This window comes from Lethenteron reissneri, chromosome 33, assembly GCF_015708825.2.
Source record: "Lethenteron reissneri isolate LAM-NWPU_2019-01 chromosome 33, ASM1570882v1, whole genome shotgun sequence".
NCBI lineage: Eukaryota > Metazoa > Chordata > Hyperoartia > Petromyzontiformes > Petromyzontidae > Lethenteron > Lethenteron reissneri.
The window spans coordinates 6,671,359-6,815,537 of record NC_083811.1 but is presented as its reverse complement, the minus strand read 5'-3'; the positions used below and the strand labels follow the sequence as shown (position 1 = coordinate 6,815,537).

Genomic DNA, 144,179 nt, shown 5'->3' with positions numbered 1-144,179 from the left:
CGGACATGGGCTTTGCGCGCCAGTCAATACTGGTAATGAAATTCATAGTCAAGTCGGTCCCAGTTTAAAATTGGAGCTGTGGACAGGGATTCCACTGGGAAAGGCAAGCTGTACGGAACAGCTGAGTGATATTTATAACTCCGGGTTGCAGCCGGGCTAGCAGAGGGTCATGTTAAGATTATGCTACTGTTTCCCTTCGTTATTGTGCGGTGACTGCGCGGGCCAGTTTGACAGAAATGTTATTTTTGGCATCAGTCTGGACGGGCGTTAAAAAATCAGGGCCCCCTTTTAGAAGTGGCTTCTGAGTTCTGAGTTCATCACCAACACTCGATTGCGATTAAAAACAATTGCGCCTATTGTTTGTTGACGTAAGTATTGAGAATGCGACCTTTTTTTCTTGCATTCGGAGTCTCAAATTTTAATTGGTGAGAAGCGCAAGGCGCTCTTGAATGTGCACGCTGTATTTCCGTTTACTGAACTACTGCAGGGTAAAAAAAAAGTACGGATTTTGCTTTTATGCAATTGATTTCCACATTGCTGCGTGAGTGATACTTCGCGGAATGTTTGATACTCGGAGCAACTTATCAGTGGGTGGCATGCGAATTATGTATCCGAAAAGGAATGGGCCTTGAGAGCTTCTGTGGGAAGTTTGCGAAGCCGTTGGTGTTCATCATCGGCCGTCAAGTCGAGATTCGTCGCCGGCACTGTGAATGTGTGTATCGATTTGTTTTGCCCTAATGGTCCGGTGATGGACATCATTAGGTTACAAAGATTGTAATGCACTCTGACAGATTGTAACGTGCACATTTCTAACCCTATAATTAACAAACCGGCAAGTCATATCAAGGAATCGTGTACACATTATATTTGGATACGATTAAGGTATTACACCTAAACAAAATATAAATGTTGTAGTTTATTTAAATAACATATATACTGTATGCATACTTCATAAATATATTCGGTTCTACAATTAGTGCACTGATGCCTTTTACTACTTCAATTTCAGGTCTTGAATAAAATAGTCTGTGTACCTTTTCATCTCTGTCATGTCAGATTAATTTAAACTCAATGTTGCTGCTCAGCAAAATAAGCTAAATGTATTTTTTATGAGATGATCTAATGGGTGAACCAGTACATGGTAAATCAGACACTTTTCAAATATATGGCTGGGAAAAAGCATGTATTATTATCCTCAGTGAGTTGTGTGATAAATATCTTCAAAAGAAAGTTCTGCACTGATTTAGGCTCTGTTATTTTATTCACTGAGTTGAAGAATGCATCATGCTTTCATAGATAACTGTGTGTATTTTTTAAAACATATTTGATTTTCTCATCGTGACAGGCATACCATTACATGTCGAAATCACCATTGTTATTAGCCATGATACATCCACTGCTGGATGAAGGCGTCCCTAAGCTGTCGTGATGTTGCATAGTCTTCCAATAATCACTCCATATAGCTCCTGCGCATTAGCTCATTTCATTGTTCCATCTCCATGCTGGATGTACTCTTGGGTGTGTTCCCTCTTTTACCACCATTCCATTTTTAGATTCAAACACAGCTCATCAGTGCAGTTACTTTTCGCAACGGTATATTTGATTAATCTAAACTGCACATATTTTGAAATCCATGTGATCTTTTCTCTGCTTCTCAGTGACATTCCATTCATGCAAATCTGCATGTTTCTTTGTGCACGTTATGGCTTTGCTCCTTTGTCATTGCCTATTTTCTGATGGATGCGTCATGGAAGGTATTACCAAAACTTTATCCTTTAGGAACATTCCTATGGTTGTATTTTTTACATTTTTTATTCCGTTTAATATAAAAAACTCTTAATTCATTATTTTGCTCTTGTTCCACTTAAATAACATTAGTCGTTTCCAGAATCTAATTGATAGTGTCGTATATGTATATGGTTGATAGTAGAGATACCCGGATTGCTGATGTGGTTCGTTGGCCTCTAAATTTTCCAGTGGTCCATTCCCAGTGATCTTCATGAACAATTTACGTGCGATAAGAGGCCTAATGGGTCTGTAATTCTTCAAGTCGGTTATACCACTATTTCTTAGCAAAAGAGCGATTGTGTAGAACAAAAAAAAGGGGGGGGGAGATTACGCCGAGACAGAAGCAAGAGTGAATCTTCAAACGGATATCTGTAACATTTAAAGGAAATGTTCCACCTTTGAATGGACAGCAAAAACAATTGGAGCAAGCAAGAATTAGATTCCTTTGAGTATGCTTGTCGGTAAACTTTGGCGGAGGCGTATTCAGTGTGGCACACTGTGGGTTAATCGCCTTCCCTGTGGATGCTTTTTAACAGTGGCAGGGCAGTGTGTGTGTGCGAACACTGCAAATTTTTAAATGCTGTTGATTCTCTCTTTAGCACACCGGTGGGCTAAAGAAGTGAATTATGTTGTCCTTTGGAAAACGTGACACATTTTTTTACTGTTTGGCCGTGTCGGGTGGTGGAGGGTTACGACACATTTATAAATAACGCGATCTGACCCAAAAACCTTTATTATGAACTGCAATGGAAGCTTGTTTGGTATTTTCATGATACTTTTTCTTGACTCGGGGCATTCAGTTCATTGACACTCCTGTACGTTCGGTTTACACACATCATGGAGGAGACGTTATGTTGCAGTGGCTTTAGTAGAATATGGATTGTACTTATTTGAATAATTATTGAGCTGTCGCGGTGGTACAGTGGTTTGCGCACCCGTGCTATGAAGAGGATGACTTGAGTTGCATTACACGTCATTGTACTGGTGCTAAGTTCCCCCACCTTTCCTGGTCACAGGTAACATCGGTGCTGAGTGATATCGACCAGCAACCAGCACCCACTAGCATGGCGACGTATGGACAAAGGACCCTCCATGACCAACATGGTGTCAAGAGGCCTTCATCTAGCAGTGGATTGGCAACGGCCTGTACATTGTTATTCTCACAATTAAGCTCAAGATACACACATGCATTACTCTATTTTGAAATATTTCTTTTATATAGCCATAGGGAATTATATAAAACACTTACATTCGTGAACAAAAAGTTATATTTTGTTGAGATTTTATTCTGGTTAAGTCACGTAGAAGGGAAGTAATAAAATAATAAAAATAAAACACAATAAAATAATTCTCACGACGTTTCGGCCACAACGCAAGCAGCCGTCCTCAGGTGAAAACCAGGTCCGTCGAGGCCTCAGGTGAAAACCAAGTCCGTCGAGGCGACAGAGTCAGACTCTGTCGCCTCGACGGACCTGGTTTTCACCTGAGGACGGCTGCTTGCGTTGTGGCCGAAACGTCGTGAGAATTATTTTATTGTGTTTTATTTTTATTATTTTATTACTTCCCTTCTACGTGACTTTACCGAAAGAACCAAGAAGATGAATCCCTGCAGTCACGAAAGCTTTAAATCGAAAAGATTTTATTCTGGTTAAGCATGAACTCCTGCTTCGAATTTTAATTCTAGACATTTAAGCTTTTGTGCAAAAAAACATTTTTAATGTGCATAATATTTTCCATGATTTAGTTTTTCCTGGCTGCAATAGAATGCCAATTATGTACCCAAGAAAACATACTGAGTGTAAAGACTTTTTTCAGGCAGATCTTGGATTGGAATAATTGGCCGATACTATTAATGGTCGTTGGGCATGTGGAAGGAAACAGGAGAACCCAGATTGATCTCACATGCACCAGGGAGTGACTCTCAACATTGCCATCTCCTGGCTACTTTGCAGCTCCGCACCTAAACTACAGTACCTGTAAAGCCCTGGTGGCCGTTCAAGTACGCATCAGGCTCACCCCTGCTTAGCTTCTGCGATCTGACAAGATCAGTTACATTGAGGGTGATATGGTCTTAGGCATACACATCAACATGATTTTGTCTGATGCTGGAGACACGCTCGGTGAAGACCTCTCTGAATCCCACCCTTTTTGCTATACTGGACTCATGTACTCTCGTAATTAGCACAATTTTGTCCACCTCCAAATCATGCTTTTGAAATATTACACATGACTATGAAAATCTTGTTCTCTTGTTGCTTTAAAAATGTATATCCCCTCCCCCTTCCCGAGTGAATTCGACTGAAATATAGAGGAACACATCAATCGGCAAACATGCAAATTAGAGACATCAACTGGAAGGAAAAGTGGGCCTGGGCAGAACACATTTGCTCAAAGGGATTATAGCAGATGGACGAGATTGGTGATGGAATTGCAGCCAAACGAGAAAACGTACCCGAGGGGAAGAGGACCAAGAGATGGAGGTGTGACATCTGCTCATTTTATTTTAAACAATTTTTTTTTATTTTTACAGGTAAGGCCGACTGAGATAAATAGATAATTTTCAGATTTGACCTGGCCACAAATGATAGCTCAACTAAGTGGGTTGTCATGGGTAAATGTATAGCGGGCAAATACTCTTAAGCGTATGCTTCTAAATGTGGTGGCAAACACCGGAGCACCCTGAGGAAAATCCGCACGACCATGGGGAGAACACGCAAACTCCAAATATACAGGCTTTAGGGTCAGAATCAAACCCAAAATCTTCTGTACAGTAATCCCTCGCCACTTCGCGGTTCAAGTTTCGCGGCCTCAGTGCATCGCGGATTTTTCGAACTGATTTAAAGGCCTCATTATACCTGTGCAGTAACACCATCATCATCATTCATCATCATCATTCATCGAACTGTACAGGTCTGTCATCGTCGTCATTGTCATCGTCGTTGTCATTGTCATCGTCATTGTCATCGTCGTCGTCATTACTGGAGCCAAGTCTCAAGATACTACTGTCATTGGTGAGTGTAGAACACCATAATACATATCGTATGAGAGAGAGAGAGAGAGTGAATGTATAATATTAAGGTTTTATAATTAAATAGATTTAAGTAAAATATATATATAAAGTATAAATATACATATTTTAAACATTCTGGTACCCACACACACATATACGGAAATTCCTAGGGGGCCAATCCTACTTCGCGGATTTTCACCCATCGCGAGGGGTTCCGGTCCCCATTAACCGCGATAAACGAGGGATCACTGTATATCAGGTGAGGTAGTTAACATCTCGCCACCGTGGGGCCCCAGGAGCATGATGTATCATGGCATTGTGGGACCGCGGAGAACAGCGGCAACGTGGGGAGGTCTTAATCCATCAGTGACTAGGATGTTGGTGATGTTTATGACAAGAACTATACTTGGGTATGCCGACATTGACTAACGCATGTAAATCCTGTACGCTCTCTCCCGTATGGCGTGGAGCCATATTGGCAAACATATTGCTTTGTGTGTCACCAAAAATTAATATTGGCAAATAGGGTTGTTGGCAATGTGAACTAAGGTGGATCGGTGAAATCCAAAAGCCATCCATCCAGTGGTGCGTTCCGTGCTCTCAGTTCAAGTTTAATTTCAAGTTTCATTTATTAGGTATAGCCCTGTGAGCCATGCGGCTCTTGAGTCGGGTGCAACCACAACAAACAAAATATGAACAGAGAACATCTTAAAGCGACGACGAACAACAGAAACATCCTGGATAAACCAGCAAATCTTCCAGAAAAAAATACCATATCACAACGCTGTGTGCAAAATCCATCAGTGACCCTTGTGCCAAGACAACACCTCCCAGCTGCCTCCTTATGCACCTTTTATTGAGCGTAAATGTTCCGAATGGAAAAAAAAGACAGAATGTGAAGTCTTGTAGTCGAGCCTTTATTATTGCACTTAAGTGTGGTTTATTTGTGCCGAGAGGATGCTAACGGATATAATGCGTGCGGAAGGCAGTACATTATGTTTTGATTTGTATAAAGTTCTCAGACATTCTGGTCACCCAAAGCATTCGTTTATATTTCTAATAATATATTGTACTGTGTTTATATTTTAGGTATTTTTATTAGCCCGTTTACCGAACTAGTGGTGAAAATTCCACATTCCTATGCTGGGAGGCAAGGATATCCAAAGGACAACCAATGTTGACTTCACCGCAGGGTGTTACTGATTTTATCAGAGCAGAGGAAGGAAGGGTTAAGTCTAACCCTGAAGAGAATTTGAACTTGCAAACTTCCTTTTGCTAGCCACACAAACCACACGTCATTGCGTCACGAGGCCAGGCATAGCCCTACACAATGACAATCTGGTACATCCCTTCACTACATGCAGATCGTATTCATCGTTCAACCCTACCTTTGATCAATATTTGCCTTCCTTACCCACCTACAATAATTGCATACAATGCCTCGACACGGTGTATCACCACTTTGACTTCAGGGCTCGGAAAAACTCGAGATGATCGCTTCGACGTTTTGAAGATTCTCACGCTGCAGCAAATAAAGAACGACTCGAGGGATAATGAGGGCAGTGGCGAAAACATGAATTTGGGCGTCTCTCGCAAACACTGTAATGAGACCCGAAAGCTTACAGACGGGACCGCATGCTCAGGCCTCTCTCCAAAGGCAGCCGTACGTGCCTTGACATTTACTGTGCATGTGATGCAGCTCCAGCAGGGGACGGGGTCAGTGCGAAGGTGAGCTCATGTCCAACATCTAAGCCACCCGTTCCAGTTGCCATTGCTGACGGGGAGGTTCAGGGAGGGTTCTTATTGTTTTCAGAAGCAGGCAAAGCAAAATGCCTCGCACCGTGGTTTAATTAAGGCCTGCAGCTAATCCATTTGTGAGATTAATTTGATCATTTGCATCTTGTGCCCTTTATACGTATGTGCGCTTTAACCTTTAGAATATCGTTAATGGGTAAGTGCGTACTTCCAGTGGTGGACTAACATTACCAGGAGAAACGAAGTTTTACATTTGCATGTTTTAAGTGATAGGTTACGTCATTCTTCAGCTATAGATTTTGCATTACTGTACATTGCATTTTTTTCATTCATAACCTGAATTCCACTTTTGTATTTTAAAACATACTACTTTGTTAAATATGTGAGACAGTTTTTTTGGTTGAATAGCTATGAAGCAAGTTTCTTTAAATGCACGTGTTACCAAGAAACATTTGTGTGGCATTTACAGAAGACAGCAATTCATCATGTCAGGTTAATAATGGAATTCTTTATCAGTTAAACGTTTCACTTTCGTTATTTATGATTGAAATAACAATTCAAGTTGACGAGCAGCATCAGCAACGATGAAATTATCGTATTCAATTTCTTACCTTCGGTTTTCGACATTACGAAACACCGCAAGCGAGTAAAGGAGGCCGTGTAACGCACACAGATGCTTGCGCGACCTTCTAATGCCTGAAACTTATCCATTTTCCCAGGCCATCGATCAAAACGTGACACGAACCGCAGTTTCTGCAGAAAGAGTTGTAGGTCAAACAAAAGAAAGCAGGGGGTGGGAAGGCAACTGTCAATCCACACTGGCTTTAAAGAGCGTTCCAAAGATGTGAAGTCATGGGCGGGGGGGGGGGGGTACTCATGTTGTGCTTTAGAGTCAAGTTCACCGGACCTGGCAATGGATTAGATGCCACCGGTAAATCCCCCGTTGGACGGTTTGCTTATCGTTCGGTTTGTGGGCTATGAAAACATTGATTTAATACATTTCAATCAACAGGAAACAAATGCAACGTTGTTCCAAGCGGGAACGTGGAATCGCTCTGTGCGGAGCATGACAGCAGTTGCATTGTGTGCAAAATACACGAGAGTATGTTTAATGCCAAAGTATTATAAAGCAATTTAAAGTTTTTTGGTTGTTTTAGTTCTTTAAATGGTATAATAAATAAGCCAGGCTTTCCAATGAATACGAAATACTGTGAATACGAACACAAAGCCCTCTTGGTGAAGCTTACAGAAATCAAAAACTTCTGTAAATTTATTTGACAACGCTGTACAATGAACGAATAATAATCATTGCAGTTTACATAGTTTCAGTTGTTTGAATAAATGTACATTTCTATTATTAAAAGGGTGCACACCTGCGACTGCTTACCCATGCCATTACTGCGGAAGGACCTCAATGAGAGGAAGCTTGGAGAACCCCGCTATTGGGCGTTTGATCCACTTTTCCACGCTGACGACACATCTTGGAAGGAGTGGGAGTACCCACACTTTACCTCGCCACACGTGAACTGCCGATCGATTCACTGTGTTGAAACCATTTACACCGCTGGGTGGACAGAGGTGGGATTTACTGGTAGGAACCTCCTGGTTACACCAGCCCACAGGGGAATATTGTGTCCGTCCGTCGTGCAGGGAGGGGCTGGGTGGGGAGGGAGGGGCTGGTTGGGGAGGGTGAGGCTGGGTCGGGGGGTGGGAGGGGTGGGGCTGGGTGGGGAAGGGCTGGTCACCCCGCGGTGCCCTTATAAAACTCAACGTTTAACCTACTCACGTCGCCTTGTGCCCGCCCTCACAGTCGGGCATATTTGCGGAATACACCACGCCGCCGTTGACCCTGGCCATTGACCGAGGAACCCAACGTTCCTACCAGCTCCCTCCGCAGGACAATGTGTTAAGGAACTGGCGTCACTGTTGAAGCTGCAGCACCGCGAGATGGAATCAAACTGGAGACCCTTGGATTGTGCCAACCATTACACCTATAAAAAAAACAAAATGAAATATAAGCTGCTGTTTATTCTTATTTTTTCGGAGATTTGCACTTTAAAGGGCATCTGCGGGTAGCACAACGTGGCAAAATGTTTTGTCGCGCTTGTTGGAAGGGGGATGAAGACGGTGAGCGATCGTTCTTTTTTTTTGGCTCAAGAGAGAGCTCAACGGAGATGCCAGAAAAGTTTACTCCTTTGGCGAATGCACCAAGGTCTTTGGCAGCCCAAGTGGGCGCATTGCCACAGCAACATCGCCTCCTCTCTGAGCCCAGCGGAGCTGTCCGCCTCCAAAACAAATGTTGAGTATGAGAAACTCGGTTGCCTTTTCTTTCTCCATTTTGTACAGTCGCCCAAGGGAGGCCAAACACTGAAATAACCTCCGACCCTTGTCTGTAACAGTTGTCCTTGAAACTCCCTTGGCACACGTTGACTTTTAGTTCTACGCGAAGAAAAAGCTCCGTCATTGACGTGACGTGTTTATTGCTTACGCGATGCGCTAAGTCTCTGAGTCCTGGGCATCTGTGCAATGGGCTGCATACTTTTTTTCTATCTGAATCGCAGGGTAATTGCGAGAGGCCAGGACAAGTAGTAACAGTGGAGACGTGACGAGCCCACCAGAGCATTTTGGGGTCAAACGGACATCCCTATAATGTCATGGTGATGCTCCTTAACCCTTTCCCGTTCCGAGACGTCTGTAAGTTGCAGGGTTGGGTCCCGCTCACCGCTGAATCTCAGAATGCGCAAGTGGTTAATGTTCATTTTACTTAGAGAGGCATATTCCCATTGTTTTTTTAAAGACATTGTACTCACCGCAGGGAATTGTAGTGAGACGACCGCACTCTATGATAGCTGGCGCCAAACTGTGGCACCCACCGTCCCGCATGGCCTTTTACTTACGATGATGTACACGTACGTAGACGCACGTTATTGGAACGGAATCGGAAGAAAAACTGATGACGTACACGTACGTCATCGGAATGGAAAGGGTCAATTTCACTTGTGTCACAAAATCTGCATATAATTGATGCATGGCATAAGGTAAAAGGTACAGCCGCGATGAAATTGCTTGCTCACGTGACTGCTGGCAGAAGGGCCTCAACTTTTTTTTTTGTTTAGTTTGTTTTCCTTTTCTTGCACCTCAAATTAGCACGGTTGGCTATGTATGGTGCGAAAGAAGTTCAACATAAACACATACCGAGAACTCTATGGAGCCCCTCTGTAGAGAATTTGGTCTACTCTTCCATGCTGATTAAATGTGGGAGTACCCACACTTTATCCCACCATACCCTGCCTCCCGATGGACTGTGGTGTACGTATTTATACTGCTGGGTGGACAGAGGCGAGGGGATTTCGAGAAACTTGCTCATTTTTCAAGTGCCACGCCTGGAGATTGCACCGGTGACCTCTGGATTGCAAGTTTGGTTTGCGAAGCTTTGCACCACGGCAGCGCCCCTATTACACGATCGTCAGGTGACAAAAAAAAACTGGCATTGAAAGCACTCATCCAGTGGGCCAGTCTGTGTTTAAGAGGCAACTTCTGACGTCAGGCACAAGCCACGGGGCCCAAAATGGCAGAGGTGGTGGGGTGACAGGGCCACACTCGGCTGCCGTTTCATCTGTAAGCTAACTTCCGGCACAACCGTAGGTACTCGCTGCGCCGCGAGTTTACGACAAGGAAGACGCTGAAGACGCGGCACAACTTTGTTGAGAATTACATTTTATGGAAGGCGTTGGGATAAAGAAAGATGCACAGCATGCCGGACATTTCCGCGTGAAGCTACGACTAATTATTTAATGAAGCCCCTGATGACACCTGATTTCGTCAGCCGCCCACGGCGCGATGGCTGTGGCATGTTTGGAAAGTAAATGCAGAGGGCTTTCACTCCTTCTAAATCTTAGCAGTTCAACAAGCTGCTAATTAACATCAAACTCAAGAGGAAGGGAGAAAAATATGTATGAATGTATTTATTTTGTCAATAAAAGCAACTTATTTGTAAGCGTGACAATTTTCATACGGGAGGAAAAGTCATGGGGCCCACAAACTGTAATCGCTTGCACACGCGATGGGCTGAAAAAATTAGGAGGCTAATGAAAGTTGAATGCTGCCAGTTTATATTTATAATAATGCTGTAATACTACTCAACATCAAGTCAATATTAATCCATGTCATAGAAGCGCTATGTTAATGACGCCCGACTTCTGCAAGAATTGCTTCTTACAAATAAACGACAGACATGTTCTATAAACTGCTGGATGAAGGCTTCCCCTGTACGGTTTTAATACTAGTAGGAACCTCCTGGTTACACCAGCCCACATGGGATTATTGTGTCAGTCGTGCAGGGAGGGGCTGGGTGGGGAGGGCAGGGTGGGGAGGGGCTGGGTGGGGACGGTGGGGCTGGGTGGGGAGGGTGGGGCTGGGTGGGGAGGGTGGGGCTGGGTGGGGGGTGGGGCTGGGTGGGGAGGGGCTGCTCACCCCGTGGTGCCCTTATAAAACTCAACGTTTAACCTACTCACGCCGGCTTGTGCCCGCCCTCACAGTCGGGCATATTTGCGGAATACACCACGCCGCCGTTGACCCTGGCCATTGACCGAGCAACCCAACGTTCCTACCAGCTCCCTCCGCAGGAATGTGTTTTCTGTCGGTCATAGGATGCCACGACCCATTTAACTCCTGTACCTGAGCTGATCTTATCGTTCCATCTCCGTGGTGGGGATCCTCTCAAGTTGTATCTCTGGTTTGGCTGCTAATACCATCGTGGACCCTCATCCCTGATGTCTGTAATTTGTGTTTATTCATTGATCTGTGTGTTCCACTTTATATTTCTCAGTATACTTGGAGGCATGCATCTCACTGTGCTTCTTTGCACTCTGTCATATTTTGTAAATGTTTTGGTCAGTTTTCATGTTCATGATCCATAAGTCGTCGTGGGGAACATGCACCGATTGCAGACATTATTCTTTCGACATATTGGGTTGTTGCTTTTCATGATCAAATTAGGTTTTCCAAAAGCTCTCAATCATTAAACACGCCATATCAATCATTAATCAGGTAAAGGAGCACTCTAAGGTAGACATTTACTTTCATAATTGTCCAATTTTGGAGGTGTGACCTCGCTAATGTGCTCGCCTCATCTCTGTTTTACAGCAGATGGCTCACGTTTGTCATTTCCGTAGGAATTGCCGCTGCCCACACAAATTGAACAGTTAACGCCGCGTAAACCGATTTGATGGCATGCATGCAAATCCTTAGAGAATGTCACATGACTGAGTGTCATAACATATTCTTAGGTTTTTTCGGTAAAGTCACGTAGGTAAAAATTTTTATTAATCAAAGTAAAATAAAAAATAAAATAAAAATCACGACGTTTCGGAGGCAACACAAGCTTCCGTCTTCAGGTGGAACCGTCACAGCACGATAGCTGTATCAAGTGAGAGAAATACCAAGAACACAGTATTTGTATATATACTGGTTGAGGGTGGGAGGAGCCAAGGTAGGCCCTGGATATTATTGTTGTGAGGTTCGGTGCGGCTGAAGCACGCTGTTAGGAATGAGCCTTTGTTGTGTAAACTAGGTGCGGATGATGTAGAGGTGCGTGTAAAAGGGACTGAGCCTTTTTATTATGTAGAGTCCCTTTTACACGCACCTTCCTTTCATTCACGAAAGCTTCAAATCTAGAATGTCATCACATAGTTGTTACACAGATTGCGTTTGAAGCAGTTGGATCCTGGACCTGCCGCGCTGCAATTCGTCATGCAGGAGGGAGGTGGTGTGATGCACCAATCAGCTTGCCGGCCGTTTGCTGCTTCGCTCTGAGCAATGAGAGCTTTGAGCAAGGCGGTCACTCGCAAAAGCTGGGGAAGGTGCGAGGACCGTACACACGCGAACGCAGGGAACGCGCAAACACAAGGGCAGGAAGAGTGCGCAGACTCTTTATTTTTGGCAGGTAAACAATGCGTTGCTTTGACGATCACTTGCAATGTATAGCAATTAAAATGCGCATCTTAAAATCAGGTTAATTGAGCAGGCGAAAGCATAGAAATTAATCCTAAAACAAACGGAAATAATTGCAAGCGAGATGGTGAAAAGGAGAAAGGAGTGTAGAAATTGAATCGAGATCTTGTGCCTCGACTCCAAAGTACGAACTTTTCACAGACCCTGGCCCTTTTGCTTTGCAGGATGAAAACACCTAAACCTCTGAGACCGTCTTCGCATTTGGCCTGCTGTATTCTCTTAAGAAATGTAATGATTCATTAAAAAACATGATTCGTCAAAAAGACCATGCTACAATACATATTCATGCATTCGTTAATTCTGGAATTAGCATATCACTGCTTTAATGAGTAATGACTTCTGATAAAACCTCAATTAGTTTTTTAGGGATATAAATAATCAATGAGAACTGTTGGGGGGGGGGGTGAAAAAATATGTAATTAAAAACCTGCCTAGGGCTGTTTTGGACAATTACAGAGTGCATTATACCAGCAAAGTATATATGCATTTTGCTTATTCGACGTCCTCTTGCCCAGAGGTGCCTTTTCGTTTGACACCGGTTCAACCTTTGTGGTCTCTCAAAAATAAAAGTCACCGAGCCCCAATGAGGGCTTGCTTTTACCCTTCAGAGCACTGCCCACGCTCTCTTAACTTGCGAATACGAGGCACATTTGTTTTCTTGCCAGTCCTTCCCTGGGCCAGCCGCTGTGTTGACAGATGCTCCAGACTGTAATTATCAGCTTTCGACCCGTCTGCCTCGCCGCCGACGACAGCTTGCTCCTTTGCTGAATTATTCATGAGCGGGGAAGAGCGTGCGGGCGGGGATTGAGTGGCATTGAGGCTGCGCTCCAGACCCACGGTGCCACAAGAGATTCCGGCCACGAGGTGTCCTGTGGGGTGCCTCTGCGAAATGATAACGCGACTGGGTGGGGCGATGGGGTCTGGCGGTGGACCCACCACAGCTCACGAATCGAGTGACCGGAGTTCAATTCCCTGCCGTGGCTGTGGATAAGTTCCCATTAATATAATTGTGTAACAAGAATTTTTTTTTGTTTCTGGGTAGTAAGTGTTGTTTTATAATTGCTTATGCCTCAAAAGTACAGAAAATGGCTATTATTCCCCACAAACTTTGCTTTTGTGACCAGGACAGTGATATTTTGAAATTTACCTATTTTCAATGAGAAAACGTGTGCATTTGTGTCATTCCTTCACGTAAAGTCGTGGTCACAAAAGCAAAGTTTGTAGGGAATAATAGCCATTTTCTATACTTTTGAGGCATAAGCAATTATAAAACAACACTTACTACCCAGGAACAAAAATCGTGTTACATAGTGATTATTGAAATCGGTCCTGGGCCTCCCTTCCCGCACTGACCACGGTGGTGATACGATTGTAGAGTCAGTTCGTATCATGGGTGTAACATTATACCGTGGTGGGTTTTGGTTTACCTATAATAAAAAAAATTGCATAAGTAGAATTTGCCTTTACTTAAATAACCTTTTTTTTAGATATCCTGGTGGTGCAGTGATTTGCGCACTGCATTATGACCCCGATTACCTTGAGCTCCACTCCATATCATTGCACTGGTTGTGGGCATCCGCTGTAAGATCCCGCAGTGACCGGCATGGTCAAATATAGTCAAACAACACACCACGACTGCCACAGTGTGGGCAAGATCTTCATCCAACAGTGGCTTGACAAAAGGCCTGTTAATGATTGTTATTTTAATATTGTCATTTAATCCAAGTAATTGAGCTATGCACTGGATTTGGTTGCCGGCATATTGACTAAGGTTACCTCACAAAACACAGCGTGTTTTGTGCAATGTATTGCTTGGTCTTAGCATTGAGCCTCTGTGATGCCCTCCTGGAGCAGAGGACCCATCGCAGGTTATTTATGTGCAATTTTGTCCAGGCCACTGTATACTATTGCCGTTGCTTGGTTTATATATATTCCAAGTTTTTCAAGGTTAGCTCGCTGTGAAGTTTAAGAAAAGGCATGACAGTGCAGTATTAAACAATCTTTATTGTTGGCAACAAAATGTCACATTTAAAAGTATATTTCCCTATGCGCACTACAAAACATAGGATAACTGCAACAGTATATTTATCAAATAGCATTTTCGGTTGATGTATACGATGAAATCACAGCAACAGTTTTATACCACTATCGGTTAAAGGCTCAACACGGATTTTACTACCCAAGGCTGGGAATTACATCAAAATCGCCAGGTAAACCACTGCTCTACCCCCACATACAACATATACAAATTGAAAAACATAAATTCTTACATGTGCGTTTTTGTTTGGCGCAAGAACATATGCTGCATGAATACACAAATCAATGCATTGTTACACCCTTACCATTCACCACTAAGTTGTGGAGATGGTGTTTGTACCAGACTTGGTGCAATTCATCTGAGACAATATAAAGTCTATGTAAAAAAAATAAACATTTTCATATTTTCAACGTGGTCATCTGCTGAAAGGTCACCGATATTTTATTCATGGGAAAATATAACTCAAGTTCCATTTTTATATATTATTGGTTCTTTCGGTAAAGTCACGTGACTTTACCGAAATAACCAATATGAATCCCTGCAGTCACGAAAGCTTTAAATCAAAATTCAACTTCCATTCTTCATTCCACGTTAAAATATTCGTTGATCAGCCTTTGGGCATTCCAGACCAATACCCAACAGCATTTATTTAAAGAAGCAAATGCCGGCCTGGTTTTGACCTTTTTTGGTCTCATCAGCAGTCAAGCCTATTGAACAAACAAGGCTGGGTTTCCAGATACAATATTATTAGCAAGAGCACTCCGTCTACAAGATGGTTTCATGTCAATCCCAAACTTCCTTCATTAATAAGCTGTGCCAAGAAAGAAAGAAAGAGGCGCCTTTATTAACAGTAGTCTTACCAAAGGGAACGTACTACGGTATAGTTAGTCGATCGGCAGGTCACATGCGGTGAGGTAAAGCGTGGGCACAATCCTCCAGCGTGGAAGAGTAGGCATAATACCCTCTCGAGATGCTTCCTAGAGCTCCCTCTAGTTGAGGAGGCCCTTCGGCCAGAAGTGGTGTGAGCAATCAATCGCAGGGTTGCTCCTTTACCTTACGATGGCATGATAACTGTTACATTTCTACAATGGTGAGGCAGGTTCCATTGCAAATTCCACACATTGACTGTCGATGTTGCTCAGGATCCACACCCTGCCAAGGGCTTGCATGTGTAGTGACATAGAACGGTCACTACTGTGTCGGCCCGTACGAGGGCTGGGTGCCCCAAGGGGGTGCCTGGGGGGTCACGTGGTGGAGGGATACGGACCTTCCCAGAGGTGGGGGAAGGGAGGCGTGGCCTGGACAGAGCCGGCCACGCCAAAGCAGATATAAGCGTGGTGTGAACGCAGAGCGAGGCTGTTGTACTGTACTCCAAAGTGAAGACATCATCGGTCGTCAAGTCCAGAGTCGTCGTCCTGGGCCAGGCAGGCCATTGCCTGCCTGGTCCAGTCTGTGTCGCGTTCCAGAGTGTTAGTGAGTTGAGGAAGGTGGTCACCACCTCGTGTACAGTGTTATATTACTTACCGTTTAATAAATAGTGTTGCCTCCAAGCTGCGTGTGTGTGCACCTAATTCGAACCCACTACACATGCAGCGATGTTTCACGCAGAGTGTGCCTCCTGCCGCCAACAACTGGCCGAACCTGAAGAACACAGCGGCAATGCACAGTTTTAATCAGTAATAGCCCATTGCGTATGAATCATAAATGAATGATTATTTTGAAGGGTCTAAAAGGCAGCGGTTGAAGGCGGGGGTCATTTTATTAGTCCCTTTCAATACATACTGTGTCACATAAGCATGCACTGTATTGCAGTCTCCTCGAGGTGAAATGAATCGTGAGCCTAAAACAATGGAGAGAATGACACACTCGCACTCATTGGTTGCCACTGTTATATTCCCCTGCTGGAATTTCACCAAAAAGGTTTGCATGCATGCCATTATTTGATGTAGCCAAAAAAACACATTTATAATAATAGCAGCATTGTTCAAGGCAGTCAAGTATTATTTCTGGTCTGTGAATTTCACACTGCGGTTGTATGCAGCACACTTTGAGATTTTAACTCCTAATGAAAAGTGTTTTCATTGAGACGTGCAAATATAAGATGCATAATAGTGTGTTATGCTCCAGTTTGAACGTACACTCTATCTGTATTTTTTTTTATCAGCAGAGACGTCATTTGAATTTGGCAAGGATAAATATTTATTTCTCTTGAAAGCGAAAACCTCAGAGTGGGAATAAAACGTCATGAAATAACAATGATCCCCCCCACAATACTACACCTTCTCGTGTTAACTGGATTACGGGATTAAATATCATGCTTTGCGATTATAGTGACATGCATTTACAGTGCATTATTTACACTAATTTGTTTACTGGGCCATCGTCCTAATTGAGGGGAAATGTCCTAAAGGCCAGCGTTGAATTAAGCTCGTAATGGAACATAATTCTGCCACGTGTTTATCTAATTACGTGTTTTAAGACTTTCAGCATTTAATCATAAAGTATGGTCTTTTGAAAGGTTAGTTTTCATGAGTAATTGAGAACAATTATAAATGTGGTCTCATGGTTAACTTGCTGCCTATCTATGTTTCTCATACAATGCATAATATAGTATGTTTACTCCTACATATTCTCCACTAATCCATCACTTCACAGTACTTCGTGATGCTTTAAAGTTTTCTGGGAAGTTTTTGTTTTATTAAACGCACTTGTTAATTTAATTTTCTTAACTCGTGGAACAGTGCAGGTTTGCGGTCTAATTTTTTTTTTACAGAAGGGTGTGTTTGTTCTGGCTGTCTTGATTGGCAGGGATTGTAAAGTTTATAGCATTTCATCTCTCTCCACACACAAGTCCCGCCGCCGGCAAAGCGTAGCGCACGGTCTGGAAGAATAGAGGTGACTTTGGATGAATTCCCTTTGACACGTTTGCCTTGTGAAAAATCTAAATTCAATCAGGTGTCACTGATAGGAGCAGACCTCAATTTCTGCGGTCTTTCCTGTCAGCTCTGTCTCGTTCATCCACCTGGAAAGAAAGCTTTCTCACAGAAGAAAATTACCCCAAGTGCAGGCAACTCCACGATTTTGTTTATTATTTGTCAAGACTATTTGTGAACAACGCGTGAACCGATCCGGAGTTGATTGCACGCCAAGGTGTACTGCATTTGGCTGTGTCGCACGAAGCAAAGGCTTGTATCTACCAGGGAGGGGTGATACTAGGGGGTATTTCTGTGTACCTTTAAGCTCAAATTCATCTGAAGGGCATCTCTTCTCTAAATATTTAATGAAGGCCGTGGATTGACGCCAAGTGCCACTGCTGCGTCTATGCACAAAGCGTGCTTTGCCGATCGCTGCTGCGTCTGTAGCCGAGCGGCGTGAATTCAAAACAATTCCAGGAAGCCAAGGCTACCCAATGCTGTCCCGTAACCCCAGCCTGAACCATGCCATGTGTTAGTGGGGTCGGCGCACCGAATGCTTGTGATCCATTCGTCTTCCCCCCCCCCCCCCGAGCAATCTCTGCACGGCTGTCTGCAGGTGACTTACTGCTCAATGAGTTACACAGCACACCGCGGTTCTTTGTGATATGGTGGTGGGGAGTTTGGGGCGGCAATCAGGCAATTAATTACCATTGACATGATGCTGCCCGGTGTGTGACATGGAGTTGTGAGAAATGGCAGATAACCCATAGCTCTGGACATTCCTGTAAGAGCTGGAAAACCCCCTCTCGCACTGCGCAGTCAAGAAATGATTATGGGTAACCATTATTGGTATTCCCGGATATATTGCGTCATTTGTGTTTCCTAATAGTTTAGAGTAGAGGAATTGTGCGTGTTTTTTTTACGTGGACACTGTATATTTCACTTGTGTTAAGACATTACAATGGCAAAATTTTCATTCATCTGAATGCATTCAGCATGATGAATCTGATTTGAATATCTGTGTCGGGGTCTATACAGAGGAATACTGTGTGCGTGCATATATGCCATGGAAAATATAGCCATACGGAAATGTGTACACTGTAACATGAAATACACACGTTAAATGTGTTATCACAGGACACAGTGCCCATGCTGAGATTACTTTACCGCCATCATCATTAACAAACATTACATTCGAAGGCATGAATATATTACAGCAGACCCAAACATGCTCCTATTTTTGTAAAATATGCACACTATGAAATGGCGACAGCTTGTGTGAAGCGAGGCAATGTCGTAGACAGTACAACATGAACGGCATGGTGCAGTAAGCATCGGCGTGCATCCTAAACGTGCCGCTGCTGAGGTGTAGCGCTCTAATTATGTGCACGGTCTAATTTTTTTTTTTATATATAAAACGTGCGCGCTGAGTGTCTGCTGACTTGGCGAAATGAAATTGGTTTTCCTCTGTTTATTGCCGCTTCCCACTTGTGGGCCTCCCAGAGTGGCTCGGGTCGGTCACGAGCTGCGGTGCTCGTGGCGGACCGCCGAGCGAAGAGCGGAAGGACTTCGGTTGCGTTAAAAAAAAATTGTGTCCGAATGCAAACCTTGAACATGGCATAATTACGAGGGATGTAACGGCGCATCGATTAATATGTGGAATTTTTTTTTAAAGCTCGTGAGCATGCTAGGGAAATCAAGCCGAATCGAAAACCGCAGCGAAGAACCGGTTTTAACCGATGTTTTTGTCAGGAGTGAAAACCAATATTTTTTTCTCTGTTCCAGAGTAACAACCCAAATAAATGTGGGTGCAATTACCGGTTCAAAGCTGGTTTCATCAACAAACATTGCGCTTTGCAGCTTTAATGGCTGAAAAGACTGCAAAACCCTGAGCCTCATCTCACGCAGAGCCACGCGATTCTGCACGCGGTCAACGCAAAGGGCTGAAGGTGAGAAGGTTACACTCGCTCAGATTCGGTGACATAAAACACACAATAGTCACTTGGACACACACATGGAACGATAAATATGGGGCTAAATGTGCAGAATTGCAAATATTTAACTGTACGTGTTCATGTAAAGGAGGTTAATTATTGCGCTAATTACAGGCTACTACACAAACATAAAAATAGTCCTGAAAGTATATGTGGGGGAGAGTAGTTTAATGAAATTGTACACGTGTGTGTTTGTGGGTTTATCTGTTCACGTGCGTTTGTATGGGGAGCAGGAGTGCAGTGGTTACCTCGCTGCGCTACAAATCCGGTGACTCTAGTTCGATTCCCGCTCACGGCCAATACCAGAGATGATTATCAGAACCTGTTCTGGGTCTCCCAAAGGTCAACTCAGCCTCAAATGATTACCTGGTGCAGTGTGTAAACATCGCCACTAGGGAGACAAAGGCGGCCCTGCCAGCCTTCATAGGTGCTCGCTAACAGCACTTGCCCCAACAGGCTGTTAAGGCTATACGGGTGATCTTTGTCTCTATATTTGTAACAGTGTGTGTGTGTGTCTGGGTTGTGGACAAGATGAGCTCTCATTTATGTTACTCGTGTATTATAATTCCCTGGTGTATGCCCGCACAGAGTAATACATGATTAATTCCGTATTTATTTTACGCCGGACTTTATTAAACTTAAAAAAAAAATTTCGTGACTATTTTTTTTATCATGCCGCCATGGGTGTATCAAATTTCACTCCTAAAGTTTGTGGTAGAGGAAAATGCATCTGGACATGCTATACAGAGGGGTGCACTCAGAGGCAGCTTTGCAGTAGCAGCAGAGTTGAGTTACTAGAATCACTTTAAATGGTTGATTGATGTGTGAATGTTTTAATAATAATCTTCATAACAGTGTTCTTGAAAATTCGTTTTTAAAAGGGGTTGAGTTAAACAATGAGCCTCTTGGCACGCGGCATGGCATGGGGTTTCACGTCAATGCAGAGCTTTTGTTTAAAACAGAAAAGCATCCAAATAACAGCCTTATTGTGCCATCTGTATTTATAATGAGATTACTGTAAGCTTAGGGGAAGTCTAGATGTGATTTGCTGGTGAATCAATGGGAACCCATAACCCAATATAACACCATCAGTATCACCTTCGGTGAGTGGGCTTGGGCAGAACGTGTTGCTGGAGAAGGGATGATGGATGATAGTCCTGAATGATAATGGAGTGGCAGCCCACGAATGGAACGTGTCTGAGAGGACGTCCACTGAGCAGACGGAGCGATGAGATCGGTTCATGTTGTAGGTGCTGGATGGTTTGTTGTGGCGGCTTTGGGAGGCTTTCATCCAGCAGTGGAGTGATCAAGGCTGACAATGATGGTTCCTTCCCTCGCAAGTGGAGTTAACGTCACCAGAACATAAAATACTACACCACATTAAAAGAGACTCGCTTTATATGAACCATCCCTTAAGCCAGTGTATGAATTTACATTTTTTGTAAATTAAAAAAATAAAGATTTGTGTTTAAACTCTCCATATACAACTTATGAATTAAAAAATAACTGTTATTCCGTTTGATTTTTCACGAAAGTTTTGGTGCTAAAAGTACTTGTTTTATATAATTATAAATGAGCCTTAACATAGCTATCAACATGGCCCCATTGCATGCAGGACGCGCACCCAAATCCTTCCATTACGTTAGTATAGCCGGTGTTGGTATGTGCACCTGCAGGCAGACATTAATGTAAATGTGTTCTTCCGTATCTTTCATTTATCACCATCATCTTCAGCCATGGTCGACGATGGCATCCCAAAACCTCCGCTGGCTCCCATGAACCTGCTGTACAGCCATCCACCTCGCGCCTGTGCACGAGATGATTGCATGGCTACATCTCCTGAGTGGACCTCTTCTCAGATGCGTTCCATTACCTTGGTTGTGCACTCTGTCATTATTCTTGGCCATTTGGTTATCTTTCCTACGAGTGATGTGTCCTGCCCAAGCCCGTGTGACTGATATTAACACTTTTTTGCACTGCATGTAGCCAACCGTGCTAATTTGAGGTGAATAACATCATTCAACTGCATATGTTCTCTAATCCACGTACTATTCTTTCCATTTCTCAGTCCAATTCCAAGCATGCATCTCTCCATGTTTTTGAGTGCACTTTTCAATGTCTGTTCAATTTATTATTGTTAACGATCATGTTTCGGAACCATATGTCATAGAAAACTTTATCTGACTTTCTTGTCAATAAAATAATCCGAAGCTGAATTGAAACAGTATTGCTTGTATCAATCCTCGCCACCCTGCCATGAGAAGGGGGTGGACAAAAACGTGTCTGTGTCACGAATAGTGATGATAAAGCATCTTTAAACAGACTTGCCTTTATGGACTACCGATTGTAAGGCCCAATCATCATGGGGGGGAAAAAAAAGATATGAGCCACCTTTAATTTTACTGCCCCTCAGAGAGAACCGACATGTGTTGTGGTCCATTTTGGTGGCAAAGAGGGCCGGAAGTGGGACAGATGGGGGTTAGTCAGCTGTCCCTTGGGAATGCAGAGATGGCCCGATGTGAGCACGTGAGTTTTTCCTAAATATACATCTCTCGACAAATCTTGTGTCATTCTGTGGATATAAATGTGCACCTTTTAGCTTGCTTAAGATGTAAATATACTACATATTATGTAATTAGTTTATCAAATGAAAATATTAGCTTCAAATCAAGATTTAAAATATATAAATTAAGCTAATATTTGAAAATGTTTATGTATGTTATTGACAAGATTTTAACTGTCTAAAAGACAACGCTGTGAAGTATGTGTTTTTCGGTATGATGTCCGAAGTTTCGCTCCACGTGTTGGAAGATTTTTTATGATGTCCAAACGTTGGATATACTGCTGAAAAACACAATACGCAACGCAAAAAGACATTGGAGCAATTGATAACACAATTGCAAAAAGCTACGCAAGTGGTTGTCTCATGATGCCCACAGCCTGCAATTTTATGTCAACACAAGTCCTATAGTAATCAGCACGGCCATTATTTGATAACTTAGCACGAGCTAAACAAAATGATGCACTTTTAAATATGTAGTTGAATACGAAAAAAAAATGTCAGCCCCTTGAGTAGTTTGCCTTGCAGAGCATTGAAATTCAGCGGACCTGTTGTACAGGCGTGTGCAATAAAGTCTCATGGCCGTATGGCTGTGTTGATAAATAGTTAAACAGCTATGAATTATACATGGGCTAGGTAAGCATTCCAAATTGATGAAACCAATTCATGTATACCGTTGATATTTATCTTCTCATTATTTAAAACTTTGAACGTACATCCACTTATGAAGATGCTAAAGTGAATAACTGTTGATACTAATTAAGTAGACATGATGCACAATTAACTCCGCAAAGCAGTTCTTGTGAAACTACTTTTTTGATGAGCTGAATCTATTATAAATCCTGTCAACATTGTATAACACAATAAACAGTTATTTTTTTAGGAATTGTGGTTAAAATTGACAATTAAAAATATCCAGCCCCTTTTGGAGTATTTTTTTTCGCTTAGACACCAATCTTAGTAAATGTTGCACGGTTTAAGCATAGATGACTGTTTTCCTCACCCTCGCCTTAATTATCAGCTTGTTTAAAATCAGTAATGGAATCAACCCACCCTAGGGGTGAGTCACAGTCGAAATCAACTTAAGGGCGTTTTTGGCCCCCGATGCGAAAATCAAATGAGCTACCCTGGCTGTCACTCATTCCCCGGGGCTAGTCAGGCCACGATTCGGGATTTCTTTGACGTCATTCGAAAAAGAGTAGGGCAGGGGTCGGCAACCTACGGCTCCGGAGCCGCATGCGGCTCTTTACGGGCTGCTTCTTGACGATATGTACTCAGATGCATTGCGGCTCTTGAAATACTGAATTTTGTACCGAATTGGAAAGAAATGGCTCTTCTTGTTATTTTGGTTGCCGACCCCTGGAGTAGGGCATGCGTCCCTGAGGGCAGCTTCCATATTTACAACATTTAAAAAAATCCATGCAAATTACTTCATCCGGTAAAACCACGGGGCAACATCGCCCCCTTCTGGCAAACTATACCTGGCATGACAGCCTGCTGCTATATGAATGGGGTGAATGCCAAAATACTTGGATCCCAATTAAATATTCACACTCTTTGGTTCTTTCGGTAAAGTCACGTATAAAGATAAAATATTAAATTAAATAATAGCATACAATCTTAATTTTAGAGCTTTCGTGACTGCAGGAATTACTCTTTGGTTCTTTCGGTAAAGTCACGTATAAAGATAAAATAATAAATTAAATAATAGCATAGCTCTAAAATCAAGATTGTATGCTGTTATTTAATTTATTATTTTATCTTTATACGTGACTTTACCAAAAGAACCAAAGAGTAATTCCTGCAGTCACGAAAGCTCTAAAATTAAGATTAAATATTCACACATTACTTGAAGGGGTCCTCAACCTTGTTTTTCTCCTCCATCCCAAACGTCTGAGACGATGTTTGCATTTCATATTGAATATTTGCGATGTCAAATTCCGCAGTGCCACGGTGTGGATTGGGTGGTCTACAATTGAAAAAACTAATGTATGAGTTGGTGATGAGTAGTTTTCTTCACAGTGTCCGTGGGTGTTTATAAGGTGTTATAATCTGAACTAAATGTCTTAATTTTCACTTACTGAATAACAATTGTGTCTATTCCATCTCGAAGATGGTACATTTTACCCCTCAATTACTGCACACCGCCTCTTCATATCCCTTTATAGGTTTCCCCTAAATCGCGTTACGAACCCAAGTTATATTACACTGGTCAAAAAAACAAAACTTTTTTTTTCTGGCCTGGACTTTTGCAGCTGTTTTAGACTAATTTCAGGGTGCTGATTCCAAATCTGATCTCAGATTTGCTCTATCACATCTCATTGTTATGCTGTCGGCATACCCCATTTTCATTGATTTCACCCAAAATTAACTCTGTCACTTATGATTGCAAGTTGTTGCGAGTCAGTGACTGCTTTAGTGTTAAAATATGGTGCTGTATTTTTAGGATAGTGTGTTTATAATATCATTTTATGTAGATATCCACATTTATTTAATATTTTTCTTCTGCAGTTTTTATTGAAAATGCAATATTTGATATCTCAAAAACCTGATGTGATAGACAAAAACTGTTGCCAGATTTGGAATCAGCACCCCAAAATTACATGAAAACCGTTGGAATACCTTATGCCAGAAAAAGTGTGTTGACCAGAGTTATTAATGTATATATTGCTTGTGCTATCTTACTACTATCTTCAATGACCCTATCGTGTGGCGGCCTTACTTGGATGTGAATCACTGCTCTGGAAGGTTGGGCACAAAATAGAGGATGTAAGCATTCACTGAAGTCCATACAATCAGATTCATGAGGTGAATGATCTTTTGAGCAGTGTGAATAATAATGGGGTACAGATACAGCTCTGGTTGACCGTGCAGCTACTGTGGATGTTGTGCAGGTACCTGGACACCCCCAAATATTTATATATAGCTAAGAGACACCTCGAATATATTGGACCAAAAATCATGGTATTTTTACATCTCTGTTTCTCTCCCTTCAGAAAGGTGACAAATGTTGATTAATGCTGATAGTGATGGAGCTTTTAAAGACACAGCACTGCAGTAACAGCAGGTTCAGTCCTGAGTAGACGAGTGTCAACATCCGCGAACCCGAGAAAGTACAGGAGAGAGAAATCTAAGAGATAACCACAGGAAACCATTCGAGCATAGGACATCCCAATTTCCAAAATGTGTCGGTGCCCTGATCTCGCCGATTTACAGAGCAGTCAATTCAGTGGGGCACATAGATCAGTTTTGCTTACGGCTGAGTTTGACCGTGATTGTTAACTCGGTTGGACGAATGTCGGACTTAATCCAAGGTTTGCCCCCTTTTTCTCGTAGTGATAGACACTTAGCTGCCATGCACTTGCAATAGTTTTGTGTATGCTGGATTATACACAGGAGAGATATAAGAAACCTAAAATGTTGTACAAAATGATTGTGCGTACTATCACTCGATGCTACTGCACATCACTTGTGCATCGTAAAGCATTCATCTGATATCCTCACAAAAGGGAACAAATGGTAGCGATTCATTTTATGACATCTTCTTTTTCATTCTGTAAGCAATGTTCTGTGGTCATGTTACAATCTTTGGCGATACATCTGGTACATGGTGTGTCATTCTTTTTTTATTGCTGCATAAGTGGGCCACGATTCAAATGGCCGCAAGCTTTGAACAATTTTGTGGACTGATTTTTTGAAAGGTATCCCTAAATACCAGCGTAACCCTTAAACATCATTATTATTATCATTAAACACAGTCATTGTATATATTCCCTGGGACGTACCATACTTCTAAAATAATAGTTCTAGTGTTCTCTAAATTTAGCACAGGTGGGCTTTTGCGACCATTTATTTTTTTATTAATTATTGAGTTTTGAGTCAGATCGCGTAGGTAAAATGTTGTGTCGTACGCCCCCTTCCACTCGACACATCCAATTAATAAAGTTGTCACGTGTACAGACATGCAAAAAGATTCTGCTTCATCATCAGCAGCACCACCGGTGTGTTGGAGAGTGGTCCTATTGTTAAAGGTTGCAGATCGCTCTCCAACACACCAGTGTGCTGAAGCAGTAATACATTTTGCACGTTGGTTCACGTGACAACTCTTATTAATTGCCTGTGTTGGGTGGATAAGGGTATACGACACACTTTATACTGATAGGAACCTCCTGGTTACACCAGCCCACAGGGGATTATTGTGTCCATCCGTCGTGCATCCAAAAATGGGAGGGGTGGGGCTGGGTGGAGAGGGGAGGGTGGGGAGGGGCTGGGTGGGGAGGGTGGGGAGGGGCTGGGTGGGGAGGGAGGGGCTGGTCACCCCGTGGTGCCCTTATAAAACTCAACGTTTAACCTACTCACGCCGGCTTGTGCCCGCCCTCACAGACGGACATATGTGCGGAATACATCACGCCGCCGTTGACCCTGGATCATTGACCGAGCAACCCAACGTTCCTACCAGCTCCCTCCGCAGGAATGTGTACTAAAGCGATCTAACTCAAATTCAGTGATCTAGTAATCTCATTTTGATGTAGTTTGTTGATGAAAACAGCTCGCCTCTCTGGTCGATGATTTCACGCACCTTTTAGGAACACCGATGAGCACTGTTGGCTACGTACGGGGCGAAAGAAGTTCAACAAATATACGTACATAAAGGGCTACATTCCATGCAAGGCCGAGGGTGACACTGCGAAGCAAAGACACTTGGCTGCACATAAAGAAAAGAGCCTCGGAGTGTAAATTGTGTGTCGAGTATGGATTGCAAATCAAATTGCATGAAAACAGTGTTCAGATCGAAGTACTCCTCGTCGGACCATCCCCCTTGTCACACGGTCAAAGTAGCCATACCCTTTTTAATAGTCCTGGTGATATGTATGTCCTACTTATCAATCATGTAAACATCGTGACTGAATGGCAAGAGTGTTTATCAAAATCTAACAAAAAGGTGATGGTTCGATTTTAGGGGTGGGCATGCCCAGTACAGTATTGTTGAGAGAATAATAATAATAATGTGACAGCACTTTGTCTTTTAACTGTAAGGATGAAGGGCTCCCCATGCCACGTCGCTCGCGGGGGTTGTTTGTCCATACATCTCCATACTTGTCAGTGCTGGTTTGGTGAAAGGGGAGCGCCTGGGCCGGTTTGAATATCACTCGCCGCTGGTGGTAGCCACAGCCAAGAATTAAACGAAGGTTCCGGGGTTTATGGCGCAGTGTACGAACCGCTTCACCATCACTCAGCCAGTTACAGTGCAGTTATTGTGTGCTGTATTCTGTAAAGTGCACACAACCCTTTGATTGGTTTGGAAGAGGAGAATCTTAGGTGCTTGTGTCATATTTTAAATTGTGATTTAGAAATCTGCAAATAAATTTTTAAAAATGCATATGTAATGTTCTCTGCTTAAGTTAAAGACTGTACTGTATTGCATCCTGATGAGTTCCTGTTTCATAAAATGGAATTGTAGTGGACTGATTGTGCAGAGGGGAAACAGTGGCTGTGAAAGCTTGGCAAGAACCATTTGCTGTAGTGTGCTGTGAGTACACGGGACATTATTGCAAAGGGAGAATCCTATTTAACTACATGAGTCAATATATGCAATGATATCCAGGGCTTAACTTCAGTTAGAGGTGTTTAGGACCAAGCTCCAGAAAGAATCCCCCTCCCAACCCTCCACTGTTGGGAAGTTGGGAAAGAAGGACATCGTCCAAGCGCTTGGGAGTTAGTACCCGATGGAAAATATTCCACGAACATGTTTGCCTTGATGATACCGAAGCAAAACAGCGTAGGGAGTATATTTAATGAATTCTAGTGTTACTCTCTCTCTATGTATCTTGGTGATATCTGTCTGCTTATATGTCTGTCTATAGTTTTCTGGTTAGATTTTTTGTTGCTATTTCATTTATACCTGATGATGATTGCTTGTGTTGCAATCGAAACGTCGTATGCTATAATTTAATTTATTATTTTATCTTTATACGTGACTTTACCGAAAGAACCAAAGAATAATTCCTGCAGTCACGAAAGCTCCAAAATGAAGATCTAGACAGTGATGTTTACAGATGTTTTTTTTTACTAACGTGATTTGTTTTATAAATGATGTGTAGAGTGAAGCACAAATTAAACACTTATTTAAAATAAATACCTGTAGTTCAACATTTACATTTTTAGTGGAAAAAAAACAACCGAAATGTTTTATCCAAGTGTGTTTTCAGCTGGTTGTAATGAACTGTCCATCTCAAGGTAAAATAGACAGATTTTTCGCATCGTTACCCTTTGTGTCTTAGTAAGTTACGCATTTCCCTCGGTTTCTGTTTGGTTTGTCCAAGGCAGGATAGAGATGTGTGATGTCATGTTGTTTAAAGCAGTTGCAAATTGAGATGCGATCACCTACTCCTTTAGGGAAATGATTACCGGTTGTAAAACCACTTCCATTTTCCCTTTATTAGGAGGTGGGGGGGGGGAATGCACCGCTATATAACATTTTTGTTGCACTGAATAATTGAACAACAGAGATAAGATTATGGAAATGCATGGTATCTTATTATTAATGCCTATAATATTTAATGTACCGTAATAATTGGAATATATCTGTAATCCTATTACGGTAAATGTATTTGCATCGGTGTGCATTTCAAATCTACTGTGTACATTCTCAGTGTATGAATAAATTATGTATTTCTGAACTGTCTTTACTATTCACATACAGAGTATTCCCATGTACACAGTATACACATGTATGTTTTACACGTGTGCAGACGGTAGGGCCTCTATAGTTCCCTCTAGAGTCTACAGGGCATTTGGCCTACTCTTCCACATTGCCCAGGTGTCTGTGGTGTACTCATACATATGGGTGAAAAGAAGAGGGGGATTTAAGTAATTTGCCCATTGCTAATTAATGTATGTATGAGTGCATGTTTAACTTCGTAGCCAATTTGCTAATAAATGTAAAATAACACTTTGTTCTTCTCAAACTTTGTTTTGAAATGAGATGACACGAGGCTAAAGTTGCAGCAGTGAATTTACATTTTTTGGCGGTGTGTGATATTTCATGTCCATGCAGTTGTTTAGCATTCATTGTGCACGATAACCTTGATCAGTTCTACCCAAAATATAGCCATTAAAGTGTGGCATTTCGACCTGCATTAACACGGAGTCATCTGTAATAAATAATACATTTCCGCCCATCATTTTATTAAGCTGCTGCTGCAGCGGTGTACGTTACAAGTAATACTATGAGGGAGTTCTCCCAAGCAGTTTGTAAACTTGGTCGCGAACTCTCTTGAGCATGCATTTATGCGGCAGACCTCTGTGCAGTCTAGCCAGTAAACATTTTCTCTTCTGCATAGAAATACTCCATGGACCTGCCATTTGTAAATGATTCTGCCGCAACAAAATACATAATAAATGCAAGCCCTTCTAAAGCCACCGACAACAGATGAAGGCCTCTGAATGCCCTGTCGTTCATGTGTGTGTGTTTTTTTTTTACCATACTTCACCACGCTGATTACTGTGGGTTGATGAAGTGTGGGAGGTGGGTGGTGGACGGGAGAGGGCAGGACTGGTTCTTATATTAATTGCCATCAAAACAAAAAGCACAAACAACAAACAAGAACATACAACTTGTTAAATTCTTGGTTCTTTCGGTAAAGTCACGTAGAAGGGAAATAATAAAATAATAAAAATATTAAACAATACAATTCTCACGACGTTTCGACTGCAACACAAGCAATCGTCATCAGGTGTGGATTTCTACGTGACTTTACCGAAAGAACCAAGAATATGAATCCCTGCAGTCACGAAAGCTTTACATTAAAATGTAAACAACTTGTTGTTGTTGGTGCTTTTTGTTTTGGTGTCCATTTATTAATTTGTTTATTCAATTTTGATTTCGCTTGGTAGTGGCTGTATATGGGATTTGGTCCTCATATCTAATTATGTACAGCGTTGTTGGATGCTGTCGGCATGAATTAAGCTATATCAAACGTGAGTATTATTATTTAGCGGTGGCCGTGAATAGAACTCGGGACATCTGGTCCATAACCCAGCATGCTAACGACCTCACCACCACTCGAGCCACATTTGCCACTGTGTGGTGTGCAACAAAATAATTTAGTTTAGATTTTTTTTTTGGGGCAAATTGTTCGAACTTTTCACAGGAGCAGAAATAGGCGATCATACTTTGGGAGCTCCACTGGCAAACCGGCATCGAATTAAGGGCAGGGAATATGTACGTGTGTGCACGCTGGTGCCGAGTGCACTGCCCATCTCTGCACAGCTGAGGGCACCCAACCCTGGCTTTGCCAACGGTCGACTGTGTTTCATCCATAAGCAGCAGTAACAACAGCCAGCCAACCAACACCGATAGCAAGTTAGTCTGCCCATGTACTGTGTCTTGGGTTCTGCTCATCAGCATTATTTAGTCCTGTAGCACGATTGATAATTATATATCGCTATGGCATATCTCGTCAAAGTGACTTTATGCTCATATGAGCCTTGAGGCGGTGCTCATCTTCTGATTACAGCCCTAAGCCAGTGGTGTAAATTTCACATTTCTCCTATAAGGTGGCGTTTATCCATAAGAAACCCGTTCTTGATTTTCTCAAGATGTCTTCTTGACACCCGGAAGGATGGTGGGCTCATTGAACGCCCAAACTAGAATTGTAATTCCGATTGCAAGTGGCCTGTTCGGCTGCTCTGCCACCTGGCTGGATATTGCATATCTCGGGAAATTATAAAAAGGCAGATCTGAAAAAAAATTCTGAAATATGAAATGATGTTGAAGATTTTCTTTGCAAAACTGAACTTGAAAGTGATGAATTAGCATACCAATGCTTTTTCTCTTTTCCTGCCATGAGATGTGCAGCGGAAACAAAAGAACAAAATATGAAAAGTATACTCAGAGGCATGAAGAGGTGCATGCTGGGAATTACACTGAGAGACACGAAGAGGAGGGACACGTACATCAGAGAGCAAATTCTAATTTAAGACATTTGGTTTACGATTAAGGAGGGTAAGCTGGCCTGAGCAGGCCCACATCGCTGTTAGGAACGATAGCCAATGGATGCGGGACTGGCAATGGGAATTGTAACCAAAGGCGAGAAGACATCGAGGATTGTTTTTGTGGAGATGGAGCAATGAGCACTTGCGCAGGAGCGAGTTGGATGGTGGCTCTGCAGGACCGTTGGTGTTAGCGACAATGTGGGGAGGCGTTCATCCAGCAGTGGATAGATGACAGCTGCTGATGATAATGGTGGAGGTAGTTTATTTAGATGAAAACCACCCCTGCCTTCCTATTAAGTGCTTCAGCACACCAGGTGGTGCTCATTTTACCTCGAGGTATTTTAAGCGAAGTAGATTGTGTGTAAGTGTACAGCACATTGATACAATGCTTGCATTCTGGGTGGCGAATCAGTCGCCACACTTTAGCCAAAGGGTTAGTGGCACCCTACGTTGGATTTAACCTCGGCCCGCTGATTAATTATCTTGGAAGCGTAAACACAGAGGCCTGCTGCTTATCCATGTGGTTGTGGTTTTGTGCCCAAATTTGTTCAATTGCCTACTGCTACTGGCAAAACAATAACTGCCGATCAGGGGAGTATGTCTACTTAGAGCAAGGCAACTCTTAACATAGCTGGTTACAGTCCGATGAGGGACAATATAATATGAAATTATACACACATTTACGTGACCAGCTTGCTATAATTTTGATTATACAGTACTCAAATATATTAATGGATATTTTTTTTATGGAAACCTTTTTTCGTGATTTAATCCCATTGTGCTATCTGCATGATGTCATGAAATGAACAAGCCATTGGGAAATCTTGCAGAGCAGTGTGCTCCATTTATTCAGATAATGACTGCAAGATAGTTTTAAAATACTTCTAAAAAATCCTTGAAGTGGCCTTTACACTGCATGAGTTGCACTCTCCCACATTTTGTTCCGTGAGATTGTTGCGTGACAGTCAACCCAAGATCTTTCAATCTCAGAGATGTCCAATGAGATGGTTGTCCCATTAAAAAAATGGTTGTGGAGTTTTATTGGTGGCTTGGCTGAGATCGGTATCTGAGAACCCGGTTCAATCATGGACAGCTGCCTACATTCAAACCCCGGATCTTTGCAGTGCTGGCTCAATAATCTGACCCCTGTGCCATCTGGCTACCTAAACCAACGGTCTATTAAACTCGTGTAAATGTGATTGATACATACGGCTATGGCTCAAAATCATCCTATAATGTTTCCACAGTATTTTTATTTCAACATATTTTGAGCGCTTCTCATATAAAGTAAGATAAATATGTTTGCTGACTTACATTGAGCAGACCTCAAATGATAAGTATTTTCCTCTCTGACTCAATATGGAAAGGAAATGGCTCATGCTGTCAAGGGAGCTTTGTACCATTTCTTCCCTAATTCCATGACTATGAGTCTGATCCTACGAATGGACTCCTCTAGCTAGTCATTGTCTGTTGGACTTTTTCAACCCCTAATTTAGTTCCAGTGAAAAGAGCAGTGGGCATCTTCTTGGTTCTTTCGGTAAAGTCACATAGAAGGGAAATAATAAAATAATAAAAATGAAACATAATATTCTCACGACGTTTCGACCACAACGCAAGCAGCCGTTGTGGCCGAAACGTCGTGAGAATGATTTTATTATGTTTTACTTTTATTATTTTATTATTTCCCTTCTACGTGACTTTACCGAAAGAACCAAGAAGATGAATCCCTGCAGTCACGAAAGCTTTAAATCGAAAAGCAGTGGGCATTTTAACCGTCGCGATGTGTTGACAAGCTTACGGGCAAGAACTCTTGATTCGCCATCCAAGTCTCGACCTACATTTTTATGACATTGATTTTCATTCGTCACATACATATTAAAGGGGCTCCTGAAAGTTCCCTGCGTATCGTTTCTAACTTGCTTGTTTGGCGTCTGAACTTGTGCGGGCAGGTACTGATGCACATTTAGACAGAACCGATGTTGGATTCGGACACGTGTTTGCATATCAATAGAGGGAGGTGTTCTCTACTGCACTCACTTGTCAGCCAATTTTGTTCTTTCGGAGACTTAACATGTAAGAAAATGTCAACATAATAGTGGGTAAGTGGGTATTGATCATAATAATGCACAGACCTAAATCTGCTGCTGCATGAAGGCCTCACGAGGCCATATTGAGTCTTGGTGGTTGCGTGACCACACTTCATAATGCTGATTTCATCGCTTCATCTTTGCACAGATCAACTTGGATAAGAGGATCCACCACTAACACCTCCTCAACACCAGTTCTGATAACTGGTGTTAGGGTGGTGTTAACAATAGTTTCATAGTATACTGTAGCTCACACCATGTAAAGAATTAGCAAGCCTAAACGTATTCACTTCGATCCATTTGGGCTGGAAAAAGTGTGCGAGGTGCATACAGACTCTGGAAAAATAATCATAACTGCCCTAATTTTGTGGGAAGTTGAAAAATCGGCTGTCGAAAAAGTAATACAGAAATTGACATCCTGGAGGTTGGCGCAGTGATTGATTTGAGCTTTCTGCCCCTTCTCCCTGGTCCTGTGTAAATTGGGTCACTCTTACGCGATTTTTTTTATGCCAGTTATCAGTGTGATGTGCTTGGCAAACCTTTAATACAGATGACCTTGCAGTAAAGCAGCAGCAGCAGCAGCAGCAGCAACACAAGCTGAAGGAGGAGGGAAGGGTGCATTTGGCTGGCCTGGCAGAGAATGGGAAACCCTGGGGGTGTACTGTTGGTAATGAGACGCCCAGAGCCAGCGGCAAGAAATGGGACAATGCTTTCCAGACCCAGGTCGTTCTATCCGTTCATCCAAACTCATCGGCTGCTAGCTGGTGCAGCAAAAGGCACCCGCTGCCACTTTCAAGCCTCATTGGATTAAGCAATGGCTTTTCTGCCAAACCGTTTATTTATATAGTTTCCCTTTATTCGCCCATTATTTTTTAGTCTCATGTTTTGTTGTTGTTGTTGTTGCAATCATGGTATTGTTTTTTCCTTATTTGTTGTCGACCATTTATGTAGGTCTGGTGGCTCAGCGGGCGGGAGAGCGAGTGGCTCGCAATTGGAAGGTTGCAAGTTGAAATTCTGCCGGGGGGGGGGGGGGGGGGGGTTGACAGCCTATCATCTTTGGTCGATAAAATAGTAGAACTTTGTGGGGGCACCTGTAGTAATTGTAGAATTGCCCGCAATACGAACATCTCACCATGGTAACGAGATATTAAATACCTCGCCTGGTATACAGGAGGTCATGGGTTCAAACACAACCCTGACACCTGTATATTTTGAGTTTGCATGTTCTCTCCGTGGTCTCGTGGATTTTTCTCCGGGTCTTCCAGTTTTTCCCTCCACATTTATAAACATGCGTTGAGTATTTAGCTGCAATACATTTCCACATGACAAGCCACTTCGTTGAGCTATCATTTGTGACCAGGTCGCTTCTGAATAAGAACTATATAGCTCAGTGGGCCTTACCTGGTAAAATTATAATAGTTAAGATTTAACTTACACCACTGGCTTCGGGCTGTAAACTGGAAATAAATACTGCCTCAATACTCGTCTGACTGTCTGTCATATTATTTTCATTGTGCTATTTATTATGTGCTATGAAAATGGGCAATTTCCCGAAAGGTCGCCTATTACAGTATATCTTATATTTTGTAGGGCAGTGTTACTTACAAATGTGTGGAGTGTTTTGTTATGTATGCAGTGGCATGTTTTGACACGTTATTGCGATATGTCCATCAGTGCTTTTAGTATAAACGTAGAAGACTTTTAAAACGTAAATCGGCAATGGTCTACTGCCATTGCACAATACGAAAGATAAAAAAAACCCAACAACTTACATATAGAGAAATACGCACATTTACAACATCGTCACCTTAATTTCTCTTTATTTACCCCCCGCCCATGTTTATGAAAAGCTGTCAGAAGAAACTGAAAAAAAAATACCAGCTAAAACCAAAAGATTTAAAATAACTTTCCAGGTACGCGAGGCGTCTTGCATCAGAGTCATCCCGCAGGAATGCATGCGGCGTCGGTGAGGGTGCTGACACAAGAGGATGCCTGTCCCTGAGCCTCTGCACTGTACCATGCGCTCACACACTGCGCTCTTTTCATCCCCGTGTTGTTGTTGTTGATATTAGCGTACATTTCTTTTTTAAATCGTGGTCGCTGTGAGCACAGGCCCGAAGGCCCCACAGAGCACCAGATGGACGGCAACTTGATAAACAGCCCCATTGAAGGTGCGATAGATTAGAGGCAATTAAGTTTCATGAATTAAGCAAGTCAAGATTAATATAAGAACTAGGTGGGGTGGGGGGGGGCAATAGATAAGATGGAATTGCAAATGCCCAAAATGCCAGCAACAAATGGCACTGTTGAAGACTGAATAGATAAGAGTTAAATTTCGATTTAAAGCTTTCGTGACTGCAGGGATTCATCTTCTTGGTTCTTTCGGTAAAGTCACGTAGAAGGGAAATAATAAAATAATAAAACATAATAAAATAATTCTCACGTCCTCAGGTGAAGAACAGGTCTGTCGGAAATACAGCGTCTGAATGACAGACCTGTTCTTCACCTGAGGACGGCTGCTTGCGTTGTGGCCGAAACGTCGTGAGAATTGTATTTTATTATGTTTTATTTTTATTATTTTATTATTTCCCTTCTACATGACTTTACCGAAAGAACCAAGAAGATAGATAAGAGTTCATATTTTTTTTTCTTAAATTGAGCAAGGTTATTAATATAACAAAAAAAATTTGGGGGGGGGGGTAAAGATGTTGAGAGGGGATTCCAAAGTTGAGCAGTGTGAGAAAAGCAGCAGGAAGAGAAGTCTTCTTCTTGGTTCTTTCGGTAAAGTGACGTAGAAGGGAAATAATAAAATAAAAAAAATAAAACATAATAAAATAATTCTCACGACGCTTCGGAGGAAGAGAAGTGTTGTCATTTTCAGTGTGATGGTGGATATGAGACAAAACGGCCCGGTGGACTGAGTGTCTGTAGGCACCTTCAAGAGCCAAGCCCTGGGACAAGGGTATATCCGCCGTCTGTCTCTTGCTCTCAGCAGCCCGAACCCCCGTCCTCCGTATTTGTTTGGTCCCAGAGTGTGTAAAACCCGCAGAAGCGAGGCGGCTGTTTGTGCCACGTCTGCCATTCCGAGTGCCTAGGGATAAAGGGTGCCTAAACAAAGGTCTTTTGTGGATGCAGAATGTCTGGGTCTGTGTGGAAAATCAATGAGAGATCTTTTTGGAGTTTTTTCCTTCAGATTTGATGGCTGCACGGTTTATTCTTGTGCTCGAAGCACGTTCTTACCACGGACAATGTCATTTATTTATCTTCCGATTGAATTACTTTACAGGCGGAATTAATGGTGAATGTCTCGTACATTAAACACTTCAGTTATTTTTTATTTTCTTGGATTTGTCAACAAGTACTGAAACTATATATATGGTGGCAGCCTTCTTATCATGAAAGTCAGTACACCAGTATGTGGCGGATGCTTCCGTGGTTCGCAGCCGCACGACGGGCAAGCTATGCAGAGGGCACCAGCTCGATGCCATCTCCCGGCGCGCCAGTTGAAACAATGGGCAAGTTTTTCGGTAAAGTCACGTAGTGGATACAAATTATTAAATAATAACAAAAAAATTATTTAAAAAATGAAAATTTAGTTATGTTCATTTTTTTTTCACCTACGTGACTTTACCGAAAGAACCAAAGAGTATGGCTTGCAGTCACGAAAACTTCAAATCTAGAATGGGCAAGTTGTTTCAAATGGTCACACCACAGTTTAACACGTAGAAGGCTTTCGCGACCAATATTAACATCATTTTCAGAGTTGGGATTTTGGGTTAGATCGCGTAAATATCAATGTGTTGTTAACCCCCCCCCCCCCCACCAGCCAGTCAGTAGAGGTTTGTCATGTAAACAAAATGTGGCCTTTCGTTACCAGTTCAGCACACCGGTGTGTTGGAGAGTAAACCCACAACATTTACAATTCGAGTACGACGTTTCGCCGGCAATTGTAACTAGACAGTCAGTTGCACCACAGTCGATCGGCAAGTCACGTGTTGTTGGGTAAAGTGTGGCTACACTCACCGCTTCCAAGACACCTGGCCAATGTGATCAAGTAGACCAAATACCTTCCAGAGGGAGGCGGGGAGGGGGGCAATCTAGAGCTCCCTCTCATGGAGGGCCTTCCGCCAGCTATGGTGTGCGGAAAACATTGCAGGGCTGCACCTTTATCTTTGCACATTGCATACGGCACGTGAACCAGATAAGTTGAATTGACATTGCTTTGCTCTTTCACCAGTAGATTATGTATGGCTGCAAATAGACATTGTGCAGAGAGGTGTTGGTATCTTACACAATGGGCATTTGTACCCCAAAATCAATACGCAGTTGCTGAGGTGTATTGACTGCTACAGTGGACTCATGATTCTGGTTTCCTTGGCTCGGTTCCTTCTCAGGGCTGTTAAAAACCTCTGCAGGTTTAAAAAAATCCTTTATTGCCGCAACGAAACATAAATGATGCAGAGTAGTTAATCTGTAAAGTTGGGTACTTGAATGTATTTTCAACTGTCATTGTAAAGCTGAACGGGTTAGCTAAATACAACTTCATAATAATGTTTTGCATTTGTTCTCCAATTTTGTCCCAATTGTGCGATTGGTGTCATATCAGCTGGCAGTGCGTACTCCTGTGTGAGAGATTTGCTTCAGAAGATGCTGTCCCAGAAATACTAAAGTCACTTCAGACATCTTTATAAATGCTATTTATGCAATCTCCAAAGATTGTTCATCACGTGTCAATAGAACCTACAGAGCTAAAATAAGCCAACTTGTTTGTGTTGAGAGTGTGTGCGTGCAGTCATTGTGACCATGGTGATACCATCAATTAATTACGCTTGAGAAACCAGTTTAATCATGGGTGGCTGCCCGGATTGAAACCTGAGATCTCATTGATGCCACTTCAATGCTCTGGCCCTCGGAGTCATTTGGCCATCGCTGACACGTATGTGCACCTAACCACAGACGTACCTGACCATGCTCAATAAACATTTTGCATAACATGAGGATTTTAATTAAACCACTGTAAAAGCTGCCCATGTAGTAAACATTCAAGTAATTACATTATATAGCAGAGTTTTTATTTATTTTAATGTTCCCCTGATTTATGCCAGTTGCATTATCCACATTACGTCACATCAATGTTTATCTATTCCAGAGAAGTGTAACTATTCGTGTTCGAGAACGGCTCACAGAAGCGGAGATCACAGACTTACCTCCGAGGCCCCTTCAAATTCCCTCTGGTCCACATTAAAAGGCAACACTTTTCCACCCACTCTGCATATGATACTATCACACTGTTCATCGCATGGTAGTCAAAACCGATATTAACATTTTCAGAGTTGGAATTGAGCTAAATTAAGTACAACGCCAAATTGAATGTGATTGTTTATGTGTACAGGTATTGGTGACCATGATGTTTAATTATTTTATTGGTAAATCTTGACTTAAAGCTTTCGTGACCGCAGGAATTCATATTCTTTGGGTCTTTCGGTAAAGTCACGTAGATAGGTTCAATGACGCCACAGGGCACACTGACCACGTGGTCCATCAGTCACTGGGTGGAACGTCTTCAGTGCAGAGCCCAACGTGATTCTGCAACAGAGAGGGCTACACTGAGACTGAGCGACATAAACATATAATAGTTACACGTAGATACACACACATGGATAAAACGGGGCAATAAATTCTCAAAGTTGTGAAATTCAACAGTATAAACGTTCATGTTCCCGTGGTTAACTGCAGCATTCATTACAGTCTACTCTACAAACATTCAAACACTCCTGTACTGTGTTTTAGGGCTTGCAAAAATACAAAGACGATAAGCAATAAAACAAAGCAAATACGCATTGTCCAGCATTTCTCAAATATACTTTCATTTCTGTTTTACTGATTTAACGTGTGGGGAAACTTTGCAGTTTCCTCCTTAAAGCAATTTCTGTAATTGTTTGACTTTTACATTTTTTATTTACATTTTACTGTTTGTCTTTTCATCTCCCCTTTCCTTTGCATCTTCGTATGTTTTTACATATTTGCTTGTCTTTACATATCCTGTGTCATTGAATATCCGTTCGTATCTGCAGCTCTCCTTTTGCTTTCATATCTCCCATTGTCATTGTATCTCCCTTCGTCTTTGCATCTCCCATCTCACCGTTTCTTGCAAGTTGCAACACTGAGAGGTGCGTTTGAAGCAATGTGTTGCAATAAACATCGCACATTTGCTAAGAAATTGAAACAATTAGCAGAAAAAAGACCTCCCGTATGGCCTGCAATGTAAGCTACACAGCAGGTCTTCATTTTGCTTATTTTGAGCAAATATCCGCGTCTAAACCAGTTTTTCGTACGTGTTTAACCAAAACGCATCCTATATAATCCATTTTTAACCGATTGAACCGTAACCGGTTCAAGTGGGTTTCGGTGCACCTGATCCCCACCCCAACCGAAAACCGAAAAAAATTAACCCATAAAAACAAAGTTTTTCACTATAAATCCTTTATATGCGTGGCATCGGTTTTATTTTATTATTCATTTCTGTTTTTCTTGAGTAAGAGTTTCATTTTTATCACATTGGTATTTTACATTAAATATGAAATTTTTTTTCCTAAAAAGCGGAAAATTTAGGAAATTTTTTCACGAAAATAAATAGTCACGCACAACGAGTCTGTGTGCAAAATGTCAGGTCGATTGGATCACGGGAAGTGGGTTAAAAAACGACCGAAAGATTTGCACGGTCGTAAGCGTGCAAGCAAGTGAACTTAATATAAAGGATTTATAAAAACGGTTTGACTCCCTGCTAAAAAGGATGTTGCGCGTAATAAAGACAGCTTTTTACATCACACGTTTCCCTGATCTTTTGCTTCCACGAAATAGGATTTATACAAAAAGGTCCAATGAGACCTCAAATTTCTCAGATTTTTGTTTATTTAATAAAAAAAATTGATGCACTTTTCAGTGCATTAATAAAATAAATGTTTTCCCTCAACATGTTTTTTTCTTTGCCATGCTGGAAATAATTTGCATGTTGCCTCGAAATTAAACATTTCCTTCAAAGGATGTATGTTTAATGTGGTGTGTGCAATAATTTAATAGAAACGTGACAAATGTGGTGGAGAGAAAATATAACCGTCTTACAACAACTTGTGATTTATTTGTTTACACGTTTCTTTTTTCTGTAAGTCCTACAATGTTATGTTGTTAATGCATTCTACCTGTGAGTTACTGCACTTGAAAAGGAAAAGCATTAAACACACGGTCTGCAGTCTTTGCTTTGCACCAAAGAAGGGAAGCATAACAGTGAAGTTTAATGGTTCTTATTCTTGGTTCTTTCGGTAAAGTCACGTAGAAGGGAAATAGTAAAATAAAAATATAGAAAACAATAAAAATTATCACGACGTTTCGACTGCAACACAAGCAATCATCATCAGGTGATCATCAGGTGATCATCAGGTGATCATCAGGTGATCATCAGGTGATCATCAGGTGATCATCAGGTGATCATCAGGTGATCATCAGGTGATGATGATTACTTGTGTTGCAGTCGAAACGTCGTGATAATTTTTATTGTTTTCTATATATTTTATTTTACTATTTCCCTTCTACGTGACTTTACCGAAAGAACCAAGAATATGAATCCCTGCAGTCACGAAAGCTTTAGATACAAATTTGATGGTTCTCTTGAAAGGCTTAAAATCAAATCGAATGGTAGTGAAAATGCATTACCGAAGATCTTCAGTGCAGATGAATATTTTTTCAGTACTGGGAAAAAGTCTTATTTATGTCTTTTCATGAACCTGATTAAAAATTAAGAATGGCAGAGCTGCATTCTGTAGGTCATTTGGCAGTGATTTGAAAAATACACTTCGATGTGATATTAATTCCCAGAGGTGTGGACTCGAGTCATGTGACTTGGACTCGAGTCAGACTCGAGTCATGAATTTGATGACTTCAGACTCGACTTGGACTTGCATAACAATGACTTTGTCCCACCTCTGTTAATTCCTATCAGCATTAAATTGTAGATCGCAAATCTTTGTTGAATTGTATTGCCTTGAGCACCTGGCCTTGCTAATCGTGATCAGGGTTTCCACTTCTGAAGAATATCTCGCAATACCCGCAAGGGAGGAGAACTGCACGCACATGAGCGGCGTATTACTCTGCAACTGACAAAAACTAGAATTTTCATTGTCCCGGGAAGACTTACATGAAATGATCCTGGGAAAAAACCAGGACAGGTGGCAACCCTCGGCATAACCATCTCGGGGCTGTGTATGGCCGCAGTGTGTAGCTGTGTGCTGTCTTCACGCTGGCTCTTTCCCTGCTGTGCCTTGCCCCTCACTGAGCCAATTCTCTCCACTACGGCACAGAAAGTCAATGTCTTCCCGTGGACAAGTGAGGACAGCATGGGCCAATCTACCATTTCAGTGGTAACATAATCAATTGCTGCTGCTACTCTCTCTGCCTCGCCACGTTACTGCTTGTCCCTTCAGGCCTGAACTATCTCCCCTGAGATCAACTACCCACCACAGCCTGTTGCCTCTGATGTCATATGGTCATCCGAATAGTGTTATGGCAAGGTGCGCTGTGTAATGAGATCCCTTTTTTCCTGTGCTGGTGACCCCAATGGTTGACATCCATGGAGCGTTGTTGCAGAGGTGCACGGGTCGAATCCATCGGCCGCCCTGTTTAATACTGCAAGCGTAACAAGTATATGTTGCTGGCATCAGGGTTCAAATTTGACAAGGTTGAAAATTACCCGCAAATTATGCATTGGCATTATTTCCCCCTAATGTCGTGACGAATGTCCCAGTTTACTCTTGCAAATTATGCTGTCCTGGTCTCTTGAGTTATTACCTGGTTAAACAAAGTAAACTTTAATCTTGAGATCATAAAGTGCCTGTTGAAATACACACATGCGTATAATATTGGAAAATGTAGCTTTTTTTCGGAGTTACCAAATAGAGTAATGGTTGCATATTTTCATTCGTTTTTTCCTCAGCAAATATTGTTTCTAGAAATGCATTATAAGGTTATTGATACATTCTTGCGGAAACACATTGTGCGGCAAGGATTTGATTAATTATACTTCTGGTCACAAAATTGGAATTGTCCTATAATGTCATGTTGTTAATGGATAGGTACAACATTGTCCTTTAGGCATGGAGTGCCTAACATTTTTTCAGTGAAAAACTGGTGCTTGGATACATATTTTTTGTGATTAAAGCTGGGTGTGGAGGTTGGGGAAAAAATGTGAAATTTTGATTCCGATCTTTTGTCTTCAGGCATTCCACTCATTTGCTGAGCGATGGACCGTCGTTATAGTAACCACATTGCAAAAGGCGTCACCATAACTCGAGCAGCTTGGATAATTAAAGTATTCCAACAAAGTAATGGGACAGGTTTTGACCTGTCCCATTACTATTTAAAGTGAGACTGTCCGTGTGCTTGTAAATTAGTTCATTCCTGAAGAACTGTGAAATGTTTACCTCCCAGGCGAGTAAAATAATGGCAGCTCTTGATGCCCATATCAATCCAGCACTAACGATCAATCAATGAATTCCTTTATTTAGAACCAGTTGGTGCAATAACACTTTTGCAGAAGTGACGTGGGTATGAATTTGACAATGGGACAATTAACCAATGTGATATTTGCTGAAGAATAACAAACTATAACCTGTAACACATGTCACTGTATTCTCTGGAAGCGTTATTGAAATTGTTTAAATTATACATATTCATTTACATGAAATGCAACACTGAATATATTGCATTTTTTTTGTGATCCCAATATTACACAAGTATGCAGATACATGCAAAAAAAAGTGATGCAGTGCCTAAGACGAATGAACTGTGCATGCCAGCATGGACACACAGTGAAAGGCTGTCTATTCTGGATGGGACCAAAGTTAAGCCAACGATTTTTTGGGTTACCAAAAATTGCCGTGCAGTTTGTGAGGGATCAGTGTGATATTTGACATGCTACCTCACATTTAAGTTGATATTTCACGGCACTGAAAAGAAGAATTGTTCTTTGTGCGAGAACATAATTTGTGAATAGAGGGTGAGTGTGCGCCTACCCACGCGTGTTTGTGCGTTCACTGTGTGCCAAAACATTCGAATAATTGATGAACTTAGATTATTTTGTCTTTTTTCGCTGATTCCCTTCTGAGCTTGTTCATTGTGTGGCTCATACGTTTTTTTATTTCACCATTAACGTCCATTGTATTCAAGAAGTAAGAGAAGTTAAAGCTTTGCAGGGAGAGAAATACATCTGGGCATCCATTCGGCTGCTTAACATGTAATGTATGTACCAAATACTATAAAACTAAATCCTGCACATGTTATTTCATTGTAAAGCATTTTAAGAAGCAGCTGTGTCTGGATGCTGCAGAAATAGAAAATCTATTTTATCACCATCGACCGGGTGATGTTAATTCTGTTTAGCGGACTCATTACCTTTCACCGTTGCTCGGACGGATTCAGAGCTGTGGGGGAAAAAATCATGACATATCCTTTCAAACCGAGCATTATGCATTATGAGAATTTCCCAAGGTGATCCAAGCTATACATACAATTTTCTGAAAACGGTTACGTATAAAGAAGACACAGAAAGAAAAACATGACGATAACCCAACACAGCACATTTCCTCATCCTTTTTTGTGAGTCAAACGTGGCAGAATCGCCCCCTAAGTGAGTCGGTGGGCTGAAAATGCCCATGATGGAAGCCCGGCTGTCAGAATGAGTTTGTTTGAATCCTGTTCAATTTTCATTTGTCATCTGCCTACGGGGCCAGCCTTTGTCAGTGGTGGAGCCCAGCAAAAGGCAGATGAGCTCATCGCCCTCCCCCCCCAACTCGGCAGTCCTCGTCATGTCGCATGACCAGGGTGCCCCTCAGCTCAAGCAAACCCTTCTCCCTTGACTTGGCAGATTGATTGATTTTTGAATCCCAATGTTTTCCACCTCTGAAAATTGCCCATAAACCGGAAAGCATGAAATAACATAAAGCTCCGTCTACGTCATCATATGTATAAATGGTACAAAGACAAAAAATATCTCCCATGTAGCCTTGTTTGAGTGTTCGGGCTGTTGGCGAGTGCTTATTAAGGCTGACATGGCAGGGCACAGTGACCGAGTGAGTGGGGGGGGGTCCAGCACCACTGCCCTGTCACCTTTATTTCCCAGTGCTGATGTTTACACATTGCACTACGTACTAATTTAAAGCTTAGTTGACTTGAATATCACTTGCCACTTATTCTAGCTGTGGCCGAGAAACGAAATCAGGTCACCGAGTTCATAGCGCAGTGTTAGAACCACTTATGTCAGAGTACATCCAGGAGTGTGATGTATTGTAGCTGTGTGAGTGTGGATATATGTATGTTGAACTTATTTTGCATCGTACTTAGCCAACCGTGCTAATCTGAGGTGTGGATGCTCGCGGGTGGACAAATACATTGAATTAATCTATTAACATATATTCTTTAGCAACAAATAACATTAACTAAGAGGCGATGTGTTTAGATTCGTATATACATGGTGGTACAAAAGGCAGAACAACATAAGGTTATTTCATTTATTTAAACACTGGTATTAAAGCATTGTAATTGTTTAAGTTAGTATTGTATCTATTATAATTATGAATATCTATTTTTGTTAATCCTTTTCAGATCACATTTAAAAAGTGGAAAGAAATTTGACTAAAGACCAATGATTTCAATTCGTTTTTTTCCAAGTTAAAGAAGGCAGCTGTAATTTTAAAAAGTCCAAAATTTTTAAAAGATAATTCATTCGTGCATTTTTATTCATGTAAGTCAGTGTGTACATTTGTTAAAATAAATTAAGTAACCTTGTGTGATTTGTTTCCTGACTTTTGGGCAACCCTGTATATATATTTTAAATGTAATATCTTCGCATCATCCCCGGCAGCCACTAGAGGTGCTACCAAGCACTCCAATGTATAATAAGTAATATTACATTTTTTTAAAAACACGCTTTAATGAAATGTACCGTACTGGTAATGGCAGAACTCCACGACTCCAGGAAATGGCCCTGAGGCTTGCCATAACGTCAGGGGCCGTGGTGATTTACAGTCCTACGTCAGTTGAGCGTGGACAATTAGACCCAAGCCGAAACATAACATATAAAAAAGATGGTTTAAATTTAATATTTTTAATGATAGACTATAGTATTGTCATCAGTATGACAAAAGTATACGAAATTTGCAATCGATACCATATTGGGAAGTGAGTTAAAATTGAGTTACAAGATTTTAAGATACGACAACAACAGACAGAGTGAGTTAATAGAAAGCGTGTAAAAATATTGTTTACATTTTTTTAAATGATAGAATATAGTATTGTCATCAGTAAGACATAACTATGCGAAGTTTTCAGTCGATACCACATTGGGAAGTGGGTTAAAATTGTGTTACAAGATTTGAGGATACAACAACAAAATCGAATCGTTGGGAGGGCTTGACAGGGGAATTGGAGCTGTGTGATTTATTCGAGGCGGACCATTTTTTAAAATCCTTTATATTAAGTTCACTTGCTTGCGCGCTTACGACCGTGCAAATCTTTTGGTCGTTTCTTAACCCACTTCCCGTGATCCAATCGAGCTGACATTTTGCACACAGACTCGTTGTGCAGTGACAATTTATGTTAGTGAATGTTTTTTTCCATAACTTTACACTTTTTAGGAATTTTTTTTTTAGATTTAATTACCAATTGCTTAATGGTGGCAGGCAATCATCTGACCCATAGGTGGCAGCCATCTCAAGCCAGAGGACGAGAGGACTCGAGCCGCCACGCATATAAAGGATTTATAGTGAAAAACTTTGTTTTTACGGGTTAATTTTTCTCCTTTTTCGTGGCAACAACTGCACGTGCAGTTTCTGTCATGCTGAAGTAAACAACATTTAATTTGACACAATTTCATTTTTAGAGCATTTTTAGAGCATCTTAGCAACAAATATTTAAAAGTAAAATTTTTATTTTTTTGTTAGTGATTTGCTTACCTTTCCTATGCTTTACACCCCAATCGTTTTTTCTTTTCTTTTTGTAACCTTCTGACCCGCCCATGCATCTGTGAAACAGAGCTTCATAGCTCATCGGATTCCTCCAGTATAAATATATATTCTGATTCTGATCATTGCAGCTGCTTCTCTGGATGTAATTCAATAATGTTGTCCTATAATGATGCGGGAGCGGGGCAATGTCATATTATTTACTTGATTGAGAGGAGTTTAAAGAGTTTTCAAAATTTTAATATTTAATATTTATTAGACTGGAGGAATCCGATGGGTTATAAAGCTATTTTTTTCACACATGTCCAGTAGGGGTAGGTCAGAAAGGTGAACAAGTCACGAAAATAAATACAAAATAAATCAGGAATATAAGTACAAATTGCAAAGCATATCAATTAATTTCATAAGCCACATTTAGTTTGAAAGATGTGCAAATGTCCATATTGTTTACTATTAATCAATACGAGCGGGTTTACTTTTCATTTTGGATATATGTATGTACTGTAGTTGCAAACTCTTTTCCGCCTGTGTTTTTGCTACTACTACTAGCAGTGCAGTCTATGAAATGTATTTTCATTGTTTAAGAATACTCACGGGTGAATGACTTCAGACTCTCTCCTCTGAGCCTTGTGGTTTACTCCTAAATCGATGTGGACTGGAGCCTTTGTTGTGTCAATGGAAATGGAAACTTAAACATCGAGATTTGTATTCTTGAACTTTTATATCAATACGGTAATTGTGGCAATTTGGGGAGGGCTACAAAGATATGATTTACAAATATATAGCATGGTTCTCTAGAGCCTTCATTTAGTTTCAACTGGCTGAAGGATATAATGAGCATGTGCCCTGTGCGTGCCATATGAAAGTATGTATGATCAGCACCGCAGTAATATGTTTTAATATGTGGGGCGGAGCATACACCGCTGTGTTTGTTGAGTGCGCTGTGCTAGGAGCTGGCCGACCTCAGTTTGATTCCCGTCCACAGCTAACATCAGTGGAGGGTAATATAGGAATTGGCCCTGAACCCTTCCCATCACTAGCCTGCAATGACCATTTTGGTGAGGTATGGTCACAACAACTCCTACAAAATGAAATAACGAAAATCATTCTTGTTACTAATAATTATGAATACAATATGTAACTGACAGCAGAACGACGTTTTTGTTTCGTAGATGCCTTGTTTAGCCTTAATTTTCTGTGCAGAAAAATGTTCGCCTTGCAGAAGTATAGTTGTTGGTAATTAGAGAATAAATAAATGCTAGTCATTTCGTCTTATTCTAAAACTCGATATTGTAACTTCTTTCCAATTTGAATTGGAAACGTGCTTGGAGTTGGAATCATTTCAGGCCCCGAACACAGACCACGTTCAATCTCTTTCAAAACCCAATTCTCTGCTTTGCTGCACAGGGACTCCTGGTTTCACGTGAGCATGACGAGACAAAGCGACGTGACTACAGTATGTAACACTCATTTTCATTGCTTGCAATTTATATTGCTCCCCCTCCCACCCAACACAAGTCGAGCATATTCATGGGGAAAATGTATTCGAAGCTGAACGTCAAGGAGCCCATAGATTACTCGTAGAACCGCGTTGACACTTGTTAGGGCATTGTTGCATCTGCAACGATTTGCTGTTATCTTAAAAAAAAAATGCACATTTTGCATCTTGCAGCGAGCCCTGCAGAAATCAGCTGCCATGCAAGGGTTAACGCGCCTGCCAAGGGCACAGTTAAATCTCCATAATTTCTGTAATTGCCACCGTGGGTTTGAAGGCCTGTGACACAAATGAGCAATACACATAGAATATGAGAGCACAGTGCACTGACTATGAAGTTTCCAATTACTATATATCAGGCCCCGTCAATTGCACATATGATTCTTGCCGAGATGCACATGTTCAAAGTTACGAGTCAAGCCCTTTGGAAATAGAGTGCATAAATAACGGTGTGACACAGTGGTAGACAATAACACCAACTGATCTACTGTTTAATGCAGTGATGTTGTGGTTTGTATACGTTAAATAGGGCAACTTAAACAACACATTTTAGAGGGAGTATGTACATGGCCAGAGGGTGTGATGCCTCAGATCCTAGAAAGCCACAAATGAAATGCGTACAGTGCTTGTACCCAACGCTTTTAGCAACCGCACTACCATGCCGATCATTTGAGCATATATAGCTTTGATAGCATCTTGGGTTGAGCGAACAAAAGACTCTATTCATAGCGCAGTAAATGTAACTGTAAATAGGCCTGTCTTAGGGTTTGCCCTCTCGATTGCTATCTCGTAATTTTTTCTTGTGGGTTTTTCCTATTCTTTGTTCTTTGTGTTGTTGCGCAAGTGTTGGATCTCTTACGTAAACGTAATTTTGCTGATAACATCGTATTTTAAGTGGTCTCATCTTGGATGGGTTCCAACGACCTCTCCAGATAAATATTTCTAAATCTGAAGCACTTCCACCGGCAAAACTTAATACTCAGTAAAGATTTCAGTTTGACCATCCGCCTCCTAAACTCTGACAATGTACTGGTAAAGAGTGTATACATTATTTCAATTAGTATAGTTGCAAATCCTGGAAGGAAAAATCGAAGGGAAAAAACGACCTGGACAGCCAAAAACGACATGGCTCAGTAACATCAAAACATGGCTACAATTAACAACAGCACAAACTCTACACGCTGTGCTAGACCGGGACCAATATCATCGTGAAGTCGCACACACCGTTAGGCAGCACTAAACAAGAAGATAGTTGTTATAGATCCCAAGCTCTCATCCTCTTCGCAATATCACCACTCTTCCAGACCTCATACCTCTATATCTTCCATTTCCTCACCCCAGCTGCGGCTAAATCCTTGTCCATGCCCTCATCACAAGCCGACTTGAATACTGCAACTCTCACTTATATGGCCTTCCAAAATCTCTCACCTCCAAACTCCCCATGTGCAAAAATGCCACTGCCAGACTTCTTATCCGCAGCCAAAAATGAGACCGCATAAGCCCAGTACTCTAATTTCTCTCCTGACTCCCAATCCTTCCCCCCAACGTAAGCTTCAAGATTACCCTCATCACCATAAAAATCCTCAATGGTCCCATCCCTGTCTCCCTTTATTATCTATAATTTCAATCTATAACGAATCAGCTGCTCTCCACTCCAGCAACACGTGCCTTTTGTTGAAGTCCAAAATCTATTTAACACGTAGGCTTTCGCGACCAATATTATCAAAGTCAATATTCGCTCAGTGAGAAGTCACTCTTCCCTGTTGCGTGAAGATCTCCCCTCCCCTAGTGGCTGGTCCTGTTGACTCCCTGCCCCTGTTCAAGTCCAGGCTCAAGCCATTCCCTTTCTCATCTTCCTATGACTGGCTGTTTCTTACTCATTTCTCCATAATTGCCCATGTGCCACTGCTTTTATTCGGCTTCTTGAGATGTGATTGCATTTAGATAATATATAAATCCAAAATGTATGGGATTGTTGGTTGATATTTTTTTGTGCGTGTTTTCATTTCTACGTGCTGCTACCTATCACAAGGATTACACATCGTCGCTTGCATTGCGTTTGTACGTTTTGTTCTCGGTGGTTTGCAATTGTAAACCTGCGCGTCTACGGGCAGTGTGCTGTTGGGAGTCTTGAACACAGGACACTGCGGGGCAGCCACGAGATTCCAGTGAAACTGCTAAAGAGGATTGCGACTTTATGAAGACGAATGGCTCACATCTTAAGCCATATGATCCAAACAAGCCGTCAAATCCAGCGTGTATCTCTTTGACCCCTATAAAACTGGACGTGTTAATTTACGTTCGCAGTAAGCGCCCGCGTACATTTTTGTTTGTTCTTTGTGATAAAAAAAAAGTCTCTCGAGACAGCGAGGAGCGAGTGTTTGAGCGCCGGAGTTGCTCCTGCGGAGCGATTGCACCACGGTAATCGGGAAAATCAGGTCAAGGAAGCAAAGTAATGACGCAGGACTTTGCCTTCAGCCGGCTTACACACATTGCCCTTGTCTTATTTGCGGACCGGACAACTGTCAAGAAGTTCCATCAGCTTCTCGCTCATCAATTATTGACCCAAATCCAGCACATTATTTGAAAGACTTAATTGTATGGATCTCCCCCCCCCCACCCCACCCCACCCCAAAATTGGGAAGAGAATTATTTGTGGCAAAAAAAAAATCAACAACAAAATACAGTAAAACATATTCTTAGCTACGCAAATACAAACTGGCAGAGCCGCCACCGCTTCGAGGAAAACGAGCAACGCTAACACAGCCACCGTTGCTCGTTTTCCTCGATGGCTCTGCGATCTTACATTGACATGCTAATCTCTCAGAATACAATGGCCACCTCCGCATGCGATCTTACATTGACATGCTAATCTCTCACAATACAATAGCCACCTCCGCATGCGATCTTACATTGACATGCTAATCTCTCACTATACAATGGCCACCTCCGCATGCGATCTTACATTGACATGCTAATCTCTCACAATACAATGGCCACCTCCGCATGCGATCTTACATTGACATGCTAATCTCTCACAATACAATGGCCACCTCCGCATGCGATCTTACATTGACATGCTAATCTCTCACAATACAATGGCCACCTCCGCATGCGATCTTACATTGACATGCTAATCTCTCACAATACAATGGCCACCTCCGCATGCGATCTTACATTGACATGCTAATCTCTCACAATACAATGGCCACCTCCGCAGCTTCGTCGTCGTGGAGGTAGCTCTCCGATCTTACATTGACATGCAAATTCCTCACTTGATGTCACTAGCCCCGCCCACTTCACTTATGACCCTTGGGCTACACCCATTTAAAACCTTTAAAAAAGCCTGCCTAAGCAGCTCTCCTGATGACGATTGCTTGTGTTGCGATCGAAACGTCGTAGTTTTTTGTTATTTTTTTGTTATTTTCTTTGAACCTATTTACGTAACTTTACCGAAAGACCCAAGCATATGAATTCCTGCAGTCACGAAAGCCTTAAGTCAACATTGTCTATACTTTTTATTTCATTATTTTATGATGAGCATACCTTTGCTACTGATTTACCATTTCCTAGTGCGTACCAAACCTTAACTTATCTCAATTCCATATTGTAGAACAGTGTTACCACGTGTCTGGCACGTAGGAAAGCATTCAATTAAATACTAGTACAGTGCAGTACATCGTCACATATCCGACTCTATGGGGACTGAGGTTTATGCGGATTTATGAAAATTCCAATGTGAATATCTATAGAAAAATAACAGGCGCACGAATATACAAATAGTTAACTGGACAAAAGCGCAAACTCCTTCAAACATCGCCTTACTGCTGAACTGTGCCTGTAAAAGTAGTGTGATGTACGTGAGATGAAGAATACATTACCGCGTGCCAAACGACTCATTTACGGATTCGTTAGTAACACTGCATATTTGAAAAGGTCGATTTCTTGAGCATCTATATAAAATTACAGTTATGCCCAGGCACAAATTCAGTGCTGGGTGTCCGGCGGTGAATTGGTCAGGGCGATGGATATGTGGACGTACCTGTGTTCCTAATTCCGGCGTTCATATGGTACACGGTTTGTAAGGATACATCTGTAATAATGGCAGTAGAGCATTAGTAAAAACAAAAGCAATACACTGCTGCTGCCGGTATTATCATTTTAGCATCGACAGTGGGCACAATCGTTGCGCATGAAGTCAGCGTGACGTCAGGCCGCTGCTTTTGAGGCTGGGTGAGACCCCGTGGGTTTCTCTTGGCAGCTCATGAATCATTATCTGTGAAAGTATTGTTATGCATCCTCCCTCTACTTATGATTGCCGTGTTTTCGAGAAAAGTTTCGAATATACGATGTTTACACCTGCGTCTGGGTGGATTTCATAATAAACGCACGGCAGCCACAAGGGTGGAGTCATTTCCCAGGCATTTAATTTATAATACCACGCAATATTCCAAACAAAGGACAACCGCAAATATTCCTCAACAGGTGTCTGCATAGGCAGAGTTTGACTTCTAGATTTGGGGGGGGAGGGCAGGGGTTCGCTTTGCCCCTCACATTAGGAATCGCGGGTGCGTAACAATTGAATGATGTTTTGTCTTAATTGTAAACTACTGAAAATAAATTAATAAAGGTGACCAGTTTGGGAGGGCGTTGCCCCCCCCTCGCCCATAAACTCCACCCATGGGTGTCAGCTACGAACAATATTAGCGTCTTCCGACAAACCGGGCATATTTTGTTGATGTTTAAATAACATACATTTCATAAGAAACCATTCTGGCATGTAACTTGACATGCCGTGTAACTGCAATGCTACATGGAAATGAATTAACAACAATGCTCGTCTTATACGAGTTGATGGGGGGTCTTTTGGGGTTGATTTTGTCATCCGTAAATTTATCCATGCAAATTACTCCTTTAATTCCCCCCAGTAATGTGTGGATAATTGGATGAATTTGCCACGACGTTCAGGGCACACACGCAACTTATCCGCGTGAATGTGCAGATAAGGTAAGTGTACTGCCTCTGGGAGACCCAAGTTCCAGACGGCAACTTATTCGTGGATATCGAGGAATCATTATTATTATGATTCCGTTTGTTTACCCAGGAATGCCTCGCAGAGTCTCAAGACTCGTGTTCAGGAGGGTCCTGCCAAGTCTTAATGGGATAACTATACCACCATCTGTCGCAGTTCTGTGATGTAGCAATCCACTTAGAACCGGCACATGTGTCGTGACATCGCGGGATGTCACCGGGTAGTGCCGGCCCTAGAGAGGCACGGCGTGCGGTGTATTGACATCGCGGACACCACGTGGTGTGGGTGCAGTACCGGCCCTAGAGGGCTCGGTGAGCGCTGAGTGATAGCGCTGGATGGCATCACGCTTGGCGTGCAGTGCCAGCCCTACAGGATAGGGTGTGGGAGTGCCGGCCATAGGAACGGGGTTACTATAGGCCATGGCACTCCGGTTGACCCGAGTGGACACGTGACAGGTTAAGTCTACAAAGGGCCCCAGGTGGTCACGTGGTCCGGGTAGAGATCCTGCTCGTTACCTGTATAAAAGACACCTGGGAGCCAGAAATCTTTCTGATTGAGAGGGGGTCAAATACTTATTTCCCTCATTAAAATGCAAATCAATTTATAACATTTTTGACGTGGGTTTTTCTGGATTTTGTTGTTGTTATTCTGTCTTTCACTGTTCAAATAAACCTACCATTAAAATTATAGACTGATAATTTCTTTGTCAGTGGGCAAACGTACAAAATCAGCCGGGGATCAAATACTTTTTCCCTCACTGTAGTTAGCAGACAAGTAAAATCGTTGAAAACCCCGTGGTTAATAGTATCCGCGATATTAGTCATCCCATATATACTTGCAGATAAGATGAGCTCTCCTTCAGTTAAAAACAACATATAAATGGAGCGTTTTAGAGTGTACAACATACTTTGACATTTATATTTACTTATTGTACAATTTTTAAAAAACGTCTTTGTGGAACACAAATGCACTTTGTCCTGATGAATTTTGGTGACCGCATTTTTCTAATGCCAAGTCAAAAATATGAATAGTGCCACATTATTTATATTCTTCTGGCACAGTCGTTAGTGCACCACTCTATGAACCCGATGACCTTAGTTTATTTGCCAGCCATGGTGAACAGCAGTGGTGAAGTATGTATGTGGAGCTTCTTTCTCACCGTACATAGCCAACCGTGCTAATCGGAGGTGCGGGTGAGTGATAGCTGAACTGATCCTCGGTCCCCACTTCACCAGCCCACGCTGACCAGATTGTTTAAGTTTGGTCAAATAACTCAATTTTCGAACCAGCATAGGGAGGCCTTCATCGAGCAGTGAATTGCAAAAGGGGTGTAAATGATTACTATTGTAGTTCACATTCATGTTGCAGCAGATCCTTAGAATGATGTGGTATTTTTCTGAAGCATTATGGCTGCCTAATGCAATTAAGGGACTGAAAATGCGATTGTGTTTATTGCGTCCTACTGTATTACAGAAAGAATGACAGTATTCACGAATTTCAAGTTCAAGGTCAACCCTTACGTCCAAATAAAGTGTATACATTTATAGCAAGAAATTGTGGCATTCATAAAATGCCAATGCGGTCCAATAATATAATGGGTTAATCCAATTATTACAAAGAGCTAACATTGGCAGTGCTTGGATGAACCACGTATGAATCATTATTCATTGCACCCACTACTTGACTCTGTGCCCTTGACTGTTTTAGCAAATACTCCAAGCCAACTTATCGTTACCGATATAGCAGAGCAAGTTTAAAATGATGGCCCCCTTTTTTTAATTCAGAGGTTGATTTTGTTTTATTAGGGAACATTTCAGAAGGGTTAATTTACCCGTGCCATCACACGTTCATTGATAACAATGGACGAGCAAATAGATCAGCGCTCAAAAAAGCAACGGCAGAAATAATCCTCCTCCCCTCTTCCTGAGATTTATTATTTTTGGCAATTGACATCGTCTCATCATCCACGGCACCTATTGTCTACATTAATTATCTGTAAGATATAAATGTCCATAAATGGGCGAGGTGGAAATCTTGTGCACAATAGCTAATGCTGCTGCTCCCTGTATCAAACAAAGGTCACAAAGTGTCGCTGGCGTTGCTTAGCAGGCTTCTCATCACTAATGGTGATACATGCGCTAATTTTTATTACCGCAGGATTTACAACGTGAGTAAACATGATACAAAAATTATTCATTCTCACGACATGCAAAGTTCACGGTTATTCGGTATATGGGCATGTGTGTGTACAGTATTCTCAACGAGGAGCCAAAGTATGCAATGGTTTTGTGACAAGGTACTGAAGCGAGTGGTACATTGCTTGGGATTCTTAATTTGAAGACAAAGATCCCCCCGATATACGCATACAGACTGTCGGGGCTGATGCTGCTTGCGAGCACCTATGAAGGCGGGTACGGCGTATGAGGGGGTGGTGTAGCCATCGCCTTGTCGACCGCCTTTCTCGCCCAAGACACGGCTGTTTGACACACCGCACCAGGTACTAAATTAAGGCCAAGTTCACGTAGAGGAGGCCCAGAACCGGTTCAGATAATCACCACTGATGGTAGCCATCGCCAAGAATTGAACCCTGCTCACAAGGTTCACATGGCACTGTGCTCTAACCACTACACTACCGCTTCACCGTACGTTGAAGAGCACACGCACGTACACACGCACGCATAGAAGCACTACGCATGGCGTTTTTAAAACTCACGTGCATTTTTAACCGACAGACGCAAAATAAATTACCCTACTGAGAGCTTGTTCACATGTTGCAAGGTGCCACATAAATATCCATGCTCTGGTCGGGTCAGGCCGTGTTCATAAACACCATACCCCTATGGAGGAATCGCCCAGGGTGAAGCGTCTGTCAATGGCTCATCCTGCGTACATTTTAAAAGTCAAAGCGCTGTTGTGAACCACAATGTGGCACTAAACCATTAAATTGGCCACCAGCTGTGTGCGAATTTCAAGGGAGCCTCGTGCCAATGTAGGCCACTCAAGTCGTCCTTTGAGAGCTTAAGAATCTTTCAAGTTCCGATTTAGCCAGCCGTCTTGAGTAGTTTTGTGATCTCAATGTGCCGTGCGCGTGTGCCTTTGTGTTTGTGGCTGACTTTGCATTGTAGTGCCGTACATCTAAAAGCAGCGAGACAGTACACAGAGCGCTCTATTTTAAAACCTCGCATTGTTTGCTTTTGAATTCTGGGGAGAGACTGCGCACCCCCCCCCCCCCCCAAGGGTATTTCTAGCCTAGAAAGTAACCGTCTGATAATGATGTGTGGCAGGAATATTTCTACCTACTCATTGGTATCCCCAGGGCAAAGAGTGAGTTGGCGGTGTGTGTGGGGACATTAGAAGTAATGGTACGCGGAAATATTCTCATTTTGCGTACGCGCGTTTTTAATGATCAGCCCTGCAACATGCGTGCGCAATGACTGGGAGAGAGGCGTTGCATTCACTGCGGTTGTTCAACGGGATATTAAAGCACCATTTGTACAACTGCTAAAGTAATAACCGCACGAACTGCACGCGCTCTTCATAACGTGGCACAGAGATAAGCTTCAACTAACACAGATCGCTTGTTTTTTTTTACGTCATACGAAGATGGATCTCAGCTGCTGTCAGTGCTTATGTTTTAAGATAACGTTAATCCTCGTATTGAAAGATTAGAGAGGTGGGGGGGGGGGAGGGTTATAGCTTGCAAGTATTTTGACCCCACCCCACCCCACCACCGTGGGAGTGAGCACTCGTAGTACAACTTTGAAGACACACCTGTCCGGGCAGTGTTCGGTGTAAGAAGAAGGAAACAAGAGATCTGCTTTGTTTCATCACGTTCTTCTCTTTTCAACTCTGGAAAGAGGGCTGCGTTTTGATCGGCCGCCCTTCGTGCTGTGCCATTGTATGGGAGTAATGAAATGCGTGCGCGCACAGGGTCAGGTTACACACCTGAACCTTCTTGTTTTGGCCGTGAAATCCATCGCTCAAAGGCAGGCCCATTGGTAGTTTAACTGGATGGATTTGTATATTTACAAAATGCAGCAAGGTGCAGCCCTGCAGTTGCACGTGCACAACACTGCTAGCGGAAAAATCTCCATTCAAGACTGCTCTCTCTCTCTCTCTCTATGGGAGGTGAGATGACGAGACTTCTCGCAAGAAGTGGGAGTACTCACACCATACCCACACCATACCCACCATACCCACACCATACCCACACCATACGCACACCATACCCACCATACCCACCATACACACACCATACCCCACCATACCCACACCATACCCCCACCATACCCCCACCATACGCACACCATACCCCCACCATACCCACCATACCCACCATACACACACCATACCCCACCATACCCACACCATACCCACACCATACCCACACCATACCCCACCATACCACACCATACCCACCATACCCACACCATACCCCACCATAACCATACCATACCCCACCATAACCACACCATACCCACACCATACCCCACCATAACCACACCATACCCCACCATAACCACACCATACCCCACCATAACCATACCACACCCACCATACCCACACCATACTCCACCATACCCACGCCATACCCCACCATACTCCACCATACCCACACCATACACCACCATACCCCACCATACCCACACCATACCCCACCATACCCACACCATACCCACACCATATTCCACTACACGTGACCTACTGACCGACTGTACTATACTAGGTATGACGCAATCATGTTGATTTCTGTAGCATACATACATTGTACAGTCTTGTGAATACACAAATATATAGATTTTTTTTTTATATACAAACAGTCTTTTTTTTGCAACTTTTGATTTCCATGCACATATTTGGTTCATAATATCAATCATGTCATCATCGCATTAGATCGCCATTGGTGAAGCCTAATTCGCAGGCATCTGTTTGACCGGTTTGGATCTGGTGAGTAACAATCTCAGACCGACATCTCGTGGTCACTCTTGCATCCATCGATCTCGTTCAAGTTAAACAAATTATTCCGTGATGTCGCATCGCATCGGCAGTGGCGCACAAGCACAATTAACCCAAATGAAAAAACTCAGCACATCCTTCATTAATACTGCCTTGAAACGGATTAAATATATTTTCCTCATGTTTTTTTTCCTTTTAATGCAGTGCTATTGACGAATGTGTTTAGGGGCCGTCCATAAATGACGTCACGCACCTGGGGGGGGGGGAGTCAGACATTTGTGACGATGTGTGACGAGGCGGGGGGGGTTTGAGAAATGTGACGTCACATCAAAATGCTCAACTTTAAATAAATATAGACAACACGTTCTACTTAATTAAATAGACTTTTTTTTAATAAATGTGTTCTCCTACAACATCAGAGTGCAGCGCCACATTAAATACGCACTTCAAGGACAATAGGTTAAAGCGATTTGAAGCATGTTTTATTTAAAAATGTAAATATGGTTTTGGGGGGAGGTGACGTTATATTTAAGGGGGAGTTTGACTTTTTGTGACGCCGTGTGACGAGAGGGGGGGTAAAAAAATCGTCCAAAATCGCATGACGTCATTTATGGACGGCCCCTTAGATACTCGTTTCTTTACGCGTGTGTTTATCGAGCAATAGGACTTTCTCCGGGCGCACTGAGCTCTTGATGGCATGCTATTGTTGCAACGAAGGGGCTGTGCGGGCCACCCAATAATAGTCAAAAAATTATCTGTACACAACAAAAGAAGACTCCATTAAGATATCTTCTTGGTTCTTTCGGTAAAGTCACGTAGAAGGGAAATAATAAAATAATAAAAATAAACATAATAAAAGAATTCTCACGACGCTTCGGCCACAACGCAAGCAGCCGTCCTCAGGTGAAGAACAGGTCTGTCGGGAAGACAGCGTCTGAATGCTTTTATTATGTTTTATTTTTATTATTTTATTATTTCCCTTCTACGTGGCTTTACCGAAAGAACCACGATGGTGAATCCCTGCAGTCACGAAAGCTTTAAATTGAAATTTAAGACTCCATTATTGCATGATATTCTTGTGACCAAATGTATCTACTATGTACGTTTAACTTATTTTGCACCATATGTAGCCAACCGTGCTAATCGGAGGTGCACGGGGGAAGGACAACAAACTCAAACAAATAACACCACATTGCCGCCTGCTAGCAGCATGCTATCAGAGCTTTGGCCACGATAGCGGTCTCTAATTATGGTCGTGTGCGTGTGTCGCCTATGTCCACCAGATGACCCAAAGAGGCATGCCCCCCATTACCTGTCCATTAAGCCTGTGAAGGGACCTTCAGTATCAAGATTCCTGTTGTTGGGGTTACGTAGCTCTTTAAATCACGTGCGGTGCTAAGCATGTGATAGATGGTTTAATTGTGCCACGATTAAGCAATTCGAGGTGTTGGAGTGTAAATATTATGTATCTTGAAAGCAGTATGACATCAAAAAGATGATAACATGCATGGGTTGGGGAACTTCATCGTGAAACCTTGACGTGAGAGAGGAAACTGCTGCAAATAGGATTATAGTTTTTTCTCCTTTTAAAATTATTACTGCACAGTTGCATTACGGCGTGGGGAATTAAACAATCAGCATTTATATTGAGAATACGCGAGAGCGTGCCATTTCTGAATTTGGCAGTGGTCCCAGCTTGGGCGTGCAAATCTGTAAACGGTTGTTCGTAATGTCGGTCACGTGAACCTGACGAGGAGGGTTCGATTCCTGGCTATGGCTAACATCAGTGGTGATTACACTGGTCAACATACTTTTTCTGGCATAAGGTATTCCAACGGTTCTAAGGTAATTTTGGGGTGCTGATTCCAAATCTGGCATCAGTTTTTGTCTAGCACATCAGGTTTTTGAGATATCAAATATTGCATTTTCAATAAAAACTGCAGAAGAAAAATGTTAAATAAATGTGGATATCTACATAAAATTCTATTATAAACACACTATCCTAAAAATACAGCACCATATTTTAACACTAAAGCAGTCACTGGCTCGCAACAACTTGCAATCATAAGTGACAGAGTTTATTTCGGGTAAAATCAATGAAAATGTGGTATGCCGATGGTATAAAAATTAGATGTGATAGAGCAAATCTGAGATCAGATTTGGAATCAGCACCCTGAAATTAGTCTAAAACAGCTGCAAAAGTCTAGGCCAGAAGTTTTTGTTTTTGTTTTGTTGACCAGTGTTATCTGAACCGGTTCTGGGCCTCCTGTACGTCAACTTGGCCTTAACTTAGCACCTGATGCGGTGTGTAAAACAGCAGCGTATTTCGTTTATGTTTTGGATATTTAAGTACTCGAACATGGACTCTCATTGGAACAGAAAAAAATACTTTTAAAGTGCGTTAACGAAAAACATTACACCTCGTGTGTAAATGCCAAACATATTGCGTTCGCGTAAGCTATCCTGGCATGTTTATATACAACAGTAGTGTGAAGCCAAAAGTACAGTATTTCTGATTCGAAGAAAACTAAATTCGATTGGGGCTTCGGCATGCACGCATAAACCTCTCCCGTATTTTATCTGTGGCATTGCCTAAAAATCCTTGACGATTCATTAAGTTTGAAAGGTCCCTGTGTTTGGCTTTTGGAAAAATAAAATAGCCGCTCCCTCCCTGGTGCCACTGTAACAAATCACAATATAATCTAATAAACTCCCCGGCCTAATGGGATTTGTCTGTTGTAGCTAGAGTGTGTCAGCGGTCAGATTTATTTACATCCGTGCTGCTGCTACCGCTGCAGCATGAGTCATAACTTTGCTCGGAAGAGTCCCGTTTTGTGGAAAAAGAATGTGAAGAATGATGTCACTGATGTCGGAGCCGCGTTGTCGATCGGGCCCATTGTGTTGAAGTGGTTGGCACAAGCTGCGTGCCATTTAGGCCAATGAGATTTTTTGCCCCTGCGCGTTGCCAGCAACTCGACTCGATGCAGCCAGATACTTGGCACAAAAAAGGATGGCTTTGCCGCCTACTGTAAGCGGTGCAGTATGCGAGAGAACGTCGTTAATTTTGTGGCAGTTTTGTATCCGTCGAAAGCTTTACCCCTACCTTGACTTCGTACAACGAGGCGCGTTTCAAAATAATTGTTGGGATGGAAATGACTAATACACTGCGCGTGACAGGCTGGGGTGGCTTTTTTTGTGTTTATAAACTTCATCGCGCGGGGGGGTGGGAGATTTTGTGTTGCCACTGCAATTCCTCTGAGCGTCTCGGTGAATCACCGCGCGTTCTGAGACTCACGTCCGCCCTCCGCTTTGTTCCCGAGGGAGAAAAGTAAAAAAAAGGGTGGCGAGCAGCTCCGCAAACGTAACAGGAATATTTGTGCATTAGTCAGGTGCGCTTTTCACGTCGCTGCTGTTTTTGCAGCTTAAATATTTCCGGGGTGGGGAGGGGAGAGATCACAGCAGCAGCAGCAGCTGCTGCTGCTGGTTGTCTTGTTTCAAAACCACACCAAAATGTCATTTACTGTAAGTGGCACAGTCGCATCGGAAATATGTTTAGAATTACAGGCGAAAGGTGGGGGGAGGTGTGTGTGTGGGGGGGGGGAGTAGGAGCTTATGGGTTTGGATGGGAGGAAATGTTGGGTGTGCTGGATGTGTTGGGGGGGGGGGGTTAGCGGGGTGAGCCGATGGGCTGGGCTGCTTTGCGGGTGGGTTGTTCCACTGTGGGGAGGAGAGAGAGAGAAGAGAGAGAGGCTGGCGAGCGAGCGAGCGAGAGAAGAAACCTGCGTGACCGTGAATCAGAGCGCTGACATCAGTTGTGATTTGAGCCGCGGTGACGCGCGTGCGTTTGTTATATTCAGCCCGTCGGGCGGAGCGCTTGGCAGTCAGCGTTGCTGCCACTGCGGGTACGGCCACGAGACGCGCACAGCAGCCCAAATAATCCGCGGCTTACCAGCCGAGGATTGCCGCAGGGTGTTTAGTGCGGATTTCATCCCGTTAAAAAAAAGTTATTGGCTGTGACTCTGAGATGTTCTCTGCGCACTGGAATCGATTGGAGGCGAAAGCTTGCGCGGCAGGGAAAATAGATTTGCGCATTTGCAACTGGGTCCGTTAAATAATGGTCATCTGTTAACCAAAATGTCTTGAAAGTGTTGCTGTTAAGATCACTAAAAACTTTTGCATTGGAAAGTCTCGGCGAAAATCGATTATTGTGAGAAATATTTATTAGGTTATTTCGTCTTTTTCTTTTTACGAAGGCAGTATCTGGGTAACATTAAACACTCTGGATATTCAAGTAAAGGCCATAGACAGCCTCACCATGCCGGCAATTTTGGCTGGACCCAAGTCCAGACCCACTTCTGGGCTTCCAAAGCCAACCATTCCCAGCAGCTCCTTGCCAACTTTGAGCATGGAGAGGAGGTCTCTTCCACAGCCAAGCATTCGACCAGCTTACACGAGCCAAGTTTTCTCAACAAAACCTCCGCTTCCAGCTGGGGGTCAACCTGGGCCAGGAAGAATGCTCTACAGCAGCCAGCTCTCAGAAGTGAAGCCTATCCTTTCTGTCGGTGGTCTGGGACATCAGTCTGGGATGGAGAGAAGAAACTCAACCCAGAGGCCATTTTCCAAAGAATCTCCTGAGGTGGATGATCTGCACAGTGTTAAGACACTGTCAGACAAACCATCACCCGGCAGCCAGATACCTGCAATTAAACCAAGCTCTCTCTGTACGGGTCAAGGGACTGTATTGACCGACAAGCCTGAAGTGGAAAAAACAAAACCACATCACCGCCCGACGGTCCGATTTGCTGAACCGATTGAAAGTTTCAGCCCATCTGATGACGAGACGGATTTGGACTCGAAACCTCCTTTTGGTGGTTCCCAAGCTTTGGTTTCTGAAAAGAGTGGTACTCTTGCTGACAGTAAAGTCAACACTGAAGGGCATTGTTTAACATCTTCTGACTCGAAGCAACCTAAGGAAAGCCAAGTCGTGTCTGTGAAACCTTCCATTTTGATAAATAGTGGAACGAGGTTGGCCGAGAAATCTCTGCAAGCAGAAAAGCAGGCACCTCCAATTTGGTCACCTCTCCGTTCCAGCAACAGCGCAGAGCTCGTAGACATCTACGGCATGAACGGAGCAGTGGAACGCCCTTGGAAGGAGACGTGCGGTGTTGAGAACTTGGAGGCAGAACATCTGTTAGGAGAAAAAGCAACCAGAGATGGTGACGTGCAGGTGAGTAGGAAGTGCCACGACTGTCCACACTGAATTTTGAAATCCCCCTCTCCCACCCTGCCTCCTCGGTTGATAAAGTATTTTGAAGTCGATTGGTTTTGTTTACGTTTGTAATGGGTATTTGATGGAAGCACAGCATCCAATGAACACTACAATAGGGGGGCAAAAATATCAAAGGATTTCATTCAAAGAAATTGCTTTAGTTTAACCTTTTAAACACAATATATAATTTCAAATAAGTACCAAAGTATAAATAAACTTACAGGGTTTTCCTACAACAACAAAAATATCACAAATGCACAATACTTTTTCATTACTTAATTATTGTTATAAGTCAGTCTGCTAACCCTGCAATCATCAGCCCTGATGCATTCAATCCATAGCTTGTGTTTGTTTTATGATTGCAAGGCAATGCTGAACTGAAGTCTAAGCTTTATTGCTTACCTAAAGATTGAGGAGGCCATGTCGTCATACCACTAACACATTTTAAATATTTATGGTTATAAGCAAATGTTGCTGTGGTTGTGTTTACATAACATTGTGCTTGGGAGAAGTTCTGTGTTTTTGTAACCCATCTTACCTGCAAAATCTCACCTATTTCAAAGTGATAATGTGCAATTGATCGAGATAATATTTTCTCCATGGCGCGAACAATACGCGTGATATATTGCGTCGCATAAATGAAGCGCAAAAAAAGCCATACTCACTATATACCGACATGTGTTGTTAATGTGCCAGGCAAAACTATTACTGCCGAGATAAACTGCAGCATTGCATAGAACATCAGCACGGTAATACTGCACATAGCTTTTGTGCTGCCTGCACTTAAAATGATTTACAGACATTTTAGCAGGGCATTCCTTGTGATTATTTTTAAAATGTAGGATTCGCAAAAGGAAAACATGACCAGGGCGATACTGGTCACCTTCCTTCGATCATTCATCTTGATGTTTGGGAGCATTTTGTGTGCGTGTGCGTTCGTTGTCAGCAGGTGATTTACAGCCAGCTTTGAGAGTTGGAGGATTCCACAGCACGCTTTACTATGATGATGGACGATAGCACTACCTTGGTGCCCAAACAATCGGGTCCTAAACAAATAGTCATTTAGTCAGCCCTGGTAGAGACGGGCGGGTCGGGGGTATGGCAGGCTTTGACCACCGTTTTCGTCACAGGGCTGCTACCAAAAATACATCGGGCCACAGTATAGTACCTGTGTTGTGGTTTGTTGCAGAATGTAGTAGTAGTAGTATTACCTGTTATGGCTAAGAGCATACCATTCCCTGTGTACCTATCCGCACCAAGTGTTTGCACGAGTTTATTGCCAAAGGTCAGTTCCGTCGTAGTGTTCACGGTGCCTCTTTAGATTGTGGGTTCAGTTTTCTGTGTGGTTGTCACCAGTTGAGTTCTGTTTGGGATCGTGTGGGGACTTACACAGGTTCAGATAATCTTCGCTTAGATTTCTTCAGTGTGCTAAAACAAATCCAATCACTTGAATCTGCCTGTTTACAGTGAAGCATTGTGCAATTCGTTGTTTGTTGGTCAGTGTCTATAAAGGCAGAATACAGTGGTAAGAAAAGTGATGTCGAGCAAATGTGTATATTTTTTATAACATACCATGCAAATGATTGGTAAAATAAGCTAACACTAAAGAGAATTCATACCTACACCTACCCATTGCAGGTAAATCAATTGCATTTTACGTTTCAGCATGCAACAAACGTGAAGGAAAGGGCTCTATGCAGTAACGTCACCCAAATATCCATCGATTCAATTAAAGTAGCATTTTAATTGTGCCCATATTACCATGGCTTGGACATATTGAACATCGTCTTGAGATAGGAGATAGTATTGAGTGGGGAGAGGCAATGCTGACACCACTGTATTTGTTCTTGTTTAATTGCTGGGCATTAATACGGGAATGGGGGGGGGGGTAGAGCGGCTGCGTTGGGATGGGCGTGCTGTGCTCTGAACCTGTCGACTCAATTTAGATTCTCGGCCAGTGATACCATCCGTACCTGGCAAGTGATATCAGAACTGATCATTCCCTCTCCGCCCCCCACCTTTACCAACATGCATCGACAAGTGTGGTGAAGTAGAGTTGAAAAAAAACATCGTGACTGATGTGGTGTTGGGGTGGCCTTCAATCCGTTGGTTGATTGAGAATGGATATAATTTATATATATTTTTTTAGAATACAAGATGGAGTACTTCGTTCACTGCCTTAAGAACTCCGTGACCTGACTTCAAATTTTGTGCACGGCTAACATCAGTGACGAGCGTGATATCTGAACCAATCCTGGTCTCCGCCCTTCACCAACCTGCACTAACTAGTGTGGTGAAGTATGGCCATGCAACACATTTGACTGACAAGTGTGGCGAGGCCTTCATCCAACAGTAGAGTAACAAAGGGCTGCAAGCAATTATTTTCTTACTCGAATATTTTTTCTTAACATTGCCAGGCAACCCCAGCCCTGGAAATTAACCATCAAATTTTTTTAAAAAATTGTCGAATAGGGATTACAAACATTCGGGCTATTTAATTACTAAATTACATGCATAATAAGTTAGATAATAAAAACAACCCATTTTAACTGACAAAGTGTGGGATGGCCTTTATCCAGCAGTAGATCGCCGAAGGGCTGAAAATGTACCAGCGAGGCACTGGATTGCTGTTTCTTGCAAGCAATGCCCTGCACACAACGCTGCCCCACACTTTTCCAATCGAAAATAGCAGCGGCACACAGTCGTGGTTTTCCAGTTAAATGGATTGACCAATTCAGATCTTGCGAATGTGGCTTGTGGTGTTGCAGTCAGGATTTATGGTGTTGCCGTGTCGGTTGGCTGCGATATTCTGAGGTTTAATAAGTGGCTTTCAGTGGGTAACGAAAACGTGAATTGCATGCCAGGCAGTGCCTATAGGCGCAGCCCACCACCTCTGCCCACCCGCTACTTACTGGGGAGCTACATGCATCGCCACGCGCTCCCCCCAATGCCGCCTGCCTGCACTGTCTCAGCTGGGGGAAATTAATTTGATTTTGTCAGCCTGTGTTCAGTGCACACGTCTGTGCATCTGTTACATTTCTTTACGGGTCCAATGCGTCTTCTTTGTGCCGCACGTGCGTCCTACTTTCATGCCATAATTTGATTCAATTTCACAAATAACAGCGCTCGTTTCAGGATAAAAAAACGTAATGTGTGGCCTCTGCTGACATACACTACTGCATATATGCACTCTGTTGATATTGGTTAATATTTTTTTTTATGAGATTACATTTATATACGAGCTCACCTTTATTAGCACTTCTTCCCCAATATAGAGGTCCTGTATGTATTTTACCATTCATTCACTTGTAGTAGGAAAATAATAAAATAATAAAAATAAAACATAATAAAATAATTCTCACGACGTTTCGGCCACAACGCAAGCAGCCGTCTTCAGGTGGAGAACAGGTCTCTGAAATGTGAACATTAAGTCAAAAGATGAAGTGGAGGATCATGCTCTGGTGGGCAGTGTGCCCAAGTTATAATGAAGCGAGCTCTAATAGTTCTAGATTTGAAGCTTTCGTGACTGCAAGGATTCATACTCTTAGTTTTTTCGGTAAATTTACGTAGGTAAAAAATGAAATTTAAATTAATAAAAGTAATAACAGAAATAAATTAATAAAAATAATAAAATATTACTTTTATTTATTTTAATTTCATTTTTTACCTATGTGACTTTACCGAAAAAACTAAAGAGTATGAGCTCTAATAGCCTTGATATTCTATGTGCTGGTTGTTCCATTTCTGAACTTGACCATTTGTACATCTGGGAAAAAAGAGGCAGGATCTACTGGACATCTGTAAAAAATAGCTTTATAGCTCATATGATTCCTCTAGTATAAATCAAGATTCTGATTTGTACAGTTGTTTTTGGATAGTTTTGTTCGTGTGTTTCTGTTGTCACTAGTTTTCTATTGTATAACCAAGTCCCCATCAAAAATTAGCATGTATAGCCCAATGGGTTTTACCTGTACCAAAATTAAACACGAAGAATATGTACAATAGGTATATTCACAATCTCTTGTTTTTTTATAGTTTAAAATAATAAAAAAGAATTTTAATGCGGTGCTGATAAATAAAAACTAGTCCGTGTTTACTGAATACGTTTTCATTGTGAGTCATTTGATAAATACTCGGTATTCTTTTTAATTAATGACTGGTGGCCCAACAGGTCTGTAACTAAATATCCACTTTTTTATTAAATAAAATTATGAAAGCTCGTTTGCCATAGTGGTTGTGCCTTTATGCATGCGCGTTGCGCCTTTGGCAATGTACAGCCACTACGAAGTGCATGGCATTTTCCTGCAAACGTGCCTTGACAAGAAGCACATTATGCACATGGCAAAAAAACACCCGATCATATCGCGTGCCAGGCCAGTCGTCGTATGTCGGGACTACTGTGTAAAATGGCATACTCTGCAGTAGAGGACCACACACACCTGTGCGGCTACCTAAGTGGCAGTGAAGCTGTTTACCTGGGATCTTTGTTATTTCGCATGGGTGGTGGAGGAGGCATTTCCACCAAGGGGATGCCCAAGGCACCGGGAGCCCCCTCCCGTTGTGGCCATGGTTCGGCTCGAATGTGAGCAAAGGCAGCAGTGCGACCGAGCTTTGGCCTCTCTCTCTATTCCCCCAGCGATGTCTCTCTCTGTGTATTGGGAGTTTTCCCCCCTCCTTTATTCGTGCGCTCCCTGGTTTGTGTTATTTTTGCTGGCTGCGTGTGCGGTGGTGGCACGCACGCATTCACACTGCGACGCCAAATAAACAACATGCACTGCCATGCCTTGAGTTTCAGTGACATTCATCAAAATCAAATATCATTGTGTGCACGTAAACCACAAAAGGACATGTAATCCTGAGGCTAGTAGCGTAGTTACAACGTAACATCACATATTCTTGTTTTGAAATAGGCGCGTTACTTTTTTTATGCAGTCTATGAAATTTACAGCTCATTAATTGAAGGAATTGTGATGTGTATTAATATGCATGCTGTAAAACATAGTGTTCACGGTTGCCCTCTGCTAATTATACACTGTCATTTCTCTACACCACTTATGGTTGATCACTTTAATTAATGTTTAGTACAGAAAGGCATTCCATTGAAATAAGATGCGACAAAAAACCCATAAGAATCCCAGTCACTATTTTGAGCCAAGCTATATCATTTATACACACGCATGCAAGATGGGTCATGCATAGTAATAATGATGATAAAAAACCTACAGGCTTTTGTTAATCTGCTGTACAATGATGGCTTCCCTACACTATGTTGGTCATGGGAGTTGTTTGCCCATACTTCACCACCCTGGTCAGTGCGAGTTGTTGAAGGGAGGGGTACCCAGGACTGGTGCCATGGATTTTTTTGCTGTTAGCCGTGAATTGGACCCAGGTTTGTCGGTTTCATTGCGCTAAGTATCGCCGCCAAAATGTCTCGCGCTTAGGAAGCGTAATTCAAGTCGCCGTGGTTCTCAGTAAAAGAAGACGGGAATGATGCACAATTTGTGCATTCAAAATAAATAATTTCACTTGGCAGGCTGCACACGGCTGTTGGGTTCTGCAGGCGATGTGATACGAGGTGGTCAGATCTGCACTTGAAACGTACCCCCCCATGCTGCACGTGCCACTTCACCACATCCTGACAGATCGTCACCAACGGCTGATAATCCCCAAAACGATCCGTGCGTGCCCATAGCCACTTCCGTGCACGCGTTTGCATGCAGTGTCACACCTGCCCAGTGTACGCTCTTGTTGCAAACAGCACGCCGAAGTTTCTATTTAAAGCTTTCGTGACTGCAGGGATTCATCTTCTTGGTTCTTTTGGTAAAGTCACGTAGAATGGAAATAATAAAATAATAATAAAAACATGTAAAATAATAAAAATAAAACATTATGTTTTATTTTCATTATTTTATTATTTCCATTCTACGTGACTTTACCGAAAGAACCAAGAAGCACGAGGAAGCTTGGCGCATAGGAACGGAGAGGCATCGGGACAGAAAATCACATGCACGGTGCGTGACACGGTTATCTGGTCACATGCAAGTTGGAGCTTAGAATTGTAGGCAAGGTCAAGTGTTCATTTCCCGTGCACACATTGCTAATACGATGCAGTCCACGTGAGCGGCGTTGTGTGCGCACAGAATTTCCCGGAGAAATCGCGCACACTCTTAGGTGCTGGGTGCGCACATTATCCGTGTCCACGTGTTTCACGACGCGCTCTTCGGATTGCGCGAGCCATCGTACACCACCGCGCTGCGTGTGCGCGGCGGGGCGCGTGCACCACACGCGGCAGTCGAAGGCACTCCGAGCCGGGGCCTGACTCAACGTTATCGGCCACCGCGTGTTTGACAGAGGCGCGTCCACAAACCGTCGGCGAGGCGTGCGCCAAAATTTCACGCTCACTGACCAGTCCAGATAGCGCACGACGGTGCCCTGTGCTTTGTGCCGGGCGCTGCGTGATCCGTGTCGCGTTGTTGGCATTGAGCCAGACACATCCGAAATATACAGTACGTGGAAGTTTGATGACCTCTGGCAACAACAACAACAAAACATTAAAAAAATATAGCCATCGCTTTTTCTCATAACAAAAGGCCCCGTGACACGCCGCCTGCAGGAGGTGCTGAAAGAAACGGTGTTCTTGTGTGGTCGAATTGGTTTAAAAAAAATAGGGGAGGCTTTTCTCTCTTGGCTTTTGTGCTAAAAGGGTAATTGAATGAACCAGCGCAGTCTCAAACTCTTCGGCAGCACTCCTTTAGAAAAGGCAACGTGACTTTGTCTCCAGAAGATGTTCGGCATGGGAGGCTTAAAAAGGGAAAAAGGGCAAGTCGGATTTAAGTAATGGATCGCACAGCCTTCTGCAGCAGGCAAAACATGCCCTTTTTATTAAGTGGGCTGCATGTAGCACGTCAGTCAGAGAGGCAACTCGGCATGACGATTCTTCATTTTAAAGCTTTATGGCTGCTTTAAAGAACATTTTAAGTCAAAAGGTTGCCTCGTCTTGCTCACGTACTTATTCATGTTAATTAAGTACAGAGTACTGTGTACTGTATACATGAAAAAGTTATGTTTGTTGTCATGCCACGTTGGCATTGGTGTGTAAGCACATTTATCAATAATATTTCCCTTAAAGAGAAAATTTATATTTTCGCAAATGTTTCATGCAATAGCCTGCCTTCATAGAGATTGGCTGAAATGCAGCCTATTATATACAGCACAGACATGTATACAGCTAGCTGGTTTGCCGTAAAAATATTTTGCATATTATCTAGTCTTTAACACGGGCAGGGCTAAATATAGATGTCTATAAGAAGTGGATGGGATGTAATTTCTCGTGTCTTGTGCATGACTCCCAGAATCTATAAATGTGTGGCTTCACACTTCATGCTGTGCAATCAATCTTCTTATTGGGGCCATGTGTTATGGCTGAGTCAGCTCCTTATCCACCGCATAGAAAATCCAAGACCTATGCATTTGTTAGAAAATGTTGCAACAGCTGTTACTGTAGGATGTTTAAACATTTTAAAGTTAACAGCATGTAAAGTATTTTCCCTTCAGCTTCATTTGTTTAAATGTTTCTTTGTATATATATAAACATAATCTTGCTGCCTTGGTCTTTAAATTGATGATTAATCTTCATCATAGTCTTCGAATGATATTCATCATAGGCAATGCAAAACATCTGCAAGAAGTTCAATTCCAATGTACGTCGATAGGACACAGTGCCGTGGTGTAATCGTTCGCACACAAGGACTTGAAATCCAGAGAATCTCCGGTTCGATCTCCTGGTGAGGCAGTTGAAACAATCGGAAAAGTTGATGTCAATCCACTCACCGTGTCTGTCCGCCCAGCAGTATAATTGCCTTTTTAAGCGACGTTACTTACTGCCAGAACATACCTCCATCAATGTAACCTTACGCTGTGCGCGCGGTGCCATAAGCATACTTCGTGAAGTTAGAAAAAATAAGGATAGATTATTAACCATTTCTGGCAATGAAACGGGTGTTAAGATGTTCAAACACGAAATACTGTAGACACCTTTCGCAAGGCATCAAGTCTGCATTAATCTTGATTTTAAGCTTTCGTGACTGCAGGAATCCATACTCTTTGCTTCTTTCGGTAAAGTCACGTAGGTAGAAAATAAAATAAATCACGACGTTAATGCAAGTCTCCATTAACCACACGTATTTGTTGTAAAACATGCCATTTGACGTTCTCTGGTCTGACACTGGTGAGACTAGGCCACGAAGAAGGCTGTGTAGGCACATCAGTTTCAAAGAGAATGCCATATATTATGACAGCATTTTTGTTTGCATTTTTTTGCCACAAGTACGTGTGGTTAACGCAGACTTGATGCCTTGAAAAAGCTGTCTGTTGGTTTTTAAACATCTGTTTTATTGTAAGAAAGGCTAAAACCTATTCTTATTTTTTCATACTTTTGATACCGCCAACAAGGTCCCATAGATACACTTCGCGACGCTTGTAAACGGGCTACGTATGTTGAACTTCTTTCGCACCGTACATAGCCAACCGTGCTAATCGGAGGTGCGCGGGAGAAGGACAACAACAACAACAACAACACGAGATACAAAAAAAAGCGAGTGGGCAACCTTCCGTCGTACGGGGACTTGCTTCACGCTGACTTGTCGGGGCAGGCCCGAGGAGGGGGCCGGCGCTGGATGGGCGTTCTCGGCAGTCGGTGGCGGTCACAGGACGAGGTGGGTTTGGGGCCTGAGGCCACCATTCACCTGGGCGGACCCACCAGAAGGCCTTGGTCAAAGTGGGTAAAGCCCCCCTCCCTCCCCACCCACCCATTCAAGATTCCTGGTCAACATGGAAGAGTAGACCAAATGCCCTCTAGAGTTTGCTCGAGTCAGACCCCATTAATCAATCAAAAGGTACCTGTAATGTACCTGGTCTATCCATTGTTGAAGGTTTTTTTTCAATTACTAGTTTTTAATGTTGTCAAATTAGAAGAGCATCCTACTGCAGTATATTTTTCTTTTATTCTGGTTGATCCATTTATAGATACCCAGCTGGTCTCTAAAGATCCTCTTATTGTCTCGCAACAGGTGATTTAAACATGTATTGTGTAAGCGATGGCTCCATATCTTACAGAGGAAGAGTGTGTTGATCAATGTCCTGTATTGACATCGGTGGGAGACAAGCAGAGGCTTTGAAACAAAGTGTCGATCTCTCTCTAGTTACAGCTCCCTATTATTTGGGTGGGTTATCTCTAAATGGATCGCCCTGTATAGTGCTCACCTTTTAAAATGACAGCTTCAGTCAAGTGCGACACCATGTGTCTCAACGTTTTACCACCTGGGCTGCATTCCTGGTGAACCTTGATTAAGTTGTGGTTCCCAAGTTAGAGACATCTCTAAGCTCTAGAGCTATGTTCCAACATCACTTTCAGATTCCTGGCAAATGCACCAAAGTGCTGTACTGACTGCACCCAGTACTTAATGCTGGCCGTGTTTTTCGTAGTGTTTCTTGTTTATGCATATTTGCAAGCACTGTGTGTCTTAGAAGGCTTGATCATTTCTGTTTTAGGGGTTGTGCAGAATTGTATTTCGTAAAAATATATATTTTTTTACATTTTTATTTGTGAATGATGGCAAATAAAGTAGTTGGCCAGCTTCCATTCTCAAACGAAAGCCATGAAAGGAAAGCTATTTAGATATTTTTTTCTTTCTCTCTCTCCACTCATTGACAAAAAATATAGTCTTATTTTACGGTTACCTGGCATTGGGATGTTTGCGTGGTGTAATGGTTAACGGCACGCTGTACTTGTCAATCCAGAGGTCGCTGGCCTGACTCGATCTCTCGGCTTGACAAGTTGAAAACAATGGACACAGTGTCTCAAATCGCTCAACCTCTATCCAACCAGCAGGTGGACATGATTACACCGCAATTAGTCATTTGGCAGGTGAGTGCGGGTACTGCCCCCCCCCCGCCCTATCAAGACACCTGCCCAGCTTGCAATAGTCGGCCAAAATCCCCTAGAGAGTTGCTCTCTAGACCTCTAGTAGGGGGCCCTTCTTACCAGCAGTGGTGTGAGCAAGCAATCGCAGAGCTGTACCTTTTACGAAACATTGTAAGTGTAAAGTAGTGTAGTTAACACCGATCAGCCCTAACTGAAAGGAAACTGCCGATTTGATATAATACGATATTCATAATCAACGTTTTTGGGTTAGATTGCGTTATTTATAAATGTGTCCGTAACCCTCCACCACCCGACACGGCCAATCAGCAAAAAAGTGTCACCTTGACAAAAGACAAATAGTTTACTGCTTTAGCCCACCGGTGTGTTGAAGCGTGAAACCACAACATTTACAATTTTTGAGTACAACGTTTCGCTGGTAATTGCTGATTGGCCGTGTTGGGTGGTGGAGGGATAAGACACATTTATAAATAACGCGATCTAACCCAAAAACGTTGATTATGAATAATATTGGTCGCGAAAGCCTACGTGTTAGACCAATAATACGATATGTTTTCAAGCGGGAGTTTGCCTTTGGGAAGGAGGGGTATAAGCGGAGAGAGAGAAAGGAGGTTGTGACACTTCAGGCTTGGGTCCAGCAGTGTCTTATCAGCCAGCAAAATGCGTGCATCTTGTTGAGATGTGCTCGGCAGTCGTGAGAAATTTGTCTCATCTGTTGTTTTCTGGTTGTATTTCTATCGCTGTCTGACAAATTAGGGGAACTCTGTGTCATTGGTGAGGTGAGCGTGCTGACAGGGCTCTTAGATGTATCATGCCCAAATGAGTTGTGAATTTTGAGCGATATGACTTTTTTGTACTTTGTTAAACAAACAAAAAAAGGATGTGAATCATGTTTGTTAGTTGTTTTACTTCTAGCAACTCAACGTTTTTCACCGAAGGTTTTCAGAGATTGTGGATTTAAATATGTTCCATAGCATGCTCGTTAATACTGTCTGCATTTCCAGGCGCCTCCGTATGATACTAAACAATTTAAAATATACATGTATGTGAGAAATAGCAATTGAACTCGCACAATGTCTGTGATGCAGTCATTGTTAGTCTGTTGATGGTCGGCGATGCGGCTATCGACTCATCTCGACGCGCTGTACATGATGCACCACTATGGTGCGTACGAGCGTTCAGGGTTTTGGCACAATCGTCCTCGCTGCGTTTCGACATCGCGGAGTTGCACTGATTTCGGATTGATTGGTACCCCAGTCGCGGAGTTAAGTAACACCCATGGAAAAAATAGTGTCCCAGAAATAAAATATTGAATTGCCTCGGCCATTTTGTATTATTTGGTTCCCCGGGATACCGCCATAAGGATCAATTGAATAAAACACGAGCTAGTGAGCAAAGTTGGTGAATCACTTGCCTTGAATAAGATCTATATAAACCGATTTCTTTTTGAGTGGAATGTGGTCCCATAATTAATGATGAAGGCTCTTGCCAATAACATCTGGTTATGCAGCAGCATTTGTTCAGCAACCCTAACGCTGCTGATGAGAGCCAGAAGGTCGAAACTAGTCCAGATTTTGGTTTTCTTAAACAAATGCTGTTTGATAATATTTATCTGGAAAAGCTGATTGGCTGATCGACTAAATCTTATTTTGTATGTGAAGATGCAGTATAGTTGCTTTCCATAAGGACATACTTAGTTGGTTTGAACTTCAATCAGTACCCTTTGATATACTACAGTATATTTATTATATAACTAGGCCAGCTTGGCAAAACGTATTCCTGCTGCTCTCGCAGGGTCTGTGAGTTGTTTTTTGTGTGCTTCATCTTCCCACTTTCTGATTTTAAATCTCCCCCAGACACACATTATTCTTATGCAGGGCACCATGTGCCAGTGTCATGTGCTAATTGCATGGATATGTAGTTGCAGTGTCCATTTCTCCCTCTAGAGGGTAGAACAGAGCCCCCTTGCTAACAAGAGCTATACTGCTTTATGGAGCTTAGCTAAATAAGAATAAAAAAATTAACACAATAGCCTTGCTTTATAGCAAATATGTATGCTGTGAAGAAGGGATATTGCCCAAAACTCTGTAGGGCAGTGTTATTGACAAATCTGTGGAAAATGTGTTGTTTGTGCTTGTGCACCACCATCTGTTTCGTCCATTCATTGACAGGGCAAGAATAAATGATGTTATCAGATTAGCATTTAGTTTATTTGTATTCATGAAATACAATTCCTGCATATACTGCAGACGATTGTGGAAATCACATTAAACAATAATACATTTGTAATAGCAGTATGAAGTCAAAGTTTAGATAATGTGGAAGTTACTGTTAACTGTGCTGCACATTTAAGTCCTAATATTTTATTGTGCAAAAAAAAGGCGAACATTAATCCTTGTAAGCAATGTTTTGATGGACATGTTAAGAGTGTTGTAGTCACTGGAAACAAAAATGCCATTTGGAAAGCCATCGGGTTTGGCACACAGATGCTGCATGTTAGTCTTGCTTTTGAAATCATAAGCCTGGTCTTAACTAATTATGTTGTCAATGAAAATGTAAAATAAAATTCTAACTGGTACATTCCATGTAAAAGCTGAGGTTTTTTTCAACGGTATGCTTTTAGCAATCGCACTCTGCCGTTGTTTTTGAACTGTCACCCGTGGTATTTATTGAGGGCAAATTTTCTTTCACGTTTACCACTTCGCTGTAAATGAGTGGAATTTTAATGCGGTAGGCTCAATACCAGTGTCGAGCTGATGTAATCCACTCTTGATTTTAAAATTAATTGTATGCATCTGTAATCATATGCAAGGCATGTTGAGAAGGGTGTAATAACTGTTTCTTGCACAGTAAGAGTACAAATTCAATGTTTTTTATGCATTAAATCAACATCGCTTTATTTGTGCTAAGAAATGAGCACGGGCTAAGAGATCCGTTTCGTGAGTGTCGGCACTCCACCGGCTCACCGGTCTTGACATGGACAGAACATTTCGATTTAAAGCTTTCGTGACTGCAGGGATTCATCTTCTTGTTTCTTTCGCTAAAGTCACGTAGAAGGGAAATAGTAAAATAAAAATATTATTATATTATATTATTATTAAAGATTAGTTTATTATTTTATTATGTTTTATTTGTATTATTTTATTATTTCCCTTCTACGTGACTTTACCAAAAGAACCAAGAAGATGGACAGAACAGTTCCCACACCACGTGAATAAGGAAGCAAAAGTCCTCTGCGCATGTTGAACCCGGCGTTGTTCCAGCGTGTGCTCCTCCTGCTGGACTGGCTGGCAACTTCCTGTTCCTCAAAGTGCAAGTTCATGTTTCGTTTAACCGGGTGAGAATTCAAGACACCAGGATGAGTCTCATTCGCTCCAACAAAACAAAACAGAGCAATGAAGTAAAGCAATTGGAGCAATAAGATCGCTCTATCATACGAGGAATGAAATATAATTGCAAACATCCATTAACATAAAATCAAAGCTAAATATTGAATTCCCTGCAGTGCCAATTGGCTTGGACAAATTACCTCCAGATTGCCGCGGTGGTGAGATATGATCTCCCTCGCCTGGAGCGCAAGAGGTGGTGGGTTTGATTCCGACACTGAAGATGCCTGTTGTATATTTGGAGTTGGCGTGTTTTTCTCTCCCCGTGGTCACGTGGATTCATCTCTGGGTCCTCCGGTTTTGCCCTCCACATTTAAAAATATGCGTTTGGATTATTTTACTGCTACTATAAATTCCCACGTGCGATATACGCCACTTTGATGAGGGATCACGTGTGCTCAGATTGCCTCTGAGAAAGAGCACATACCTCAGTGTGCTTTTACCTGGTAAAATAAAATATAGTTTTTTAGTAAGCTACAGAAACATTAAAGAGATATAGGTTCACTTTAGTATTCATATTTAAGCAAACAAGGATGTATGACTAAAAGCAATTGCAAGTGAAGTTATCGAGACAATTAACAGTTTTGCATCAAATTGTAATTTAGATGGGAGAAAAACATGGATATTTTTGAAGCGAAGGAATTTTCGGGTGTTTTTGGAATCGTTGAATGCGAACCAACTGAGTTTTTTCTTTGGTACAAAGCATTTTATTGCGTGACATCTAAGATTTTCAGGGTTTGGGTTCTGAATATAAACACTTTGCATAGGTAAGGGACTGAGTTATGTGTATGCATTAAAGATGAACTTGGCTCAATGCATCTCCCTCGGAGTCGAAAGAGGGTGATATCCGGTCTTGGAGTAAAGATAACAGTGATGAGTGGAGTAGTTTGCAAGATAAAGCGTAAGGCAGAATGAAAGGAGCGGATGTGGCAAATCCAAAGTGGTTTAAGAGGTCGATTTGTATATGAAGGCAGCATCGTCTAGGAGAGGCACAGAGGCAGTGGCAATCAACTGTTGCTGTGTAGAGGTTGAGAAACGGGATCTGTTTCAATACAAACTTCCTCTTTTTGTTCTTCATTTTTGGATAAAACATTTTACGCGAGGTTTCTTGGTTCTTTCTGTAAAGTCACATAGAATGGAAATAATAAAATGATAAAAATAAAAAATAGAACATAATAAAAAAAGATTATTTTATTATTTTATTATATTGTTATGTTTTATTTTTATTATTTCCATTCTACGTGCCTTTACCGAAAGAACCAAGAAGATGAATCCCTGCAGTCACGAAAGCTTTAAATCAAAATTTTACGCGAGGTTTGAAGTTGAGATGAGTTTCGAGCCAAATGGCACGATACCTTAATGTGTAACCGTTTTCAATGTTTGTATCGTATTATTATTAATCATCCACTGCACTCGCCATGTGTTGTGCAGTCATCGGGCAGGGCAATTTTGAAATGAGTGAAAGCGTAAAGTTTTACGAAAATGCTTTTTATATTAGGGCTGATACCGCTAGGGCAGATCGTGTTGTGCAGCAGCTGTCGGCTGTGAAGATGTTGTGGAGGTGTGGTGACATCCATGGCTTTGGCCAGCATGGCATCTTGATCTTTTTTTTCATACTGCATATATACGTTATTTATTACATTGTCTCAAACTGTCATGCTCGCTGCATTTAAACGACTTCAGAAGACCGTAAAGGTTGTTATAAAAATGCTACATCTTTATTTGTTTTTTGAAGGTGCCTGTGAAAGTACAGTATTCAGTCAGGATTGTCTACCACTGGGCCACCTGTGTTCAAGATTACTGTCATGGTTTGACAGTTCGAGATTGTTTTTCATCTACGTTAGCCAAAGGGTCGGAAACTTGGTGTCATGGTATTGAATTCCAAGTGGCAACAACATTCTTGTAGACCAGTAGGCTTTGCCGGTCGATAACCGAATGGACCAGGTTGGCACATTGCGCATTAAGTCCGACACCACGGATAAAATTCTGCCAATACATTCCCATGCATTTAAACTTCCCTTCTGCACCATTTACTGACGCATGTTCAGCCCGCAATGGAGATTGCCTTTTGCCTCCTGTGCTTCAAAGCATGCCATTGAGGTTACAGCCGTCGGCCTCCGAAGAATTGTAGTGTTGCCCATCACTCGAGACGTTACATTTTCCTTAAAATAAATATATTAAAAAATATATGTTTCCTTTTTAAAGCAATGCCATTTACGAATGTGAGTTTTTCGTTACATGTGCTCGTTCGTCATTACCGACAACCGATATGACGAATAGAGGTGGTGATTCTGAAATTGCTCAAGATAGAAACCCTATCAGCTGAAATATAATCGTCTTTGTCTTTCCTTCTCAGTGGTACTTTTTTGTATAACAGTGCAGTTTTTAAAGGTGATTTAGAGTTATTGACCTATTACTGCTTAATTGTGCCAAATGGCTTAAAGCAGGCTGCTCTTCGAAGCCTGGGAGCAACTTACAGCCGTAAACACCGCTATACTCGCGGCCCAGGGGTGTTTCCCAGAATTCCCACTCTTCCGACGTATTCATTGTGGCTCTTTGGTGTAGAGTGGCGAAACATATCACGTCACATATAGTACTCTGCAACGTAAAGAAATGCACTATATTAGAAATACTATTCGGTCAAAGCTACCGCTTGTCATTCTTTTGGAATCACAAAAACGCAACATTATTTCTCAAATAAGCATCATCTTCTTCATCAGCAGAAGTAGCAGCAGCATCAGCAGCAGCCATTATGTATCCACTGCTGGATGAGGGCCTTTCCAAGCTGTCGCCATTCCTCACGGTCCTACTGATGCCACACTCCATCTCATTCCTGCACACGAGCCGATCTCATTGCACCATCTCTTCGCTGACCATCCTCCTGGGCAATGTTTTCACCCCTTTGGCTGCCATTCCGTCACCAATATAATCCATGAGTGTAGTTGTTCGCACAGCTGTGCCCTGAGCCCAGCGGAGTGAGTTTGATTCTCGGCCATGGCTAGCATGGTTGGTGAGTAATATGTGGCATTGCGTCTGCCTCTCCTTTTTCACCACCCCACATCGATACATGCATACATCGATCAGTGTGAAGATGTCGAACAACTCTCTTAACGTAACCATCCAGGGAGTCCTCTTATCCAGTGAAGGATTGCCAAAAGGCTCAAAATTATAATTACAGTATTTGACTGCATTATAGCCCTGATACAATGGTGGAATATACTACAATGCATTAACGGATGGTAATACCAGTCATATATTTGCAGTTATTTTATGATATTTTATGTTGACTGTATTATAATGTTTCAAAATCACAATTGCTGATTTTGTTCGCCTCTACAACATTATCCAGACTTGTGGTGCCCTCAGTAGGATCAGGACAACATTTACAAGCAGCCAAAATGTTTTCTTAAGCTCGTCAATTGAGATGCATTCAGCATACAAATAGTGCACGTATATACTATGCATGCATTTTACTGTCAATGTTTATAACATTTGTAATTAAATACTGAAATTGAATTTAAGTTTTAGAATTCATCTTCCCTTTTCTTTGTACTTTACTGGTATCATTCCCGTTCATGAAGAATTTATACCAAACTGCTGATTTGATAGAATCTTTTTTCCAAGGAAAATTAAATTTTTCTTGACATTTTGCTAAATTTAATGCTGCTATTATGAACTTGAGCTGGTGTTTATGTATAGTGATTGATTAAATGTCAGGCTAATTAAACATTTTATACAGCAGTACTTAAGGCCAAATTGTATATTCAACATAATTAAGTGCAAAATAATTACCTGTGCCACACTTATTGCTCTTTCTGTGTTTTTTTTACGACACTGCTTAATGATTCCATCGTGTGTAACCTTTTGTGCGGTTCGTCAGTCATTTGGGATTATTTAATGCAAGAAAAAATATTGGACAAACGAACCGGTCGAGCTCATAGAAATAGCCTGTGGTTATATCTGCCTCCTTGGCATTACAGGCGACTTGTATGTAGTAGAAGCGGTGGCGTTCATGGGAAAGTAGATGCGCTAGCAATGAATGGAGAACAGTCATCACCACAGCATGCCCGTCACTGGCGCGCGTGAGTCAAGGAGAGACCCTTGTTTTAATTTAGTTGAATAAATTGCAGTTTGGCACTGGTCCCAAACGCACTTCATTTTTGCTAATTATGGAAAGCCATTTTAAGAGCTCTCGACCCCCCCCCCCCATAACCTTCATTAAAGCAAAGTGAGCATTTTTATGATGTAATTTAATTCATGGTAGTACTTTATCAACTAGCCACACACATACTTTTGAATATAGTACTGTATTAGCTTTTAAAGACCTTTTTTATGTTTAATACAAATACGATGTGGATTTATGTAGTGCTTAAATGCCACCGCATTTCAAGACGCTGTTTAGAAACAGTGTACACATTCATTTTGTAGAGGCAGTCAGTCGTCGACAGAGGCATAGAGGGAAGGTCTTGAGTCTGGACAGGGGCAGGAATGGTACGGTACTGTGGTTCTTGTTGATACATTTTATATGGTCTGCCGCATATAAAATCACAATCATCAATTTTTATAACCAAACCCCAAAAAAATCTATATAATTTTTCTGCGATAACTTATTCTTATGTCTTTTGATTTAAAGCTTTCGTGACTGCACGGATTCATATTCTTGGTTGTTTCGGTAAAGTCACGTAGAAGGGAAATAATAAAATAATACAAATATAAAACTATAAACATTCTCACGACTGTTTCGACTGCAACACGTGATGATGATTACTTGTGTTGCAGTCGAAATCGTCGTGAGAATTTTAATTGTCTTATATTTTTATTATATTATTATTTCCCTTCTACGTTACTTTACCGAAAGAACCAATAATATATATTCTTATGTCATTTATAAAACAAGGTCTCGAGTTCAGTGGAATTCACCAAATTAGTTCACTCGACCCTCATTAATGCTGATGATATTTATGCATTCTAATAGCTTATTGAATTTCGCCTGGGTGATCAATGCCAATAAACATTGTTCTTTCAGCAAGAAATTAATGTCTGCTGGAAGACGTTCCAGGGCCCGCATATTTAGGCGAGGCCCATTTCCAAAGGGACCCGCGTAATGGAGCATTCGGCCTCTCTCACTGTCAGATGCCATGCGAGAATGAGTGTCGAGGTGCAAACACTCACACCATTGGAGAGCCTCACCAATGAAGTCAATGTAAGAACAACACTTCATATGGACTCAAGCTGAGAAGAGAGAACCGCTTGCTCAAATTATGCGTCGCCAAATGCAGTTGGCATCGTGATGGGATTTATCGAGCCGTGACTTGAACCTTCGCATTGCACGTGGTGCCATTGCTCGCACGGTACACGAGCGAGCCGAGTTCTTACGAGAAGCGTGCCGGGGAAGAGTCGGCGTCCAGCCGCTAATGTGCGGTGAGCTCCTTTTAACCAAGCTGTTAGTACACACTCTGTTAGGTATGCTGGGTGCAGGTGACCGGGTTCAGGCTGATTTGTGTCCGAAGCCTCGCGTCCATTAGCGGTTGGGGCTCATTTGCCGGCGTGCGCGCTCCGCTCATTAGGGTGGCTTTGAGTTTATACGGCGGTGCCTTGCGCTCACACACCATCACCGCCACCAGCGCTTGATGGAGAAGGGAGCTTCAAGGCAGACAGCGGCAGCACACGGCCGTGACGGAGCCCGGGGACACGAGCTTCAACGGCGCTGTCGAAGGAAGAGGCACGCGCCCCAGGGCTTGTGGCGTGTGTCTCGAGAGTGAAGCGGTGAGGGAGGTAGGGGGGCAGGGAGAGCGGTGGTGGGGGGGGGCTCACTTCTCCGCGGTGGTGCGGGAGAGCAGCTGGTGAACGGTAAGCCGACCGTGCCCTGCTGGGAACAGAGGGTCGCCCAGAGGCACGTGCGTCTGTGGGATTCTCTGTCTGTCTCTCGCTCTCTCTCGAGTGGCCTTTTGAACTTGAGCTGTATTGCCATCGCATGGCTCAGTATAGAGATGCTATAATTAAATGCTGTTAAATTGACAAAACGGTGATATTAATGCTCTCCGATGTGTTTTTGGGTTTGTGCCGCGTGTTGTTCAGCATGAAGTCTGACGTTTCGCCGCACGTGCTGGCAGTTTCTTCGGGAAAAATAATAGGGAATATTTCACAGGTTTAGTTTTTTTCATGTGTAGATGTATCAGTCAATTTGTCAAGTAAGTTTTGTTTTTAATCTACGCTCTATTTGTTGACAATTGTATCGTACTGGATTATGAACATATTTCGTCGTACATTGTGAAACATGTAACAGGGAGCATTATGCACCCAGTGACCCGGGTTCAATTTCCAGCCACCGTTAACTTCAGTGGCGAGTAATATCTGAATCAGTCCCCATCTCCCCCACCTTCGTTAACCCACACTGACCGGCATGATGAAGTATGGTCAAACAGCCCCATTGACAGACATCACGTTGGGGGAGGCTTTCGTTCAGCAGTGAATTGACAAACGGCTGTAAATTATTATTCAAAACAAGAATGGTGCACAAATGATTTCCATTAAGCGAGCAGTATAGAATGTATGATCAGTAGATCCACATATTAATGATTGCTGATAAAATTAGAAGTGTGCTGTTCCCATTATCACCTCATTAGAATGCAGTGTATGCTGTGAATTAACATAATTGGCTTCTGAACAAAGCGATGGAGATCATTCATGCTGAATTCTCCTAAAAGCTTGTTATAATAGGGTTCTTTTGTATTTGTGTTTTGATTGCAACACTTATTCACACGTTGTGTACGTGAATGTTGAATGGCTATGATTACCGTTTAGTACACTGCACATTAACTTTTAATTATGCAAGATGCATTCGAGTATGCAACCCGAAATTGTTGTGCAGTACCCACATCTCTTCTACACACCAACACCTTGGTTGTGCAACAGTAGTAGTTGTGCCAAACAACAGTAGTTGTTGTTGTGCCAAAGAGGGATCATCTCCAGTTCAGTGCATGGCTTTGGTACCAAAACGCTCAAGAAGCTGTGGAAATTTCCTACATGTGCCTCAGCTGGTGGCTTGACCTTCACTCAAGGAACATCTAGAGAAAGCCCCTCTCTCTGCAGGGGCCATACATCACAATCAGAATATTTATTTATACTCGAGGAATCCGATGGAGCTATAAAGCTCTCTCTCACCGATGTCTACATCTTGGACGAGTGTGGGAGTAACCGCACAATCACCCAACCACGCCAACTGAACTGCGATGCACACATGTACACGGCTGTTGGAGCATGTGCAGGGCGATTTAAGGAGCTTGCACCCTTGTTTCAAATGGCGCGCCGGGAGATCGAACGGGCGACGACGGTAAATTGCCCCGACAGTACACATATCTTTCATAAATTTCGATTTAAAGCTTTCGTGACTGCAGGGATTCATCTTCTTGGTTCTTTCGGTAAAGTCACATAGAATGGAAATAATAAAATAATAAAAATAAAACATAATAAAATAATTCTCACGACGTTTCAACCACAACGCAAGCCTGAGGACGGCTGCTTGCGTTGTGGCCGAAACGTCGTGAGAATTATTTTATTATGTAGTATTATTTTATTATTTTATTATTTTCATTCTACGTGACTTTACCGAAAGAACCAAGAAGATATCTTTCATAGCCAAACAGATGATATTTTGAAACGTCCAATGCTTATATTAGTCATTATTCCCCTGATAATAAATGAAACCAACATTTATGTAAATATGCAGTCTGTTCATGGCCCCTATTATGCTCTTCAATTCCATTGTGGTCAGTCGCCAGAGCATTATATTCGTGTGATCCGCCTTTAAATTGTAAATTTGTGCAATCGTATTTGTTCTTGCCGACGTTTGCTGTGTGGCATTGAGCCAGGCGAGGGAATGGACACAGTGAAGGCATTATGTCGATACGGTGCCCTGGACCCAACGGGATAAAGTGAAAAGAGGATTGTTAGGGGCATATGGTGACAATATACACAAAAGCATGCCTTTATAGTGTATTTGTAGTGAAATAAAATACTCGGTATTTAATCAAACAGGTTTATAAATGGCATATGTAATCCAATGGGCTCTTTTAAGTTTATATTGGGTTTTAATTTTTTTATAAAACAAAAGCCTCAGTGTAAATAGGAGCTTAAAATGGGTTTGTGCTAATCCTTCACGGAAATAGGATCAACTATGAAACACTGAAAGGATCTACAGTAATGAATTACAGCACTGTAGTTTAAAAAGAGAAAGCCCTTTTCCAAAGTTGCATTTATTTAAATGATACCAGCAACTTGATTGAGTGGCTACAGACATTTAATAATAAACTCCTGCATCACGCTCTAAGTTGGGTTTTTGTTCTTTATATTCATAAAAAAATCCACCTTCAATGCGCCTGACCTCATCTGCTAAGCAGTGTTGAGTCTGGACAGTACTTTGATGGCTGCACCACCAGTGCATGCAGGATATTGTGTTGGGCTTGCAAGATAAATAGGAGATAGCAGTACAGCAAGTAGTTTACCTGACAGATGCAATGGATTTGATCTCTGCATGGAATCTATCAATGCAGACTTTTATGTTTTATCCACTGGTATGTGTGGGGTTTTCTCCAAGTAATCTGGTTCCTCCCACGTGTTAAAACACTAATTAGTAAAATTGGCCAAAAACATATCAATACACAACCCTCTTGAAAAAAAGTCTTCAGATTCAATCATGCTTTCCTGGTAATTAAAGTTCAACGCATTCTCACACCATGATATTAAAAGGTGCATTTTAATACTATAATATACCGATTTAAAGCTTTCGTGACTGCAGGGATTCATCTTCTTGGATCTTTCGGTAAAGTCACGTAGAAGGGAAATAAAAAAATAAAACAATAAAATTCTCACGACGTTTCGGCCACGACAGGACGGCTGCTTGTGTTGTGGCCGAAACGTCGTGAGAATTTTATGATGTTTATTTTTATTATTTTATTATTTCCCTTCAACGTGACTTTACCGAAAGATCCAAGAATACTATAATATACCGTTTAACCCCTAACCGCCTGGGGTTCGCCTCACTTACAAGAAGATGAAATGGAAAAAAAGTTTAAATTTTTTGGATTACCAAAGATCAATGCGCCACATTGGGTCCAGTTTGGGTTTTTGTTCTTTCCGCTGCACTCTGCGTAAGTTAGCGATGCCGTGCACTTAACTGTGGATTTTGAAGGCCTCGAGGCTAAACCTGTCGCTGGAGACCATGGAGTGGACAGGAGCATGCTGCCATCTGCTTTCTGAGAGGGACTTACTCCGGTCATGACCCGAGAGAGACTGGGGAAAAAAGGAATCTGGATTCCATCTGAAAGCTTAGAAGCCACCCATGTAGCTGTTAGCTGGCAGTGTGTGTCAAATGTTTGTGTGAGAGGAAAAATGTTTCATATTGCTTTATGTTTACATGTTTTTTTTTGTTATCTGGATATGAAAGACATGTAGCATAATGTTTGCATGTTTGCCGAGTAATATTGATACATTTTTAAAATTAATCTTACGACAGTACTGTAGTTGAATGTATGAAAGAAATGCTATTATTGAGCCTGTGATGTTTGAATAAAGTAGTAATGACAGATCCCGTCATATAGTACAACTTTAAAAGTGTAATTGCCAATTTTTTTATACCCATCATTAAACCGTTCAGAGTAAATTCACAGCGAACACTCTCCACGTTCATGCACAAATGTTCATCGTAATATATTGCAGTACATACAATAACAAACCATATGTCACGACCACATTTGGGATATTGGATGATGGGTTGGTGGGAAAGCATTATTGCAGCGCAGGATGCTTTACTTTTACGCATAGATTATTTTGCTTTTAGCTGATCTAGTAATGATTAAAATTGCACTAATTCCTCGTGCAATACCAACTGGGTCATGTTGGGTGCTCCCGCTGGCCTGCTGGTCTTTTGTCTACTTCACTGAGCAAGCCTGGCCCCTGCTCCCATCTCACGTCTGCTGGAGCAGCCGTTTGTGTCCCTATCCTGGCCGCTCCGCTTTAGCAGCATAAATCAAATGATTGCGTTTTCATGGGGTCCAGCGCTGGGACCTGTCTATGTGTGCCTTGTATCCATCTGTCCGAGTGTTTGGGTGGGGGCGGAGAGAGGGGGTTGGTGCGATTTTCGTAGATTACATGCCACAATGGATGTCCAGCAGATTTTTCCCATTGGCTTTTGCCAATAAACGATCTGATGGCTTTGCTGCCGAGCCAAGGAGCCAATCTGCTTCGTGTTAAGTATAAACGCGCGAAAATCCCTTTTCTTGGCCACTTTAGTGTGGAGCACCGGCTACTGAGCCTCGGCTCTTGTGAAATGCCACTCCTGGAGTGTGCAGGCGCGTGAATTGTTGCTGCTGTTTGGAAAGTAACCGCTGTTGGTTCAAGAAATCGCCCCCACAACTGTGAGCCCTCTTCTCGATAGATGGTGTTAAAGTTTGATAATTCAGAGATCTTTGTAAAATCGGTTCATTAATTAACACAAAAAACTCCGGACGAGAATTAATAGTCCTTCGCAACACCAACGAGCAATTTTTTTCTCGACCATGGCATCTGGTCAGGGGAGATGCGAGCAAAGTCATCATGCAATAAAGATGGTAAGTACTTCCGTATAAGCTTTCATTATTTTAATATGCTAAAAAAAACATATATACGTACATAATTTTCAACCACAAATTTCGAGATTTATCTGTATCAACCAGCGATGCGATGGAATAACGGAATTGATGATATTTGTGACAATGTGAAAATGCGAGCTGAAAACTCATTGACACTTTACTACTTGTCAAATGTGTTACTTCCCATTACGACCTGTCATTGCTGTGCATAGCTAACTCGTGGCGATCAAGGTCATGATATAAGGACAATGGGTTCTTTAGTACTGGTCGTTTATAATTCCGGTCTTAGCCTGGTTAAGCTTTAAATGAAAGGAATTTGTTTGAAAGGACTTTTCCCTGCTTTCCTGATTTGTTCTCTTCTGAACCATGTGGCATTTACAGTCTCCTCTTGTTGCTTATAACCCCGTAACCAAGTGTGACAATTAGGTGCAAACACTGATTTTTGGTGACGGCGTTATTGTACATTTTTTGTCGGACTGGGCAATGACCATTAAACGATTTCTTTGAGAAGAAGCGTTGGGACAGGAGCAAACAGTATTCGTTTTTCACTCTCCTGCTGCAAGGTTTGAACCCAGAACTGCAGAGGCGTTACTTATCGCCATGTCATGAGAATTGGGCCCCGAGCCAGCTACGCGGACTGTTTTTTTTCCTGGCGATTATAATCTTTACAATGTGACTTTCTCTACTACACTTTCGAAACAAATCAGAATTCACAACACATTTATCTTGCTTCAACTGGTACAACAAATGTAACAACGAAATCGCTTGCATGAAGCTTACAGGTTTTTTTTTTATGGCCCCGATGTGCAATGACCATGACTTTATTTGCTGTATTTTCAGTGGACCGTGGCTCTGATTTAAATTGGCTGCTCTTCTTCCAAGTCCACCTTAATCATTGCCCTCGTGTTGTTTGCAGTGGGAATGAGTTTGACCACGCAATGGACGAGGCTTACGTTCAGAGCTCGCATTGCCACACGCAAGACCCTTGTTTGCCTTTTGCCAGATGTTTGGCTGATATACTGCAGGAAACTTTCACAGCCAGGACAGCTGCAAGCAATGTGCAATATCTTGCCCCGAATCATAACAGTAGACGGTGCTGATGCCTCTGCCTTGCAGCACTTTTGTGGTTGTGGGAACTTGTTAAGGTTTTACGCTCTAATCCAGATTCTCTTAACCGAAAGAACCAAGAAGATGAATCCCTGCAGTCACGAAAGCTTTAAATCGAAAATTGAAATATATACTTTACCCACGAAACGTTAGCGCTCATGCTTGAGCTCCTCCTTTGAACCTGATGAATCATCTTGATTCGAGGGTCACGCTAGGTTTCAGGAAACGGTTCTTTTTTTCTTCACGTGGTGAATGTAGCGGCCTCTAGTGGCTGCAGGGATAACATTGGCCCCTTACACTTACAGGACATTCAAGGTCAATGAATCGAGAGATGCAGTACATGTAAGAGTCTTAGGTGGAGAAATGTACGCGTGTATAATGAGCGTAAACATTGATTTTAATAGCTTAATTGTTCCATAATTACACCCATATTTTCTATGCTCAAGGGATGTGTAATGGTCCGTTTTTCAAGATCTCTCATTGTAATAATAATTCCAAACATTGAGGGCATTTATGCTTCGGTATAGAGTAAATGAAAGTCTTCTACTCACAGTTGGAACATTTCATTTTGCATTCTGATAATGTATCATAATTTGTCAGTTAATAAATATTCAAATATTACCATTACGTATAACACATCAACATTTTTTTTTTAAATCACACTCCCAAACCCACCTGCTGAATATATTTGATTAAAGATAATACGATTTTTTTTGTATGACATCACTTAGATTTTACGTGGACCAAATATTATCCTGAGCTCGCTTTTGTAATTAAAATGAGAATAATGGTTATCTTGATCATTAAGTGAATATTTAGACGAAATGATCCACTTCACAAGATCATCCAGAGGTAGTGTCTCCTCTTGCTCACAAAGGTCTGCCCAGACCTCATCACTCTGCATTCTCATGAAGCCTTTTGATGCATATAATGAGAAAACCTAGAGGCCATTTCAAATTAATCTGACTCCTCTACCTATAGATGTGTTTCATAATTTTTATAACAGGTGCGATGACTAAATAATTGCCAAAAAAAATTCACCCGTTCTCTTTAATGTTTTAAACAAATGGTTTAAAGCTTGGCTCATTTGTGCCACTTTCCATGGAAGGCTGGAGGCTGTCACAAAAAGGCTTCTTGTATATTCTGAAGAGAACCCCTGAGTTAAAATTTACATGTGAGACAGACGACAATTGAAAGAGCTCTTCATGACGGAAATATACAATGACTGACACGGTTAGATTCACAGAGTTTTATCGCTGGTATAGACCAATAGTCTTGAAAGATTATTTATATGCTTACTTGCTTGGGTACTTGGGAATTGAAAAGTGATAAATTATACGTTTCAATTGAATTTAGAGACAAATATACAAAAACTACCACTGTATCACTTCGTGGCTGAGCCAACATTGTGTTTGTTCAGTCTACTAAATTTTTTCTTGTGGTTAAGTTGTGTCCCAGTTATAATCTGTACTTTGGGAAGGAAAAAAATGCATAGTCGTTGCGTTTTTAATTAAAATGGTTGAGATGAAGAGCAGCGCGCGCAATAACTCAACTGCTCGGGAGAACATTTGGACGATTGCCTTGACAGTGCAGTGACATGGAAAAGGAACTTGACCATGCAGGTGGCTGCGAGACGCAGGTGTGCCGCTGAGCAGATGTTCTTCACTGTAACTCACACTCTTTTTTTAAAATTCTTTATATTAAGTTCGCTTGCTTGCGCGCTTACGACCGTGCAAATCTTTCGGTCGTTTTTTAACCCACTTCCCGTGATCCAATCGAGCTGACATTTTGCACACAGACTCGTTGTGCGTGACAATTTATTTTCGTGAAAATTTTTTCCCAAAATTTTACACTTTTTAGGAAAAAAAAATAGATTTAATTACCAATTGCTTAATGGTGGCAGGCAATCATCTGACCCATAGGTGGCAACCATCTCAAGCCAGAGGACGAGAGGACTCTAGCCACCACGCATATAAAGGATTTAGAGTGAAAAACTTTGTTTTTACGGGTTAATTTTTCTCTCTCTCTCTCTCACATACGCACGGTGGCAGAAGTTTTGTCCGTCCAGTTTGTGTTTCCCGTGAACTGCGGGGGTGGAGAAGGGCAGGACTCAGGGCATTGTACGACTACTTTGGTGGAAATGGTCAATTTCCTGGATACCCGTCAGCTGGCGATTGCTTGCAGAGGTGGGGGGTGCGGGGGGGGAATTCACAATGTGCGGTCATGGCTGGGAAGGCAAGAAGCCTGCCCGCAGTTAATCTCTCTGCACTGAAACCCGGAGTGTGTTGTCTGTGCATATCAGCCAACACAGCGTGAACTGATTTTCCTACGTGTGAGGGATCAGCATCAGCATAATGTGCATCACCATATGAATAGGTGCCTGTCGTTAACTGGGTCGTATCTTGAGAATGAATAAAGAAATGGGCACGGAACTGCTGCCCCACTAGTCACCGATGACAGCTATGACTTTGGCCTTTTGACCTTACAAGCTGACACATCAATAAAGATGTTTGGCTCCCAAGAAATGTTTTGAGACGTTTCGGCAGATCGGCTTTTTCTGGTTGTTATTATTTCCTGACAGATTAGGTACAGTATGTCGCATCGGTGTGACCGCTGAAAATTCAGTGCACGTCTTTTATTCAAATGGTATTTCTAGAGACGTACGATCACAGCTTTTGTGTGACTACAGATTCCACGAGTGGCTTAAAGTTACTAGTTCCACGGCAATTATATTTTTCTAAGTAGTTTAATAAACTGACTTGCTTTTAAATTAGATTCGTAAAAAAAAACTGGAGCATGACCAAATCTCCCTCCTGTGAAGCCGTTGTTTTAATGAGTTCACATTAGTTGTCCATTTATAAGTAGGACTCCTCTTATCTGCTCTGAAATTGAGGGAGGAGGGGGGGAAGAGTCGTATATCCATCTCCTTTCGTACAGCTGATGTAGATGCAGAGCAAACGCTACAATTAACTTTAATTTCACAATCAGGTGGTCAAGCCGGGACAAACCCCTGCAGCGGAGTCCATCTGCTGTGATGTCTCCTTTGTATTGTGGATTAGGCATTGCGTCATTACACGTTGTACGACCTGTTCTGGATGACCACAGTCGCACACTGGGGAGTTTTACATGTTCCATTTGTGCATCAGGTATCCGCATCTGCGATGGTTTGTGCGGATGCTGTTTAGGGTGGATCATGAGCATTTAGGAAGACCAAGAACCAAGGATTTTACCATTATATGGTAAAATGATATGGTAAAATAAACTTGATTATCCAGAAATTGACTGTGGATAGATGCGGATAATAGGATGAATTTGTCACGCAACTCTTGTTTATCTTTAAACAATCACAGATAATAAGATGAATTTCGAGCATCGGTGATTGTTCTTAGCCGTAAAATTGCACAGATATTAGGAATATTCAGAAGAGGTGCAGTGCAGCGGTGCAGTGCCGTGTAATGATGGCTGTAGCATCAATAATATTGACAAGACGGTATCAACATCGTCATCATCACGATTGTCATCCCCCCCCCACCACCTCGATATCTGCACTATCTTATTGAAACTTTAGTCTTAATCTTCTTCCGTTTATTTATTTATTAAGGCTTCACCTTCATCGCCACCATATCGTCTACATTGGCTTTTGTCTATCCACTGCTAGATGAAGGCCTCCTCGCTCCATTGGCATCCCTCGCGTTCCTGCGGCGCTACATTACACGTTCCTTCTGACTACGGCGCGCAAACTAAATCTTGTTGCTCGTTTCTTCATTCGGCGTTGTTCTCCCTTCTCCGTGGGAAATCGCGGATTATGGGATCAGTCGGCACCTGTTCCAACCAGTTCTGGGCAATTTTTCTTCTCATCTGTAAAACGACTCACGGGCGAACAGGAAACTGTTTGGGAACAAACAAACGGATCAGATTTTGTCACAGTTGCTCATATGATGAGATGAATGATTGTGATACATTTATTTTAAAAAGCAATTTGTTGTTACTGCCACCTCATCATAAGAAATTATTATTCCTGGCCAACTTAGTTTTTTTGCCAGTATAAGTATTACATTAAATGTGCTTTCAAACAAGCCGCTAAAAGGGGAAGTGTTTTTCCTTGGAAATGTATAAAAAAATCGCAGTAAAGAGTGTTTAGCATTTCAAATTCCGACTTGCATCTGTTGCAAGAGGCCCTGAAAATATCCCACACTTCAATAATTTTTAGCGCTACTAAAAATTGTAGCAGACATTTCTCACCCACTTTACAATGTCCTCCAATGCAGGTTTTAAATACACGCTGTATAAATAACTGGTGGAATACAGTACAGTCTGGTCGTCACTTTCATTAAGTACTTTACTTTACAGCATTGAAAACTTTCATCATAGATCACAATGGCTAGATGCATAGGGCGGAAATCGCTCTTCGATTGCCTTATTAAATTAAATACCCTCGTTAAATGTTATCGCCGTGTTAGGTATCGTTCATAATCTTCAGTCTCCAAGGTCTCATTCGCACTGATCAGAAGTAGTGATTCCATGATTCATGTCTTACACAGCTCAATTCCCGTTCTTTACTCATGAAATAGCCAGGTAACCCAAAAGGTGCATTTTAGGAATGAGCATTAATATTTCTACTTGAATAATTTTGTTAAAAAACAACAAAAACAATTGATTGAGGTGCCATGATCTCTTTGGGCGATTAACCCTTCTCGTGTGTAGTTCGGGAAATTGTTCAGGTCACAGGTTAGTGAGTCTCGGCTTATCCAAAGCACTTTCCCCATGATAATCGTTGTGACTTACACAGCTACACACACAGGATGGATGGAGGCTGTGGGTGGGGGTGTGGTGTCAATTGTATGTGATTATCCAGGTCAGAGCTCTTAAAATCATTTTTGTCATGGGAAATGTTGCTAATATTTGATTTAACAGAAGGATAATTTCATGACAGCAACAACTAATTTATGGATAATTATGCAATTGTCAACATTGACTTGCGGTGTACATTAACACATTATTGCCATTAAATTGTTACCTATGCACATGAAGTGTCCACACCTCCACTGTACCCTGAATGTATCCTGTAACAAATAAGCAATTCCAAGTTATAGATTTTTACAGCTTTACCAAAGCAAGAAAGGCAGCGGTAACATTCCAGTGCCACTTTTTTTAAAGGATGATTAATTTGAAATATTGATTTATTTTCTATTTTGTGCACTGGAATTATGGAGGTCTCCAATGGACTTGTTCGCGAGTGGGATTTATTTAAGTTGACTCTTAAGCAATTGAACTACTCTCGTGGTTCAAATGAGGAATCTCCCTCAACGTGCTTTATACTTTACTCCGTGCAAATATTTACTCAGTACGTCCAGTGGACAAATTGTTATTCCTTCTTCTGAAAGGAGGAAGTTTTTGTTTGCCTTTGGGGTGGCCACTTAAACAACCTACAACATAATAGGTTAACATTTTGGTCTGAAATGCCATCAAATCGCCCACACCCATATATTACACCACTTGGCTGTCCTTTTTATTTCACATTGTAATAAAAACCAGAAAATAAATAGTGATGGCTATTGACAAAATCCTGTCAGATTGCTCAACTTTAAGTGTGAGCTCTAAAAGGGGTACAATGGCAATGTGTTCCTGTTGCATGTGTAGTCTGTATAAGCATCCAAATGTTGGCAGTTTTTCGGAGTCACCTTGCAAGATGAGAAAATGTTGGTGAAAGAAAATATATTTTCCTGATTGTTTAGGAAAACTAAATTGCTAATTTGTGTTTTTTTTATATTAACTAGCACCCTGAAAACGACTGTTTAAGGGCGCTTTATAAATTGAAATTACCTACTATAATCACCCAGAAATATTTGTCCGTTCGGCGCATAACGTCGCTCCACATGGGGCCCATCCCCCCTCACGAGCTGAACAATTTTTATATTGAATATTTCTGATTTACTGTAATATACACCCGTCCTTGGACAGGCAAAAAAGCTAGTGATTATAAATGTACAAAAGTGCCAACCATCTGGATAACCAAATAACAAATGCTTTAATTGATTTCTAATGTGCCTATGCCACCCGTGTGAACTTATATATTCGTTTTTTAATCTCACTGCCTTAAAATATCGCCTCGTAATACAGCAATTTTTCTGGTGGTACTCATTTCTAACAGCTCTGCATTTCATGGATAATGCAATTAAGAAGAAACATGTTTGCCTTAGTATTTGCAATAGATGCAAATCAGATTAATTTTCCAGGATGCAAGTGTGTAGACAGATCAATTTTCACTTAGCACAATTTCATAAAAGCATGCTTGCCTATATAACCGAAACACCCAGGTCCTTAAACACATAAATTTATCCGAATTAAAAACACCACTATACACATGTGCATGCACGCACGCAACCCCTCGGCTGGTTTGATTCTACATGGCTTTGAAAGCTGCCATAGAGCTGTTCCCTTTGCAGCGATTTTATTTTTTTATGACCTCAGTAAGAGTGCAGGTAACACAGCAGACACGTGGCCCACACGTTCAGAACCACTGCTGTGCCGAGCTCTGTCTGTACATTGATGTTGGCCTTGTGCCAACGTTACCGGGTCTTTTTTGCAGCCCGGGGGGGGCGGTGAAGTTTATAATCCGCTTGTCTTTTTTTAAATCCTTTATATTAAGTTCACTTGCTTGCTTGCTTGCGCGCTTACGACCGTGCAAATGTTTCGTCGTTTTTTAACCCACTTCCCGTGATCCAATCGAGCTGACATTTTGCACACAGACTCGTTGTGCGAGACAATTTATTTTCGTGAAATTTTTTTCTCCCAAATTTTACACTTTTTAGGAAAAAAAAATTATATTTAATTACCAATTGCTTAATGGTGGCAGGCAATCATCTGACCCATAGGTGGCAGCCATCTCAAGCCAGAGGACGAGAGGACTCTAGCCGCCACGCATATAAAGGATTTATAGTGAAAAACTTTGTTTTTACGGGTAAATTTTTTCTTCTTCTTCTTCTTATTATAAAACCTGTTACAGGAGCGCAGCACCGGTGGAGTTGTAATGGCTGAGAGTCATTTATCTTGCAGGGGTCTTGCAATAACGTCCCCGAGGTTGTCCAGTGAACTGAAAAAATCTGCCCAATCAACATTGCACGAGGCCGACTTTTGACCGTTAAAACTTACGTGCTGTTTGAGAATGTTTTTTTTGTATTCTCTCGTGCCTTACGTAGGCATATTTTTCTTCAGCTGCAACAAAAACTTGATTTTCTGTGATTCAGCCAAGTGCGCCGTTTGTGACCCGAGACTGTGAGCCGAGCACTGCGTCTCTCTCGCATGTTCGACAGAGACCACATGCGGGGATATGGCCAATTTAGAAAAGATTACACCTCTGAAATAGCCAACATTTTATTTGCATTTGAAAGTGACTGTGATTAGGAATGTTTTTTTCCTCGGATATAAATAATCTACAAGTTGAAGTGTCATATTTGGCAGCGGTACCTGTAGTTTATCTAGACAACAATGACAGAAACGAATACATGAACATGAATTTTCGTTCCTGTAAATAGACATTGGCAGTGAAGTTCTATTGTTTAAGGCAACATCTGTGCCAGGAAATTGGCTGTTCTTGACCTGCAATTGCGCTGTTGAAGGATGGCTTGTATATTTTATACTGTGTACTTGTGTGCCTATCCAAAGCCACGTTCGAGGAAAATAGGCATTCCACATAAGCGCAGCTGGTGAATTTTTATGCTCTTATTATCAACAATCAACTTGGCAGGAGTCCCTACGAATCTCAACAGACAATCCGGACTGCTTCCACGAACCCAGTGAATCATGTATGCTCAGTCCCACTTGCACAGCTTGTAAACGAAGTGGGAAACTAAACAATTTGCACAAACAACAGTGAAAAAAGATGACAAGTGTGGAGGCATTTCTGCGACTGCAGATTGTTTGGAAAGGACTATTTTTTTTACGTAAACTTTCAAAACGTTAATTTATTATGGACATTGTTTCAGTTGTCAGCATGATGCTCATTTTTATTTAGTCAGAAAAATCATTGAATTATGTCACGTATGAATAGTGATTAAACAGGCACGCTGGCGATAATTTAACATTTGTTGCTTTGCAATGTTGTTTATTTATTTAAATTTTTGTATTATAGGAAAGTCCAAAAATTTACTGAGAAATATTCAGATGGCGTAACATTAGCGGCACATGCTATTCTGAATGGAAAGCTTTAGCTGACCCCTGCCTGGTCCAACGAAGCCTCAGGCTTTAATGGCACCACCAAGTGGCCAAATACCAAGAGGATAACAACCACTGCAATTGAAAATACACGAAAACCTTCGCTTTGCTCAGGTGCTGCTGTTTTACGTGTCCCTAAATGCTAGTGTGTTACAAGGGTTGGAGTTCACTACGTTGAGTAATTCTCCACTCTAATTTTACAAATTCCCCTTGTATTCCCACTTTTCCAATTTCCCCGCTATCCTTTTCCTCCTATTGATTCATCGATCTTACTGTTATCCGCACATGCATTTTCCCTATCCGCGCTTTTGCATGAATAAAGAGTAACTTGGGAATTCCAGCAAATTGATCCTATTTATTTGCACACTTATCCACGTTTATAACCCAAACCTGAATTTACCTGGAAGTGATCTCATTAGAGTTCACCAATCTTCCGATTATCTTTGTGAGAGGAGTAACCAAGAAGTGGCAGATAATAGGACAGACCAATAGCACGTGTGTGTATGTCGTGCTGATAAGCGGAGTCTCACTGTGGGCAGCGAATTGGACTTGATATATCCAAGCTTGTACAAAAACAATTGACATTTTAAGCCACTTGTTCGTTTCATTTGTTTTATGTTCATTCAAAAGGGACAGTGCCGTGGTGTAATGGTTATCACACTGGACTTGCTATCCAGAGGTCACCGGTTTGGTCTCCCATTGCAGGGCTCGAAACAGTGGCTAAGATGATTACATTCCCCCGCCTCCGTTCACCCATCAGTATACTCCACAGCAAAGTCAATGGACAGGTCACGTGGTGGGGCAACGTGTGGGTGTTGCCCATTCTCTTCCAAGATGTCTCGCCAGTATGTATGTAGAAGTTCTTTTTCACCCCACAAGCCAACCGTGCTAATCGGAGGTCTCGAAAAGTAGGCCAAAATGCCCTCCAGAGGGGTTCTCTATAACTTTCTCTAAGTGGTGGCCCTTCTGCCAGCAGTCGTATGGGCAACGCATGGCACCACTCCACTCTTTACCTTTACAATAGAAGGTGGTTAAATATTCATCACACAGTTTATGCCATTCAATTCGTGTTTTCATTAAGATGATTGATTTATTTTAAACCTGACGTGTCCAAAGTGCAGTTTCTTTTGGCCGTATAATCATTCATTCACGATATTCCTTTAACTTTGTAAAATATTGAGGTTAACGGAAACTACACGTGTGGTTTATATGATATGGCTACGATAGTATTTATTTAAACAGTTGCTGTAGCTACACGTTTTCTATTTTGGCATTGTAATGATCGTTTTTACAGTTGGCCCCCTTTGCGCCGTGCCACCCTCTTAATCTTCCGCCGGTAGCTCCAGTGTCAGCAAACGTTCTTGTTGGCAGATGCGAGGGAGGAGGCGGAGGTACACCGAATACCTTTTCAATTTGTCAGGGCGATAACACCCATCTGGTCGGTTTCCCAGCCATATTCCAGCGGCGTTTGCATGCAAGTGAAGCCCGATATTTATTTTCACACGCGCTAACCCGTGTCGCAAATCAGACTGTAAAATGTGGCCAAGACTAGGTACAATAAACCAACACATGGTTCATTTCTAGATTTTTTTTAACACGTGTCAGCAGTAAGATTTGTTCTGCTTCAAAGAAAATGTGAACGTGAAAAAAAAGTTTTTCTTAAAATTACTTTGATAAATATATGTGGGTCGTTAACTACGTTGCGTTTGAAAACATCTATCGTTTGTACAGTTTTGTACGTTTTTTTTTGCATGTATCTGTGTATTCTTGAGTGTATATTAGTATTTATTTTGTGGGGAGCGGTAGTGTAACTGTTAGCAAGCTGCGGTACGAACCCGGTGACCGAAGTTCAATTCCCGCTCATGGCCAACATCGGTGACAATTATCTGAACCGGTCTTGGGCCTCCCCTAGGTCGACTCGGCCTCAATTGAGTACCTAGTGCAATGTGTAAAAACATTGGCATTAGGGAGACAAAGGCGTGGTGCTGGCCACCCACCCCCTCGTGTGCTGTTACGGCCTTCATAGGTACTCACTAACAGCACTTGCCCCAACAGTCTGTTACAGGCTATATAGGGGATATTTGTCTTGGTCGTTATTTTTTTTGTCCCATTCTCTCTGACCCACACTCTTAAGAAGAATAACATGGTGAGTTCCCAAGTGTGGGATACTTGGCCTTTAACCTTTAGGGGTGGCACCTCGTGGACAGTACTGGCACGGCAGGGGATGGGGAAGTTGATACAGAAGCGACGTGGGGGTTGAGTGGCGTGGGGAGGGCCTGGTGGTCGTTGGTTCAATTTAGTTAGCACCTGGCTCTAAGCTACAGCCCAAAATGGCCAGGAATGTGTTGGCATAGAGGCTGTCACGAGAAGACAGATGTCCGCATCAAACAACAGGTTTGTTAGGCATTGCTTTGGTAGCTCGAGGGACTTCTTAGTGTGCGCCTACTTTAAATAAAAGTTGTTGCAAAGCAGTCAACGTCTATGGCAACGTACATCAACGGTGTATAGAAGATCATACCTAACGGAACACCTCTTCCAAGACATATCTGCCCTGCTTATGTATACACGTTGAACTTCTTTCGCACCGTACGCAGCTAATCGTGCTAATTGGAGGTGCGAAAGGTCAAAGAGGAAAAACTTAGCACAGAAGGTTAAATTGCCTCTAGAGCAGCGCTCTACAGCTCCCTCTAGTTGAGACCCAGCTGGAAGTAGTGGCATGAGCACGCACTTTCAGGGCTACACCTTTACCTAACTAATAAAGTGTGACGGAATTTTGACCGCGTATGCGGTAAATAAAGAACTACTAATAAATTATAATTAAGGGGTTCATTTTTTTTTTTACCGACTATTGCACATAGCTCTTTGAAATGTCGAAATAAGGTTGAGTGGTTTGTAAAACTGCAGCTATGGTGAATGAAGCTGGAGGGGACTTATGGAGGCAGCGAGGTGTTTAAATTGGCTAACAGTTCTGATGTTAATCAGTTCGATCGGCACTCAAGTGCATAAGTGTAGATTCCGCTTTTTTGTATGAATGTATGTCGAACATATTTCGCACCATCCGTGCTGATCGGAGGTTTTCATTATTAAAGTGAAACTCTCCAACTGTTAATTAATTAATCTCAGCACAGTATACTGTATTTGTCAAATATTTAAGGTATATCCCGTTCCATGTTTTATTTGGTGGGAACGGTGGCAAAGCGAGAAGCACACTGTGCGATGAAGTCGACCCAAGCTCAATTCCTGGGCACGGCGAGCAGCGGTTAGCGAGTGGATATCTGAACCGGTCCTGACCCCCCAAATCCCCTTCACCAAGATGCAGTTGGCCAACATGGCCATATAGGGAAGCCTTCATTCAGCAGAATATTGACAATGGATGACTCACATTTGTTTCGTGCAGGTGTCATGGGGCTTAGGTATTATTATTACTACTACTCAGCTCTGAAGTTACTTTTTTGCACAAGGTATTGCAGAGAATCGTTGCCATCGTAACTCAAGTGTCATCTACGTGACTTACTAATAGGTGCAGGCAGCTGCGTGGAATATCATTTGGCATAATGGCAACAATATGTGAACTCGGGCAAGGCTAAATGAGTTTCCCCATGATATAATAGCCGCCAAAAGGTATGTGTTGAAAAACAGAATCGACAGCACTTTACTATAATCGCTCTCAGGCTGACAAGATTCGCTTTCGCTCCTATAAGGCAGAAATCTTAGACAGGTACAGTAATGGGGGTGAGTTGCCTATAAGCCGACTGTTGTTTATTTTTTTTATTAAAAGCTCAGCCTTCTTGGCCAGCGAGAGAGGTTAAGCATGATTTCTGTCAACGCCTTGGCAAGCACGAACACATCGGCATCAAAGGCACTTGCTTACGTGTGCTTTCGTCACGTTCATTCTGGAGCAGCATCATCGGCACGTGCGGCTGCGTTTCAGGTTCGTTTTGCCTTTCGAGTCTTTGTGCCAGTGCAATTCGCCGGCATTCCTCACGCTCGGTCGTTTGTTACAGTGTCTTGTCTACGACAAAATCACCCTAAATGCACCCAATGTTGGAAGTTTAACAGTTAAGCAGGAGCTGAGTCTGGTTGGTACGTGGGTGGATGGCCACCAGAATTGGACGCACCATGCCCTGGTGCGAGGTGGTCAACAGAGAGTGGTGGCTGCGGTGCTGAGTATCATCCCCCCTCGTATGTCTGGAGGCTGCTAAACACTCATCCCAATGCTGCAAGGTCCTTCTGAAATATAATCTGAAGACTTTGTGAGGCTCTCCTGGGTAAATAACGCATTATTATTAATTCGTCTGCTTGAGTTAACGATACGATACCTGTAGATAAAGTACAATGCAACAATAATAATGCATATTTCCTAATCAGTCCTTTGCAGAGGTACAATATCATAGTTTGAAAGTCTTATAAGTTGTAGCAGCAATGTTGAACAACTTTGGCACGGCAAGAATTGAATGTACCAAAAATAAGTCTTAATAATATCATGAACTAATTGTGCAATTGTTTGGCAAAAACAATGTGTACCCATTTTAAGTTGTGTCCATGGTATCGTGACCAACTGGAATCTTGTCAAAGTGTGACATAGTAATGTCAGTGTATGTTGAGATGACAAAAACGATGCTGTTGGCATTGCTTGTGTCTCTGGCTGAAATGTTTTAATTTGTTGAACAACATCTCAGCACTGCGGAATGTTTGACAATCGCTGATGGTAACACACGTGCCCTAACTAGGAGATCCTTGTGTTGCTTTGATGGAATTTTTAGTTTTCTTACAAAAAAAATACACGCGAGTGTATATTCTGCCAGGACAGTTAAAGGGAACAAAATGATTGGTTCGACTTTAATGTTGCACCCTGTGTTATAGCAACCTTTCTTGTTTCAAGCATAATATTTTAGAAAGGAGGAGAGCGATAAAAGAAATGTTTGGTATTTGCGTCTGCTCGGCATTGTTAGTTTTTGTTGCTCATTATGTCTCGTGAAGCTGAATGAATGCAAGCAAGCAAGCAAGCATCCGGTGACCAGGGGACTGGGAAGCCAATTTAAACGCTCAAAATATCTCCAAATTTGACGTTCCATCGGCTGCCATCAAAAGAGCACAGACGGCCCCCCTGATCCCTGGCCCTGTGGGAGGATGAATTCATCTCGGGGTATTTCACGACAATTGATGAGAGAAGCCACGTGGAACGGCTGGCTTTTTTTTGGGAGGGGGCCTGCGGTGCAACATGGAAAAGATTGCGAACTTAGCAGACGAGGACGGAGCGCGCACGGCCAGTTGATGTGCAGCAGTGCTCTCGTGTGAGGGTGTGCGCGAGCATAAGGAGAGACTAGTATTTATGGCTGGGCAGGACCTGCTTGAACACGACGTAGCGGTCAGTATTCCAAATATTATTTCTCTCAATGTACGCGTGCTGGTGCTGAATATAGAATGGCATTTTCGCAGTGTGCAGGGTTCTCGGACTGCCTGTAGTGTGTTGCATCTATGACGACCGTTCTATTTGGGTGCTGGGCAGGAGGCGAAAACAATTGCCATCCGACAAATTTGTCAATACGGAAGAGCAGTGTAATTTGAAAATAGTGAGTCATCATAAACTTATGAAGTATATCCATGCTGTATTTCATGTTTAAATACGTATGATTGTATTTATTTAACATGATGTCTAACATGTGTGATGTATATGAATGATATATTTTCACTAAATATTATGTATTTTCTTTGTGTTTTACACTTTCTATGCCTATGTATTATATTGATGTATTTTATTTAATTTTGGGAACCTCAATAGACATGGGCTGTTATCTGGTTAAAAAAATTGTCATTTATGACACAGTACTTGTACAAATGCTGTTTATACATGTCAATATAAAGTATAAATCCTGACTTAAAGCTTTCGTGACTGCAGGAATTCATATTATTTGGTTCTTTCGGTAAAGTCACGTAGATAGAACAATAAAGTAATAAACATGAAAATAAAGTGAATTAAAAAAAGTTTTAGTATTTTTTATGTTTTATTCACTTTCTTTTTATTTGTATTATTTTATTGTTCTATCTAAGTGACTTTACCAAGACCCAAATAATATAAAGTATACACAGAGTGTGTTCAACTTTAAGTTAATATTACAGTTTAATTAATTCAAAATGCATGATTAATGTCATGTTTAAAGAAAAATCGTAAAGAATACGATATTTTCTACCCACAATTTTTAGACATACTATGAAAATAGATTTTTTTGAAATCTCATTTTTTTAATCCATGAAATAAATGTGTCTCTGATTTTTTTGTATTACTTTGAGTATGGTAATGCATTTTCGATTTAAAGCTTTCGTGACTGCAGGGATTCATCTTCTTGGTTCACGTAGAAGGGAAATTATAAAATAATAAAAAGAAATCATATTTGATTATGTTTTATTTTTATTATTCTATTATGATAATGCAATTTCACAACTCCGGCGTGAAACTTTACTGAGACTCAATAGGGACCTTGAAAAGAATGAGGTATTGACTGTGTTCTGGATATCGACTCTCTTTCCATCAATTTGCTGGGACTATTTGTTCAGATGCTGGGCTTTGGTGACCGTCACTTGGCGACACCCAGCCATTACGCTTACCCGTTAAAAACTTCAGCTGCGCTTCAGATTTGTCCCCAAGCAGCCATACCAACTAATTGATTATAGTTCTTTTTGAACATGTTTCACGAGCAGACACGGCGGCAGACTTTCCAGAGCCCTGTGATTGAGTTTGCCATGTTTTAATTGCTGGGCACACAGCAATGAAGTGTTCGCTAGCGTAAAGAATGCCCAACGCTCTCGCTAACTCCTGCCAGCGCGGATTGCCTGGCATGAGGAAGTGGGGCAGCACAAGTGCTGAAGAAGGGCTGTGAGGTATAGGGGGACTCAATGCTAAATCTAGAGCTCTGTGGATAGTCTGGTATGCGCACGTCAGCTGTGGCACAGAGGGAGCACGCACCAAATACGTCTCATTCCACGCGTTATCCCGGAGAATCTCTGGGGACAACTGGACTTGGTCCAAGTCATGGATTTACGTATCCAGGGGCAAGGCACACTAGTTCTGTCTCGCAGCCACTTCACAAGGGTCAGTACAATGTGTGTATTTTATCTTGCTCTTGTGATAAACGTTATCTGCATAGTGCTTTTACTTTTATAAAGTATGCATTTTGACAATGCAAGAATGATTGTTTTGTGGATTGTTCTACAATACTGCGGATACTGTCAAGTCGATAAACTTCTCATATCGTAAACCGGTTATTTTCCTTTCCGTAACCGACACGAATGCTATTAATATGTTGTATGCTTGGCAGAGTGCTGTGGAGGGTATGAGACGAGCATTAAAGCTAGAGATTAACACCCGTACAACCGTTGCCACCCTCATATGATACGTGTGTACATTTTTAACGTGCGGAGTTCTTGATCGCACGTTTAAGCAATGCCACCCTAGCCGTCTTTGTTTTTTCCGCTATTGGTTATTAGCCGCAGCGTTGGATAACGGGCACGCGGAGGTGCCCTTTGAGCTCCTGAAATTTCAGTGCCTCCGAGGCCTCAGAATTCGATTCGCTCAAACGTACAAACGTACAAAAGTTAGACGCACGCGCGAATGAATGGGACGAGGAGTCAATGAATGAATGGGCGCTCAGGTTCGCGTGCTCCGTGTAGTCGGGTGGTGATATAATACGGTGGCAGTGCTGCCTCTGAAGGGAGCCTGATTACCTTGAAACCGAGATGTTTGCAGCTGCGGTTTGCAATTGTTGGCCGTGAAGGAAAATCCAGATCCGAGCTGTAATTGTCTGCTCCCGAAAGGTGGTCAGAATTCTAAACTTGAAAGCATTTCAATAAATGATAGCATGCAAGGAAGAAAAATGCTTCTGTTGGGAGATTGTGTCGCCTCCTACACAGATGCGAACATGTTTTGCTGCATAATTAAGGGGGATAACATGCATTGTGATATGTAATGAAGTTGTAATGTAATATATTTCAAAGTACGCTACTTCATATTTCTCATGTTGAACATTTTAAATTGTAGCATATTTCTCATATTGGAATTGCAGGTGAACAAATACCTCGTGAAATACAATTCTACTTCATAGGCATTTTTGAAGTTTAAATTCAATATGATACAAAAAAAAAATTTGGCACAACCTAAATAGTTAGGTCTGTAGCATATGCTTATACATATACAGAGTAAAGTTTTATTGCAGCGTGGGTTGAGTGCTGATTAGGAGATTACAGTATTGACTTCTTGAGAAATTATCATTCCCTTCTTCAATTTCTCGAGAGTCCAATTAGCAGAGCCGAGCAAGGCGAAACTGCCAAATTAATGGTGACAAATGTCAGTTTGCTTGTATGCTGCTTTTTCACACTTAAATAATGTTGTGTTTTGGCACACATTTCGATTCAAAGCTTTCGTGACTGCAGGGATTCATCTTCTTGGTTCTTTCGGTAAAGTCACGTAGAAGGGAAGTAATAAAATAATAAAACATAATAAAATAATTCTCACGACTTTTCGGCCACAACGCAAGCAGCCGTCCTCAGGTGGAGAACAGGTTCGTCAAGTAGACAGAGTCCGGACTACTTGCCTGGAGCGTGCCATTCAGACTCTGTCTACTTGACAGACCTGTTCTCCACCTGAGGACGGCTGCTTGCGTTGTGGCCGAAACGTCGTGAGAATTATTTTATTATGTTTTATTTTGGCACACAGTTTATGATGTACATTTATACGATGATTGTTGTCATTTGTAATTTGAAACTGTTTGAAACATTTCATCATCATTGATCAAGTTTGGTTTCTCCCGCAATTAGTTGCTTATATATTTGTTCAGAGATTTGTTAAGATCATACATAAGTACATCTGTATCTCCATATTCAGCCACAAGCTCGTGTGATGTTTGGCTGTGACATGGACATTCAGTGGCCAGTATACTGTCGTAGTTTATAAAAAAAAAACTACAGCACAAATTTTACGCAGTAGCAAAAAAAGGATGCCAATGTTTTGCTTAAGTAAAGGTGGAGCGTGATAATGCATTTTTCTACAAAGCAAAGATGATAATATCCCTACAAAGAGAGCAGTGGTAATCATTGGCAAGCAAAGCGATGGAAAGCTGTTGTTGTCTTTGAGAACTGTAGTTCGCTTCTAAGTCGCTTAAACCACACCGGTCCGTGTTAAGGATACCTACAAATTAGGATAAAGAGTGTCAATGCCAAAAACTCCCAATAGCATACCTGTCAATCCATTATCCGTGCTGCCTACCTTATTACAGGCCAATTCAGACTGACACCTTCATCATCAGAGTTGTTTCTTTTTGTTTGCATTTTGACTGCTTGTGTTGTGGTTATTGCAAACATGATGCCTTGTATAAAGGTGTCAGTTTTTGTACCAGTTGAAAGGGTAAAAACCTATTACTATATTTTGCCACTGGTAAAGGAGGTCTCAGTGAGAATTGATGTTACTGAGCAAAAACTGTTTAATGTATTAATTTTGATAATTGGTGTCAATGATGCTACTTATCATGCTACTATGATCTTGCACGCTGATACGGCTGCGTGCTTGATATGTGGATGCACACACTCATGTTGTAAATGTACAACAATAATACTTTTTTTTATTTGGCCGTATTGAAACGTCTGTACGCCATATGGACCTGAAAACTCAATTTCCCTGTCCAATAATTCGGGCTAAACCGTATGGGATGACACGGTAAGCAACAGTCGAACTATGGAGTAAACTTAGCCCCTCGATTTTTAGTACAACAGTAACTATGTAATAGCAACGCAAATACAAAAGTATGGATACATTTTGCCCCGAAAGTGTCTTATACTCCATTTACATTTTCATCTTTACAGAGATTACTGCTTTATATAACTTTGCTCTTTTTGTTGTTGAACATTTTTGTTAAAATTTTGTTAAAAGACAATAATGCTGCCATCTAGTGGCATGGCTGGTGTGCTATTGCCACTGCTGCCTGTTATCATGTCGTGTTTTCATTATTATAATAACTGTGCATTTTTCAGCATTGAAAGTGGTTGCATTGCTAAGTTTAGATTAATCTGTAGAAGATCCCCACAGAGTGTGTGCTCCTTTACCATGTGTTGCCTTTTCGACCAGGAGAAAAAACAATGGTAACAAACGTTTGCTTACTTTATGACTGCATGCTGCTTGTCAGTCTATAATGGATATAAACTTGTGCTTGTGAATGTAACGGTAGAGTGACTATCTTTGGTCAAAATACAAGAACAGTGTCACCACGGTATCTCAAACAGCTGTAGTAACACCTTAGGTTTGGACAAATGTTTGGTCCTATATATAGTCCTGGGCAGTGTGACTGCTACAACCTTCCGTCCACTGACTTGGCCAGTTGCTCGATTTTGGATGGTTGGAATATACGCTACATTACTGCTTAGGGTCACCGGTGTGCTTACGTTGTCATTCGATACGATGTCCGACGTTTTATCTCCACGTTCTGGGGGCTTCTTCAGGAATTCATTCATCGTGCCAAAAAAAACACACGACGGTACAATCCGGAAACATATTTACCGTAGGTTTGGAATTTTTTTCTCGGCATTTGAAAACGATATTGTCAAGATCAACTTTAAACCGAATATTTCCTGACAATTGTATAAACAGAATAGTGTATGTAACATTTAAGGATGGATCTCTCTATTCCGTGTACATCACTTTAAAGTAGAATTACATAATGTTGAAGGTCATATTAATACAATGTCAAGCTTAAAGGGGTAATGATTTTAATAAACACCCCTTTTTACATCAGGTTAAATGAGGACACTCGTCCATTGAGATCTCGCAAAGGATAGTTTAACAGCTCAGTCCATATAGACTACTTACATTTTACCAGGCTCCTAAAAATAGGCTTGGTGTGATTTAAAGCTGGGGAGGCGGAGAGGGGGGCGGTGAGGAAGGTATCTTTGATTTTCTTTTTCTTACATGGCAGAACACTTGTGGAAATGTGGGCGAGCAATGATCTGAGCGAGGGCGAGCACACTTTGTCCCAAGAGGGCCTCATGAAATGTTGAGCTGTCCGGGGGGGGGGGGGGGGGGGAGGTGTATGTGCTCCTGCCGTTGCTGGGGTCTTCAACGACCGTTGTTTAAGTCGTGTGCCTTTGCGATTCTTTTTTTAAAGTGGCTCGTGCCCACGCGCGAAGAGGCCGACTGGGGAAGAGTCAAAAGTGGGACACACGGTTTTGGGGGGGGGCTGGTGGCACGGACTGAGCACGGCTCGATGGCTGACACATCAGCAATGGGTAATACATTGTGATGGGATGGGAAAGCCATCTGCCAGACATGTTGGAAAACAGTACATTTTTATATTGCAGATGAATTTCCATCGCGTACACGTGCAATAAATGCTTTAATGCTGGAAGCGATAAACCTGCTGTCATCGTTTAGTCGGTTAAGTGAAGTGAACTCATCGGTCATGAAGTTATTTTTTTAATTTAGATTAAAGCTTAATTGTTAAAACAGAAATTTAATACATTCATCGCAAACATTTTCATGACTCTTTAAAGTGCATGCAAAACTCGAGTTCTTTAGGAATGTAACTTAAACACAAAATATGTTGAGAGTAGAAGCAGCCTTTCAAAGATATGCGATACATAAGGTTTATAACTAAAGCCTCAGAGAGTTCATAGATTTTTTAAAGATATGATATTTCAATGTTATTACTCAGACTTCAAAGAGTTGATATATATAAAGCTAAGGAGTGGGTGTCACATCCTGCCGTTCCCTGCTTGTAACCTGCCTTGTAAACAGTGACCACCCAGTTCACGTTAATGTGCACACACACATAACAAAAATACAACAACACCCGCCACTCGCAACTAAGTGGCAGTGACGTCACCACGACGCCTGTGCCAGGCAAGGTGCACTTTGAGGCCACGTAGAGTGTCGAAGGCTCGGTGACAGGAGTCAGGGGACAGACCCAGGTGCTGTGGGTTGACTGACTGAGATGACTGGCAGATGCACCAGCTCTGCCCCTGACTGTGCCATCTTGCTGTATTTTATCCGCCCGGCACTCCGCTCGTTGTTGTGTCGCTCCTCTGCCCTCCGTTGTTGTTGGGCGACTGGAGCCTCCAGTCGCCCTCTGACAAAAATACGCACACAAATGGACACGCACATGCAAAATACAAAATTGGAAAACACATCGCAATCATCGCCTCTTCTGCAAAAACTTGGCAGCATCTACCCTAAAGAGATATATGAGACTTAGGCTCTCCTTAGCAGTGATGATAATAATAACACAGACAAAGACAAGAACCCCCCCGGATGTTGTGGAAATTTGCTGTTGATGTAAATATGGAATGAACACGTTTATATATATATACACGCATGCACACACAGGCAAGTATTCAGGCATCATTATTCAGTGTTTTCCCTTCAGTGATTTCTTGACTCACAGGAGATGAATTGTGCACAAGATAAAAAAAAACGTTGAAAGGTCACCATTTAGTGATATACCACGAAGAATGCATTTGAAATGAATTGCTGAGTGGTATGTTTGTTATGATGGAAGGGGTGGCTTGGTTGAGTCATGGATGTTAACAAGATGACTCGGAGGGACCCTATTGAATTGCCAGAAAGAAACAATTTAAAACTGAACAGCTGTTGCTGTTTAGTCACAACGGATTTCAAAATCGGTTATTCATGGAATTATTTTATGTGGCGGTTAAAAAAAAAACAACGGCACTTTTTTTTTTGGCGATTCGCCGTTGTGTTGTACATATGAAACGGCTACCTTCAAAAGTTGGCACATTGGAAGCACAGCGTTGCCAAAGCCGAACTAATTGTCGTGTGGCACCCTGGTGGCTGAGCGGAAAAAGTGAAGCAAACTAATGCAAAAACGTTCAACACCTAAGCAAACACAAAGCATTTACACTTGAGTCTGCTGACTTTATTTTCCATAAACAGGAATTTAGACGTTTTGATTATAAAAAAAACCCATATGACTCTGGTTTAATGTAATGGTCCAACGGATTACGATAAATCATTTGTAAACAGTGTGTGTATTAGAGTTGATGGTCATCATGGCAATGTGGCTGACATTTCCTTCCAAATAGAGATGATAAATGTAAATGCGTGCCGCATGTCTGCAAGTATAAAATTGTCGTTACTGAGAAAACCAGTTTGTCAAGTCGTTTGTGTGTATATGACTTTGCCTCCTCAACGCCCACAAAATTTGGCACATCTCATAAAAAATTACGTACACCCCTTTTACAATCGACTGCTGGAGCATGGAGGGGGTGTTTGACCATATTTCATGCTGGTAAATGATATACACTAAACTTTTTATTTCACCAGGTAAGGCCCACTGAGCTAGCTATACAGCTCTTTTTCAGAAACGACCTGGCCCACAAATGATAGCTCAACAAAGTGGCTTATCGCGTGGAAATTTATTGCAGCCAAATACTCTAAACGCGTGTTGATTCGAAATGTGGATGGATAAAACTAGAGCACCCAGAGAAAAATCCACGCGACCACGGGGAGAGAGACACGCAAACTCCCAAGTATACAGTTGGCATCGTCAGGGTCGGGATCGACCCTATGCCCTCCTGCCTACCAGGTGAGTTAATTAGCATCTCGCCACCGTTGCGTGCCTATGGGTTGATGAAGAAGGGGCCCAGGACAGGTTCAGATACCACGCTGTGAGCCGTGGCCAGAAAGCGAACTCGGGACACTTGGCTCATAGAGGAGTGCACAAACCATTGTCCAAACCCCTCACCCCCACCCCTCCACGTCTTCATATAAATACATAAACACAGGTTGTTTGTCGAGCAATGCAGAATTACTGCAATACTTCATGCTGGTAAATATGAGTCGATAAATAACAGTAATACCGGTTATGTTAAATCACGTATTTGTGGCATACGTTTATGAACCTTCCATGAATACAATACTGTGCATAGTTCTGTATTTTCTTGATTGAAATATTTTACTTGGTTGTCTTGGTGCAAGGGTGGTCCATATACATGTGTTCATTTACTTTATTGACATTAACTTTAGTGAACTAAACAGATTTTCCGCAATATTCTACTGCAAAGAAAGCAAAATTAATCATTTAGAAGCTACATCAACCACTCCCCCCCAAATAACATACATGCATGTATTTCAGCATTCATTCAAACAAGTGAGATAACATCTTTACACGATAAATAAACAGACAATATACCTATTTCTCGTATATGTATATAGCCATCTCTCCACAGAAAAATAAAACGTGTTTTTTCATGACCCATCAGCCACAAGGTCATCTAGTAGGAGTGCATAATTTCAGCAGCAGTGATTCAGGACTAAACTATTTAAAAATGTGGAGGGAAAATCGGAGGACCCGGAGAAAAATCCACACGACCATGGCCAGAGAGATACACAAACTCCAAATATACAGCAGCAGGCGTCAGGGTCGTGATCAAACCAACGATCTTCTGCATACCAGGCTAAGTAGTCAACATCTCGCCACCACGGCACGATGAGACATGAAGTGTCTCATAAGCAGTCAAGCTTGCCCGAATCAATGCCGGTGAACTGCCAAATCCTACAGGCAAGGACCCACTCTCTTTCCAATATTGGGTCCTAAGGTCATACTCTTAGTTCTTTCGGTAAAGTCACGTAGGTAAAACTGAAATTAAAATTAATAAAAATTAAATAAAAATCACGACGTTTCGGAGGCAACACAAGTCTCCGTCATCAGGTGGGACCGTCACAGCCAGATTTGCTGCATCATTTTATTAATTTTAATTTCATTTTTTACCTACGTGACTTTACCGAAAGAACTAAGAGTATGAATCGTTGCAGTCACGAAAGCTTCAAATCTACAATCCTAAGGTCATCTTAAAGTGACATTTTTTTTATTGAAGTCGCCACAGTTGGCTGTAATCCTATAAGGTGAGCCGCGCCCCCAGCCAGCCCTATCCCTTGTCAGCCGGCGGGAGACTCCCTGCCGTGGTGGTGGAGTGGGGTGGGGTGGATGGCGCTGCTGTCTCTTGTTGCCTCGCAAGCTTCCTGACCCGCCTCCCGTGCCCCGTACACGCCGTGCCCTGCCGCAGGCTTGCCGGTGGGCTGCTGGCTCCTCGTTGTGTCGCTTCATTCTCGGCAAGTTGCCGCCAGGGATCGAGGAACTCTCACGCGAGCACTCTGGTCCCTGGGGGGGGGGTGGATGGACTTTGACTTTGCATTTTGTTTCCAAGTACAAATTCGGTGCTGTTTGAAGTTTTTTTTTTGCAGGTGTATATATTTTTTTTATGTCATAGTTTGAGTGTTGTTTTAACTGCCATTCGTGTAGCCTCGATTTTTCGAGTTGATTTATATTTGCGCTGCTTATGTGCTCGCATGCGTCGGCGTCATCTGATGTTTGACGGAGAACTTCACAACAGCTCTATTACGCTGGTGCAGTGGATGAGGGTACACACTGGTGGTCTTACAAAATGCGTAGTCCAAGTTTGTTTATATGACATATAATAGCTCGCTTTCGTGACTTAATACACACCCACGCACACATTCGCGATGGCAAGCGTGGAGCTGACTGACGGACGCATTAGAGGTACGCAAAAAATGTGGAATGCAAAGCCATGGAGACATTGTTTACTTTGACTTTTATTCACGTTTCCACCTCCCTCTTGTTTCATATCTCGGTTGCAGATCTACACCGACTGGGCCAACCACTACTTGGCAAAGTCGGGTCACAAGCGACTGATCCGAGACCTTCAACAAGACGTCAGTGATGGTGTTTTGCTGGCGGAGATTATCCAAGTTGTGGGTAAGTGTTGGCTGCTTTGTTACCCAGTCCTGGCTCTCTAGGGCTACGTAACATCGTCTGTCACGGCATTCTGTGGGAGGTTGACGTTAAGCCTGTCTGCCGTGACAGACAACATGTTGACTCTAACCGTTCGCTGAACTTTGATGGCTCTTGTTCCCCTGTTTTGTGTGTGGGCTGCTTCGTCGTAGATCTGTCGCCTGATCAGTTTAACACGTAGGCTTTCACGAACAATATCATCCATAATAGAGTTTTTTTGGGGGGGTTAAATCGTGTAAATATATAAATGTGTCGTTAAAATCCGCCACCACCCGACACAGCCAACTAGTAAGGGTTGTCACGTAAACAGAACGTGCCAATTCGTCACTAGTACAGCACTACACCGGTGTGTTGGAAAGCCAAGCCACAACATTTACAATCTGAGTACGACGTTTCGCCAGTAATTACAACAAGCTTCATCAGGCGGTGAATCTGGCTGTCGCGTGATTTTGGGACAACTTCGAGCAACGGTGTTTTGTATTTCTCGTCTGCGGTTTGAAGCGCTTTGAGATGCCGTTTCAGTATTTAAAATTACGTGATGAATGTAAATCTTTATAGATATCCTAGCAATCACACCAAATGCAGGCCTCGATGTTCACCAGTGCCGTGGTCAAGTGTTAGGGTTTTGATCTTTCAGGATAGTTTTTATCGCTAACCACAACACTTTTTAAGTGTGCATTTACCACTGTAAGTAATGTGCACTCAGGATTGAACTTCACAGAAGAAGAGCAGGGTGCATGGTTACATAATAGCTTGCTGAATTTTTGGCAGGTGTACTGATCATGTCCAAGTATTCTTCCTCAGGCACGCACACACACGTTTACTTCTTTAAAGGAGTTAAATAAATAACCGACAAAACCCACAACTTTTGGAAACTTGTCTTGTTTCGTGAACAATGTACACCGTGCTTACCATGTTGTCTCCCCCAAAGTCCCTTCATGTTTATCTCTGATTATGTGTAAGCACTCATCTGTTATTTTTTTTTCGACGCATGTTTAGTGTTTTGTTGGGGGTCTGGTTTCATTGTGCCAAGTGTGCTGCACTGCAACCCTGGCTACCTGATTTCGATACCCAGCCACAGCCAACATCAGTGGAGGATTAAACTAAACTATATATTTTTTTATTTTACGAGGTAAAATCCCACTGAGCTATGCAGTTATTTTTCATAAGCAATCTGGCCACAAGCGATAGTTCAACGAAGTGGCTTATCATGTGGAAATGTACAGCAGCCAAATACTCTAAACGCATGTTTCTAAATGTGGAGAACATGCACGCTAGAAAATATACGGGCATCGTAAGGCTTTTGGATCGAACCCACAACCTCCTCTATACCAGGTGTGTAAGTTAGCATCTCGCCACCGTGCTATCAGAACTTGAGCTGTGCCTCCACTTGATTATGCTTTAAATATCAGGACCTGGTGCAATGTGTAAACATCTGCGCTGGAAAGAGAACGGTGGCTCTGCGTATTGCTACCCACACTGCCCCCTCTTGCTGTCAGAGCTTCTATAGATTCTCGCAAACAGCACTTGAAACCACCAATGTTTTAAAGGTTATACAGGGTATTCTTGTGTTGGTTGCACCACCACACCTGTGCCCGGGTGTTGTATGATAAACAGGTATTGGACTAATCTGTCATTGTTATTATTGCGTGCATGCTACTGTATTGCATACACATTTACTTTATCGAACTTTGAGGCCACAAAAACAGCTATACTTCATTTTAGATACATGAGGACTTCATTTATGTAATTCAGAGAAACAGTTAACTTCTGTATATGAAATGAAAATATTAGCTATAAAGAATATTATTGCAAAAATATATGTATCGTTAATGTAAAACAGTACTTTTCCCACAGAATTAAACCAAGTCTAGCTGAGAGCAAGCATTCATTATTGGTATATATATATATATTTCCCCTTCTACGTTCATGTAAGTTATAAAATAAATCATAAATTCACATGTAAAAGTATGCCGGGGGTCAATGATGTTGGTTTTTGTAATGGGCTGGATTTGGCAGTCAATATTAGTCATGCGGGGGCGAACATAAGGGATACATTATGAATATCAAAATCAAAGAAAAAATTCAAGCAGTTTAAAAAAGTTGGCCTTTTACTGGCCACTCGAAAAAAAAAATCACAATTTGGCAGAAGGCAATTGTGGTGTTGCAGCAGCAACAGCGTTAGGGGGTGGAAAAGAGAAGTGCGTTAGTGACCTGTGGGTTTCCTTGATCTCTCAACGTCTCTCCACTCAAAAAAAGCAACGCAGCCCAACCTGGCCAGTCAGATGGTGTGAGCGCTGGGGGGGGGGGGGGGGGGATTGGGAAACTTACGCTCGGCAAACGTTCGCCAGAAAAGCGGCGGCTTGGATGGGTGGCAAAACGCGCGAGGTGGGAGTCCGGGCTTGGGTTGGAGGACGCCAAAGGAGCTAGGGAGGGGTTTTGTTAGGGAGGGGTTTTGTTTGAGGGGGAGGAATGGAGAGACAGCGATGGGGTGGCTCACATTCACACGCAACTCCTTTTGTCAGACGGAGGGGAGGGGAGCCACAGGGGCTGTGTGTGCTTTATTTATTTCATTAACTCGCCCCTAATAATAAGGTCAGCCAGAGAAAAAGTGCTAAAGTGTGGCTATTTCTGCCGGTGCACATGGAGCCTGTTACAGCTAAATGCTCCTGTGTGCCGCAGGCAACAATTGGAAGCTGAATGCAATGAAGGCTACCCTAGACGATCCCTAGAGATGCGATTAATGTTATGTGGAACTAAAAATTGAACGAACAGCGCTTGATATTTGAACAGCCCCAGAACGGATGTTTACTAAGTAAATAAATAATACAGTCAGCTACTAAAAAAACTATTTTTTTTCTTTTCCACATAAACCACTTGGTCGATTAAATGCAACCTTGTCATTTTCCTTTTTTAGCCAATGAGAAGATTGAAAACATCAACGGCTGCCCAAGGAGCCAGGCTCAGATGGTGAGTTAATCCACCTGAATTTCCCTGACAGTATAGACTATAGAGGAAGCTCTTTGGCTATGGGGTAAGTGCCAATGTGCATGTCTCTGTTTGAAGGAATCGGCAGAAAAAGTTGAATCTGGAAAATGTGAATAATGCTCTCTGTCTTTACTGTGTGTGGGAAATGCACTTCCCATCAGGGACACGCTGGCAATGATCTGCTTCAATACGAAAAGCAGTGCATTTTTTATTGGGATAAATCCTTATTGAGGACATCGCAGAATAAGTGTGCATTTATCATACAATGCTCACATTCAGCTTTGTAATACTTTGTAACGGAGCGACCAAGACACAGCCTGGAATGCATTTCTGGAATTAGGCTCCCAACGGCAACTTTGTCGGAAAGTCCACCAGGCGTACAACTTTACCTCCAAAACTTTATTGGCTGGAAGCTAAAGCATCTCTGGGCCTGGCAGCGTGCATTCAGACACGGGGAAAAAAACCCAGATCCCTTTGAAATGAGTAGGAATAACGGGTCTTCGACATAGCAGCAAGGCTCAACTCTGCTGCAGCAAGCTGTCAGAAGAGACGGAGAAAGTGTTTGTCGCAGCGTTTATTTCCCGATTAGGGGAACTAACGATTTGCATTTGCAAGCTTCAGTCGTGAAGGTATGTGCGGAGTGGGTGTTTTATCTGAGCTATGAATTCAACTTGATGCTTTGAGAATTTTGAGAATGTGTTGGTTTATGTTTGAATGTCTCCGAAGGTTTATAATAACAGATTGTGATATTTTGACACTTACATTCTTTCGTTTGATAGTGTAGATTTAAACCTTTTTTTATTTTACAGTACGTTTTTTTTTTAAATATACAGTAACGAACTGGAAATAACTTTCATACTTCTAATAGCTGGCTATATATGCCCGCAGTACTGTAATTGGATGCCGAAGACGTTTATCAACGTAAATCGATGCCTTTCAGCCTAAAACTTGCATAATTATGTTGGTGTAAGTGTAGATTAACACAGCATATGACCGTTAAAGGAATTGTCTTGATTGCTTAGCTCTTTTGAGTATAAACCAGCTGTTTTCAAATCACTCAGCTTTCGCTGAGTCTGCCAGCAACTTGATTCTCTCCGCTGGTTACGGTGCTGTGAACATTTCCTGGGGTATTTTTGTCCTGCAGTTTTACAGATTGCCATTCCACCGCAGTTCACGCACGTCTGTTTACCCATTGAGTGTTTCTTTTCAGAAATAAACTTGAGAAGGCAAAGCAGGAGAAATATTTGAAGTATCTAAGGCACCACAACTGGTTGCATAGCAGAGATGCCTGCTGAGGACTATTTAAGAACCATGTAGGGATTTCATAAGTGCTTCTCATAATTATAAAAGGAAATTAAACATTGCTTTTGAATTCCTAGAGAATTTAGCATGACTAGGATTTGTTTTCGTCCGATTATTTTTAGATTGTCACGGTTATTGTCTTCTGCCTTATTTGATCAATTTCTACGTTTGAACTGTGTTACAAAACCAAATACCACCACGGTCTCGAAAGAGCTCACATCAGCAATCAGAAAATCTAACAGAGAAGGCATCTTCTAAAGCAAGATGCACTAAATGTACCATTTTAAAACAAACCCACGTCAACTGTGTACAGCATAACGTCGCATATCCGACCCGCTGAGGACTGAGGTATAGGCGATTTTAGTGAAATGGTTGGATATGTGAACATCTACACAGCTACCCCATACACAAACACTACACTGCAGTTAATTGGTCAGAGCGGATATGTGATTGTTGTATATCTGTGGCTGCACTGTAGGCCTTGTAACAGTAGTGATCCCAAAATGACTACCTTTGCTTTTACATGTTTGTTGAGTTAAATGTGAGCGCAGCAGAGTTAAGCACTTTCTAGTGTCTACCACCTCGCTATTAGGTCACCAAAGAAACAAAATTTGGCTTCCAACTAATAGGGTAATTGAACTATACATATATATAAATAATGATGATGTGCTAACGCACTGGTGTCAATTTCCTCCTGCTTGAATATCATCAGTTGCTTTTTAAATCCTTTACATTAAGTTCACTTGCTTGCTTGCTTACGACCGTGCAAATCTTTCGGTCGTTTTTTAACCCACTTCCCGTGATCCAATCGAGCTGACATTTTGCACACAGACTCGTTGTGCGAGACAATTAATGTTCGTGAAAATTTTACACTGTTTAGGGAAAACAAATTAAATATTTAATTACCAATTGCTTAATACTGGCAGACAATCATCTGACCCATAGGTGGCTAGCCATCTCAAGCCAGAGGATGAGAGGACTCTAGCCGCCACGCATATAAAGGATTTATAGTGAAAAACTTTGTTTTTGCGGGTTATACTTGTTATTCCTTCTTCGTTTGGCCGGAAATACAGACTTTCTGCTTCACTGCAGAGATTTCCATTTCTTCTGTCACCTCATTTTCCCCACAGAGAGAGTTCCGCAGACCGTCATCTAAGCAAAATCAAGTGACAACTGTGTTCTTGGTTCTTTTGATAAAGTCACGTAGATTGAAAATAAAAATAAAATTTAAAAAAACCCACGACGTTTCGATCACAACACATGAAGACCGCTTGTGTTGCGATCGAAACGCCGTGGTTTTTTTTTTTACTTTCTTTTTATTTTCTATTTACGTGACTTTACCGAAAGAACCAAGAATATGAATTCCTGCAGTCACGAAAGTTTTAAGTCAAAATTCAAGCGACAACTGCTTTTGATAATCGCCAGCGTGGTCTGTGGGCTAGTCGTGGAAGTACGCTGCAATTTGCACTTAGCGGTTGTGACCATGGGCTTAGATCAACAGGATGTACTGCACAAATGATTGAAAACCACGTACGTAGGTTGTAAAATAATCATGTAAATTATGTTTGGCAAACAACAAACATACCAACAAACATATGTATGAGGCACTTAGGAGGAAGATATCATCTCCTCGTGATTAAAACGCATATTTTCCCATCAAATGATGTATAACCACTTTCATTCAATTAATTTACATAATTTAGGTTTGTGATTTGATTCAGGAATGGATTTTTTTTTACATTGTGGTAAATGTAGCAACCTCTCCTGACTGAAGGTGTGACGTGGACCTGTTACATACAGCATATACAAATTAAAAAAACATTGATTCTTACACACGTAATTCAATGCTTGAATCGTGAGCTTCAGCATCCATATAGAATCGACCAATCTACGCATTATTCACACCCTTATTTTCCACCAATAACACTAGAGTAATGTTATTTTTCTGATAACAAGACCCTCGTTACGTGCACCACACAATAATACATCTGTAGCGAATCCTAACGATTGCCATGTTTCGGATTGGCAGGGTTAGGATTAGGCAAATCGTTTGTCACGTGTTCATCACCCGGCAATGCGGTAATGAAGCAGCTGAGCCGCAGCTTTTCACGTGAGATGTGGTTTTGTGAAGAGCTGTCAGTGTGAATGTTGCTCCTTTGCAAGCTAATCTAGCCTCGCCAAATCGAGTCCGAGGAACATGCCACCTGTCACTACCAATCAACGTGTTTATAACATACAAGGTGCTCACCAGAGGTCATTTCCTGTCTTTGATGTTCAAAGCAGCCCTTAATGCGATGCTATTTTGCCCATAATTGGTCGTAGAGCCTTGATCACTTTTAAGGTGGAATATAATGCATCTCGAGCTCAGCTTGTTTGATCAGATGTCTCGATATTGATGGTTGTCTTTTATAATTAATCGCGTGAGTGATGCGATTTGAAATCAATTATTAGAGCTATCTTGCACAAAATTGAACGCGTAAATAAGCACTCCGTCGTTCCTAATTGGGAATTAGATTAGTATTCCTCTGACACGTTCCTGTATTTAATTTAGGCTTTCGCATAATCTATCAATAACCAGCATATCCATTACCCAAATTATGACTTAAATAAAGATAATACAATTTTCAGCGTGGGCTCCATGGAGGACAAGATAGATTTACAGCATTTATCTTTTTCATATACAGTACCAGAGCAAATCCCAGAGCAGCTGTGAGCAAATTTAATTTACAATTTCTTCACGTATTGTCACTTGCACTTATAAAAAAAATGGTTCCGAGGTAAATATTTTACTTTTTTTAATGTAACACATGTAAACACCAGTGTGTGTTGCAAGTAAACGTTGTGCGTACACTAATTAATGCAAATGTTAACCTTAATATCATTATTATTGTATTAGGTGCACATTGTGTGCAGTAAAGTGTACATAACAACATAACGTTGACTCGGGCAGTATAGGCCAACACCTTTCAATACCATACCATATTCTCTTTTACAAGGTGCTGTAGTGTCGTATTTATTTGAACATATTAGGCTACGTTTTTTTCTACCTTGATTCACCATGGTGTTTTGAAACTATCTTGATAAACAATCACCTTCAAAACCATCAATATTGCTTGTATTATTATTATTGTAATTATTATCATTATTTCCCTGTTGTAGCAGACACACTCGTGTGTGATCTGCGTCGTGCCAGTTTCGAAATGTCCACGAAAGGGTGAATTGTCTGAAAGCTCCATATTTATTGTTTCTCTTATAAATCTTGCATTCGACTCCCTGAATGTGTCACCTAAAAGCAAACGCAATTTATTACACTTTGAATCTCCAGACTGTTTATTTGAAGAAGGAATTTAGAAAAAGTATTTTACCGTTTAAAAGTTAGAATAAGAAAAAAACAATCTTGAATTTAAAGAAATCCTATAAAAAAGGGGATTCCGTTATTTTAATTCCCACTGTTTAGTGTTTATTGTGACAGCTGCGGATTTACGGTGTGAGTCAGCACTAAAAGTCATCCGCCCAAATATTTCGCCTTAAACAGGAAGTTTTGAGCGGAACGCTAGGTATGGCCTTGTTGCTTTTGGCGAGATGGCAGGACGGAGTTCCGTTTCGCTTTGTAAAACCTAAATAAGGCCAAATGCGTGGGAACAGGATGTTTTCCATCAGCCCTGCTCAATTGACATTCGGAGGAAATGCTAAGCGAGTGCAGTAGAGAGAGAGAGAGAGAGAAAAAAAGGTGAGTACAGTGAAAATTCAACTTGAATGTGTTGCTCGTTTGAAGTGCAATGAGAATGGATGATTTCGGTACATATCGGTGTGCTTGTATTGATGTCTATGCAGCGTAGTGTACGGCGTAATAAAATTAATTGTCCTGCACAGAGAGTAGGAAGGCTGTTAAAGTGGGCAGTAGCTAGACCTCAGGTTGAGTCCTGTAAAAACCTTGACACTTCAAGGACAACACCCTTCTGTGTGTGTGTATATAGTTTCTACAATGGGTATCTTTTATGTATTTTTTTCGCATTGGGTTGTGTTATTTTACATGCTCAAAATCACACTAAATTTTCTTTTAGTTTGATAAAGTTGTCTTCTTTTACCGTATTTAATCATCATATCACCTAGTATTCTTATATACAATTTACCTTGGCCGGAATGTGGCGTATTTCATACCGATCTTGTGAGCTCTGATTATTTTTCACACTTACAAAAAGGCTATTTCTATGAGCAGGGTTATTTCTCGGAATATACAAAGTGATATTCACTGGCAAACGCCGGTACAGTATTTTATAACCTCAGCTACACTTCATTACTTAAGAGTTTGTTGCAACTTCAAAGGGATTTTTTGAATTGTCTATTGGGTATGATTGGCTGCAGTGTGGTTTCCAGCTGGGGAAAGCTAAAATCATGCAAGGTTGCAGTACAAGTTGGGGGGTTGGTCATGGCAACTGCAATCACAAGTGTTGTCAGGGGTCTGATATGGTCAAACGTGGGCTTACATGCCTTTAAAAGGCGAGAGTGTCCAGATTACAATACTGTATATAGCAATCGCAAGCTCATCTCCATAGCCATCAGTTAAGCTCCACTCCTAGCCACCCGGGTAATTTGTTGCCAGGTACATTATCTACAACGACCTACGTGTCAAAGGGCATGTCGATCTGCATTCCATAGTTTGGCAAACAGAAAAGATACTGTGACAATTTTTGGTAAGAGAGACCATATTTTGGCAGTAACTTGGCCAAAATTGGCTCCGATGTAAAAATAAAAACCCACCCCAATAGATGGTCACAGGACCTCTTTCATAGGTTCATCCAGGTCTTCAAGAGATTGTATGAGGTTTAATAACTATTTTCTAGGTTAGATCGTGCAAGAAGTATAAAGCCAATTGGTGTTGGACACCCTCCTGCTACCTGACACAGTCCAACAAATCCAGTTGTTACGTGATCCTCATGGCGGTACCCTGGGGTATCAAATAATACAAAAATGCCGAGGAAATTAAATATGTTATTTCTGGGACACTATTTTTTCCAGGGGTGTACTTAACTCCGTGACTGGGGTACCAATCATTCCAAAATCAGTGCTACTCCGCGATGTCAAAACGCAGCGAGGACGATTGCGCTGAAACCCTGAACGCTCGTACACACCGTAGTGGTGCATATTGTACAGCTCGTCGAGATGAGTCGATTGCCGCATCGCCGACCATCAACAGACTAAAAATGACTGCATCACGGACATTATGCGAGAGCCGGGGTACTACCATGAGGTTCATATGAACAAAACATGCCAGTCGATGTTGTTTTCAGCAAAGCAATACGCTGAAAGGCAACCGGTGCATAATTGTGACTATTAATATACGTTTCGTTTAAAATTACACCCAGTATCATGAGGCGATCACCAGGGTGGTGCTCAGCAAGTGATTGCATATCCTGACCCCAGACCTTAGCCAAGCAGGGTAAACGGAAGTTAACGTGTACGTGATAATGTTACATCATCATTATCCATTTCTATCGTGATTCGTTTATAAGTTGTCAACCGCCATAATTATATTGTGTTGTCGCGGTTATTAATAATACTGAGAAGATTTCGGTGCCCTTACAGGCCCTCATCTCTTAGGTCCTGCAGAGGATTTGGGGGCCTTCGGACTTCAATTCGAACCTATGAATGATAATTAGTACAATCTAAACTACTCTCAGTAAGAAATGAATGTACATTACCGTGAAGGTGTTTTGTATTTAAAAAAACAACTTATTAACCATTCTTAATGCGATAACAGTGTCACAAAACAGTTCCCTAGCGTAAGAGTGCTAAGTTGACAGTACTGAACATTTTTACCAAAATTGACGCAAATTAAAAAAAAAATATTCCAAATAAATTGTTCTCACCTTGTCTTCTTCCTTCCTCTGCTTAAGTGACTTTACCTCTCGAAAATAAAACCCACCGGCTCGCTGCACCGCAGAAACATCGCTGTTCAGACGTGTTGTGAGTTGGGTCGTACCATCGACGTAGTCAACGTGCGTGGCAAAACGAACTGTCGGAAACCCGAATGGAATGTTTCCTCAAGTTTTAATTAAACATTTTTACTGACATTTAAAAATACATAAGATCAATAGTTCCATGATTATCACGGCGCGAAATAACTTCAGCATAAGTACTGTAATTTCGCGTACATGCAAATGTTACGCGCTCAAAAAAATGGGCTTTTAAACAAAAATCCGGACAGCCAGAGACAAACTCGCACTTGCTCCATTATAGTATCGATGATGACGATGATTCGAGGAGTGTTTAGATGCCGACGACTGGTACCAACGGTGTCAAGATCAGCCTCTGTGGAGGAGGCTCCTAAAGGACGCCGCTACTGGACAGTTGGAGGCAGTCGTCCTCCAGCAGAGGAGCGACGCTCACAACAATTAGTGGAGCACCGGGCGGATAAAATGAAGCAAAGTGGCACAGTGGGGGGGGGGGGGGGTACAGCTGGTGGTGCATCTACCGGTCATCTCAGTCAGCCAACCCATAGCACCTGCTAGGTCTGTCCCGAGACCTCCTGCCAGCAGCGAGCCTTCGACACTTCACGTGGTGGCCTCAAAGTGCACCTAGCCTGGCACAGGCGCCGTGGTGACTCCACCGTCACTTAGTGGCGTATGGCGGGGTATTGGTGTTGGTTTATATAATGAGGCAATCTGCCAGCCACGTGAACCGGAAGTTAAAGTAATTCATTACATTAAAATTATCAATTATGTCACGTTTCATGAGTGTGCCGTGAAACATCCAAACGTTGTTCAAGGATATTCGTAATTTCAGAAGTGGGTTCGTATACATCTTGGTGTTAGCGGAAGCGGTGTGACTAATGTAGCAGGTTTAACTTCACGTTACATTTATTTCTGAACAATCCGTTCTCCGAGCTGTGATGCTCGGGCTGTAGCTGTCGGCTCGGTTGAAGTTACACGGGCTTCTCTGCATCATATTTGGCTCGGGAGTGCTTTAGTCTTGAGCCAAAAATGATGAACATTGCATAATACTTGGACATTGTCAAAGTCAACCACATACCCCTCCTCCTCCGCCTCCTGCCAGCCATGTACCAACGTTTGTTTGGCCATTTTTACCGTTTCTTTGATTGTTCCCTGAACCGGGTGTTATTCATCTTACGTCCTGCACGACCAATATACTGTAACACTTATGCGGATTATTTACCAATACCCGCCCCCCCAGACACACACAAAAGCTTACACAGTAAAGGAAGGCCTAAGCAAGTTCGACTCGCTTATTAAATACTGGAGGAGATTATAAATCGGAAGGATTTTTTTTAGAGCATGCTTAAATAATGCCCAATACTTCTTATGTATAATTACTCGTTCTGTAAAGTTGTGGCTGAGGTTGCTTTACTCCCAAGAGGATAAGGAAATGTGTGACTCATCAGGTCCATTCTTTGTAATTGGATGTTGTGGAAAATCGACAGTTAGTCATCAGCACAGCATTGCTCAGATAAGGAGCATAAATACCACCCCATCCATTTGCTGTTTGTCCCCTTGCTTATTCATCAGTGATTAATGCGACAGGCGCATTTCAGTTTCAATCTTATTGTATTTATTTTCAGTGGAAGGTTGCATTATTTGAGTGTGTAAATCACTTCACGTTTCAATGCAAAGTGTTTTATTTTAAACTTGTAGACTTCACGTCTGCTTGCCAACTCGGGTGTTTTGTTCTTATGCCACTGTGACGAGTGTTATTGTATTAAATGTGCAGTGCCACCAGAGTTTAAGTATGATATGGATACTACAATTTCCACTCCTTGGTATTGTTTTGTTATGAGACAGGTTGTCATTCATCTCATGATTGTTAAATTGCTGAAGTCTTGCATACAAATTGATGTGCAAACTGGGACCTCTTTTGCCAGTAAATGTATGTGCCTTTACTGCTGTCGATATGCCCCTTATCCAATTTATGTAAGAATACAATGGATTCATATTATTTGGGTCTTTCGGTAAATTCACGTAGATAGAACAATAAAACGATTGCTTCTGTTGCGATCGAAACGTCGTGATATTTTTATCTTTTATTCACTTTATTTTCATTTTTATTATTGTATTGTTCTATCTACATGACTTTACCGAAAGACACAAAGACTATGAATTCCTACAGTCACGGAAGCTTTAAGTCAATACAATGGATTGTTTAAGGTGTATTGAATGTTATATAACCCGTATGAGACTATATGTGTAGCATATTCACCTCAAAGTTTAAAACAAATATTACGAAGCCAACTTTGCGTGCAATTTTTAAATGGGTAAGCTGTGCCAGAATGCCAAATTGTGTGCACATTGCAGTGCAATTTCACCTACTAAGTTGTCACTCGAGAGAGAAAAAACCCATTCGCCCCTCGATTTAGAAGCTAATCTCTGGACATTAAAAGCATTTGTTTGATCATAAACCAGCGTTATTCCTTTATTGCCATTTTTGACATCGCAGACATCACACGGTAAAAGTTAAAATGAAAGGGGATTTCAGTGAAAACATTCGAAGGCTTTGTAACGTCTGAAACAAGTCCTCGGGGGCATTGTACTGTATGGCTTTTCCCCTTGATCCACCGCGCACTGAAGAATTACAGGCCACTTGCGGACCCCGTTGTATAAACAGGGCAGCATTGCCGCCAGTGGGATCGTGCGTCTTGCTTTTCCTCCCGTCCGTCTTCCTCTGCTTTGCTTTGCGCGTCGAGGCGAGGCCACGTCCAAGCTTGTGGGGGTGGCGGTGCGGGTTGGTTTGTGTGCAGCTGTTGCTCCCTCCTCTCCCCACCCCCAAATTTGACCCAACCCAACGTTTTGCCCTTGGGGTTTTTTTAAATTTCTTTCACAGTTTCAAAATAAACGTGCGAGGCAACGTCACAAGGAACCACGTGCCCAGCCAACCCTGCCCAGAGCTTGCGTGCCAGGGACCTTTAGCAATTCCACTGCCACGCACTCTCTCTCTCTCCGTCTGCCCTCCGCTGATCAATGTGAATTCATATTTGGCGGCACGATCATCCTGGGGAGACATTGTAAAATGATGTTACGACCTTTACTTTATTGATGTTGTATACAATTTACAGGACAACATTGGGGCGATGCAGTTTTGTTGAGCATTTGTCAGAATAATAAAATGGATAAGGTGCAGCGCCTACAATTGCTTGCTCACACCACTGTTGCTAGAAAGACCTCCGCTAGAAGAAGCTCATAGAGAGTGTTTTGGCCTACTCTTCCACGCTGTCTTCGCATCTTGCGAATAGGTGGGAGTACCCACACTCTACCTTATCATACTGTGGTGCACGCATTTATGCTGCTGGATGGACAGAGGCTAGACATTTAAGAAGCGTGCCCAAGTGTTTTGACTCTCGTGCTGATAAATCAAACGAACTGGCGACCTCTTGGGTTGCAAGTCCAGTGTGATGTGTCCAATCAATACACGACAGTCGCATCCCGTTCCTGCCTCTCTGTCCACGCACATCTGGCAATAGCTCACGCGTGACCCCTACCGGCCATACGAACAAAACGTGGGGATCATTCTTACCGGGTGGTCCAGATGTCCTGTGACGCGCTTTCATTTAAATCTCTATAACTTAATATGTTTTAAGTAAGATGTATTTAAAAATAACGTGAAAATTTAAAGCAAAAACAGGTTAGGGGTTAATTAATTGGGGGGTCATCTGGACCACCCTGGACTTTGGAACAAATTCATCAGCAGATTATTTTCATTGGCGGTGGTGCACGAACACAATTAACAAACCAACTCAGCGAATCTGTCAACAATACGCTCTTAAAATATAAAAATATATAGTAGGTGATGTTTCAGGCAAAGGCCCGTATACTTGACAGCGCTGATATTCTCCACAGCACAACAATTCCACTCTGTAGACTTGTACAGCATGAATAATGAAACTCTATCATGTGCAATTAATTGGTTGTTGTTCATAATAATAATTAATGAGTGTGCATCGTATGCACACTCATTTAATTTCGAGGAGTTTTGCTGCTGGTGAAAATTGTTTCTTTGTGCCTCATAAGCGATGTGCTTCGTTGCCCAAGCGCAAACCGCAGTAATCTCCGATTTGAAACGGTTTGTTTGCCTTCCTAAATGGAGCCTAAATCCACATTCGTTGCGATGTATTATTGCCGATGTGAGGATGCCATGGAAATCAGTTTTGCTTATTGCGCACCTGTTTTTTTGCCACATTTTATTCATGTGACGGATTCACGAAGCGTGTGTTCCTTAGAACATTATCCAGCTGCATTCTGTAATATCCTCCGAGCTATTTCTTCACTTGGGGAAAAGGGCGGTGGCGCAGTGGTTAGCATGCTTCACTTTGAACCGGGGGAGCCAAGTTGTATGCCCATTCACGGTTCACATCAGTGGCGAGCGATATCCAAATCGGTCCTGCGTTCCCTCCCCCACCTTCACCGGCCCACATTGACCAGCGTGATGCAGTATAGTCAAATAATCCCCATGTCTGACATGGCACGAGAAGGCTAACCTTTAAGTAGTGGAATTGTAAGAAATTGTTTACGATTTGATTACTTCCGCTGGACATTGTGCGCGTTAAAATATTCAATTGACGTGCAAGTATTTACTCGTGTTGCATTTTGTATTTATTTTATTCTTCTGTCTGTTGCAGGTTGAAAACATTGACGCTTGTCTGAGCTTCTTGGCATCCAAAGGAGTGAATATACAGGGTCTGTCTTCCGAAGGTAAACGTGCACACGAAATATATAATTCGCACACAGTGCTAGGGCATAAAATGTGATGACCAGTGAAGGTTTTTCCACAGTTTGAATATATGTGCGCTACTTCATAAAGAATTCAGGAAGTGTTTAATCCAGAACGCCAATAGTTTTTTATGTCTAGCTGAGTGATTAAAACACATTGGAAAGAATTTAAGCACTTTAACATGAAGTACTGTATATACATTCAGTTTGTTTGCCCATACTGTAAATGGTGTGTCTCTCTATTTAGCCACATAGACAAATTGATGTGTCTCAGTGGGGACACATGCCTTCTCCTTGTGAGGAATTCACACACATTTACAGAACAATACCAGGCTCAATGAGCAGCAATCTCAAGTTTACGGATGAGTGAAATCGAAAATTTAATGTTATTTACATAAAGTTCATTTTTGTAAATATAAAAACAAATACCTTTAAAACCCATAATTTTAAGGGAACAATAATTTTACTCCACTCTAACTCATTGGCATGATGAAAATGTTTCCGAGTTTGATTCCCGGCCAAGGCAAACACATCAGTGGCGAGTGGCATCCAAATTGGATCTGGTCACCCACCTTTCACCAATCCCCACTGGCCAGCATGGTGAAGTATATTAAATCAACTCCCATGACCGACATGGTAGAAGCAGGTCCTCATCCATCAGTGGACTGAAATGAGCCTGAAAATGTTCCAACTTGCAAACAATCGCTACATGGGTCGAACAACCATCACAAAATGTTGCATGTACCTCTTCATCATTACTGCAGCGTGCAACACTGGGTGTTCACCATTACTGCGTGTATCACCGAGTTATTTATATTAAGTGTCGATGCAACAGTGCAACTTTAAAGCGTACTGTATTTCCACTGTAAGCCATGACTGAAGCGTGTCTGCTCCCAGGCAGTGCGTGAACTCTCTTCCTGTGCGTGAATGGATCGGTGTGGTGTGTGCGGTATCGTATGCCTGCAACGGGATCCTTTAAGCTACCGCTTCATCGACCTTGGATGCTCTCAAGGTTTTTTCCCATGGTGCCCTTCAGACAATGAAATAAACGCTGCACTGAGTAAGGGGAGAGTGGACGGAAGGCTTGTCGCAGCTAATGGACCGTGAATGGGTTGCGGAGTGAGAAACCGTGAGAGCCATACAAGACTGCCTTATTAGTGTTAAATAAATAAATAATGCGCTCTGCTATGGCTTGCTTATCCCGCTCTAGCAGAAGGTCTCTACCAGAAGGAGGTCTGGATGGTATTTGGCAGAGGTGTGGACTCGAGTCATGTGACTTGGACTCGAGTCAGACTCGAGTCATGAATTTGATGACTTCAGACTCGACTTGGACTTGCATAACAATGACTTTGTCCCACCTCTGAGGTGTGGACTCGAGTCATGTGACTTGGACTCGAGTCAGACTCGAGTCATGAATTTGATGACTTCAGACTCGACTTGGACTTGCATAACAATGACTTTGTCCCACCTCTGAGGTGTGGACTCGAGTCATGTGACTTGGACTCGAGTCAGACTCGAGTCATGAATTTGATGACTTCAGACTCGACTTGGACTTGCATAACAATGACTTTGTCCCACCTCTGAGGTGTGGACTCGAGTCATGTGACTTGGACTCGAGTCAGACTCGAGTCATGAATTTGATGACTTCAGACTCGACTTGGACTTGCATAACAATGACTTTGTCCCACCTCTGAGGTGTGGACTCGAGTCATGTGACTTGGACTCGAGTCAGACTCGAGTCATGAATTTGATGACTTCAGACTCGACTTGGACTTGCATAACAATGACTTTGTCCCACCTCTGACTGGTGTGGACTCGAGTCATGTGACTTGGACTCGAGTCAGACTCGAGTCATGAATTTGATGACTTCAGACTCGACTTGGACTTGCATAACAATGACTTTGTCCCACCTCTGACTGGTGTGGACTCGAGTCATGTGACTTGGACTCGAGTCAGACTCGAGTCATGAATTTGATGACTTCAGACTCGACTTGGACTTGCATAACAATGACTTTGTCCCACCTCTGGTATTTGGCCTACTCTTCCACGCTGGACAGACATCTTGGAAGTGGTGGCAGTACCCACACACTGTTATCCCCTACCACAGGTGATCGGTCGTCCAACTATGAGTGCTGTACCCATTTAAACTGCCCGTTGGATAGAGGCCAGGGTGGGATTAAGAACCTTGACCCCATTGTTCCAACTGCCTCGCGCAGGAGGTGCAACTGGCGACCTGCAGGTTGCAGGCCTAGCGTGCACACCATAACGCCATGTGGCAGCATCCCTCTGACTAGTGTACATTGAATGCATAAAACACGTGGGTGTAATTTGAATAGCCCACATTTCATGTTCATCATTGATGGAGCGAAAGACGCACGTGTGCAGTTGGGGTCAGCGTTAAGGATGCAATTAAACGCCTGGCTACCAATACCAATTGGCGGTGTGACATTTTAGCGCACCGACAAGAGAAGGCTGCCTGCTGTTCATGCCCGTTAAGTGGTGCAAGTGTCTTTTAAGTTTTGTTTGTGCCAAGGCGTGCTGCAGCAGTATCTGGGTACCTCAGCGTGCACTCTGAAAGTGAATACTAATGTGAAATTGGAATGCCAGAGTAAATATGAGCAAATCCTTACTTAATGCGCAGAGCTGAAATATTGGAAAAGGAAAGCAACACACGGCCCAGATGCAGGCTGTAATTGTAACGGTACTTTAATCAACGAGTTGTCCAAATGCATGTTGTTGACTTTGTTGTGGTGTAGAGATAGTTGTTTGTTCCGCGTGATGCTGCTGCTGTCAGCTGATGGCTGTGGCACGCAAAGGGAGCATGTTTAAAAGTTACACGGATGAGATGGTTTCTGACATCCCCCCCCCCCAAAAAAATAATAGATCAACCATCAGATACATCCAGCATGCCCGGACAGGCTTTGTTAATCCAAAATAAGTCACCAATCGCAGTCGTTGGGTCGTTAACTATTAAGTCGTTAAATTGGCACCACAGGAGTGTGAGAAATGAAACCTGCAAAGGAACTGAAGACTGCAACAAAATAGTATATATATATATATTTTAAGTCAAATGCTTCGTAAGAAATATTGCTTCCATAAATATGCTGGTATAATTGTAACAAATGTGAATTATTTATGAATGGAATCAGAAGTCCGGGTGATTCATTTATAGATACCCAAATGAATTTTTTTCAGTTGAACGTTGTAAGCAAATCAGAACAGCTATATTGGACACATTTATTGGGAGAGTCTCAACCGATTTAACGAGTGTATTTCGATTGGTAGTAGACATGTTTGAATAAAAATGTCGTTTTTATGCACAATATTTCCTCTTTTAATGTTAATGGGGTATCTATAAGTGGATCGTCATGTCTATTATATTAGCCAACGAAATGGATGAGGGCGGAGATGGGGGGGGGGGACCTTCAACGAGAGTCGCAGCTCTCTTTTAAGGGCAGCAACCCAGCTTCAGCCATAATGAGCCCAGGAATGCTCGGGGTTGTGCTGGATTAACCCTTTCTCGTTCCGAGAGAGACGTCTGCAAGTCGCAGGGTGGCTGTCCCGTTCAGCGCTGAATCTTGGAACGCGCGAGTGGCTCAGCGTTCATTTTATTTGGGGAGGCGTAGCGCTGTTGTTTTTCAAGAAATTGTACTCACCGCAGAGAACTGCAGCGACATGACCACACTCTAGGATAGCTGGCGCCAAACTGTGCCGCACATGCCCTCCCGCGTGGCCTTCTTCTGATTTCGTTCCGATGACGACGTGTACAACACAAGCAAAGGAATGCACTGCCTTGGTTATCGTTACATTCACCACTGACCATGCCTTTTTTTATATCTAGACACGTATTTTTTTTAAGCAATCGCTTGCATCAGTAAAGTACTTAAAGAGCAGCCTCCGGTTACTTTTTAGCCAATTGACAATTGACTAGGTGTGAAAACGATAGCGTGCAGGTGATGTTTAGATGAATGTGATATCACTCAGCATAGAGTTTCTATCTTCAGCGGTGGTATTGCTGGACTAAGCTCCAGAAGCAGATATAATTTTGTTCTATTTTAGCCGATTGTATCTACAATTGCGTTGTATTTCTGTTCATGCTTCTCGAAGCGAATGAATGCGCTGTTGTTGTGCAATGTAAGATAAAACTCAGGAAGAGAATTCCTCCAGATATTGACGTCACAGTGTCCCTTGTTGACCTGCCACCTTCCTTTTGAAGAAAGCCAGCTCTCCCCCAGGGTATAAATGGTACAACCAACTCATTATTTTCTTGAAAGTGTTTACGGAAATTTCTCTCCGAAAGAGGTTTTATTATTTTACGAGAGCCATTTTTTGAAGGATAGATTTTGTGTTGGTCTCCCCTGTTCATCAATCAAGTTGATTTTATATAATAAAAATAAAATCTAAAAGCAAATTAAGTAAACAAAAAAGCACCCACCTCCTTCCCAAATTTACACTGACTATTCTTTACATTTTAACTGTTTTTCCTAGACTGGCTTCCTTCTTTTGTAAATTATAAAGGTGCAGGGAGCAGGTGGTACTGAGGTTAGCTGCACCACACTACTGTAAATAATACTTAGACTTAGCATAAAAAGGCAAATATAAATTGGTTTTGGGCAGCTCATTTGTCACACTCTGCCTTTAAAGTGAGCGTAGCAGAATGAAGCCATTTAACAAAAAGGATAACCCAAGATATGACCTGCAGTGTTAACTCATAAGCAATAGATTGGAACGCAACTAATGAATGAATGCACAATAAGTACGCATTGTATTTGCGTGTCCTCTCATGGCTTATATAATATGCATGGAAGCTTAGAGGTTTCCTGATTGTAGTAACAAGAAAAGTTATTCTGATAGTGATTGGTAAAAACTTTAGGCTGTATCTTATTCCTAGATGTTGTGTTAAGGGAATGTTTCAGCAAGTGCTTGATTTAATATGTGATTTATAAAGAGATGGCGCCTTGAAGTAGATGGACAAGGATTGATGGGGTTTGAGGCTATCAGCTTAAGGAGCTGGGAGTCATTTCCAAAAGTGTGCGTGGTTCTCGTCAGTGATTGAGGATGAGCTTAGCTGAGATCCTGATGAGAAATGTTATTGAAAAAAATAATGATTCTGTCCATCCAGCAGCAGTATTCATGGGTACTGCACAGTAGATCGGCAGGCCAAGTGTGGTGGGGTAAAATGTGGGTACTCCAACCTATTGCGAGACGTCTGTCCGGTCAGCTTGGAAGATTAGGCCACAGATCCTTCAGAGGGTTTCTCCAGAGCTCCCACTTTTAGTGGAAGGCAGTGGTGTGAGCAGCAAATTGCAAGGCTACATCTTTATTTGTTTTTACCTTCAAATAAATGCTTGTGAGTGTATTTTTAAACATTAACTTGGAATTGTAATCATGTGCATTTCCCAGCAGTTTGTTAATCATTGTTACTGCCAGGGGCTCACGTTGCTTTAAAAAAAAAGATGAAAAAATCTATTTCTTTTCGAGGAAAAATGAACAAAAATGGTTATGCCACAATTACCTTTTCTTATAATTGACAATTATTTGTATTTCACCAAAGGGAGATAAACATCTGTTATTATATGTAAATGTATTCATATTTACACAAATATGCTTGCTTCATGCATGGATGTGTGTTGATGTGCATCATCATTACGATGGTCAGCCATGGTCAATCGACTGTTGGATGAAGACCTTCCCCAGTTGATGCCACCTCTCACAGTCCTTCAATCTAACAATCCGCTTAGTCCCTTGCACACGAGACGATTTCATTGCTTCGTCTCCTCTTGGCTGGGCACATTTCATTCCGTGGCTACCGCACTGTCATTATACTGTTGGGCATTGATGTGTGAGAGCGTACTATTTCATTTACGAACAATGGCTAAAATATTTACATTTTGTGCGGATTGGTGAAGTGGGTGTAGTTAGGCCAGTTTCAGATATCGCTTGCCACTGATGTTAGCCATGGTCAGGAATCTAACTTGGTTCGCCAGGTTCATAGTGCAGTGCACTAATAGCTGCACTTGTGCCCGCTACTATTATTTTCAGTATGTTTTAAACCATTAAATTATAAACCTCTTAACGTCTGGGTGTATCCCTCTAATCGAGGCCCTTCTATCACCAGTTGTTTGAGAAAGCAATCGCAGGGGCTGCACCTTTATTTTTATTTTCATTAAACATAACGGAGTTACAATGAGTGAACACAATGAAGGAGCCTTGCCTTGACCGATTATCAGGACAAAAGGGGCTCTTTATTGAGTTGATGAAAAAAAGGATACAAATATATGACAATAATAGTTATGATCACGTTCAATTATATTCTACCCTGACACTATTGTCATGCTTTTCTTTTCCATCCCACATGTTTGGACAGAAATCCGGAATGGAAATCTGAAGGCCATCTTAGGTCTCTTCTTCAGCCTGTCCCGGTACAAGCAGCAGCAGCAACAGGCCCAGAAACAACAACAACAGCAACAACAACAACAGCAGCAGCAGCAGCACCAGGCGGCTCAACAAAAAGCACAACAAGACATGCAGTCCAGGTGAGAGTCATTGGCATGTAAGGGCTGCATAATGTCAAACCTTGCTTACAAACGTAGCACCTGTTATCATATTGCGATCGCCATTGGGATTGTGTGTTGTCCTCTTGGACTGTTTATTTATAATTTCCCATTGATGCATTATCATTCTCCCCTTATTTTGTGTTGAGACAACATTGTGCACATATGTATTTATTGTCATATATATACTGTACATTTGTCACGACACAAATGTTGATATATATCAGTGGCATCGGGGAGGTATTATTAGGACACCATTTGTGCATTCTGCAGCCAAATACAATATTTGGAAACTTTAAATTGCCTACTTTTTAAGTTCGATTAAAATGACTTGCTCTTTTATTTTTTGGCTGAGCTAACGTTGAGTTATAATTCCCATCTCACCTCCTGGCCATATTCACAGAAATACAATCTCAAAGCTCCAGAGTCACTGATATCACTCATAGCCAACCCAGCAGAGTAATTGGATCGTTGAGATTGCAGGCAAAGAGAGATCAGGGGCAGGGCAGAGCATCTGCTGCAAGGATAACCTGTCCCCAGGTGCACATACCCTGCAACACCTCCTGTGTGTCACTGCTAGAGGTGCCTCTACACAAGGTTAAATGTTGTTGAGTTTTTAAAAAAGTTTGCGGAAAAAAATCATTTTAAAGTTGGACAACTGTAAGTTTTAAACTCGTGTAATCGATTTGACGCTGCCTTTGCCATCGGTCATTGGAGTGAAAGAATGCCCTCGCTGCGGTGCTTGCTGGATTTTTTTTTTGTTACACGGAGAGAGCTGCTCCGGTGATGTGCACATCAATAACTTGTCCCTACCTCGGCGGCATATGACTGCCACGGGGATTTGTCATCACCTAGAGAAAACAGGTGCCTCCGTGTAACTGACTACAGCTGCATACATTCATGAATATCTTTGCACGCGTTCTTTTTTGCCATTTGTTATTCATTTATTCGATGTTATTTTCCAGTAGAATGTATTCAAGTGCGATTATTTTCATGAGCCTGCTACGTGAACATCTTGGCTTTCTCAATTATGTGTCATGATGAACGCAGGATGCTATTTCTGAAAGGAAATTGTTCAATTGTTCTGTTGCTGCAATTTCCAACCCACAGTTGATGCCAGTTCACTCGTCTTCATATCGATGACATTATGACGAAAAAATGCATCAGGGGTTGCAAACTGACAGCAAGTGTAATCATCATTTGAAATATTGCTAATGTACCAGATGTCCTCGGTGGGCGATCTTGTTGTGAGCTCCGTTGCGATGAGTGCGGTATCCAGTAGCATGCAGACACTGGGAGGATTTGTTACAACGTTTATTAAATTCTGCTATAAATAGTAGGTTTTAGGTGAGCCACATTGAAGAGGACTCTGCCTTCCCCTTTCTTGCACACGTGTGAATTGTGGAAAGGGTTAGCAACCCCTGTCTTGCGCGCATCTGAAGTATGAACGTGTGTGAGCTGTTTCCGTTGCCTTTGCTCTCTTGAGGTGCGTGAGATGCTGACTACACAGTCGGTTGTTGGTGCTGAGTGCTGTGGATTGTTTTCTGTCTCATCTGCCCTCACCATCTGCCCCTGTTTGTCTCTCTCTCTCTCTCTCTTGGTTCTCTCTCCCCTCTCCCCACAATGCAGTGCGCCAGGCAGGCACTCTGCTGTGGCCAAACATGCAGGGGCGACAGCCAGTCAGAAAAAGTCCTCTCGGTTAGCACCTGTGCTCTCTCCCTTTCCTCTCCTGTCCACCTTGCTCGTGCCACCTTGCCTCTTGAAAAGCATGCCAAAGCTTCAGTTGCTTCTTTCAGGCTGCACTGAACTCAGCCGCCAGTGTTTCGGCTTCTGCTGGAATAGCGGAAGGAAGAACACGTTTAAAAAGAAAAGAAAAATAGAGCAATAATATCACTAAATGTTCATGCTATTTAAACGGCCATCAATAAAACTTCCCCTGTCCTTGAACATTTTCTGAAATTATCGGTAAAAATGTACAGTAAAATTTCAACCAAGTAAAACAATGGCTGTTGTGAATTGCATGTTAAATGTAGCATTTAAATAGTACATGTAAATAACTGCTTAACCTTCTGCATGTTTACTTAAAATGCAAAGCATGAGAATCACCTACAAGCTGATGAATGGTTAATGCTTAATCCGAGCATGCGTCATGGTTAAACCGAAGGTCATGGCAAGCAGTGCTGCGGTGGAAGCCATTGCATAGGAAACTTAGAACATTTGGATGCTCCAAAAGTACTATACCTTTTGAAACATTTGGAAATTTGAAAAACTAAAACTGTTAATTTTAATTTGTGATTTGAATTTATAATTATGAATGGCTGGAGTAGACGGGGTGACATATGCAGATCTACTTCGGCTTTTCCAACAACATGATGCACGTTACCGTTGTGTAAACGTAGAACTGTTTTGGCATTTTCCTGGTGCTGTGAACATGAACATACTAAATGCACCATGGAGTAATGAGCTGGTAAGTGAACACTTTATTGCGTTATTGAGAATATGGCCAAGCTTGGGCATGTCTTCTGTAGTTTGAGTTAATCATGCACCTTTGGCTTGCACGATTATCGAGCAAAATGTAGACAGGGAGCTTGTGGGTATTCTGAAATCCTTCTAGCAACACGCAAAGTGTTTGAGAATGTTGAATGCTATAAGCATGCATTGCCTGCTTTTTGCATGTGAAAAAAATATATACTGTTTACTCACTAAAATAAGTATACGAATGTGCCTAAATTTTTGTCTTTGTTATTATAATATGTTTATGAGTATTGGACCACCTCGGTCAACGCTTACAGTATGTATTGAATTGTGCTGTATGCTGCCATCGTAAACACTGAATTCATTCACGTACAATTTGAGATGATAAAAAAAACACTGGTTCATGTTTTTCCATGATGTATTACATTGCTAAGTTAGGTCAAAGGTTTACCATTCGCAAAAATGTAGAAGGAATTCTTAAATATACTCGAAACATTTTTTACATTCTTGCTCCGGTGAATACATTTGACTTTCTTTGCGTTGTGTGTGCGTGTGTGCGCGTTTGCATATGGGTAAAATCTGAGTAATGTTTTTATTTTCACGAACATTACTACTAAAATTAGATTGTATTGCATTTAATAACGAAGGTATAAAAGAGACCTGTCAATTTATCAGTTAAAAGCGAATGCTTGCGTAAAGGGGGCCTCTCTCGCTAGAGGGGGCTCTAGAGAGGCCCCGAGCGGGTATACGGCCTACCCTACCCTTCCACGCAGGGTGATGAACAATTACCCATTAGCAAGGGTGATGAACGATCACGGTGATGCATGTGAACGTTTTTTTTTGCTTGCGCTGAGTGTCTGGGTCCTGCAGTTGGGATTTTGGCATAGCTGCACTCTGCAAACCTTCAATGCAGCCTCGTGGTGGTGGCAAAATCAGATTATTCTAATCCTGTTTGTGGGTATAACACTGCTCAGACCTCGGGCTTAGGGACCTCTTAACTGTTAGAGTGGCTAAAAGAGGAAACAATGTGATTGGATTCTTACAAGCAGTAAATCTTAGAGGCCTGAGGGTCATTTCCTTGATCCTATGATCTATATAGGTCTTGTTTTATTGGATTTGTTGAATATAATTTATTGAGTGACAGAAAATCTTTTTATTTCACACGCCAAAATAATTGTTTCATGTTTTTTTCCCCCATTTGTTGGACTGCATGCATCCATTAAACTGTAAAAATTGTAGAATTACGTGTTTTAATGTAATTCATCGTGTTTTTAAGTATAAAACAAAATTTGGAAATAAGCATTTTCCTTCACTCAGTGAGACACTGTTAAGTAATGCCTACCTCTGAAAAGGTAAAATTAAACTTCCTGAGCTCGATATACAATGTATATATATATTTATGATGCTCCTGATCAGAGATTTAGTCCCAGCACTGTGACCAACTCTGAGTGTCTGGCCTGCACCGCACTTGACCCTGGAGCTTGTTAGGAAAATGAACTGGTCCGCTAACCTTTTTATCGAGTACTTATGATAATAAAGCTGAGAATTTCTTTTCAAATCAATCAACAGTGGGAGGACGGGTCGTTGTTAGTGTCCACGCTGAAAATATAATGTTGGGAAAAGGCTTTTGCGCAAAACGAATTGTGTGCCACGCCAGAGCGATGAACTGTCGATGGAGCAGGAAGCTCCATCATTAGAAAATCCCCAATGAAGCAGTTATCTTAGATTGGATAGGGGAAGTCTCAGCTATTAACCCTTAACCTGGCTTTGTCAACCCAATAAAAAAACACCCCTAATGACGCTATCGTTGATTAATTTGAAGCTAATAGCCACTGGGAAAGTGTGTCGTTAATAATTTTAATATCTTTTTGCAGATTTGGTTCTAATATTTTATTTTACTCATGCTTCATGACGGTGGTTCGAGCCAAAATAAATTTTCCACTTTTTTAAGTAGTCCATAACTATGGTAATTGATTCGGTAATTTCCATGCAAATATGACAATTCCATCTTATTTTAATGTTTTTGTTCTGCTTCAACTTGTGAACTAGAGGGGAGAACCCACTCCAAGGGTGTTGAACGGATGCCATCTCCCAAACTAGAATCCATGGTCTGTCAAGAAATCTGCATGGGCAGATTCAACAAAAGCACTGAAAAGGCAGCAATTAACTCATTTGTATTCTGGATTGATGGAGGTCCCACATTAACAGCAGATACTCTATTTGAAGGAGTGTTTTTCTTCTTCTCATTTTAATATTAATTAGTGAGTTGGACTGAAGCTATTAAATGCATTGTTCATTTCTCACTTGTCTATTCTGGGGGCCTGACCCCCAGATCATAGAATTGCTGTGCCAGCACACTGACATGGTATGTTTGACCCCTAGCGCTCCTGAAGGATTTGGGTTACATCATATAAAGATTATAAGCCTTACAAAATAAATATTACATAACTATTATGACTGAAATAAAATAACATAAATCGACTAAAACTGGAACACTGATTATGCATGCCTAAGTGCATATGTGGAATAATAATAAAGAGAGTAACATATACAATAGTTACATTCAACATATGATCCTATCCTTGACTCTATTATCCGTTGGAGCTTTTGGATTATATTATCTGTCCGCCTAATCCTATTATCTGTGATTATCCACTTAATTTTTCTCAGAAAAGTGGTGTCAATTTGCGGATGACAGCACAGATAATAAGATCCGTGATGCTCGCCCCGCTCACATCACCGCGACAGGATAAGAGGACTTCTCTTCACTTCTTTGCCCACCGTTTTGAAGGAAACATGTTTACAAGTGTCACTATGCCGATACAAAATTGCTTCCAACAACCCTTTCTTTTTTTCTTCTTGGTTCTTTCGGTAAAGTCACGTAGTCGTGAGAATTGTGTTTTATTTTTATTATTTTATTACTTCCCTTCTACGTGACTTTACCGAAAGAACCAAGAAGATGAATCCCTGCAGTCACGAAAGCTTTAAATCGAAATTTAACCCTTTCTTTGTTTTAGCAAATTATACCAAACATGGCCCTACTGTAGTAATGTGCTTGAACGAAATCCAAGGCAAAACGACAATTATCTGTTACTATCAATATCATTTTCCCCTGTGACTTGATTATCAACGTGCGTTAAACAAGTCGTTATCACCTCGTACGTGTCAGTTGAGCTTTCTGGTCGAGAGTAGTTCCCCATTGGTGCCTGCAGGTTGGCTAATAAGGAACGCTACAAACCCAAGCACTCTCACCTTCTCAAGGGCAATTTCCCCTGTCTGCAGAAACATGCGCCTGCCTTGATTATAACCAGTGTCTGAGTCTCGTGATTAACCAACATTGCATCGATGGTTAATCGTGTAGGCGTCGTTCACGAGAGAAGTTGATGTGTGCTACAAAAATGTACGTATCGATGGCATATGTACGTCTGTACATAGGTCTCTTTTTAATCGTGTATTGATCATCTTTGCCTTTGATTAAAGCACGAGAATATACCCAATATTGTCAAATCTTAGGAAAGCTAAGCAGGTCGGAGCCTGGATGGGCGATCATCATGAATATCAGGTATTATAGGTTGCGGGGCTACATGGTCGGTAGCAGAGGGTAGTGCAGCACAATCCTTTGTTGCACTGTACTTATTCCGTATATATATGCTCCTCTCTTTTGGAAAAGTGGATTGACAGGTGTGGCGAAGTATGGATAAATAACCCCCACAATCCGCACGGTGTTGGGAGACCTCATCCAGCTTTGGATTGACACAAAGATTTATATACGTACATCACGTGTGTATAGCAATATTTGACCTTTTCTAAAATGTATTTGTATGAAACAAATTAGTTTGGTACTTTTAATGCCTCATGTAATGTTTTTTTTACCATAGTTACAGTTAACTGCGATCAAATTTTCTTCCCGAACTGCTAATCCTGTAACGGAAAACAGGATGTTATAAACGATGGTATCAGTGGAGGTGCAAGGCATAAGCAAACTTATAAGCAAAAGCTTAGGGTTCTAAGTAGCTCAGTGTCCCCCGAATTCATGGACGCACAAAATATCAGCTCAAATTCAGATCTTAACGAACATACGTAGTCAATCGACATAATATTAATTTATCTAATTTCTGTCTTGCATGGAGCTCTCTTCTTTCATTTGGCTGTTCTAAATGTCCACGTGATAAGCCACTTCGTTGAGCTATCATTTGTGGCCAGGTCACTTCTGAAAAAGAGCTACATAGTTCAGTGAGCCTTACCTGGTAAAATAAAATATTGTTTATATCTGTGTCCCTTATCAACATCTCTCTCATTTTACTACAATTTTTTCTCACCTGTATCTCTCCCCTCATCTCCATTAATAATACCTCTAGCTTTTGTCCATATTTCTATAATTTCGTTGCATCCGTATCTCTTGCCTATATCTCTTCCATCATCTCATTAGGAGTTTATGAAATGGAAAGGTGGTGGACAGGCTCCAAAAATTGTTGATGCTTTTGGCCCCTAATTGGGATTTGTTTTTTTGTGAGCCTTGAGATGCTGCCTGCTGAGATTCCCTTGGGTATCAATGTGCACTGAGCACAATGTGGTGAAATGTGGCCAAGTCTGCCATCTTGTGGCAACGAGTTTAAGGCCCAAGAAGAACGATAGAGAGCACTGCAGACTAAGCTCAAAATAGTTTACAAAATAAGGTCGTGACAAAGAAATGTGCTGATGGAAAGTTGAAGATGTAGCTGTTGCTTTGTTGATGTGACCGATATTTATTTTTAAAATTCACATGAACATAAACAAATTTCATATTCAAAAAAATAACATGGCACTTATGAGCATAATATGTTGTAAAAATGCTACTTTACATTGTCTACATTGAAAATGGCAAAATGCCCAGCAATAAATGTGGAAATCGTTTTCAAATTGTATTCGTTACATGGAGTTTAAACATGCTTTTTCAATTAACAGGTTAATTCGTGTACGATAAAAGAGCTCGGAAGAGAGATTAGAAAATGTTCTTGTTTTTATTTTAACTTGTATTTGCGATAATGAATGAGGATGTTTAGACATCATAGATTATTCAAGCAAAAAAACAGTTTAGCGATTTATGTGAAACCAGTGAAGCGTGATAAGAATATTTAAACATAGCCAATATTGAAATTCAGCTCTTGCAGCTGGCATGGTTGGTGAGAGCATTGGAGGATATATTGGTTGAGTTATTATCATGCTTACTACATGTGCCTATACTGTAGCTAACAAACCATGAAGCTTTAGATGGGTATTTGTAACCAGCTGGAATATGGTTTGCTTTAGAAAGATATTTGCGGTGAACTTCAGGTAAATTATGCATAACAGTTTAATCTTAATGCATTTGTGGATTTAATTTAAAAAGCTAAATCTGCAGTAATGAAAGCAAACTGAAATAAATCCACAGGGGACCCACTGGCATAAACGTACAATTTTGTAGTTTTAATGCTTTGAATAATAGTGGTAATTAATATGAGCAAAGCCAACATAAAACAATTTCATGCTAAATTTAATTGTAATATATCAGCTGTTTCACATATCCATATACAAATTAAATATGTCTGTCCATCCGTCGACTTGCCTTTGAGACTTATGTAAACCAGCAGCATTGTTTAATCACACAAACCCTGGGCGGGTTTCACCATTCCAGGGCTCATCAGCAGAGTGAGGCATGATAAACACATTTCTGCAGGTTTACCAGATGTTACAGCATGGGCCCATGAGCACAAAATCAATGTATTCATGTTCATGCATGTTAATGAGCAGCAATATATTTTAATATTTTGCCTTAAAAAACAGGTAAGAATCCAATGAGTGTTCTCTGCACTTCTATTGTATTTTTGTATTGTTGTTGTAAAGTGCTTACCCGCCCCTACTAGACATCTGCGTAAAAGAGCCATATAGCTCATCAGATTCCTCCAGTCTAAATAAATATTCCGATTCTGAAAGTGATACATTTTTCTGGCATTCCTGAACGAAGTGAACGGTATTTATAAAGCCACTGCGTGCACAGCTTCTCTCGAAGCCAGAGTGTTCCCTTTCGCACGTTGCCTTCCGAATCACAATGCCACGTTGCGTCTTGTGTGGCTGTAGGCTTCCAGGACCAGCGGCGCGGCCCTTGGCTGCAGGTGGCGACGCGAAGTCGCGCACGGCGGCGAGCGCGAACCGCCGCAGCCAGAGCTTCAACACTCAGGACAAGGCGAGGGCCGGACCCTGCCCTCTGGCGCCAACGCACGGTGAGCATCTTCTTGGTTCATCCGGTAAAGTCATCACGTAGAAGGGAAGTAATAAAATAATAAAAATAAAACATAATAAAATAATTCTCACGACGTTTCGGCCACAACGCAAGCAGCCGTCCTCGGGTGAAGAACAGCGTCTGTCGGGGAGAGACAGCGTCTGAATGAAACACTAACACGCTTGGAGCGTATATTTAAACTGGGTTGGAAGGGGGAAAGGGCGCCTTGACAAAATAATTTGCATATCAAGAGGAATTTAGCATATTTATGGGAAATGCAGGTATGTGATTAGTACTACTTGTGAAATGCGTAGGAGGTGGGCAGGGGGTTTCAAAGTCATATTATGCCCGTGCATTATGCAGGATTAGCAGCATCAAAGGGAGGGGATAGGGGTAGCAGTTGCACTCCACCCCCACGTGTACTCGCCGCGCGTGCGGAGCGACGTTACGAGAGTTGTGGTCGTTATTTGAATGAAGCGCTCAACGTTTCTAAGCAATGCACTCGGCCGCCGATGCGTGTACGTTGTCTGAACGCCGTTACGCGTTTTCGTTGGGTCGGTATCGGATGTTGCTCATTTGCAAGAGGTGTCATTTAGCTCCAGTTGCATTTGCAATTTGTAAATAGTAACGAGGAGCACTATATATGACAGTGTAATAGGTACACGTGATAAATGCTGTGCCTGCCACCACTTGATCATGTAACCAGAAGATGAGTGCATTTTAAATGAGAAGACTGAATGTCATCCAAGGCAAATGATTTTTACAAAGAGTTCAATTTTTGAAAGGCTTCAGGACTACCATGAAGTATACATCGCATTTGTTAATTATTAATTGAATTTCCTTATGCAATTGGTCTCTTTGATGTTTGGCCAATTGTAATGGGGCTACCTTGTGCAAATATTGAGTTATGTCCACACTAATGTGAATTCACAAACCTGGTATTTGCCTTGCAAACAATCAATTATATTATCGGCAGAGCAAGGTAGGCTAACCTTTGTGTGCTTAATTCCAAGGGTAAGGCCTCCCTCCCATTTGTTTAATTAAAAAATAAATATATCACACGACGGAACAAAAAATGTCTTCATAATTGAAGTTAATTTTTTATTTTGCACCACCAAATCTATACCATTTTGTTTAGAACGACATTTGATGTGCCGTGTATAAATGATAATAAAAAAAACTGTCCTTATTAATGAACGGAATTGCACATTATTCACGTGGTTATTCATTTAGGTGTTTTAGCCACACTTCAGTGTGGAATGAAAGCTGAAACAAATAGGTGGCATTTTTCGATTTAAAGCTTTCGTGACTGCAGGGATTCATCTTCTTGTTTCTTTCGGTAAAGTCACGTAGAAGGGAAGTAATAAAATAATAAAAATAAAACATAATAAAACAATTCTCACGACGTTTGTAGCCGAAACGTCGTGAGAATTGTTTTATTATGTTTTATTTTTATTATTTTATTACTTCCCTTCTACGTGACTTTACCGAAAGAAACAAGAAAATAGGTGGCAGTCAACATTGAGAATCACCTGCTGGGTTGTACATTTATGATCTGAAATGAAACATCTAAAAACAGCTCATTCAGGCTGGTCTGAAAGCAGCTGAATGGTTAAATATTACAACGTAACTATTAATTATTTAGCTTTTTCGCGGTTTATCTGCATAACTCTCTGGCGTGTTTTTTGGGCTGTACCGTAGGGGCGTTCGGTATGACGTCTGATGTTTTTGCTGCACGTGCTGGGAGCTGAATATCGTGCCTGACACAACACGCCGATACAACCCAGTAACACATTGGAGAGCCAAACATGGCAATTTGTTTTTTTTAAAGGAAAAAATTTTCAGCTTCAAATGGCCAATGCACTCCCATGCAATATTTATTCCATGAGTATGTCTGTAGAG

At 41.8% G+C, this 144,179-nt stretch overlaps 1 protein-coding gene and 1 long non-coding RNA gene across 3 annotated transcripts; one reads left to right on the top strand and one right to left on the bottom strand.

Annotated features, from left to right (window-relative positions):
• The first annotated feature begins 61,577 nt into the window (after window positions 1–61,577).
• LOC133350270 (uncharacterized) lies at window positions 61,578–142,319 on the top strand. Of its 2 annotated transcripts, XM_061564444.1 has the most exons (7): window positions 61,578–62,876; window positions 111,849–111,966; window positions 114,920–114,972; window positions 126,920–126,992; window positions 133,378–133,546; window positions 135,194–135,262; window positions 142,136–142,319. In XM_061564444.1, exons 1-7 carry the CDS (start codon window positions 61,965–61,967, stop codon window positions 142,317–142,319), a joined length of 1,578 nt encoding a protein of 525 aa, XP_061420428.1. In that variant the 5' UTR covers window positions 61,578–61,964. The 2 variants fall into 2 exon arrangements, with proteins under 2 accessions (XP_061420428.1, XP_061420427.1); XM_061564443.1 differs by lacking the exon at window positions 142,136–142,319 and having other exon boundaries at window positions 135,194–135,681.
• LOC133350271 (uncharacterized) lies at window positions 107,545–122,477 on the bottom strand. The gene is made up of 3 exons (XR_009756034.1): window positions 122,163–122,477; window positions 114,334–114,428; window positions 107,545–108,300 (listed from the first exon to the last, which is right to left on the bottom strand). It is a non-coding gene; the product is annotated as an uncharacterized LOC133350271 (long non-coding RNA).
• Window positions 142,320–144,179: the final 1,860 nt, after the last annotated feature.

Bases quoted from the DNA above. Each gene is read 5' to 3' on its own strand.
- LOC133350270 (XM_061564443.1), top strand. From the start codon at position 61,965: ATGCCGGCAATTTTGGCTGGACCCAAGTCCAGACCCACTTCTGGGCTT. The intron at 126,993-133,377 runs GTAAACGTGCAC...ATGTTTGGACAG, and splicing joins ACAGGGTCTGTCTTCCGAAG to AAATCCGGAATGGAAATCTG. The intron at 133,547-135,193 runs GTGAGAGTCATT...CCCACAATGCAG, and splicing joins CAACAAGACATGCAGTCCAG to TGCGCCAGGCAGGCACTCTG.